The following is a 121,080-nucleotide window of genomic DNA, read 5'->3' as shown; positions in this document are numbered from 1 at the left end:
CTCTATGAGGTAATCAGTTTATTTGAAAGGACTGAAACTGATCTTATGGTCACAGAACTATATTCTGAACATCTTCATAGGACTGAGACTTTTGCTTGAAAATAGTGTCAATGAAACCAGACCATCTTACCTTTCAATTATGGATTATTCATAATTGGCTCTGTAAAGTTGATCTGAGCTGACTGTTCAGAATATTTAAGTTGCTTGAAAAACATGATTTTTAGGATGCATTTAAAATAATTATTTTTAAAATATTCAGGTAAGTTTTCTTGTCTGTATTATACAAGAAAAACATTTCTATCTTAACTATTTTGCATTCTAGTTTTTAAAAGTTAACTGCCATTTATTAAGTTAAAATATTTTGCAACAGTTCAATTGAAATTGAACTACAGTTAAAGAATGAACATATTTTGTGTTGAGAGATTTGTGGTCAGTTTTTAGAACTTTAAATAGCTCTTCTAATAGAAAGTATGAGGTGAAAAAAAGCAAGGAGAATATGTGTGAATCTTAGAAACTTGAAAGCTAAAATTTGGCTACCATTTAAAAACTAATGTTAGTTCAATGCAATTTATTGCTTGAAGCAGAGAAGAAAATGGTTGCACAACCTCTTGCTTGGTCAAATACTTTAAGATAGTAATCCATCCCCTACTTCTGTGGAGTAAACTCTATTGGATCCCAAAGGGATCTCAACATAGAATTGTTGGATAAGACTACAATTCTAAATGTACGTTCTTGGAAGTAATCTAATTAAAGTCATTGGGATTCATCTAAGAGTAAAGATTTCAGAGTTACATTATACAAAGTCTTGTTCAGACATTCATTCCTACCATTATCTGTCCTTTTCATTATCTGAAACAGGCTATTTCATCATATTCCTATGAAATACCATGTCACCTGATGAAGTTATATTATATGGATTGTTATACATAGGTTAATTAATTTTTGCAGCTTTTGTGGGACCAATTAATTATAGGAAATGTACATGTGGGGAAGTTCATTCTGCTATGTTTTCTGTCAAATGAATCTCATAATAAATGGTCCTCCCAATCCAAATTTTAAGTACATAGATAGTTCTGTTGTGATTAAAATGACAGTACATTATATTTGGTCAAAATAGCTATTTTGATCTGTCGCAGAAGATGTATGACTTGAATAATTCATTGTCCAGTTAAACACCAAGATGGATCACTAGATTGCAACAGGGCAAGAGTTACTATCACTTGATAAAAATCCCATCCCCCTGCTTAGAGGGGCATTGTTGTGGTTCAGACTTTGTGCCAGCCATTACCTCTCAGCCCTAGGAAGAACTATTGCTGAAAATATGACCAAGAAAACTGCTTACTATAGATTAGTCCATGTAGTCACCAAGAGTAAAGCCTAATTGCAAGGTGTATATATACACTCAAAAAAGACTACTGTTACTTTTCTGGATCATTTTATTTTGGAACTGCAGTCAGAGTGACTCATTTGATAGGACATAGGAAAAGACAGGGCAAAAATATAATACTGTTCTTATGTGTTGAAGTCATACGACTGAGTATTTAGTCTTGAAGTTACTATGTGTTGTATGTTGTTCAAGTTCTGCTTGGACCGCAAAGCTCAAAGTGAATATTTTAAACAAGACTCAAAGCAATCTATAAAATGTGGGTCATCTTTTTCTGTAGGAGTTAGAAATTGGAACAAAATTGATGTTCAAAGACTTCATTGTTGAAGTAGCAAAAGCCTCTATTCAGGCAATATATTACATAAATACAGTATCAAAACTATTGGAAATATAAATGCACCCACAAAAAATATTACCACACTACAGTAAGTCAGATGACTCAGAGCTGACAAACAGCTGACCAAAAGGGAAATATGATTTGAGGAGATTGTTATGGACATAAATCAAATAACTTTTAATAGCAGTTGACAGTAGTTAATTATAGATTGCTACAGACACAAGTTATGTAGCTTTTAGTAGCAATTGACAGTGGTTTTTTATTGTTGGCCTCCTTTACATATCATGGATAATTTCAAAGGGAAATCATATGCACTGAATCATCCAGGATTAGTAATTTAATTTTTAAAAATATCCTTCAGTGAAAATTTTGAAGATCCCTGGGTTGGCTAAAAATTTTTCTTTCAATTTAATAGCTGGACTAATAACTTCCTTTGTCTCCCTCCTCCTCTTCTTCAAAGTCTTAATAAGCTTCAATGAATCTAGTACAGTGTATGTCATTTTTACTATAATGGATCTTAAGGTAAAACTACCCTAGGTAAGGTAGGGTAGAACTCAATGATCTAATCTTCTTGAACCACTGGCATCATTGAAGTATTTTGGTCTAAGGCATTAGTGTCCAGCTAACCTGCCCATTTATTGTATCCTGATGTTTGAGGAATGAATTGTAGACCAACCCATTTGGTGAACCTATGCTGAGAAGGTCTTCTAAAAACAACTAGAAATAAAGCCAATATTTATTGTGGGACTGATTGAGACTAAAATGGGGTGTGTTGGGCCTGGGGTGCCATGGGGAATCTCCACCATAAATATGATACTAACCTGCATGTGGGAAAAACAGCAGACAAATCTTCTAGGTCAAGGAAAATTTAAAAGCCATATGGTAATTCTAATTTTATATAACACACAGCAATATCAGTTGTGAGTTATACGTAAGATAAGGGGAAGAAAACAAAATGGTATATGACACATCATAGGCTTCAAATACATTAATGCCATGTGGTGAAATGTTGGCACATAGATCAATAAATACGATTGAATAAATTGAATAAGAACAAATTTGAAATAAGTTTGCACAGGAGCATTTGCAGGCTGGGGCTGATGGGTGCTGTGGTGGATTCTTTTTGCTGCCTGCATATGCAGGATCATCGAACACCTCTCCCCTCCTTTCAATGGAACTGGTAACGAAGTGTACTAATAGAAGTACGAATTCTGTACGTCCTGTCGACGCTGACATGCACACCTGAAAATGCACAGCCAGAATTCTAACCGAAAAGCAACCAAATGTTTACAGCTGAAACCTATCCCTCTGGTGAAGCTGCGAATAAATCCAAAGCAAAACCAGCCCTTGGTGAGTGGCTTGCTGGTGGGAGGAGTTCCCATGGCAATAGAAAAGAGTTGGCATGACTGATATCAGCCGCGTCCCCCAAAACAGGCTAAGCGGGACCCAATGGAGGGGTTCACGCGAGGAGACCACGCCAATGTCCTCCTCCCGTCCCCGCAACGCTGCGAAGCGAACTCCCGCCCGCACTGCAAAGCCGCAGCCCAGTGCAGCACCATTCCCCTATTGACAGCTCCTGATAGCGAGAAGGGGCGGGCGGCGGGCGGGGGAGGACGAGAGCCAACCGGCCAACCAAACCTGGAAAGCGCTCGAGGCTTATACCCTCCTCCCGCTCTCCAGATCGAGCTACGACTCGGATTGGCTAGGCCCGGCTATCAATCAGGCTAGCCAGCCGGCTAGCTAAATGGGTGGGTTAGGCTGAGGGATTTGCTCTTCAGCCTCGCAGGAACGGCGGAAAGTGGGTTCTTTTTTTTTTTTTTTTTTGCGTGCGTGGGGGAAGTAAGCAAGCAGCTACTGGCCGTCGCGTCAAAAGAAAAGAGGAAGAGATGCCCTCGGCGGGAGAGAATTGCCACCCGTGCAGGAAGCTCAGATCAAGATCGCTCTTTCGTTTCCCTAAGCAGTGAGTAGCCTGTGAAAGAAGGGAGGGGAGCGCTAGCAAATGCATACTGTTTACTCGCGCGTCATCCTCCCAGTCAAATCCCAGCCAGCCAGCTCTTTCCCAGTTGCAGTTTTTAACTCAGGCAGTCAAAGTTGGGTGGTGGGAGCGGGTCCTCTCCTGCCATCCTCAGCGCATTGAGTTGGATGGACATGTTTTTCTTCACAGCTCCTCCCTGTAGTCTGCTTACCTCCCTCCGGATCACAGGTGAAAATGAACTTCAGCTTCCTCGGATGATTTGACTTGGTCCTTCGCTCCCCCACCTCACCCCCACCCACCCCGGTTTCCCTTCCCTCCTGTTTCCTATCTGCAATGCTTTGGAAAAGCAAGAACCAGAGGCTGACGTCTCACCCAGAATGAAGAGGTGCAAATCAGATGAGCTGCAGCAGTTAGACGGAGACTCTGCTGGGACAGAAGATGCTCTCCTTCTGCCAGCCATGGATGCCAAGCTTGGGGACTCAGCTGCTGCTCCGGTGGATTTGTGTGTCTCCAATCCAAACCCAGCTCCCCATCCTGTTACCCGGAGCAAACCTCCTGATTTAAAGGTATTTTTAAAATGCTTTTTAAAAATGTATTTGGCTGGACTACAGCCGGAACCCCCAACCAGGATGTGTATAAATTATTGACAAGTGCAAAAATGTCACAGGTGCTACATTTCGCATATACTTATTTTTAAAGGTGCACCAGTCAAGGCAATCATTGTACTATCCAGCTTGCATGACAAGTTCCCAGTGCTGAGTTTTCTTGTGATCAGATATGTTCATTGTTAAATAACAGACTTCGTTCAGTTTGTCACCTTTGCAACATAATATAAATAAAATATATTCTATAGTATATAGAATATGTACAGTGGTTTGGGAATCTGATTTGATCATATTCAATGACATTTTAAGTTGACATTTCATACCATCATTTTTACCTATTATATCTTTAGGCTGTAGTTCTATACCCGAAAATAAACCCCAGTGAGCCCATTGGGACCTATATTTTAAACAGACACTGTTATAGAGTTGTATTGCTAGTTCTAAATTTTATCTAGTAATTCCTTGACTGTTATTTACTGTGTGTAAAGAGTAAATACAAGTTACTATGTAAAATTTAATAAAGTAACACCAATTTAATGAAATGAAATTTAATGAAAATTTAGACAGCTATTTGCCAAAATTATGCAATTTCATCCTCAGTTTGTTAGACATCAGTGACTATCAAAAGATGTTGATCTTAACAATAGATATTGTTATAATAGGATAATGAATATAAATGAGTCAGTGGAAGTGACCAAGTGTAGGTATGATTATTTTTCTTTATTGTGAAGTATGATTTAATGAACTTGGTATAATTTATCTGTAGAACTGCAAAATATACTCAAATTATAAACTATAATCTTATTCCCACATAATATACAATATAACTTCTCCTAACAATGGTTTACATTAATGATTGTGTGATAGTGATATCTGTATGGATTATTTATTACTCTGGAGTTTAAGATGTTCCCAAAAGAATTTCCCAGACAGTTCCTTATCATTAACAGTGAATTATTTTAAAACCAGACTAAGTACTGTTTGTTAACCTATTCAGTAAACTGGTTTGAATATAAAAGTTATAGGTTACATATCGAGTCCTGTTGCAAGTTTGTTGACTCATTTGTAACAATAAAATTCCTCTTCAAGTAACCAGGCATAAAACCTTTTATAAATTAAAAGAGCATTCCTGTTGCTTTTCTTTTAGATTTTAATGAGCCATAAATGACTGTTTCAGGGCAGAACCAGATGGCTGCATTATGATATTATTCCTGAATCAGCAGAAAACTATGCCAGCATAAATTGTGCTGCCCTGAACCTTATCCTGTCTCAGGAAAGAGCTAATTTGTGATGCCAACATTAAAAATTTTATTGCAGGATAGGTTAAGGAAAATGATTGCTGGATTCCCCTAACTACTTTTCCCCTTCCGCTGAGCGTCATTTCCACAGATGAGGTGGAGAATCATTGCTAATCACTCTTCTTAACTTATGGTAGATTAGGGTTGGGCAAGTGTAGAAGATGCCTAGGATGAAAAGTTTAGCCATATTTCAAATTGCCTGAGTGACAGGTTGCTTGATGTAGAAGAAAGCTTTTGAGGACTATCATGGCTTTCTTTATCTTCCACATTACCTCAGGCCTTCTGGTGCCTGTGATCTGTAACGGATAAGATGGGATCAGGTGAAGCAAGACGAGGAACAATGAATAAACAAGCAACTTCCATTCTCAGCTAGTGATACAAGGGAAGGTTATTGGTGACAGAACTCAGAAATAACCTGTAGAATGGTCAAAATGGCACTGCTGGAAACCCGCAGAAAATAAGGACAAGACAGCAATATGCAATGGACAGCATCTGTCTCTTTTTCACAGTTTAAATCGACCCTTAGTAAAAAATATGGGATTACACTCTGTTAAAAGATCGCTAATCCTGTCGACACAGATCTAATTCTCTTTCAAAAGAGCACTGAATCTGTACACAATAATGAAGTCAGATGAAAGTGTCTCTCAGACATTACATGGAAGGTCCCTCTGAGGAATCTGATATCTTCTCCAACTCACTTGAAAATGACCACAAAGGGCAATGCTTAGCATCTAGAGGAATAGGGGCAGTGGTAGGATTCAAGTAATTTAACAACTGGTTCTCTGCCCTAATTATTTCTTCCAACAACCAGTTTGCCAAACTGTTCAGAAAGTTAACAACCAGTTCTCCTGAAATGGTGCAAACTGGCTGAATCCCACCACTGGTATGGTGGTATGGGGGGGTATGCCTCTAGCAGTGTAAATTGGCCAATAGGAATTGAACTGATCCCCAGCCCATACCACATTATTAATCATATGGTTGATTAAGTGTGTTAAAAAGTATCCCCAGCAAAAATTGTGTCAAAAAGAGGGAGAACATGTTTTAAATATTGAACAGCTGAAGATAACATTAGACTACTAGAAATGAGTCAGAGTGAAACCAGTGAAGATGTGGCATATACAAAATGGGATACCTGGGTATGTCAGTGCTGCGGTAGGGGGTTAGCCCTGAGGTACAGGACTCAGATGGGTCGGTAATTACTGTAGACACTTTTGCAAAAATGGTATAACTGTACTTTAATTATTTTACTTGGTGTTTATATTTGCCCAAGATGTGGGTTGGTACATTTGTGTTGTCTCTGTGGTACCTTGTTTATTACGTCTTGAAAGATAATGAAATTTCTGCAGACATTTTATAATAATCCCATTCTCCACCTGTTCTGGGTTTTATTGGTTGAAAACTAGGGATAGAAATAGAACAAAATAAGTTAAAATGTATAAACTATATTTTTTTCTACTGTCTAAGATGAACAGAACACCAGATAATACCCACTCCATCACTGTTCTATAATTCTTCAGCTCCCATCCCATTTAAGATTTCTTCATCCCCACTTCCATTTAAATGGTCTCCCTATGAGAATATTTATTTATTAAATTATCACAAATCATTAGATCCACACCAATGCATACTTGTAACTTTGATTTTTAAACATTTCTGTTGGGTTTTGTTGACCCTGGGTTATGGTTTTTTTTAATAAAAACACTACTGATGAGAACATACAAAAATATTTTTCAATGGTGTCTCATACTTGGCATCTTGGCAAGTTTTTGATGTATTTGTACACCATATTTTTTTTTAAATGTTAATTCTACTCATGTTTTTCAGAACAGTTGTAGTCTTTTTACAGTTATTTTTACAGCCAACAAAAGTATGGATTTTTTTTAAATGTAAGGACACATTTGAATAAGATGCACCTAATATATAACTTGTTGAAATGTAGCAATTAGTGAGCAGATCATCCAGATGTATTAATCTCTTCTGATAGGATTAAATATGGGTGAGATGAAAAAAGTGTCTCTTCTAAGGAAGCATTATACTCCCAGAACAAGTATATGCATAATTTTAACATTAACACCATGAAATTTATATACTGCTCTTCATCCCATGGTTATAGAGGGGTTTACAATAAAGAAAAGAAATTTGAGTAAAAGAAATTTAAAAGAGTCCAATAAAAAGCAGACAACACTAAAGGCATCAGAAGGAACCAAGGCCACAATATGTTTATCAGATAGTGTAAAATTGTAGAGAATGTTATTTAGTGAATTTCACTATGTTTTATATTTCCTAGGAATTGGAAAGTTGCAAGCGTAGCATTGTTAGTATTCAGAAAAACGCAAGGAAATTTCAGTTGTGATGTGTTGAAAATATTATGTGAATCACAGTATATGAAATACTAGTGGTTCAAAAAGAAAATAGAATAACTTTCATGCAGATATAGTATGTAAATAGATACTATGACAAAAAAATGGAATGCTATTTTCCCTGAAAAGAAGAAAAAGTGTTTTTCTTTTCAAAACTCCTTTAGCCAGGATTCTCAAATTTGCAGCATATGATGCCCCAAAATGAGAGCTGAATTTGTGGAACCGCTTTATAAAAATTTCAAGGTAACAAATAAATAAGAAATGCTATAACTTATAAAGGATAGACCAATGGGTTTCAGTACTGTATCTGTCTACCTCAACCAGGGCTTTGCTTCCTGGTTGAGGTAGACAGTTTATGTCAGTTTCTGCTTCTGTTTGCTTTGCCTAAGCAAGCCTGACAAACTTTAAAATGTTTTTGTGACTCCCACCTTGAGTTCAGCTATGAACTATGGTTTGTTTAATCATGATTTACTGAACAATCAAAATTATCTGAGTTCATTCAACAGATAGCCATAAGCTGTGAGTCTTAGAAGATCCCTAATTGCATGCCAATGTTGAATGGGAATTATATGCTCATTGAAGATTAAAGATGGAAGATCTCCAGAACTGGAGAATTCAGATATCTGCAGCCACTCAAACTTGTCAGGACTCTGTTCCTTCTCTTCCAGACAATTGATAAATGAGGGGCTCTTCTAGTTATTCTATATATAGATAGTACTTGGTTGGTATTCCCATCATCTTTGTTATCATTATTTTCTGCCTAACAATTCAAATAAATATTGAAAAAAACAGTGTTGGCCTAATTGGATTTTTAGACATCATAAAAGTGTGCTACTATTCTGATCTTCTATATTCTTGTGGTTGGGAGTGGGGGAGAAGGAAGGAATGCAATAAAACATAATATTATGCAGAGTGGCTGGATCAGTTTCAGTCTGAAACTATTATAAGTTTCCATCTCTGCATATGGAAACTGGGAGGGATGACAGAATTTGAAGTAAAAGGGATCTGAAGATAAGGGAAGTTACCCAAGTCACCTCCACACAAGATGGTTTGCACACAGATTTAATAAACAAACAAATAATTGTATGGTTTGGGGAGAAATCTCATGTAATTTTGAGGTGCAGATCTCCAAAAGGCTCAATTCAGAATTGAGTCCCCAATTAAAATCAAAATATTTGGATTGTTAGGTTTTATTTTAACTCAGCTAGCTTTTGTTTTGTGAACCTGGAATGGTATTTAAAGTGAAATGAATCCCCTTTCCAGCTATGAATATGGAGACAAGAAGCTAGAGCATCAATTCATTTCCTTTTTTTAATCCATGTAGGTAACAAAATGGAGGCAGAAGGAGGCAAAGTTGCTAACACCCTCCATATGCAATGGCTTTGACCCCAATTGGGTCACCATTTTGATTCCCCCCCCAACCTGGAAACAAGATGGAAGAGAAAATAGGACATAAACCTAGTTTTGTAGTTGATAAAGGAAAGTGTGACTTTCCCCATTGTCTAATATGAATTTCCAGGTGCATAGCAACCCTGTAGTATCAATATCAACAGACAAGGCTTAAATCTACCATAAAAATATAAACAGTTTAAGTCAAGGCTCCTTCTCCCAATAATACAGTTACTGTATTGTAGCTATTGTAAAGTAAGGCCAATTTACTCAACTAAAAAGACATTCTGCTTTTTACTTTAGTTGTACTGTAATTGGTTCCCTAAATTGATTGAATGCAGCTGTTATTGTCTTGCTGGGATATTCTTTAAAGGTGTCCCTAGTGAATCACATTGCTTGCTCAATTCTTTCTTGAAAACCAGAGAATCTGTGATGTGTTGACGGAGCCACTGGAAAAGAGAGGAGGCCTGAAGATAATAATCTGAGGGTAAATTAGAGAGAATAGACAGTATGTTATTTTGTAACTTTAAAATTTTCTGCCACCTTTTGGTTTTGAAGATAAATGAAAAGCTATTGGTATTAGTTTCATTTTACTTCCATTTACTACGTCTTCTTTCTTTATTTTCCCATCATTTTCTTTTCTTTTTCTTTTTCCTTTTGCTTTATGTTTCTTTTATATATTTTTAATGCTTTTTAGGTTCTGTTTGTTTTCTTCTCTCATCCACAATTGCTATAGAGAAGGTACAAAGAGTAACTGGATTAGAGTTAGAGAGTGTGGTATGCAGAGTGTATATTTTTGTGAGACGTAAAAGATACCGGTATGTAGAGAAAGCTTGTGTAGGTTCATTTATCAGCACTGTAATTCTGCCTATTTCAATGGACCTTATCCTTATCCTATATTTGTATGCTAGAATTGTAACCTTAAGAATAAAAAAGGAAAAAGTGGTAAATGGGAGAGGAAGCAGAAAGTGTGGATGGATACAAAAGATGTTATATTCCCAGTAATTGTGTATACTATTTTATATCTGATGGTCCATCAAAACACTTATTTTGCTATTTTATTAGAATGCCAAACTGCTGCATTTTAAAGATATTTAAAAAGCCTGGGAGTAGAATTTAATTACAATCAATAAAATACTTATTATTGCAGCACAAATGAAGATATTTTGAAGTTTTGTGTGTGGACATTCGATCCACCATGTTCTGCTTTCTGTACAATTTGCCTTTTAGTCTTCATTCACATTTCTGAGAAATGGGATTCTTTTGGAGATAAGTTTTCTGTTGTGATGTGCAGCTTTCACCTTTGAAGATCGCTCTGGCTCCACCTAGTGTAAATGCTTGCAATTATATCTAGCCCACTCTTATTTGTCTTGACTGTAGCATTGTATAGTATTTCCTCACAGCATTGCTTCTATCCCTAAATTCCTCCAACTGCTCACTCCAGAACAGCAGAATACAATGAGCTTAGCTATGCTGCCCCCTCTAGGTGATCAGTAGGAATTTGAGAAAAATGCATTCAATTGGTACTCTACTCAAGCCACTGCCTAGCTTTGAAGTAGCAAAAAAAAACCTCTCTTTTTCCCTCACTCCCAAAAGGAAACTCCCCAGCAATGCATATTTTCAGTACACATTGTGTGCATTTGGCTGGCCATTTACAAAAACAGAAAAGAGACACAGTGACCTTGCAGTTAAGATGCTGGGCTGTTGACCAGAAAGTTGGCAATTCGAGACCCAAGTACCGCATAACGGGATGAGTTCCTGTTCTGGCCCCAGCTCCTGCCAACCTAGCAGTTTGAAAGCATGCAAGTGTAAGTAGGTAAACAGGTACCACTTTGGTGGGAAGATAACAGCACTCCATGCACCTTGGCATATAGCTATGCCGGCCATATGACCATGGAAGCTTCTTTGGACAATGCTGGCTAGGAAATGGTGAAGAGCATTGCCCCCTATAGTCGAACATGACAGAACAGGGGAAACCTTTACCTTTTGCAAAATGTTTGTGAAAGGATGATCTGCCTGGTTTCTCACCATCACTTTTCCACTACTACAAATTTATGTAGGTCTGTTATCAATTTTGCCACCATGTATTTTTTAGGGTCTGTAACCACAGTGACTGAGTGAGGAAAGGTGTTATTAATTATAAACATAAAAACAGCCTGAAAAGAGTGGTGATTGTGAAGGTATTTTTATACCACCATCCTCATTGGGACTCTATTGGAATAATCAAAATGCCTTCCCAGAAAAGGGAAATAAAATATATTAAAAATCTAAGCAGTCTGATGCTTAATGTGCCTAGCCCTTCCCTGCCAAAGAAAAGTGGGAAACTGATAATAGTCCTCATCCCTGTTAAGTCAAGCCAGCATTCACTTTAACACAGTGGTTGACACACTGGTTCCATACTTCAAATATGGAATTCAAGAGCTTCATAGAGCTTATCAGTTGCAAAATGGAAAAAAAATGTTTTAAGTGATTTGGGTTATTAGGCAACTCAGCTGGAAATATATCCACAGCTGCCAAATCCAGTCAACATTATGGGGTCATAGAGATCTGGATGGGCATTTGAATTATTACAGCTTCTTCACATGGAAGTGTCTACTAGATGTCTTTTTCCTTGGCAGCAATAAAGGTTGAACCCGGGCATTCATATTTAGCTACATATTATTTGTATTCCAGCATCCTGTGAACAGTTCCACTCTCACCTACATCCCAGCTATTTTCCCCCCTATTACCAAAAGGGTTATTGTAGAGAATCTGCAGAGTGGAGTTCAGTCCCTCTTATTGTATAGCTTTCAGGCGTTAAAGTTCTGCTGAAGCATTAGGAATAGGGAAGAATCTATTCTATAGCATTTTCACGGATGGAAAAATAAGAGTTCAGTGTTGCATGTTTGCTTTTTTCAAGTAGAGAAATGGTCATCCGGTTATAAGCAAGCTTCTTATCAGGGCTGTAGACTTGGAAAAAGCCCTGCCTGGGATTCTGCCTGGGACGAGTTGGAAGGACGGTGATGGAGTCAGCATAATTATTTAAGAAGAATAGTAAGGAAATTTGGAATACACAGCCAGTCATTTATTGTGATAGGATTTAAAAATTCTGTGGAAAATCAGTTCCTAACTACTGGAACTCTGCCAAGGTCTTACTGATAAAAATGACTTTTGACAATGTTTTTCTCCTAGGTATAGTGACATATTCTTGTTTTTCAAATAGCATTGCATCTGCCAGGAATATTTTTCTACTGTACTGTTGCTATTTTAAAAAAATGGTAATTGCAATATTATGGTTGCTACATGGATTCTATTTAGTTCTTGTGAGTTTGGTCTAGCTCCTGAAGTGGAGGATTTCCCTCCCAGCTATGTATCTCAGTGCCATGGGGCCAGCTATAGAATTTATTTAATTTCTTTCTATTTTGCCCCTTTTGAATTTCCCAGAGAAATGATACAGGTTGCAAAAGCCCCTTCTGTATCACATGCTTTAGTTAGATCCCATATAAACTATTCCCTGGAGATGTACAGTGGCCGCAAGAACTTTAAAGCCAAGATAGGAGGTTAAAACTAAAATGAATAGACCCTGAAGGCATCTGGAAGAGGAAGTTTGAGACTTCCAGTTTCTTACCTCACAGGCTTAGTCATGCTGCTGCAGCTACATATATATTTTTCTTTCTATAAATGTTACTTTACCAAGTGAATAAGTAGTAAATTATAGTCTCATATCTTTTTCTTTCATTGTATTCCATAGTATTCCCTTTCTGCAGTAAGGTTGTGATTGAAGACTTTTGTTTTTTCAGCTGTCAAAAAATGCTGATGTAGGTGCATCCTTTATTTTATTTTGTGGAGTAAAAGACAATATAATTTCGTCACTGTCCATACAATTTCAGAATTCCATACAAACAGCTTTGTTTTCCCTATTTAAAGTCAGTTTTGAGAAGATCCTGTTCTTCATGAGGCATATGATTATAATTATTCTTTGCAAGCTGAGCTTTTAAAAGAAGAAAAAACAGTCCTGCAGTTATAATGGGCTCCAATGTTTCTCTAAGGGTAAAAAAGGATGATAATTAATTGCTTTCCCCATCTTTAATGAAGTAAGCATTGGAAGCTAAAGTAAAGATAGTAAATGTCATTAGGAAGTTGTCAATTTCTTGCTTTTTTTTAAAAAAAAAAGGCCCACATTTTTGGAGGACACAATTGAAACCGTGGAATGTGGGGAAAGCAAGGTTGTTGTTTTTTGGTCTTGAACATATACAAAAATCACTCCTTTGGATATACCGGTAATATCAAATAAAAGAACAATGCTTTATTATTTTCAGTGGGAATGAATTTTTTTTCTGGTGCTAATAGCATTGGAGAGGAAACTATTTTCATTGGGCACACAATAGAAATTTCCCCTTTCCTTGATTAAGATTGCAGACTCTTCATGATTACTATTACAAAAGCTAAAGAATTTCTCCAAGCTGCATTTAATATCAAATATAACATGGACATAAAGAAGCCAATCCCCAGAAAATTCCATTCTTCAGTTTTCCGTTCCTTTTTTCAATTCCATAACCCAATTTTTATATGGAAATTGCTATTTCAGAATTGTAGAATATAGAAAATATTTGGTGGTTATAGAATTTACACTTGTCAGTGACATTTTTTCCCCAGGAATCCTGATATCTCTTCTACTAAATTAATTTGCAGTGAGAAAAACTTGCACACATGATATATTTTGATACAAAAAAAGAACAATCCATTTAGTCTAAAGCCTGTCTCTAGAATGAAATAGCAGCAGGAAGCTCACAAGCATGATTTAAAAGTAATAGCAGTTTTCCAATAATGTTCCTTTGCCATTAATATTTAGAGATATGGGTCCTATTATTCTGGAGGGTAGATACAGCCTTCATTATTGGTTGTCATTAATGCCTTTATTAATTGGTCTTGTTTTCTTTTAAAAGGCATTTAAGTTGATGGGACCATCACTATATCTTAGATTAGAGAATTCCAAAGTTCAGTTATGTACTGTGTGCAGTTCAGTGCAGTGCAGGGATCTATCCAAAGCAATTTTGATTGATTGGATTCAAATATCTCATTATGCTATGGTTTACTTAATCAATATTTCTCTGCTTTCTCTCTGCTGCCTGTTACTTCTTTGCCGTCTTCTCTCTTTAGTGGACTGACTGTTTCCTTTATTTTTTTCTTGTTATTTATAAGTTGGAAGAAACTTTTTTTGTTATCTTTGACTTTTGTTGCAAGTCTTTGTTCATTCTGAGCCTTTGTTTTCGTAACTTCATCTTTGCAGATTCTGGCTATCTGCTGATATTCTGCCTTAGTTGTGTGTCACTCTTTTCATTTTTTGTACTTGTCCTTTTTGTCTTTCAATTTGTCAGAGAGATCTTTGTGCAGCCATGCTGGTTTCTTCTTGGATTCCTTGTTTTTCTTTTTCAGTGGTATTGTGTTGGACTGGGCTTTTATGATCATATTTCCTGACTAAAGAACAATTGGCTAGATTCTACTAATATCATGAACAAGATAAACAAATTATATTATACCTTTGGCTAAACACTGAATCCAGCCATTGCTTCACCTGTAGAAGTTAAGTTTTGAAGTGAATGGAACTTGATGCCTTCCCAGAAGGGTTAGAATTACATTAACTAGATTTCCCACTCAATTGGATGTTATCATGATGCCATAATTAGAGGGCATCAGATTGGGAAAGGTTGAGATAGGATTACCAGCAAACGAATATATGCTTCTGATTATCATATGGTGCATTTATTGAGGCCTAGGAATGAATTTATTTATTTTATTTATTTATTGTCATATTTATATGCCGCCCTTCTCCCGAGGGACTCAGGGTGGCTCACAGAATAAAAATGACCCAACAATAAATAGAATTAAAATGTTAAAATCCGATTTAAAAATCCCAAATCCCCCAAATTAAAATGCACACTAGATCAGGGGATTTGCTGAAAGAGCCATGTCTTTAGGTTGGCGCGGAAGGTGCAGAGGTTGGGGGCCGTCCGGAGCCCAGTGGGTAAACCATTCCAGAGGGTTGGTGCAACCACAGAAAATGCCCTCATCCTGGGGGCCGCCAGCCGACACTGTCTGGCCGATGGGACCCAGAGGAGGGCAGTCCTATGTGAGCGCACTGGGCGGTGGGAGGCCGGTAGGAGATAGTCCTGCAAATACCCCGGGCCCATGCCATGAAGGGCTTTATAGGTGAGCACCAGCACCTTGAAGCTGATTCAGAGGACCACCGGCAACCAGTGCAGCTCGCGCAACAATGGTGTATATGGGAGTAACGGGAAGCACCTGTAACTACCCACGTGGCCGCATTCTCGACCAGTTGGAGCCTCCGGGTGCACCCCAAGGGCAGCCCCATGTAGAGGGCATTGCAGTAATCCAGCCAAGAAATAATGAGAGCATGAGTGACCGTACGGAGGGCATCCCTGTCTAGGAAAGGGCACAACTGGCGCACCAGCGAACCTGTGCAAAAGCCCCCCTTGTCACGGCTGTCAGATGGTCCACCAAGGACAACCGTGAATCAAGGAGAACGCCAAGATTACGAACCCTTTCCGAGGAGCCAGGCAGTCCCCTCCCATCAGAAGCGATGGGGATACTAGATCATGAGATGCCAGCATCCACAGCCACTCTGTCTTGGAGGGATTGAGTCTGAGCCTGTTCCTACCCATCCAGACCCGCACCGCCTCTAGGCACTTAGACATCACGGAAAGGGCATTCCTGGGTTGATCCAGGGTGGAAATGTAAAGTTGGGTATCATCAGCATACTGATGATACCTCACCCCGAAACTATGCATGATCTCACCCCGCGGCTTCATGTAGATGTTAAAGAGCGGGGGGGAGAACCGACCCCTGCGGCACCCCACAAGTGAGGGGCCTTGGGGAGGATCTCTGACCCCCTGCCCAGACAAACTGCGTATGGCCTGAGAGGTAGGAGGAGAACCACTGTAAAACAGTGCCCCCCACCCCTAACCCCCCGAGTCATCACAGTAAGATACCATGGTCGATGGTATCAAAAGCTACTGAGAGGTCAAGTAGCACCAGGATGGAGGAATAACCCCCATTGGCATGCGACGAAGAGGGGGTTGAGGGTTTTTTAATGTAATTTTTTAGCGAAATTTTTAAGGGTTCCAGGGGGGGAGAGTTGGATTAGAACTATGGTTGTGGGTGTGGGGGATAACCCATCGAAGAGGGGGCCTGGTCCGGCTGAGGGGCGCGGCATGGGGGGTGTGGGACTCGGGGTCAAGGAGGGGGTTAGAGCTTGTTCTGATGATGGACTTTCCATAAGTACTGTGGCTGGGAGGGGTAGATATGGCAGGAGAAGGGGGCCATATCGTGTTGTGGGAGCGCCTCTGACCCGGAGCCGGTCTCACCTTGCTCCTTGGTTCACCAAGGAGCTGAGGGAGATGAAGTGCTGGAAAAGACACCTGGAGAGCAGTTGGAGGGCCAGCCTTTCTGAATCCGACCGAACACTAGTAAGGTCTCATATTAAGACTTACCTAGTGGCAATAGAAGCGGCAAAATTTAACTATTTTGCCACTCTTATTGTGTCATCAGATAATCGCCCGGCCACCCTGATTAGGGTGACCCGCTCCCTACTCCACCAGGGAGCGCGGGAGGACCTCTTGGAGGGTAGGGCCGAGGACTTTGTGCAGTATCTGTATGACAAAATTGCTCAGATTCGGGAAGACTTGGACTCTGACTGGATAGATTCAGGAGGGATGATGGAGGCAGGTTTTGAGAATGTTATCTGGGAAGAGTTTGATCCTGTGACTCCCGAAGATGTGGACAGGATTCTGGATAGATTGAGCGCAGCCACATGTTTATTGGACCCGTGTTCCTCCTGGTTGGTGCTAGTTTCTCGGGAGGTGACACGAGGCTGGCTCCAGGGAATTATAAATGTTTCTTTGAGTGAGGGTGACTTTCCTGCTGCATTGAAAGAGGTGGTGGTGAGGCCTCTCCTCAAGAAGCCTTCCGTGGACCCGGCAGTGTTAGCAAACTATCGTCCAGTCTCCAACCTTCGCTTTGTGGCGAAAGTTGTTGAGAGTGTGGTGGCGCAACAGCTTCCCCAGTACCTGGATGAAACGGTTTATCTGGATCCATTCCAGTCGGGCTTCAGGCCTGGGTACAGCACGGAAACGGCATTGGTCGCGTTGGTTGATGATCTCTGGAGGGCTCGGGACAGGGATTGTTCCTCTGTCCTGGTCCTATTAGATCTCTCAGCGGCTTTTGATACCATCGACCATGGTATCATGCTGCACCGGTTGGAAGAGTTGGGGGTGGGGGGCACTGTGCTGCGGTGGCAGGGGGCAGAGGTCGACCCCGAGGCGCCTTATATGTGGGGTGCCACAGGCGTCGGTCCTTTTGCCCCTTCTGTTCAACATTTATGTGAAGCCACTGGGTGAGATCATCCGTGGTTTCGGGGTGAAGAACTATCAGTACACTGATGAACTCAGCTGTACATCTCCACCCGGACCACCCCAATGATGCCCTTGAAGTGATGTCCCGGTGCGAGTTGTTGGCCCCCACGGAGAGGGCTCACAACTTGGGTGTCCTCCTGGATTCACGACTGTCTTTAGAAGAGCATTTCACGGCTGTGGCCAGGAGGACTTTCTTTCAGGTCCGCTTGATCCGCCAGTTGCGTCCCTTTCTGGATCGGGACTCCTTACGCACGGTCACTCATGCCCTCATTACCTCCCACCTGGACTACTGTAATGCTCTCTACATGGGGCTCCCATTGAGGAGCACCCAGAGGCTCCAACTGGTTCAGAGTGCGGCCACGCGGGTGGTTATGGGAGCGACATGGCGTTCCCATTTAACACCTCTCCTGCGCGAGCTGCACTGGCTCCCGGTGGTCTTCCGGGTGCGCTTCAAGGTTTTGGTTACCACCTTTAGAGCGCTTCATGGCTTAGGACCTGGGTACTTACGGGACCGCCTTCTGCCACCAGTAGCCTCTCACCAGCCAGTACGCTCACATAGAGAGGGGCTCCTCAGGGTGCCATCGGCCAAACAGTGTTGACTGGCGGCCCCCAGGGGGAGAGCCTTCTCTGTGGGGGCACCTGCCATCTGGAATGAGCTCCACCCGGAGATACGGAGGATCCCAGATTTACGGACCTTCTGCCGTGCCCTCAAGACCTTTTTATTTCAACAGGCTGGCCTGACCTAACTTCCCTTTTAATTGTAAATTTTAAATTTGTTTTAAAACATTAGGGGTGTTTTAATTTGTTTTGGGCCAAATTATTTAATGGGTTTTTATATTGTCCTTTAAATTTTGTAGTTTGTGTGTTTATCTTTTTGGCTGTTCACTGCCCTGAGTCCTTCGGGAGTAGGGCGGTATATAAATCCAAAAATAAAATAAAATAAAATAAATAAAATCCCGGGCCCGCCAAAGATCATTCACCAGGGCAACCAATGCCGTTTCCATGCTGTGTCCGCACCTGAAGCCTGATTGGTATGGGTCTAGATAATCAGTTTCCTCCAGGAATTGCGGGAGTTGGTACGCCACCATTTAATTACAAGGGTCTAATAACTTTTGAATAGATGAAATTGTTTACTTTTCTCATTTATGCTAAAATGGGATGAGTGAAGAAGTGCACTGTTGAAACTGGTTGCCAAAGTATTCAACAGAGAGATAACAGTGGGGAAAAAAATCCTCTAAAAATTCTATTTAATTAGGAGAATTTTGCAAGAAGTTGTAGCGAACAATTTTCATTGTTTGGGGTTATCTATATGTCCATCAAACTGTATACATTTTTAAAGTATATACATTTTATTTTATTTTATTTCCAGTAGGTATTTTCGTGAGTGCCAAGAAACCCAGTTTAATTTGGGAATGAAAGGAATGAAAGAAGCAACTATCTAGTTCTCAAGTACCAAAAACGAACAATGCAGATCAAGTAGATTATACTATATGCAAAAGAGCTTGCAATGGATAAAAGAGATCAGACTTATTACAGCTTCTATAACTTATCTATGCAATAAAAGATTTTGCAGAAGCTGATTCATTTCTTCCATACTTGAATATTAGGATTTCAAAATAGGAGTCTGCAGAAGAGGAATATTTCTACCATCTGCATCCTGGTACCTGCTATTTTCCTTAAAATAATATGCAAGATATGTTATTTGAAAATAGTTCCCAAGTTTTTATACATGCAGTAGCATAAATGACTTGTTTTCCACCTTTACCCTTTGAAGAAGATGAACTTGTTTCCTATCAACTGAAGCCTGACAAAAAAAGAAATCCTTCCATCAAATTTTAAATTTAAATACATCATTATATATCTATATTTAAGCGTACTTTCTTGTTTTAAAGCTAACAAATCACATGTATCTGTATCCATTCTGACAATTTGGATTTTTCTTTGCTTGAAATTAAAATTCTTCATAAAGAGCCATTAACATTCTGCTGCATGGGATAACTAAAGTAAATTGGCATAATGCTGCCTTTTTAAAAAATCAGTGTACGGTGTCAAAGCTATTGCTATTTCTAACATCTCTAACATGCAGGGAGAAAGAATCTATTGTGTTTCAGCCTCCTCAATTATATTTGTTTGGAAAACAGTTTGGATCAGGACCATCTTAGTTTCTGGAATATCATGATTAGTAATTGCCTTGTTAACACCACCTTTCAGCTACTGGAATTTGTTCTTGCATCAAGTTTCTTGTATGCCTTTTTATACATTTGGTAGGGGGCTGCACTATTCATTTAACCTCTGAGGCACTATTATGATAACAAGATGTTTGGGGACAAGACCTTCCATAATATAGTTATTCACAGTTGCTAGAGTCAATATAAGAGAATTAAATCACCTTGTCTTTTGTACTTTATTTCTTAGATTAGATTATATATACTACTGACTTCTGAAATACCTCAGTGATTTGCAACTTAAAGATAAAATCTTAAAGTGATGTTAAAAATAAGGTTATTAAAAATGAATGAAAGTATGTATGAAGACATGCATTTCAAGTCTTTAAAAGGTGAACAAAATACTGAGTTCTTCCACTGAGAAAGAAGTGGTGCAGAGAAGATTCAGTCCCACAATGGGATTCTCCTCAGATTACCTCAGTGAGCACGATGGACAGGGTTGGATACAAAAGCGGGAAGTGGCACTGCAACAGCTTCTTTGTTATACCATTTGAGATTGAATAAGGGAAGCCAAGTGTAAATACTTTAAATTGGTACATTAAATAATGTTGCATTCCTGGGTTGTTTTGAAATCCAAAGCAGGTCTTTGTTTTTATTTATTTATTTATTTATTTATTATTTATTTATTTATTTATTATTCGAATTTCTATACCGCCCTTCTCCTTTCGGACTCAGGGCGGTGAACAGCCAAAATAAAAAACATTTATACATAAGTACGATTAAAAATAGATTTAAAATAATTAAATTTGGCCCATAGTTTAAAATTTATCAATTTAAAATCCATATCAAAATTTAAAACCAACCATAAAATCATAAAATCAAGAGAGACCGGCTAACTGAAAGAGATGAGTTTTTAGGGCCCGACAAAAGGTCCGGAGGTCGGAGATCACTCGTATCTCTGGGGGTAGATTGTTCCAAAGGGTAGGTGCCACCACAGAGAAGGCTCTCCTCCTGGGGGTCGCCAGCCGGCATTGTCTAGCCGACGGCACCCTGAGGAGGCCCTCTCTGTGGGAACGAACTGGCCGGTGGGAGGCTATTGGTGGCAGAAGGCGGTCCTGTAAGTACCCTGGCCCTAAACCATGGAGCGCTTTAAAGGTGATCACCAACACCTTGAAGCGCACCCGGAAGTCCACCGGAAGCCAATGCAGCTCGCGCAGGAGAGGAGTCACATGGGAGCGCCCAGTCGCTCCCATAATCCCCCGCGCGGCCGCATTCTGCACCAGTTGGAGTCTCCGGGTGTACCCCAAGGGGAGCCCCATGTAGAGAGCGTTACAATAGTCCAGATGAGAGGTGACGAGTGCTTGAGTGACTGTGCGTAGGGAGTCCCGATCCAGAAAGGGGCGCAACTGGCGTATCAGGCGAACCTGATAAAAAGCCCCCCTGGCCACGGCCGTCATATGCCCTTCTAAAGACAGCCGTGCGTCCAGGAGGACGCCCAAGTTGCGGGCCCTTTCCGTGGGGGCCAATGATTCGCCCCCAATAACCAGCGATGGTGTCAGCTGGCTATACCGGGACGCCGACAGCCACAGCCACTCGGTCTTGGAAGGGTTGAGTCGAAGCCTGTTTCTCCCCATCCAGACCCGTCTGTCTCCAGACTGGCCCATCCATTATCTAGAAAAATCTTTTTAAAGACCATAATTGTTTAAAGTTTGCAACTTGGAAAATAAGAGAATGAAATGCCAAAGAACACATATGAAAGAATGAGAAAAAAAAGTAAAAATAGGTATGTGGTTTGTTGGTGAATCTAGGAGAAAGAAAAAGGATGAGCTAAAGTGATGTGAACTTGTGGAGTGGGGAATACATACATGGGAATGGTTTAATTCTCAATAAAAAGCCAAAATTGGTATCATCTAGATCAGGGGTATCAAACTCAAGGCCTGTGGCCCAGATTCGGCCCTTGGGGTGCTTAAATCTGTCCCGCGGGGCCAGCCTGGGAATATAAAAGAACCAGTTCGTAGTGCCTCTGTTGGCTAAAACAGGCTGTGTGCGGACCCCCTGCACCTCGTTTTCACCCTCCATGGCCTCCTGCAGCACTCTGCTGGCTGAAAACAGCCCAAAAAACAGGCCCGAAAACGGCTGGCAGGGTGCTGCAGGAGGCATCCGTCCTGCCACCCCCCCGCCGCTCTCCCCCCCTGCCGGCCCGCAAAGAACTACAATGCTGATCTGGCCCTCGAAGAAATCCACTTTGACACCCTTGATCTAGATGATATAAATTAATAAATGAGTGATAGTTTCATGATATGCTCCAGGGTATAGCAATAACAAAGTAAACACAGATGCATTTTAGGAAAAATTGTACAATGTTCGGAATGTAAGTGATTCCAGGGCAAGGTTATTCTATCATATGGCATGCCTAAATGGATGACAGACTAAAGAAAAGTGACGGGGCCATTCAAAGACTCAATAATGAATGAGAATAGTGTTTATTTGGTGAGTATATTCTAGAAAAAGTTCCAATTCCAATCGATGGTTTAAAGATAAATGTAACTTATACATACATACATATGGCAGCCATCTCCCCAAATCCTGCTCTACTGCTTCATTGTTGTGGGGATTATTTCTGGGAGGGATGAGTGAAGAATGCAAGGAGATGTGTCAAGAGTACTGCAGAGCCACCACCCACCCACAGAAATACAATTCCTGAAATGGCCAGGACCAGTTATGGAAATGCTTTAAAACATATTTAGAATTCCTTCAGTTCCTGGGAGAAATGTGACCTTTTATAGCATCTTCTAGAACTGAAATAGTGTTTTGACAGAAAATCTACCCAAATCCAAATATGAATGCATATCTAGAAAATATTACTCCATGGAAGTTCTTTTCAACAAAACTCTTGAGTGATATTTAGCTACTACTACCATATTTATTATATTTATTTGAATCAACTGTATATGCAAAATATTTAAGGCAGGTTCACGTATATTTTTTCCTTCCAAAGCAGTTTGAAGTTTTTGCTCCTGGTGAATTGAAGCTCTGTGAAAATTCTGAAAAGTGCAGATAACATCAAGAGTTAATTAATGCTTCCTCGAGCCAATAAAAAGGAATGTGCTAAACTATCATTTAAGTGTTTTTTAATATTTGCTTAGTCATTTTGAAAAAAGTGTGAAGTGTCAGTATGGGGAGAAAGCTGCTTGGCCTTCAACATGTGAGTTTTCCTGATATAAATTTTAGTGAAAGCTGTGGTGATTACAAGCGACCATGTAGCATCTATATTTGTGGCAGGGGTCAGGGAATAACAGCTTGCTTGATTCCAGAGATGGGGAGGCTTGGTAAAGTGAGAACGATGTGTATAAGCAGAGAAATCAAGCTTGGCAGGGTGTCATTAAACTGAATAGAGGGATTAAAAAGTAGATATACCAATAGGGCTACCTGTGAAATCTACCCAGAGAGATCTGAATTCAGACTATATGAGATAGGACAAGACAATGGTTCTTGTTACTGAAGCACTAGCCTGCCCCCCAAACTCTTGGAACTCAAAACTTAAAAATTATAACATTGAATTCTGCAGTTTGACCAGCAGTTTTCTGAAATGGAATAATGATTATTTTAGCTGTTCAAGAAGGACAGGGAACACAGAAATGCAATGCTGATGCCAGAATGGCATAAATACTGCAGATGGAAGAGTTCCAATCATATTCAAAATGAGGAAAAATAATAGGAGTCTGTCTCTATTCTCAGCATATATTGTTCCTTTGCATTTTCCCTTGTATTTTAAGGAAAATGAATCAGGTTTGCTTGTTTTTTTTTTCTTTCAGCTTGAAAGACGGTTGTTGAGTCACTCGGCTAAGGTTGGCAGGTCAGTGCAGCTGTTCTTGAATAAGATTTTTACCATTAATTTTTCAGAAGAGAAATATTTCCACAGGGGCAGAGCTATCATAAAATTCAAGGTTTGAGGACCATAGAATCAGAAAAATGTAAGGCTTGGAAGGGACTTGGAGATCAAGAACAGGTAGTCCTCATTTAGTGACCGGTGATGAAAAAGTCTCTATAACTAATCTTCACTTTTACAACGTTTGCAGGTCTATAAAGCAAAGGAAAGCTGAAGGAAGATCATAAGCATAGTCATGGTTTCACTTAGCAATCATTTCACTTAATAACCCATGGTCCCACTTGTGGTTGTTGAATGAATTCAACATCCAGTGCAGGAATTCATTACTACTTCATCTGTAATAAGTGGTCATCAAGTCTGTTTCAATAGCTCCTGTGAGGTACATAGCAATGGGGCAGGGTTTGGTTTATTTTTATTGCTTTTAAAATATTGACCAAAAAAAAGAACAAAACACCAAAAATTAGGGTGATAAAAATACGTACATTGTTAAAGAAAAAAAACTCCTATTATTTTTCCTCATTTTGGATATGATTAGGATTCTTTCATCTGCAGTATTTATTCCATTCTGGTTTCAGCATTGCATTTCTGTGTTCCCATAACACTATATTTATTTATGCATACATTGGACAAGCATGAAGCCCTATTGCAATTCAACTATACTTCCCTCCAGCTTGATATAGGGTATTAATGTATATATTCTTTGGCAAATACAACCATCTTTGTATTTTTCTAATAGTAGCCTAGTCCAGGCCTAATTTTGCCATCTTCTCTACTAGAATTGCAGTGAAAGCTTTGTTGAAATCAAGGTACACTATATCTGCTACATTTCCCATTGCTGACTAATGTGGTCATTCTATCAAAAAAAAAAGAGATCAGGTGGGTTTGGTTTCCAACTGACCATTTAATAAGTAATATTCTGCTTAATATTCTGGTACCAATTCAGCAAGAAACATTACCGCTAAACCTAAGCATTCGTATTGTGAATGAACCCGTAGTGTCTGTAGTCAAATTCTGTGGGAATGTGAATTATCCAGAAGCAATGTATTTTTCAAAAACAGTTGCTTCTCTGTCAACTATATGTAACCTTGTAAGTAACTCTTGACACTGCATGAAATTGGATACCACTGCTGTTTGCTGGTATCTTGCAGATGTGTTAGGACTACAATACTCCAGCAGAGTCCTGCAATGTGGGAAGTTCTGGGAGTTGTAGTTCCAACACAAAGCTGGAGGCTGAGTTACTTGGTGTGACCACTTGTTCTCTTTCTGTTTTATGTTTCTTCCTGAATAATGTACAAAACAAAAATTTCAGCTGTCATTTATTTCATTTGCTTTTTAGCTGTCACCCCCAATTCACTCCTACCCCTACTCCCTTTTAATGGAAAAAATGAGATTAAGTTAGTCTTTGTATGTTGCTGTCAAAATAACTTGTTTTTCCTTCTCTGTCACCAACTTTCTCTTTTTAATGTTTTACTTTAGTTATTTTTAAAATGTGGGAACTGTTCATTTTGGTTCCCATGAGTCTTTTTAAAGGCAGATGAAGAATCTAAATCCATCTTGTATCGTGATGGGAGAAATCTGTAGGTTTTGTAGTTCTTTTTTATCTTATGTACACTGTTTCCATAGAAACACTATAAATAGAATAAACTTTAAATTGTGATGTCCAAAGCAACAATTCAGTAGAGAGATTTCCCCCTCTTTCAAAAATAATTTTCTAAGATAACAATCCGTAGGATATGGATGACAAATTATAACTTGTTCAAAACACCGGATTCTGTTTTTCATACATCTTAGCCTCAGATATTTTGTGAAAGGCCAGTTAATATTAAATTCTGGAATTCTAAAACCTATATCCTGTCTATAAATACTAATGTAAAAAGGGCTGTCCTCAGTGAATCTTTTACTACTAACTTATTTAACTAGCAAAAAGGATGTTTAGTGATTGAAATACCAGGGTGTTTGCAATGACATAAGGCTGGTTCACAAAAGAAATTATTATTCAATAATATTTGTATTCATGATAGGGTTGAGAATACTATAACAGAGAATCATCTTTAATCCATATTGGATATGTGGATTAAAGATGATTCTCTGTTATAGTATTCTCAACCCTATCATGTTACCACATATTACTAGTCTGATGCAAGAAGAGCTATTTATCCCAGTTATGTTTTACTTTATAGGGCGAGACCGAATTGGAAACAGTCTGATCTATTTGTCATCTCATGTTTTGTGGATTACTGTTCCAATCCAGAAATGTATGCACACAGGCCATATGTTGACAACTGTATGTCAGGATCTCTCCACATTCATTGTAGAAGGGATTATTAACTTGAGAAACTCAAAAAGTAGAAGAACTTTAGAAAGAGGCAGGGAGGTCTGAAAGGTTTCAAAACTTTAATAAGAAAACAATAGCTAGGCTTTTAATGGAATTTTATAGCATTCTATTATCCTCTGTTGATTAATGTCTTGTGCAGTAACATGATCACTTTTTTTGTATATGACTCTTGACTTGACCCATCATTAGCCTTTTCTTGCTTCCTATTGCATCAGAGTAAAGGTTCTGTACAGGGGTGGGCTTCAAATATTTTAGCAAAGAGTTTTCTGCCCAGTTGCTGGGTGGGCATGGCCATGGTGGGCGTGGCCATGGTGGGCGTGGCCATGGTGGGCGTGGTCCTGTATCACGGCAGGGTGGGGGGGCATTTTTGCCCTCCCCGGGCTCTGGAGGCTTTTCTCGAGCCTCCAGGAAGGCGAAAACGGCCTCCCCAGGATCCGGAGGTCTTCTGGAGGCCGGAAACAGGCCCATTTCTGCCCTTCCTGAACTTCCGGTAGGCCCATTTTTCACCTTCCCTGAGTCTCTGTGTGCGCCCTGCACTTACCTGCATCCAAAATGGGCCACGTAGGGACTCCTCAGAGGGGTGGGGTGGTAGAGCGGGGCCAGCCAGGAGTGGGATTTGTGGGTTCTCTGAACTGCACAGAATCTTAGCTAGAGGTTCTTCCGAACCCCTGCAAACCCCCAGCAGCCCACCTCTAGTTCTGTACAAGTAGAAAACATTGATAGAAGAAATAAGCAATGATTTGTGTCCTACAATTTGCATATTTTCCTGAATGCTTATTGCTTATTTTTTATCATAAAATAATAATGCCACCATCATTGCTATTAATAAAATCACCCTCAGTCAATGGCAAACAGCAGCTTTACTTGGAACAGCTTATATCTATAATCTCATGGGCCTTCATTTATGAATACTGTAGGAACTTTTCTCTCCTTTTGGTCTTTTTATTTATACGATGTATCTCTATTAGGCTTACCTTCCAATATCTGTAACCTTAGCTTGTCTTGTGGTTTGGCAAAAGCAACAGAGCCTACAGAGCACGTTGCTCTTCCTTAGAGTAACTTTTCCCTTAGGCTTTTCAGATTGTGGCTTTGGCAATAGCCGGTGCCAATGGAGAGCAGTAAAGAAATAGAAGTAGAGTTAACACTGCATATGTAACAGACTGATCAAGCTTTCGGGGCCGCTTTCTAATTAAATCATACTAAGAAAGGCGAAAAGAAATATTTCATTTGGAAATATTGTTAAGATTTACAAGGCAAAACAAAATATTTTCACGATATTGTTGTCACACAAGTTAGACTTTAGATTGGGAATTCCGTGAGCTGCTTTGATATTCAAAATATCCAATGGATATTCCTTACGATGCCATGTTTCAAATGACACATAGCAATGATGAAGGACTTTCATGATTTAGTAAGTTTGCCATCACATAAGAAACGTATCTTTAGAAGGAACAATACACCAATGTGAAAGAACAAATGACAATATCAATATGTAAATCTAGGGGAAACAGGATGATTTACAAGAATAGGAATGGAGAAGAATAGTGAATGGTGATGGTATATAAAGTATATTTTGCTATATTTTCTTTTCTTCTTACATCTAATTCCTTTGGCTCATTTTCTATGCTTTACATAACCTTGCTTATCCCAAAACAAAATAGCATGGTGAGTAGGTAGTAAGTTATATTATGACAGTATGTCCCTATGATGTTAAAGGATACTCAATTAATTGCAGCTCTTCTAATCATATGATTTTTATGCCTTCTTACCCTTTACCCTTTATCCCTAAGCATTCACTTTCATCCTCTTCAGAGTTTTGCTACTCTCAGCCTTATAAGAAACTGTGTGGACCTAATATGACAATTATTAGAATAGTTATAGTAACAGAATCTTACAAGTCCAAATGTGGTATCCCTCTTTTTTCCTTTTCTCTAATATGATGGAGGGAGGAGAGTTCTCTAGAATTTTTGTAAAACTCTTTCTTGATATAGGCTCAAGACACTTTATCTGACTGTTGCCTTGGTAATGGATCGTTCCTGTCTCCATCAAGGCCTGCCTCTTTACTCTCTACTCCTACTTCTTCAGCACAAGTCTCTGACTATTGCTGATGTCACCCCTTCAAGATGAACCATACTAGGAAACAGACTACACAGAAAAATAGAACTAAACTTTATTTACATAACTTATTCTTGCAAGTCTGTCCAGATCTTCTTTCCTTCCCTCTGATATCTGAGGAAGTCAGATGAGGAACTAGTCTTTTGGAATGCTTTTGCACCTCTCTAGATTTAATGCATATTTTTTCTGCACTTGGCATTTTCCTACTGGCCTCGGGATTCCTTCTCCATTTTTTCTATAGCACTCCATAGCAACTGATGTTGGCTACCTTTCAAAGGGGAAACAATGTACTGTATCATATATTGCAGATAGAGCAACACAGGAATTTACTAATGTGATGAGGAAGCATAGTGTCCAGGATTCTTGGTTATGATGTGCACTTCATATGGATGAAATCTGGACTTCAAAAGAATGACACCAGTCAGTGACAATAGACAATTGCAAAATTGTGATTTGGGGTGGCATGGGGAGAATGGGGTTTTTCATATTTTCATATTTCATTTATATTTTGCAACAAATTTTATGTAGCTCTTTCCATAACTATCTTTCCAATATTTTGTCTTCTTTCCTTGAACAGAAGATACAACAGCTGTCTGAAGGTTCTATGTTTGGTCATGGACTCAAACATCTTTTCCATAGTCGTAGGCGATCCCGGGAACGGGAGCATCAGAATTCCCAGGAGTCATCCCAGCAACACCATGGCATGTCTGATCATGACTCCCCTGATGAAAAAGAACGTTCTCCTGAGATGCATCGTGTCTCTTATGCTGTGTCTCTCCATGATCTCCCAGCTCGACCCACTGCCTTCAACAGGGTGTTACAGCAGATTCGCTCCCGTCCTTCCATCAAGAGAGGAACCAGTTTGCATAGTGGCAGTCGCCGAGCCAAGAGTGGCTCTGTAGAACCACAAAAAAGCAGTCCACACCTTGTGCGCAGGGCCCCCCAGGATAGCAGCCTGACAGCAATCCTGCATCAACATCAAGGCCGGCCAAGATCTTCATCTACTACAGACACTACTATCCTTATGGCTGAAAGTGGGAACGTTTACCTTCTGACAGAAGAGTCTGAATGCCTCACTGACAAGGTAAGATGAAATGGTCATGGCTTTGGTAAAGCTTAGAAAAAATGGGAGACACCATTTTTACATTGCTCAGTTATATATCACTTCTGGATTTGTCATTAGTGGGAAAACCGGGCCTTAGAATCCAACTTCGCAAGGCAAGTAACTAATGTTAAGAGTATACATATACCTACTAAGTGTATGGCATAGATACTGTATGTATACACAGATATTTGGTAATGGAGATTTAGCACTTCACTTTTTTTCAAGAAAAAGAGAAATATACAGCATTTAGCAAAAATCATATATCTGTTCAATGTTTAAGAAAACATTGAAAATGTTTCTTGTTTCAGGTGAATTATGCAGGCCATGCTACAGGAGGTAGAGATTTTCTCCCCATCCTCATTGCACAAATCAAAATTTAGGGTATGCTTAAACATTTTTCCATCTAAAAGTGCTTTAATGATTGTTCTCACTCTAAATTGTATTCAGTTGCCTTTACAGCAAACTTGTGTTATATTCATCATATATTTGCCAATTGGAAAGGTTTACTTTGATGCCTATACCCAGAGAAAATGAGTGGAGCAAAAGCAGTTGAAGTTACAATCCAGGAAAATATAATGGAATCTTGGTGCACCTTAAGGACTGAATTATTCTATAAATTTTCAGGGATTACTGTTTATTTCATCAGAAGTTTTGAGTATTGTACTGATAAAATGGTATTGTACTTAACACACAGTTGGTGATGGAGGAAATTTAGCTTTTTTATTTTCTGACCTTTCAAAAGCATTATTTTCAGTCAGTTATCAATTATGAGTGACCATGTTACATAGTGCTATATGCACATGTTATATGGCATAATTCTTATAGCAGTATCTTTAACATTGAATACTGAATAAATTCAATACAATACTGATTAAATTCAAGAATGAAAATCTAAAGAATTTCAACTTACTTAACACAGATCATCTGGAAATTGAATTCATAGTTACAGTTGCTTGCATTAGGAGAGGATGCACTAGTCACTCTACTCAGTGACTCATCTTTAAATTTCGTTATTTTGACCATCTTGTCTGATGAAGAGTTCTAAGAAACTGACAATAACTGTTGCCCTAGTACGTTGCTACTTGTGTACTTCTGTTGCCCTAGGTAAGGTGCTACTTGTGAACATGTGTAGTTCAGGTTGTACTGTTGAGCTCTTAGTGCTCTCTGCAAACTACTATTTCCCTTTGTTTGGGTTGTATTGCATGAATATTAATTTGTGTGAACAAGAGGATTGTGAACATTGGATTTATTTGTATTTTTATAAGCTTGTAGATTAGCTAGTAATTCCAACCTCAGAGAATGATTTCCCTCATGTTCTCTATACCCATAACTTGACACAAGAGGCAATCATTATATTTCACCTTACTCAGCAAATGAAGTTCCCTAATAAGATATCGTAGCTTGCTCTAGCTATTCTTCTTGCATTTGAGTGAAGTTAAAATATTATTGTTGAGAATCATTTTTGGAATATTCCTTAAAGCAAAAAGTCAGCAGTCACTACAAGCTATTTTTAAGGCAGACTTTGGTAAGAAATTATAGTTCTACTAAACTTCTATAAAGAAAGCCAGTAATTCAAGAAGAAACATTTCAGTGAAATAAGCATATCTGTCTTTAATTCATTATTAGGTTCTTAGCTATTTTAACCTTGTCAAACAAGGACTACTTGAGAGTTCAGAAAGGATTTGGAAAAGATTAGAGTGTGAATTTCAATCAAGTTGGCCAATAAAGAATTCTATTCTATTCTATTCTATTCTATTCTATTCTATTCTATTCTATTCTATTCTATTCTATTCTATTCTATTCTATTCTATTCTATTCTATTCGCTTTGTCGGCTCACAATGAATTACCCAGAAAAAGATAAGTCAATATCACAGGGAAAATTTATTCAGTTTGCTCATTGCAACTACTTCTGCATGCCCAGGGCAGGTAGGGCAAAATATTTTGTTATGTTTTTCAGTATAGGTAGTATTATAAGGGCATGTGCCTGCAATGAAGATAATGTCAGCCGCAAACGAACAGATCCACATGCAAAGAGTTCAATTAGCTTTTTGATAGTTTGCACCTAAGACAGACTAGATAAGTTTCAATGGCACTCAAGAGGTGTCAGACTTTACCCTCTTATGCCCGCATAAGGATTCCAGACTAATTCCCTATTTGATTCCCTTCACTCAGCTCAGCCAGTTTCTCTTTGACAGGAAAATGTCTATGTTCATCCATCCATCCATTTTGCCTTCTACTGATGATTTTACAAAATCCAGTCATATTCTTTCATTTTTTAAAAGGTTTCTTGGCTTGCTGCTGGTGAAAGACAGGCCATAAAGTGGCTAAGGACAAAATCTGGACAAGCCACTATCTCCAGTGCATCTTTTTCAGTGCAGTACTCTAGGGTTTTTTTTCCCTTTTGGTTGAAACTTAATTGTTCATACTTACAAAATTCTGGATCTCAGATAGTGGAGGGGTTATTCTCTCTTAAACTTGCCAGAGAATATATCAAAATGGAACTAGGAAGTCTTGATGCCCAATTTTGGGGTGTGTTGATTCTCTGTGGAAAGGGAGATGATGGTGATAGAACTGGAAAACTGCAGAACTCCTCCTAGAGTGAATCTGATATTAGAAAGACAAGAAGGACATCATATCGCTTATTTCCTAAGGAGGCGGAATGTTGATAAACAAGCCTTGCAACTTTAGTTGATTATTTTCAAGGAGGGATAACCAAGTACTTGGCAGAGCGGGAAAGACACAATAAAATTACCTCTCTCCTTTTCCCCCCAAGTTTTTTTTTTATCAAAATATCAAATCAATGCATGAACAGTGTGGCACCTGAGTGTCATACATTCTAATACAAATAAAGCTAATCAAGTTAATCATAATCCTTGCATTCAATCTGCTTATAGGTTTCTAATAATAATGCATACTTATATTAATTTATAGTCTATCATTATTCAATTATTCCACATTTTCTCTTGTTATTACTTTCATTTTCTTATATAAAAAGTCTACACTAATATTCCCCTCTTCTTGTTTTTATCACTTGTTCTAGCTTTTGATCATTTTTTTTCAGTAAACCATTCAAAGCCATCTTCCTTTCCCCATGTTCGTTGTAGGGCTATATATCCACTCATTCACAGAGGAGCTAGCACTGGACTCAGCATGTTACTTTTACTGTCCTTTGCTTTAATATGCAGGGGACTGTTCATTATGGAGAGTCTCAAACGGCATAACGAACTTTTCCTCACCACCAGGACCAGCGGTGGGTTCTACTTAACTTTTACCACCGGTTCGCAACGGGATCGCTGATGACAACATCCGGGGCGGTGGGCACGGCCTCCCACTGGTTTTACGACCAATTCTTGAGAACTGGTCCGAACCAGGGATAACCCACCACTGACCAGGACCTTCCCTCCCCCCAACCCCAGTAAGGCAAACCCCAAGGTTTGACAGGGAGTTTCCTTGGCAGTCCACTTCCAGCTGTTATTCTGTCCAGTGAAAGAAAAAAAGCAAATAATTGTAGGAACACGACCAGTTGCCTTATACTAGTTTAATAATAGATTAAAATTGATTTTTTTTTAAAAAAAAAAGGTTATCAGTCATAATGTATAATTTTTTTTTATTGAAAAGTTTTATGAAAAATACAAACATTTTCACCCCCCACCCTTCCCCCCTCAACCCCCCCTCCCCTTCCCACCCTCCCTTCCCCTCCCTCCCCCCACCCCCCTCCCTAGACTTCCCAGAACGAGCACAGGGTATAGCATTCACAAACCAAGAACTAAGATGTGCTAACAAATTATTACATTTCATATTCTCCCTAGGTCCTTAACTCCTTATAACTCAGAAAAAACAAACATAAACTACTTAATATTATTTCATTCATAAGCTATATGAATCTTCTTATTCGGATACTTCTTCTGTATGTAATCAATCCATTTTCTCCATTCCGATATATCTCTCTCATTTGAATGGTCTTTAAGGTATGATGAAATTTTTGCCATTTCCGCCAAATGCACAACTTTTAATGTCCATTCCTCAATAGTAGGTGGATCTTCCTTCTTCCAGTACTGTGCCACCAGTAACCTGGCAGCTGTTATTAAGTTCAAAACCAACTTAGTCTCTATTACAGTACAATCCGTAACTATTCCCAACAGAAAAAACTGTGGTGTAAATTTAATTTTTTTCTTCAAAATATTTTGAATAATCCACCATATTTTTATCCAAAAAGCCTTAATCTTTTTACATGTCCACCATATATGAAAATATGTAGCATCTTCACACTCACATCGCCAACACTTGGGTTGTAAATTTGGATACATACAAGCTAGTTTTTTGGGGTCTAAATGCCATCTATAAAACATTTTGTAAAAATTCTCCCTTAAATTTTGTGCTTGTGTAAATCTTACATTTCTAACCCATATCTTTTCCCATGTTTCCATCATTATTGGTTCACCTACATTTTGTGCCCATTTTATCATACAATCCTTGACTAAGTCTGTTTCTGAATCTATTTCCAATAATGCATTGTACAACCTTTTTATGTGCATTTGACCTTCATCTCTTATTTGCTTTATCAAATTCTCATCCTGCTGCAAAATACCAATTTTTTGATCTTCTCTCCATCTGGCCAGCAGCTGTCCATATTGAAACCAAGTCTTAATAATCCCTTCTTCTTTTAATTGTTCCATGGATTTTAACTGTAGTCTGACTCCTTCCTTATAAAGGAGTTCCTTATATGTAATCTTATCTTGCTTTTGCTCTAAATTTATGTTCTCTATCGCGTGTCTGGGTACTGTCCATATTGGTAACCTATCATTTAGTTTATATTTATACTTTTTCCAGACACGCAATAGAGCATTTCTTAATATATGACTTTTAAAAGTCTTATCTACTTTCTTATCATACACTAAGTAAGTATGCCAGCCATAAACCAAACCATATCCTTCAATATTCAATATCTTTTCCTCCGTTAAGTTTATCCAATCTGTGATTGCTGAGAGGGCAGCAGCTTCATAATACAATCTTAAATTGGGCATCTTAAGACCACCTCTTTCTCTAGTATCTTGCAATATCTTTTGTTTGACTCGTGGTTTCTTCCCTGCCCACACAAATTTATTTATGCCCTTCTGCCATTCCTTCAAATTCTCATCTTTTTTAAGTATAGGTATCATTTGAAAAAGAAATAGAAATTTTGGTAAAATATTCATTTTTACAGCAGCTATCCTACCCAGCAAAGACAGTTGTAGTTTTTTCCAGTTGTCCAACTCTTTCTGTCTTTTGTGCCATAATGGTTCATAGTTATACTGATATAATTTCGTATTTGCAGTCATGATATAGACCCCCAGATATTTAACCTTCTTAACTACTTCAAATCCTGTTAACCTTTCTATCTCTTCTTTTTGGCTCCTAACCATATTTTTAGCTATTATTTTTGTTTTAGCTGCATTTATTTTAAAACCAGATACTTGTCCATATAAGCAGGTTATATCCATCAAGGCTGTAATCGATTGTACCGGTTGGGTTAAGGTAACAACCAGGTCATCCGCAAATGCTCGTACCTTGTATTCATGTTGTCTAATTTTAATTCCCTTAATTGTATTCATCTCGCATATCTTGTTTAATAAAATTTCCAGCGTCAAAATAAACAATAACGGGGACAAGGGACAGCCTTGCCTTGTTCCTTTTTCTATGTTAAAAACATCTGTTAAACCACCATTAACTATTATTTGTGCTGTTTGTTTTTGATATATTGCCTTAATAGATTGTACAAATTGTTCTCCAAATTGCATCCTTTCTATTAGTTTTAGTAAAAATTGCCAATTCAATCTATCAAAGGCTTTCTCAGCATCCAAGAACACAAGCACTGCGGAGACCTGGTTGTTCCTTCCCAAATACTCTAATAAGTTAACAATTTGCCTTACATTACCCTTCATTTGTCTACCATTTATAAAACCAGTTTGATCATGGTGAATCATTTGCTGCATGACTGTCATTAATCTATTTGCCAAAATTTTTGCAAATATCTTATAGTCTGTATTTAATAATGAAATTGGCCTATAATTTTTAGGATCTGTATCATCATGCCCTTCTTTTGGGATCAACGAGATAAATGCTGTCTTCCAAGTTGGAGGTACCTCTCCTCCCTGTTGTATATTGTTAAATAATTCTTTCAGCGGTTCTATCATTTCCTCCTGTAAGGTTTTATAGTAAATAGCCGTCAAACCGTCCGTCCCAGGAGCTTTACCCACTTTCAACTGCTTAATTGCTAACGCAATTTCCTCAGAAGTTATCGATTGATTTAAACTATCTCTCTGCTCATTTGAAATTGTATAAATATTCTCTTTCTGCAAATATCTATCTATATCTATATCTTTAATTTTATCACCAGTATACAGCCTCGAATAAAACTCTAAAAAAGATTTTTTAATCAATTGTTGCTCATAAACCTCTTTACCCTTATATTTTATTCTCTCTATTGTCCTTGATTTTTGCTTTTTCCTTAACAAATATGCTAACCACCTGCCTGGCTTATTGGCATTGTAAAAAGTATTATGTTTTGCATATCTTAAATTAGTTGCCACTTGATCTGCTATTAACATATTAAATTGACCTTTCAATAAATTGATTGCCTCTTTAATTTTCTTATCTGTTGGATTAGCTACTAAAGCCCATTCCTGTTTACTAATCTCATCTTCTAATTCTTTTCTTTTTGTCCCCTGTGTCTTTCTATATTTATTATTCAAATATATCAAAATTCCTCGCATATATGCCTTACTTGCATCCCATACCATTTCCATCGATGTGCCCTTTTGCATATTCATAACAAAAAATTCTTTCATAAATTTTTTACACTCTTTTACATTTTCTTCATACCTAAACAAATTATCATTTAACCTCCAGGACCTCCTAGGCCCTTTCTCATACTCCAATTCCAGCCAAACTGGACTATGGTCTGTCAATGTTCTTGAGCAAATCTTCGTATTTTTCACCCTAGATAAAAGATTGTTAGTAATTAATATAAAATCAATCCTTGAAAAGGATTGATGTCTATCTGAAAAAAAAGTAAAATCTTTTTCTTCCAGGTTTCTTTCACGCCAGATATCTCTCAACTCCCAGTCATCCATCATTTCCCAAAACGCTTTGGGCAATTTTGCTCTTGTTGACACATTTTGTTTAGGTCCCATCTTGTCTTTTTTAACATCCAAAACACCATTCCAATCGCCTAACAGGATACAAGTTTTATATGCCCAGTGTGTCAATTTTGAATGTAGTAAATTATAAAAGTTTTCTTGTTGTTGATTCGGGGCATAAACTCCGATTACAAGTATTTTTTCTCCTTTTACTAAAAGTTCTATCGCTAAAAATCTTCCTTGATCGTCTGCTTCAATTAATTTAGCAACTAAGTCTCTTTTCAAATATATAACTATACCATTTTTCTTTTCTGGTGCTGCTGCTACGTAAGATGTACCAAGTCTTGCATTAATCAGATATTTTTGATCTTGTATTCTTATATGAGTCTCTTGTAAGCAAATTACTTCATTCTTAAATTGCTTAAGATAGTGAAATATTTTTCTTCTTTTCTGTGGAGAATTCAAGCCATTAACGTTCCAAGTCAAAAATCTAGTTCCCATCTCTGGGCTTTTGGAGCCTCTGAAGCAAGTCCTGATGCTCTGATCTCATTTGAGTTTTAGGTCTTGCTCCCCCCACTGCTCCTGTTCTAGTAGTATCTTGAATCATTTCTTGAGTTGCCATCTGGGATTGTTGCTGTCTTAATTCTTCCTTGAGTCTAGCTGTCACCGATCTGGTCTGTCTTTGATCCTTTGGTAACTGCGAGAAATCAATCAGCGCCAACTCTTGAGTAGCCATTTGAATTTGTATTTCTTCTTGATCAGCCAAAGCTCCCCCCTGAACTACTGTCAAGAGCTCTTCTGTCTCAGCTTCCATTACTTCTTTCTTTCTTTTGCCTTCTGGTGATTTAGTTGATTTAGTTGATTTGCCAGCCTTTAATACATTAGTATGAAAATCTCTTGCTTTCTAAATTGTATTAAGCCGATATCTCTCTCCTGAATAAGTCACCACTAGTCCAGTTGGCACCTCCCATCTGTACTGTATCTGACGTTTTCTCAGTTCATCCACCAGAAAGGCATACTCCCTTCTAGCTCTCAAGATCTTAGGGGGGATTTCTTTCATTGTCATTACTTCCTGGCCTTCCACCCGAAGCTTGTTTTTAAAAGTAGCCTGTAAAATTTCGTTGCGTACTCTCCTTGTAGTAAAATATATCACAATGTCTCTTGGTAGATGTTTCTGTCTAGCAATCCAGGAGTTAACACGGTACAGCTTGTCCATCTGCCAGCCCAGATCATTTTTGGACTCCCCCACCAGCGGTGCCAATGCCTCAGACATCATTTGTCTCAAATTCTCTTGTTTATTCTCCTTCACCCCTCTAAATCTTAAAGCAAATTCCATATCTCTGTACTGTACCATTATTACATCGTCTTCAGCCCTTTGAATTCTGTTTTGAGCTTCTCCTATTTTGCTATCCAAAATTTCAGAAGATTGTTTAATTTCCTCAACTCTGTCATCCACCATCTCAATATTGCCTGCCAGACACTTAAATGCCATTAATATATCATCCCTAATCCCCTGATTGCGAATTGCAATCTCATCTGACACAGCCTGTATCTTTTCATTAGTTTCCTTAATTTTTTCATTAGTTTCCTTAATTTTTTCATCAATCACATCAACAATTTTATTTTGGGTGATTTGGAGAGCTTGTTGCAACATTTCCAACGTTAAAGTCTGTGGATCCGCTGGAGGAGCAGAAACTTGTGATCTAGGAATATGAGCTGGGGAGCTACCAGCACTCCCAGTTCCTTTAGTAGGAACAGTTTTTACAGACTTTGAGGCCATTTCCAGTTTGAAATTAGTCTTTATATTTAATCAGAGTCAAAAAGAAGAGTTCCTCAAAAGATTTCCCAATGTTAATTAACGTTTAAAATCCTCCTTCTGTCAGCACAAAAGCTTTTTTTTTTTCCCAAGCGAAGGGCTGCCAGCAAAACAAAACTTTTCCTGTAACTTTCCGTTTCCCCCGCCCTTTCAAGCTTCAATCGCCATATTGTTGCAAAGTACTAAGTGATTACTTCTGAAGGAGGCTCTAGGCATTGGAGTTAGGTAAAAAATACTTGCAGTCTGATTTCTCCTTGCTCGTTCCGCCTGCTGTTAGTTCAAGATGTTAATTCCCTCATTTCCATTCAGCAAGATTGGTCGCGGCTTCTAATTCCGCTAATTAGCGGAGACGTCCCTGGTCTGGAGCGGCTTGACAGGCTTTTAGGGAGCACGCGCCCTTCGCGCCCCAGGATTTTTCCTAGGGCGTTCGGGGGGGTTCTACCTCCACCTGCCTGCTCTTCTCTCTCCCCTTTGCCTGGGGAGAGAATTTCAAGCCTCCAGGCAGTGTTTGTCGGCTGTTCTGGGGCTTTAACGGAGCCAGGGAGCAGACACTCTCAAAAGAACATCTTTCGAGGCTCACGGAGCCAGCGGAAGTCCCCCTATAATAATGTATAATTTTTGTACAAATTATATCCAGAACAGTGACGGCTTACTAAGGTCTGAAAATTAAGCATAAACTAGCTTTTCAGTTTGGTTGCCAATTTTGGTGCATTGGACACGTGACATTCGGTCTCACACTGCTCTGCATGGTGGATGCCACAACATCCTTTGGTGGATGCCTTTCAAGCTTTTTTCACTTGAAAGGCAAGAAAGAGTCTCAGGTGACAGGCTCCTGTTCCCTATTGATACCATTCAACAGGACAGCAACCTCCAGTCGACCTGATTTATCCATTCAAAAGAAAAGGAATCAGAGAAGAGACACAGATGGCTCATGACTGGCTACAATTGTTCCTTAAGGAACTGAAATGAATTTCTTTCTGCATGTCATGAAAGAATGAAATGTGATCGTTTGATCCTTGTGTGGCTTGATGCCGTAATAGAAAACAATAGCATTTGCATTCCCTTCTCTTATTTCACTCATCATTTGGTATACAAGTAGTCCTCAACTTAACAACCATTTGTTTAATGACCAAAGTTACAAAGGCACTGGAAAAAGTGACTTATGACAAGTTCTCACACTTAGGATCATCGCAGCCATCCCCATAGCCATGCAATCAAACTTCGGGTGCTTGGCAACTGGCAAGTATTTACAATGGTTGCAGCATGCCAGGGTCCTGGGATTGCTATATGCAACCTTCCTAGGAAGCTTCTGACAAGCAGAGTTAATTGAGGAAGCCAGATTCATTTAAAGACTGCATGATTCCTTTAACAACTGCAGTGATTTACTTAATTGTGGCAAAAAGGATGTAAAATGGGGTATGACTCATTTAACAACTGCCTTCCTAGCAATGAAAATGTTGTTGTCTTAAGTCTAGGACAATAGCAATTGACTAGTGTTTTTCACCCTCAGCACATTTAAGATGCATGGACTTCAACTTCCAGAATTCCCTAGCATGATGACTGGGGATGGCATGCTGGTAAAGGAATTCTGAGAATTTGTAGTCCACACATCTCAAAGTTCCTTAGGTTGTAGAAACACTGCAATACAAACATCTAGCGATGTTTCTAATGACAGATTGCTGTTATCAACCAAGTTACCAGGAAGTTTCAGTTCATAGTCATGTGACATTGGGTTTAATAATCCATAGTGATTCACTTAACAGTTGCAGCCAATACTGATGAATTGATGTCATAAATCCACTATCACATAACTTTTCATTTTAAAATCTTGTCACTTGATGATGGAATTACTGGTCTGAATTGTGATTGGTAAATGAGGACTACCTGTATAAACTTTTGGTGATTGAATAAAATGTACTGTATCTGAATAAACTTGAACTCTCCCATGGGACAAGGCTAAGAAGCCCCCCCCTTTTTTTTGTAATCAACTGAAATTAATGTTCCTACCTCTCCCCAGTTCATTTTTGTGGCTTGGGCAAATTTTGTGAAACCAGAGCTCAACATTTTAGGATTCAACTCAATATTCAACTCTCCTCCTCCAATGATCTGGAAATTTGGGCTTAAACAAACAAACAAACAAACCTGAATCAACATTCCAAAACCCAGTTTAAACATTATTTGATGACTGCTTAGCCCCAAGGCTTGTATTGTGGGCTCCTACTGAGTTCTATTATATCTGCTAAGCGATCATGATTTGCATGAAATCTGTGAAGAAGACTCCTTGAAGATGCTGTTAGAAAGCTGACAGCCCTCATCTTGGTTTTTCTTTTTCATCTGATTTCTGATTTCATCATCTGACTTACCTACTTTGTTAGTGACTGTCCAGATTGCTTCTGTGAGCAAGGCATGCCTTTCCTCAGCTGTTACATCAAGTGTGAGTTCTCATAGCTTGATCATATTTGTCTGTACTTTGATAATTAGATAATTATAATGCATACTTGAGGCTCGCTTTACGTAGCTTTTGGAAGTTATAGTTATTTCACAGTACAGTTGCTAGGCTACTAATCAGAAGTGGCCCAAGTCAATACTAGAAATATATTTCTGAGCAGAATTTAAGGTATTTTAAATGCTTTAAAGCTCTTTGCAGTTTAGGAAATGGATAGGTTTTTCCCAAACAAACTGAGGTCATTGTTGGTAGCCTTCTGCTAGGTTCCTATGCCCTGAAGTGACAAGCAAGAAGGCATTCAACTGTGCCATCTGGTATTTTTACATATCTCCCTTCATTCAATTCTGTGCCTTTTCAGTGCCACATATCCACCATGTGTTATATGATAGGACTATGGTATTTTCAGTAGAGAATAGGATTAGGATTGTGAATTGAGTGTTCTGAGTAGATACGTGGTTCAAGAAAATTCAAATTATATAGCTTCCTGACACGCAAGACCTTTGTCATAAAGAGAAAAAAATGGCTCCCTCATTATTTTAAGGTGGGAGAGATGTTACATGGTGTTTCATTTTATTCTGTTATAAACTTTCAGAATACTTTTGAACTGAAAGTTTGGTATTATATTACAATTATAGATCTAGAATGTAGAACTTAATTTTCCCATTTCTCAAGATAAATGGTCCTATATTAAAATGTTATTTTAAAGGTGGCTTCGGTGAGAGAATCATTTTAAAACTGAGGTTTTATTAAAGTCACAATATATTTACTGTAACTGTTTAAAGATCAGGACTTCCTTGCATTTTTCAAAGCATGTATTTTCAGTTCTTAGTTGTTTTTTGTTCAGGAACACAAGGGACCATATATAGTGCTTTCTCCTTTTTTCCTCATAGCAATCCTGTGATATAGAGGAGACTAAAAGAATGTGACTGTTTCCAAAATCCCAAATGAATTTTTGTGGCTGATGCTATTTTTATTTTTTAAAAAGGACATGTTTACATTTTTAACCCATCTACTCTAAGCCATGGAAACACATTGGGTGACTTTGCAGTAATTGTTCTTTACACCAATATAATTTACAGGATTGCTATTATACTGTATATATAAAATGAAGGGAGAATCTCATTTTAGACATCCAGAGCTCCTGAAGAAAAGGCATTTTACAAATCTAACCTGTTATGTAAATAGGTTTGTTTGGTGGGAAGTTCGAAATAACTGACCCTCAGCTGATTGGCTGACCACTACTGCTGTAAGGTATATAAAGGGAGCTGGCTCCCAGGTTTAGTTGCTGGAGTCTCACCATACAATAAAGAGCTGTTGTCACGAACTACTCTGGCTTGCTGCGTCCTCATTCACCCAACTTAACATAACCATTTATAGATCTATTACTAACTAATAAGTGAAAGGTTAAGTATGAAAATTATGAAATCTCAGTGACTACCAACAAATAATTAAATCAGCTAAAGACAAAATAAAGTTAGTTATTAAAAATCAGTTGAAAAATAATATTTGTTCTATTAATCTAAACTGAAATGCTGAATTATTCTATGTTGTATCTTTCCATTCCATTTTTTTGGAACTGAGATTCTATCCAACATTCTATATTTGGAACATGTATGTGAGTGAGGAGTGAGCATCGGCTTGGGCAAAGGAGATCATTATATATTTTAACATTATATTAACAGCAGTAAGTTGCTTAATTATGCTTAAAATGCACATGCACATGCATTATTATGTAAGCTCTATGAAGCGGTATATAAGTCTTAAGTGCTATGGCTATAGACACACACACAGAGAGAGAACAGTAAGAATAAACGAAGATAGTCTGTAAATGCTGTAAGTAAATGTTTGAGTAATACCTTTATTGCTACTTTGCTGCTAGAATTTATGTGTCACATTCAAATGCTATGCTTTTCATTCTCAGTGTGGTGCTTATTGACCTTGACTGCCCTAGAAACTGAGAAGAGGCTGGAACAGTCAAGATATATGATTCCAGTTTTCCTTTTCCCTTGAGAAGACTTCTGTACATCTGCTTCACAGAACTGGCTTCATCTTCCTGCTGGCACTTAGCCTTCAGGACAAATGGCCTGTTTGAGGCATCGTTTCTAGGACAGCTCATTTTTAGCTGTGCTGGAAAGAACACCAAAGCTCTTACACAAAATTAGAAAACTTTGTGTGATATACACTTTTGCTATAGTAGTGGCAATTAAGCAATAACAAGCTGACCTGACCCAGTTAGTGCATGGCCCTACTCACATGAGGGGAAACACTCTGGACCTGGTTTTTGTCTCTGGTCAGTGGTTGAGTGATCTTGAGATAGGGGATATAGTGATCGAGCCCTTGTCATGGTCGGATCACTCCCTCCTTCGCTTTGACCTTTGAACCGCTGCATCCCGCCGCAGGGATGCAGAACCGATGAGGTGGTTCCGCCCCAGGCGCCTAATGGATCCAGATAGTTTCCAGATGGAGCTTGGGCCATTTCCTGAGGCTCTGGCACATGGCTCGACTGAGGACCTGGTGGCTGCCTGGGATAGGGCGGCCGCTGGAGCTTTGGATCAGGTCGTGCCTTTGCGGCCTCTGACCTGGCGCCGATCTCGCCTGGCTCCTTGGTTCACCGAGGAGCTGAGGGAGATGAAGCGCAGAAAAAGACGCCTGGAGAGCGGTTGGAGGGCCAGCCATTCTGAATCTGACCGAACACTGGTAAGGTCTCATATTAAGACCTACCTGGTGGCGATAAAAGCGGTGAAGTATAACTATTTTGCCGCTCTTATTGCATCATCAGATAATCACCCCTACCATCTCTTCCAAAGACAGCCATGAGTCCAGGAGGACACCCAGGTTGCGAGCCTTCTCCGTGGGGGCCAAAGACTCGCCCCCAATAGTCAATGATGGCACCAACTGACTATATCGGGATGTCGGAAACCACAGCCACTCGGTCTTGGATGGGTTGAGCCTGAGTCTGTTTCTCCCCATCCAGATCCGCACAGCCTCCAGGCACCGGGACATCACTTTAAGGGCATCATTGGGGTGGTCCGGGGTGGAGTTGTACAGCTGAGTGTCATCAGCGTACTGGTGGTACTTCACCCCGAAACCACGGATGATCTCACCCAGCAGCTTCACATAAATGTTGAACAGAAGGGGCGAGAGGACCGACCCTTGTGGCACCCCACATACAAGCGGCCTCGGGGTCGACCTCTGCCCCCGTTAACATGGACTGTGACCGGTCAGAGAGAAAGGAGGAGAACCACCATAGGACGGTGCCCCCCACCCCTAACTCCTCTAGCCGATGCAGCATGATACCATGGTCGATGGTATCAAAAGCCGCTGACAGGTCTAATAGGACCAGGACAGAGGAACAACCCCTGTCCCAAGCCTTCCAGAGATCATCAACCAACGCGACCAATGCCGTTTCCGTGCTGTACCCAGGTCTGAAGCCCAACTGGAACGGATCCAGATACGACGATTCATCCAGGTACTGAGGGAGCTGTCACGTTACCACACTCTCAACAACCTTCACAACAAAGCGAAGGTTGGAGACTGGATGGTAATTTGCCAACACTGCCGGATCCAGGGAAGGCTTCTTGAGGAGAGGCCTCACCACCGCCTCTTTCAAGGTGGCGAGGAAGACACCCTCACTCAGAGAAGCATTTATAATCCCCTGGAGCCAGCCTCGTGTAACCTCCTGAGAGGCCAGCACCAGCCAGGGGGGACACGGGTCCAATAAACATGTGGCTGCGCTCAGTCTGCCCAGTATCCTGTCCACGTCTTTGGGCGTCACAGAATCAAACTCTTTCCAGATAATACTCACAAGACCTGCCTCTGTCTGGATGGGGAGGAACAGGCTCAGGCTCAACCCATCCAAGACCGAGTGGCTGTGGTTTCCGTCGTCCCGATATAGTCAGTTGACGCCATCACTGACTATTGGGGGCGAATCATATGTGAGTGAGGAGTGAGCATCGGCTTGGGCAAAGGAGATCATTATATATTTTAACATTATATTAACAGCGGTAAGTTGCTTAATTATGCTTAAAATGCACATGCACATGCATTATTATGTAAGCTCTATGAAGCGGGCTCGCAACTTGGGCGTCCTCCTGGATTCACCGCTGTCTTTAGAAGAGCACCTGACGGCCGTGACCGGGAGGATTTTTTATCCGGTTCGCCTGATTCGCCAGTTGCGTCCCTTTCTGGATTGGGACTCGTTACGCACGGTCACTCATGCCCTCGTCACCTCCCGCCTGGACTATTGTAATGCTCTCTACATGGGGCTCCCCTTGAGGAGCACCCAGAGGCTCCAACTGGCGCAGAGTGCGGCCGCGCGGGTGGTAATGGGAGCGTCATGGCGCTCCCATGTGACACCTCTCCTGCGCGAGCTGCACTGACTCCCGGTGGTCTTCCGGGTGCGCTTCAAGGTTTTGGTTACCACCTTTAAAGCGCTCCATGGCTTAGGACCTGGTTATTTACGGGACCGCCTACTACCACCAATAGCCTCCCACCGGCCAGTACGTTCTCATAGAGAGGGACTCCTCCGGGTGCCGTCAGCCAAACAGTGTCGGCTGGCGGCCCCTAGGGGGAGAGCCTTCTCTGTGGGGGCACCTACTGTCTGGAATGAGCTCCCCCCAGAGATACGGAGGATCCCGGATCTGCGCATCTTCCGCCGCGCTGTGAAGACCTTTTTATTCCATAAAGCGGGCTTGGCCTAATCTCCTCCCTCTTTTAATATGTAAATTTTAATCTGTTTTTAAATTATTGGGGTGTTTTAATCTGTCTGGGCCAAAATGATTTAATTTGATTTTATCTGGTTTTAAATTTTGTGTATTTATGTATTTTATTGCTTGGCTGTTCACCGCCGTGAGTCCTTCGGGAGTAGGGCGGTATACAAATCAAATAAACTAAACTAAACTAAACTGTCCTCCCCCCTGAATCTACCCAGTCAGAGTCCAGGTGTTCCCGAATCTGAGCAATTTTGTCATACAGATACTGTACAAAATCCTCAGCTCTACCCTCCAAGGGGTCCTCCCGTGCTTCCTGGAGCAGGGAGCGGGTCACCCTAAACAGGGCGGCACCTACCATCTGGAACGAGCTCCCACCAGAGATATGGAGGTTCCCGGATCTGCGCACGTTTCGTCGTGCTCCCAAAACATTTTTATTTCAGCAGGCTGGCCTGGCCTAACTCCCCCTTTTAAATTTTTAAATCGTTTAATCTGTTTTATAAATTGGGTGTTTTAAATTTGTTTTCGGCCAAAATATTTAATAATTTTAATGGACTTTTAATGTTTGTATTATCTGTATTTTATCTTGGCTGTTCACTGCCCTGAGTCCCCTGGGAGTAGGGCGGTATAGAAATTTGATAAATAAATAAATAAATTAATTAATTAATATGCCTGCTAATTTAAAAGCTCCATTACAGAAATGCAATGTTATTACAATCCAGGAAGGGATCTATTTATCTATTATTTAATTCTGCTTTATCTTTATGAATACATTTATTAATGTTTATGTTCTAACTGTGCTGTGAAGATTAACCATTTTCATTCTACCCACTCCACTCAATGCAGTCGTTTGACATTTTGTGATAGTACTGAGCTTCCTTGTTGACAACAGTTAGAACAGAGGTGGGTTTCAGCAGGTTCTGATCAGTTCTGGAGAACCGGTAGTGGAAATTTTGAGTAGTTTGGAGAACCGGTAAATACCATTTCTGACTGGCCCTGCCCCCATCTATTCCCTGCCTCCTGAGTCCCAGCTGATCGGGAGGAAATGGGGATTTTGCAGTAACCTTCCCCTGCCATGCCCACCCACCAGGCCATGCCACGCCCACCAAGCCAAACCCATAGAACCGGTAGTAAAAAATGTTGAAACCCACCACTGAGTTAGAACCCTCCTAAAACCTTCCTGAATGTTTGTAAAGGTAGATATTAAACAAGTTTGACATCCTTATTCTCTGCTTTTAACTAGAATTTTTAGGTTTTGTGTGTAGGGACCCCAGTCTGCTATCCCTTTTGTATGCAGGGGACTCATTAATAAACTTATCTGTTTGCTTTGTAGCAGGAATTCATGTAGAGGAACAAATATAGTAAATATTTCCTGCCATATATGATGGGCAATTCAAAATATAGACACATCCACACAACACAAGAAATCATTGTGCTTTCTTGGACCATGTTTTGATTTCCTGGAATTTATCTGTTTGATAACTTCAGGAAAAGTTTGAAAAGATATAATATCTTTCTAGTACAATATGCCGTATACCATATATTTCTGAAAGCATTCATCAGGTGAAAATGCTACTGTGATTGGGGCTTTGATCTGATAAATATATATAAAATTATTAACTAAATACAAACAGGCTTACTGTTCAAATAATAAAGGAATTGATTAATGTGTCTGTGAGCATATGAAATGTCATTGGAAAGTTTCTAGAGTGATATACCACACATTTCTATGCAATTAGCTTGTGAGCTTTTGTCATTAGGTACCTTTAGGAAAATTGAGTACTTGATTGTCTGGTTCCATGCTATTCACTTTATTTATAAAATAACCATATTAAAAATCCTGTATTGAGCAGCAAGTTGAACTTGGTGGCCTGGTTGCCCCTTCCAACTCTTTGGTTTTATGTGTATTTGATAATTGGAAAAAGCTAGAAATGTTTATTGATGTGGATACTTTAAACAACACTGTTCATTTTGAAACATTAACTATTATAAAATATGCAGTTCATCGTTTCTAATCCCCCTGCCTTCTGTGGAACGCTCTCCTCCCCTACAAATATAAATTGGTTTAAATTTTGCCTTGTAAACCACTAATCAATGTAAGCCATTCATATGACAATTTTTTCTTGAGGATCCAGTTTATTCATAAATGTTGATAAGTGGCCAGTATTTCTTTCTAATGACTTTTAGGGAAGGAGACATGATTCAATTGGAGGATACCTAGAGATTCTAAGCACATAGCATAGGAATCAAACTTTAGCAATGGATCTTCTACATGTTCATGTGTAGATCCATATCCAAGCAGAAATGACTCCTGATGGACCCAGGATTTGGAAAATTTGTACCCAAATATAGTGTCTCAAGGAAATGTCTCCTTCTCACTATAAAAAAAGTAGTCTCTTTCTCACATATTTGAAGTACAACATTTTAATACTTTTTAATGTGCAAGAAACTCCATAAAGCCCTCCTGAAAAACCACAGAAGTCTACTTGGATTGTTATATCAGCTCTCTTGACCTCCTGCTTGTACATATCTATGCAATTAGAGTTGTGATTCTCTAGTGCCGACTGTGTTGACACTAGGTGCTTGCCATTTCTTGCTGTATGTAGGTATGTCTATGTTCAGGTCACCTGGATATTATACATTTAATGATAGGAAGAATGAAAAGAATGTGGCTTTCATCGTATAATGCCTTCAGTAGAAGACCTAGATTAATTTATTAAATGACAGCTCTTTCTCAGCAAGCACTTGTAATAGCTGTTAATATTCATAATTAAATATGTACCACCTGTCTTATGAAACATAATTTGGATCTGCATACTGGAAAACTTTTTTTATCTCAATCCACACTGCCAGTTCACTGCCAGTTGTGTTAATATAGATCTCCCTCTGCTGGTAGCAAAAATTAATACTACATCATTTATGTGCTTCAATTTATGAAATAAAGAGTTGCCTTATCAGGGAGTTGGGGGAAGAAGGAAGGAAGGAAGGAAGGGAAGGAAGGAACCCAGATGACTGGTGTAAAATATTTCAATTCAATATTTAGATCTTAGTTAAATTACATGAAAACTTTAAGATTTAAAATCGCCATTCACAGTTTAAGTAGTTAAAAAAATAATATACTATTTGCCCAGCTAGGTGGCAGCATCTAGTTCGTCTTGGCTGATTTTGAAAAAGTTAAGTTGAGTCAAAGTTGGCTACAGTTTGGATGAAAATTCCTGAAAGCTGTAAACTAGTCTGAAAGTTTGTTTGTTTTTTAGAAAAATAGCCTGACAAAGCAGCACCAAAAAAGAAAAATGTATATATTAATAATTGAAGTTTATCTTGAGGGAAACTGTACTTAGAAATAATCTTTTTAAACTAGACACAGCAAACATTTGATTTAATGGTCCTCAGCTGCAATGGACAAAATCTGCCCATTCATTGTACATCTATAGAAACAAATTAATCATGCATAAAATTCCATTTACCATTTAATGTGTTCAAAGATATATAAAATATGAAAACTATATTGTGGGTATATAATCCCATTTATTAAGATATGCTTATATATAAACCCAATTCCATAACTGAAGGTACACAGTATATAAAAACCCAATATAAAGCCACAGGAACCTGAAACAAACCTCCCCTTCAGAGGGATAGAATCAAGATCACGTGAAGTGTTAATACCACTTTATAATGCCTTGGTAAGGCCACACTTGGAATATTGCATTCAGTTTTGGTCGCCACGGTGTAAAAAAGATGTTGAGACTCTAGAAAGAGTGCAGAAAAGAGCAACAAAGATGATTAGGGGACTGGAGGCTAAAATATATGAAGAATGGTTGCAGGAACTGGGTATGTCTAGTTTAATGAAGAGAAGGACTAGGGGAGACATGATAGCAGTGTTCCAATATCTCAGGGGTTGCCACAAAGAAGAGGGAGTCAAGCTATTCTCCAAAGCACCTGAGGGTAGGACAAGAAGCAATGGATGGAAACTAATCAAGGAGAGAAGCAATTTAGAACTAAGGAGAAATTTCCTGACAGTTAGAACAATTAATAAATGGAACAACTTGCCTGCAGAAGTTGTGAATGCCCCAACACTGGAAATTTTTAAGAAGTTGTTGGATAACCATTTGTCTGAAGTGGTGTAGGGTTTCCTTCCTGGGCAGGGGGTTGGACTGGAGGACCTCCAAGGTCCCTTCCAACTCTGTTATTCTATTCTGTTCTGTTCTGTTCTGTTCTGTTCTGTTCTGTTCTGTTCTGTTCTGTTCTGTTCTATTCTATTCTATTCTATTCTATTCTATTCTATTCTATTCTATTCTATTCTATTCTATTCTATTCTATTCTATATAACATGATGTTGACAGCTATGCACAAGATCAGGTGCAAAATATGATAGGCAAAACATCAGTGCTACCACACTTGCCTTTGGGTTCCTCATGGAGGTTTGAACCATAAAAAACCCCTCTTTCTATGTTCTCCCTAGGCAGGAAGAGTCATTTTGAGGAAGATGGTCCCTTGACAATGCACCACATGAGTTGTTGTATATAATAACCAGCCCTTTGAATTGGGCTCAAAAGCTTATAGGAAATAGTGCAACAACCAAGAAATAGTTGAAAAAGCAACATGGCTCCATCAGCACCTAGCTGCTGTTTTTGTGAATTGCAGCTTTCAAGTAATCTTCAAAAATAGCCCCATGTTCAATGTGATGCTGCAATTAAAATGTGAGATGACAATATGAGTCGCTACAGTATTGCCAGGGCTTCATGGTCTAAAAAGAGCCCAAAGTGACATAGGTTTCTTTGGCCACAGCTTGTACCTGCTGCTCTAGCAGCAGTTGGAGATACAGAAGGACCACCAATTACAGAAGTGCTCATTCAGGGGCAACTTGATCTGCTTAAAGCTATCATTGGAATTGAATTATAGCCACAGTGTTTCCAAATAAACAAACTCTTATTTACTAGGATTTAATTTGAGCTTTTTGTGGGACATCTGCTTCACACATCAGTTAAAAACTACAGCATTTCCAGTCCATTGTGAGGAGGTGTTGCATCATTAGCATTAGATTGTTTACAATACCTTCCCAGACCAATAGATGACCTCTCCTAATGGGGTTTTTAAATAGATATTAAACAATGCAAGAGCATCACGTCCTGTAGAACAGCCAAGAATTTGACTGCTGCAACTGCACCATCATAGTTACCAACTGGAACTAAATATTTTGGTAGGGACAGAACCACTGCAAACAATACTTCCACTCTTGATCTTCAGAAGTAGTCAAAAAGGCAATCACAGACAGTGATATTGAATGCTGCTGAAAGTTTCAAAAGTAAATTCCCTTTACCAGCTGGCAACAGAGCTCTTCCATCAGATCAATGAGTTCTGTCTCAATTACCTGTCCTGAATCCTGATTGGAAACTATGATCCTCCATAGCTACCTTTTTTTTTCCTATCCCAGAATCTTCAGTTGGAGATTGGGAGAAAGTTGTCTTAACATAATTGTATCTAGAGATGGCCTCTTCAAGACAAGGCATATTAGTGCTTTGTTTAAAACTTATAGCACCTTATCTTCTCTCAAAGATACATTTTTTAACTTCTTAAATCTAGCCACACAAGGAGCCCATTTGATCATGAATTCAACTCAAACATGGCAGAACTTATAGTGCAGAGAACCGTACCATACCCTCAGGCTCCATAGGGTTCAGAAGAATTCCAGATGACATGAAATTGCATCAAGGTCTAAATAAGTGGATGAATTTATATACAAAGAATCTGGCAAATCTTTGGACTGGAGAGAACCCAACCAGAGCAATCTCATTCACTATTGTAATCTCCTTTTGTTAGAATCAATCAGATATGTGAGAGAGAAAATAGCTTCTACATCACTGGGAAACTCCCAAGTACTTTTAAAAGTTTTAAAACTCAATTCTACCCATCAGGCACTTGGGTGGAACATCCTAACATGTTCTTCATTCTTACAGAGATCCAGGAAGCCAATGATGTGCAACATAACCCAAAAATGATCCAACCATAACAATTCAGCATTTTACATATCCTATTTTAAAGACTGATGGCCAAAGAACTGATGTATCATATCGTATCATATGGCACATACCCTAAAATAAACACCAAGTCTAACAGGAACCCACCCACCCACCCTGCTGCCCATGAGTTATTGAGTTATTTCTTGCATTAAGAAGTCAAACAGCAGTCATCAAAAAACCCCACTAACATATGCATATGGTCCTGCCTTTAGGAAAATGGTAAGCTTCCAGTCTCCTTCATCATAACAGAATTAGGAAAGCAGAGAAGGGTTTTGCTGCCATAAATGCTCTTATACATATGAATCTCATTTCAAAGTAAAATATTTGCTGGAATTCTTATACTGTATTGTAATTTTGACCTTCCTTTATGCTCTGCTTCTTCTTCATTCCTCTGTGGTGGACTTCCAGTTTTATCTTTGGGGTGGATTTTATAGGCACTGACTCTGTCTTGGGTAACTCAGCCTTTTTGTCTTCATCTGTTTTCAGTCAAAAGCTTGATCAGGACTCCACTAATATGTTGTAGGCAAGAGCACTGTATTTTGCCGAATGCAAGCCTGTGCCTATCCATAACTTCCATTCAGAGACGGATTTCATTTATTGCTATTGTGGTTGACTGATTTATGAACAATTACTAAGACTTATAACTGCTGCTTTTTGTTTGGTTCTAATCAAAAGCCTGAAGGAGGGCAATAAACACTGCATGCTTTTTACTTTTCTGTCCAACTTCCTGCTCTCTATTTCCACCTCTTTGTAGTTCCAGCTGCTGCCAACCTAACGTCTGCTAACTTTTTTACCAGCAACTGGACTTTGACAGATGCTTCTGTCATTATCTCAGAATCAGATGGTCATTACTTTCACTCAATATCAGGTCTGAATCATTCTTCCTTGTTTTCTCTCCTTCTTTTCCTCCTGCACTGACCATTCTCCTGTATGCCCCTCCTTCTCCCTAACTCTAAATAATCTCATTCCATTTAGCTCTTCCACATACTCTTCTTCTCTCCTCCAGTCACAATCTTCCAGGATGAAAGCAAGTGAATTAACAGAGATAGGAAAAACACTGAGTCACCATGTCATGTAAACTGGACCAGTGTTTATAAAGGTAGGACTGATTCATAGTGAATAAGAATTAATTGGGAATGATTGATTGTGGGTGGGAGTTTCTGGGGTTTTATTTTGTTGCACCCAGGGTTGGATGGGTAACCCAGAGTTACCACATATGAGTTGGGCAGCCATATATATCTACTTAATAATAAACTACTGGGAACATATAATGATGTAAAAAGAGTATTCTAGAGTTGGAAAATCATAAATAAAATTGTTTGAACATTTACATAATGTTACATAATTACATAATGAGTGATTATCACAGTTAAGATCTTTTCCCAAAGTGAATAAGGAGGATGCAAACCAAGCATATAAAATTATGTATGTCATAGAGCACTGTTTCTTAAAGTGTAGTCCTAGGATCCCTGGTACCTCAAGACCATCTCGGGGTTCCACAAGATCAAAATTGTTTGACAGCCTTGACTGAAAAATAATGGAAAATTAAAATCCATCAAACAATAGTGAAAAGCAGTAGCAGTAGCAAAAGTTTAATATTTTAATTTATTAATATGATAAATATCAATAATAACATACAAAGAAAAGGATCTTTGGGCTCCTCCATAATTTTAAAAAGTTGTCAGAGGTTCTGGGAGTAAAAAAGTTAACAATTGTCATAGAGAATGAGAAGAGGAAGAAATTTCTTGTTTCTCTTCTGCAATGAGTCCAGAAACTTTTAATGAAGCTGTTCAGGAAATTCTAAACAATTTAGAAACCAGCCATTCTTAATACATCAACTAGCTTACCACTGAAATTCCTCACCATAAAATCTAGATGTGGCTACCAATTTACATGGATTTTAAAAAGATAATGGATAAATTGCTAAAAATAAATACATAAAAATAAAAAATCATGAAATCTAATCATAATCACTATATATTTTCTCCAGAATTAATGGCAATGTGGCTCTTAAAACGCAAACCTAAACAGGAGGGTGGATTCATGTTCTACTTTTTTGTTGTACAATAACTGCTTGCTTGTTCTACCACTAGAATGCTGCATTCTTAGACTTTTCAACAGCTGTTCTTATCCTTCTCTTGTTAAATTCCTTGGATGTGCTTTGCTGTTGTTGTAAAGAATCAAATACACTGATGGTATTATATAAATACTTGTTTATATAATACTTGATAGTATTGTATAAAGACTAATTATAGGAGGCTCTGCACACAGTCCCTCATGCTTTGGTCACCTCCTGTGTGGATTACTGCAATGCGCTGTCCATGGAGCTGCCCTTGAAGAACATTGGAAAGTTGCAATTGCTCCAGAATACAGCAGCATGAGCTATTATGGACATCTTCTGATATGCTGATGTGATACCTTTGCTTCACATACTGCATTGGCTCTCAGTAGGTTTCTGGGTGCAATTCAAGATTCTTCTTGTTACTTATCAAGTCCTGCAGACTTGAATGGAATGAGCCAGGCTATTTGAGAGACTGCCTCTTTCCATTTGCCTCTATCTACCCCATCAAGAAGGACATACTCCAAATCCTGTCAAATAAAAGAATTCTATCTCACAGGACTCGGGAAGCATGCCTTCTCTGTCATGGCATCTGCCCTTTACCTCCTGAGGTCAAATTGGCCCCAACTCTGCTAGCTCAGTTCAGAAATCACTAAAGACCTGGCTGTTGGTCCGTAGGGTCAAATGGGGGTCAGGAGGGTGATGGAGCCTGCGTGGTTTGTTACGTTCTGTAGGTATTACTCTTCCATTAATTTGTCGTTCTTTTGTTTTGATGGTGTGGTTTGTTTGGGTATTGTTATTTACATTGTTGTTTCTAAACTTTGTTCTCTACCCAGAGTTGCTTCGATGAGGTGGCCACCTATATAAATTGAATGACATAAATAATAAATTATGTTTTATGACTGGCCTTTTAAATTAGAAAATGTTCGTTACATCTTTTTACTGGAATAGAGCCTTTCTACAGTAATAATATTAAGAATCTATTCATACACAGGTCATATATTATGAGATTAAGACCCACAGATTATTGACTGATGCTTTTCAGGATTCTTGCCTCATATATGGTTGCGGTTATATGTGTGTGTTGAAAATATATGAGGAAAAGATGGATTTTAACATCAATAGATTTTCAGTGAGAGAAATTGTGCAGCATTTCTGTCTGATGCCAGCAGATGATGCTGCAGCCTGTAGGAAGAATTTGTACAGTTGTGAGGAATAAAGATTTCTCCATACTGAGATCAAACCAAATACTAGATAATTGAAGCATCTGTCTCATCCAGGGAGGATGTCAGTGCTCAAATCTCAGCAATGGAATTAGGAATGCTCCAAAGAGGGGCATTTTCATTATCTCACTAATCTCTTCTTTGATGACCTGCCAGGCTTTCTTGGAAGAGAGTGACAGAGGGAATTACCAAGACAGAATCATCCATCTCGCTGGACAGTCAGAGGGGGAGGCGGAAGGGATGGAAATAATTGGAATTCACTCTCGGGCCTTAACCTTCACTGCCTGTCAGTCAGGCAGGGCGGTATATAGACGGTGTTGGATTAATGCTGAATGAAAGCATTCTCCCTGTGGATTTGGAAGAGCCTGTATGGCTGAAGCAGTAATTTTTCCTTCCGACCCTCCACCTACACAAGACGGACTGCAGCATGCTGTGGCCCCAGGCTTCACTGATCTGTAATGCTACTGGAGAGAGGGGCAGAAGGTCATCCACTGGGATTGTGCTTTCTTCATGATTCCACGAAATGGTTCATGCCCAGGTGAGCATTCTTTCTGGACGTCCATTCGGTACTCCAGGATAAATTCCTAGAAATAGCATATTCTGGCTTTAAAATGTGGATGCTTGGAGGGGGAGCAGCAGGAAAAAGACAGCTGTAGAGCAGAGGATTAAAAAGTGAAACAAAGAAGTAACTGATGTTTACTGATTCAAAATTTAATTGAAAATGCAGAGTAAGAGGCTTGTGGAGGGGTTGAAGTTTGCTATTTTCATCATCATCCTTTAACATGTGTATTAGATCCATTGTTATTTCCAATGCACAGTCAGCTCTACCATCAGCGTTTGTTCTATTAACATACAGATATGGAGACAGAAGAAGAGCAGAGAAGGGAGCGGATTAACTATGCTATGATTTTCAGCCCACCGAGAGAGTGGGAAGAAAGACGTTTGGGGACACTGAGAATGTAGGATGATTTGCTCCTGTGATGAAGCATGCTGGCTGTGCTCTCGTGTGGTGGAGGAGGCAGAGCAGCTGTCCTGATCTATTAACAGTATTTGTCTCATTGCAGCAGGGGAGCTATGGCTTCGTGTTCTAGATAGCTTCTTCTTTTTTTTTCCTTTCCTTTGTTTCTATTCAAAGACAGCTCAAAGGATTCTCATCAGGCAAAAGTGGTCCAAAGTTTTAATACAAAGTTTCTGGATTTTATATTCAACTGTGTTGTCCCAGAAAGCTCTTGAATCCACTGACCAGAGTTTTAAGGGATAAATGTGCAAATGATAGCCATGACCGATGAAGGTCATATAGTGTTAAGGATCTGTATCACCAAGCATTCTGTCTAAAACAGGAGCTACCTATAGACACTTAACAGAAGGAAGAGAAGTTTGCAATAATCACCCTGGTTGATTTTCTATAGTATTTTAAAAATCAACACATTATTAGGTGGTTCAATTCCCAGCAGTCGTGTGTGTAATTCATTGATGTTGCTGGTTGCTCTTTATAATCTTTGTAGCCAGTGCTAATATAGCATTCCACAACTAGATTACAAAAAATGCTTAACAAGCTACTATGTCTATTTTTTGCCTCTGAATGTGGATTTTGATCAGAGACATTTTGGGTTCCTCAGCAACCCCGTTTGCAGTCCTTTGATGATTTAATATTATTCTCAGTACTTGTTTTAATCCCTCTTTGATGGGTGTCTATTAATGTAGACGTACTAGGACTACTTTCAGTTGGCACTCAATCAAAATAGAATTTCAAAGAAAGAAACAAGTTTTAATTAGCTCCCGCCCATCCCCATCTCTGTTCTGAGTTTCTACCTCTGTCAAGAAAACAAAAACTACCTTAGACTTCCTAAATGCTGTGTTGTACAGATGCATTGGATGCTTTGAATCCCATCCAGCATTGTTAATAGACGATGACAAATGGAAGCTATCAAGTTTGGAATATTAGACCACTGGTCTGTCTAGGTCAGGATTGTGTACCATGGTTGATCTTAGGTCACAAATTTCAGACAAAAATCTCTCCCAGGCCTATTTGGAGATGTAAGGACTGAACTGAGAGCTTTTATTAGTTAATCATAATTCTGTGGCCCTCCTCCAAGTATTGGGAATACTTATGTTATCTTTGGAGTTTCTCATAAGGAGGTGAAATTTGCCTAGCTCTGTCTCCACATCTTCCACAAAACCATTAATGAAACCATGAAATTACTTAAATCTGTTTTGGTGCACATTTAAATGCAAGAGTAAGAACAATGAATTTTAGGGCAGAAGATTCTGAGAAACTTTAGTATAAAAAACGGGGGGGGGGAGGCAAGCCTAGTTTATATTTTATGCATCGGGATATGAAAAATGAAAAGTGTACTGCATATTCATTTGTGCACTGATGCTATGTGAGGATAAAAGCTTGAACATTCTGTCTTTTAAACCCTTTCATTAGTCTCTTAACTATTTTGCTTTATTTCCTAAGAATACTACCCCTCTACTGTAGTCTTTCTATTCTTTTTGTTCAGAATTTCTAAAATTAGCTGAAATATATTGATGTATATATCAATATATTTCACTCAATTATACTGGCAAAGTTTCTTTTTCTCCAAAACTGTTACTTTCAGATCACAATAGAACATCCTGTGAGGTTAAAATGGTCTATTATTACTTTGTCATCACTTTGAGTTCTGGTTCCAAATTTGTGTCCATTCTTTTGCACAAACTCTGGCCTATTTATTTTATGTAATATCTATAGAGCATCACTTGTAAATGAGGGATATATCACACTAGAGGCACAGGTCTTCCAGTGTGGTAAATAGATTCTTATAGAAGCTTGGATAAATCAGTTTCTAGAAGGAGGTTTGCTATAGTGTAATTTTGTTATATTAGCAAAGTTCTGATGAAATTGGGGTTTGAAAGTAAATATGGCATTGATGATTATTTTTTGATTGTTGTAAGGGATGCTGATTCGATAGTTGAGTAATTTCCTTGAGAGCCTATAATATGATGGCTTTCTGCAATATATAGACTGTAAGGAACGCTTTACATCTTGTCCTTTACGAATGACATCATGTTATAGCTATCACTTCCATAATTCCCTATAAATAGATCTGGGATAAGTTGCAATTCAGCAAATGAGGACAATTCAAGCTCAACTCTTCATAAATGAGGTTTTTTTTTCCTAGAATGATCCAATACTCATTGTCCCATAATAGTAATAATGAGGACAGGCTTCACATTGCTTCAGTGATGATTGAGGTAACGCTATGAGAAATTTATAAGTCACTCCTGAGGAAATGACTAGGTGGAACAGCTGGCATAGATGAAGTCATTGAGAAACAATATATTAGATTATTGGTCTACTCAGAGTAAGGATGTTAAACCTGAGGAAGCAGCTAGGTTTATTTCATTATGTAGTCAAGAAGCAAAAGTATACAGAATTTGAAGCTTGTTACTTTGATAATTCTAAACAGTCCTTCAGTATTCTATGTGTGTCTGTCTTGGATTTCTTTATAACTTTAGACTCTAAAATGGGGGTTCTAAAAAACAGGATCTTCAAAGTATCAAATAATTGCCAGAGAACATATACATTCTTTAGATTTTTTAATATGCTTTGAGTCATGATTTTAAGTTTTCCATATGTTATGTACCTATTTTTTATATAATTATTATTGAAGTTTAAAATACAAAAATTAAAAACTAATTCAAATTAAGAAAATTTTAATGTTTATTCCTTTTAAGTCATGTCCCAAAGCTAATTACTTTTCATTCTATCTTTTCTCCTTCATAAATATAACACATATCTAAGTCCAAAATTAGCAAGTTATCCAAGTCGCTCTTCTGCGTTGAAATCTACACATTCAAATCATTCTTCTGATTTATTATTTGTGTGTTCTTTTTAGCTATTAAAACATCAGCTACTTTCATTTGTAAGTCTTGTATAACACCTTTTTCAATGCCATTCTTGTATCCTGTCAATTTTAAATCCATAGCCAAAACAGTCTTATTCTAGGTGTAACCTCTTCTATTTCTTCTTTTGAATCCATCTTTATAATAATAGTCAAGCTTAAAAGTATATTGTTGCTGAATTTCCTTGAATTTTTCCAGAATTAAAATACTTGTTCCATTCTGTAATAATGGGCCTTCTCTTTTTATTATAATCTAGATCTTTCTGGTTGCCTCTAGTAACCAGCCTTCAAGGTCTCCTGTTATGTTTTTCTTTAATCTACAACACTTCCCCAAGGAATGATTTCTTATCCTTAAATTCAAAATCTTCATATGTTTTGAATACATTCTTAAACAAACTACAAAAAATATTCTTATAATTATTTCAAGATCTTATTTGCAGTCAACCATAGTAATTCAGAACTTTCAAAAATCAGTGTTCTAATCACATTTGCTGTTTATTTCCAAATTTAAAAAGTTTTCTTTAGCTTCTTAAACTTACATGAAACTTCTTTTGCTGAGAGTTGAGGAAAAATCACTTGTTCTTCTAAAAGTTCTTGAAATCTAAAAAGGAATTTAAAAACCAGTTTTCTAGTAAGAGAGGAAGTGGGTGAACCCAGTGTGTCTGTTTGAAGGTTCCAAAATGTGACTTGGACAAAGCTAATTATCCTGGTACCACAACCCTAAAACCTGCTAGAAACCCCTGTTTTATGGTCTCATTGTGGGGAGTGTCTTTAAAGAACACTTTAAAGAGGATGCCTAGTACTCTCCTTAACCCAGAGAGGAATTTGTGGACCCAATTTATTCACTGAACTATCTTCAGTCCTCAGAATTGCTTTCCCAGGTGATTGATCAATCTGTCCGTCCATCCATCCATCCATCCATCCATCCATCCATCCATCCATCCATCCATCCATCCAAATATGTGTATAGCAAAAGAATGGATTGTGATTTAATATTAAAAATTGTTACTAATGTTAGAAAAATACATCTAACCTAATGCATTTGCCATAAAAAAACCTCTCCTGAAAGCTTACTAGTAACCACATGCTTATATTCTTGATTAGTTCTTTATTTAAAAAACTCATTAAGATGAAACTTGCCTGTAACGCATTTGGTATATCTGTTTTTAAACTGGATTAGGATCACGATGCTGGTGAAGTTTAATGATTCACCCCAGTGATAGCATTCCTCCCAGGGATGGGAAGATGGTCAGCACTTCAACCTGCATTTACTCTAGTGCTGACATAAGAAGGAGAAGCGAAGGCGTCTGGAAAGGGACGTTTGACTTTTCACCTACTTATTTTCCCTGGAGATAATATCCCCTAGGAGATGGGAGGGGAGGGGGGAAATTCCTTTGAGCTGGAGTAGATTAGGGGTAGAATGACTTGGAAGATGGCCCATGAGTGCAGGGGAGTGGGGAACGGAAAGGGAGGGTTTGGGGGCTGGAAATCAGTGTTGGCTTCAATTGGAGTCGGGTTTAGAATGTCGTGCTGAAGTTTTTCTTCAAAGACTTTATTTGAAATGCAATTTATTTGAGATGACCTCGAAACTTGACAAAGATATTTCACCCCTGTGCAATGTAGTTCTTCTGTTGATTCCTCCTATGCTGCTATTTCAATTTTTAAAAATAGCAGTGTAAATATATAAAGCATTTAGATGCATTTATCTAATTTAGACCTAAAATGGGTTCAGTTTATTTTTCTGTGCAGCTTGGTTCTCTTGCTGGTGCAATGTGATTCTAACAAAAATAACAGCAGTACCTATGCCTTTAAAAACTTTTTAAAAGTTTTTAAAAAATATTTAAATATTAAAATTACAATTGATCCAGTTCCAAAAATCCGATTAAGTTCAAAATAGTTTGAAGCCTCCCTTACCTGATGGCAATGGACCTCATTTTAAACAGCATACCAGTATGAGCACCATCAAAATTACCTTATGGAGTTGGAAAAAGTAGACTGATTTATATCTCCAGCTTCCCTAAAGAATGTTCCATCAATTATATGGTGATGGCTACCCATCCAGCTATGAAATGCAATCACATTGCCTCTAGGATGAAAACATGGCATTTTATTTTGGACAGCAGGAAAAAGCATGAGCAGATTTATGCCAACCAAGTCTATTTATGAAATCCTGTTTACCAAATCTATTTATGAAGCTCTTTTTACCATTTATGCAGTCAATTTATTTTTTTCTCCATTTTATGAAGAAAAATAGAAATCCATTTTTGCTTCTTTCCCCCCTTTTTTGTATTCATTTTCTTTTCCCTTTCCTTCATAAAATATAATGATAAAATGATTACTTGTTTATTGGGTAATCTAATCTTAAAGATAATCATCTTGAGTGTTTTTGGACTTCCATTACAAACAGTTCTGAAAAGAGAAATCTGAGATTTATTTTATGTTCATTTTGTAAAATGTTCTACCAGTACAAAAGGATCTACCAATGCTTCACCTGACTGATTTTGACTGATCTTAAAAATTAAGCAGGGCTGAGTCTGGTGAATACCAGAATGAGAAGCCTCTAGGAATATAAAGAACGTAAGAATGAGAAGTTGAGGCATGTCCTGCAAGACGGCAGAGGCAAATCACTTCCATGCAAACAGAAAACTACATGGATATAGAGTTACAAAAAGCTGAACTAGAATTAATAGAGACTTGACCTCTTTATAGCTGAAAAAGACTCCTAGTGGATTTTTTTAAAGATCAGCAATGACAATCCCGTCATTCAGACTTGCAGGCCAAAAGACATAAGAAAAAGAAAAGGGATTGGAAAAAAGGAAGAAAAACAAAAGCAAAGATATACTATATACTTGTTACAATTTTATTATCATAGCCAGAGATGCCAAAAATATGTGCTTCCATTAAGGCTCTTATTCTATCTGTTCTCTTTTCTGGCCTTTCCAAAGTACTTGAAAATTAAAATGTTCTGTGGAATTCTATGGGCTTCTTTATGACTTATACTGCCAAATTGCATTCTGTAATGTACTATCATGTTCCTTTGCTAGACTATATCTCAGTTCCTTCCTTTTGATTACACTTTAGAGAATACTGATTTGAAATAGAGTCATTTTAATAGTACTTACTTAATACTGAAAACGCTAGGAAACAAAAGTGGTATTTTCCTTCTGTGACTTTGTTTCATATGAAGACTTCATAGAACTGAGTTCCTGAGAAACTGAAAGAGTCCTGAAAGAGTTCCTGAGAAACTGAAAGAGTCCTGAAAGAGACCTTTGCCCTACTAAATTGAAAAGAAATGGAACCAAAGCCTGTGTCCTAATTTCTTGAAGGTATAACATGATAGCCCAAGATGGTAGCTCTATGCTCATGTGTTGAAATAGAAACTTGTCCCATAGGTTTTCAGTGACTGGGTACTTCTCATGCTTGAAAATCCTGGGATGCCTCAAATGAGCTGTCTGAGCTTCAGACAAGAAGTTGTTGCTGGAGAAGGACTGACAATGCTTGTCATTTCTGAGAAGGCATTTTCTCATTGGTCAGGATTTGGGTGCAACTGTGGCTCCTTCCTTCATGCCAGCTGACTTCTAGCTGTATTAGGTTTCAAGGTTCTGCCTCTTCATGCCCTTTTAAAGATTGGGTTACTAAGAACTTGTCAGAGTTGACAACTGCCCAGGAATGAAAAACGGCTCCAGAGAGCTGAAACATTTGGACTGTTTGAGGCACTGTTCACAAACCATGCAGGAACCAGAGCAAACGAATTAAATTAGAGGAGTATTTTCAGAAAAGAAAAAGAATGGAGGAGGCAAAAGACATTCCCTGAGAGACATTTTGAAGAGCAAAAATACCCTGACCTAGCACACCATAATATTGGACTAAGGACAGTGGAGAATTTCACAGCATTTCCAAGAGTATCCTTTATATTATATAGCACTGTATCTTGAAAATAGCAACCTTCTGTTCCTTTCCAAAGCAATGGAATTTAGGGAGTATTAGAGTGGAATTGTGTGCAGAATATGCTTTTGTGTGCAGATCTTACCTATATATGATTTTTATTAGTACATTTGCTGTTTGTTTCTTTTTTTCAAATATCTGTACATTAAAAACACATATATAAAAGTCACAAAAATATATTTGTATATATCTTCAACAGCTCTCATTAAATTTTTCTACGCCTCAACTTCTTATCCATTACATAGCATAAACTCTGTATTTAAAAAAAAGCTAAATTTAAGGATGCCATTGCTTCTACCTATCAGATTAGAACAGATTAGTTAATTCCATGTAGTGTAAACTTAGTTTTGAGTGGTGACTCAAGAATAGCAATGTTGCATAGAGATTACCGGTAAAATAAAATACTGTGTTTCTAGCAAATTGTATGCTGTATTATTTCAGGGTCTATTATTTGTGAAGGTGACTGTAGATCCCTGAATGAAACCTTAGTTTGCAGAGTTCACAGAGTTCTGAATTCATGGGATGAAATCATGGTAATATGAGCTTTCTCCACTACTTCTTTTCTTAGTGCTAAAATGAAATGAGATCTTTGATCCCGTAACCTAGACTTGCTGTCTGGCAAGAAAGCAAAGAAGGAATCAGTAGTGTTTCATGATATTAATTTCTTTCTCTGTACACGGACATAGTTCACTTTAAACCTATGGACAATTCTCGCCATGTATTTGTATTGTATAATAATATTAATTATAGCAATCTTTTTTCTATATATACCAATAATAATAATAATAATAATAATAATAATAATAATAATAATAATAATAATAATAATAATAATAATAATAATAATAATAATTTTATTTCTATACCACCCTTCTCCCAAAGGACTCAGGGTGGTGTACAGCCTATTAAAAGCACAAAGACAAACAACAATTAAAATAATTTAAAATTAATAAATAATTTTGGCTCAATATTAAAAACCCCCAAAATTTAAAACATCCAATTTAAAATCATTACATTGATAGCCCGGCCTGGCGGAACAGCAAAGTCTTAAGGGCACAGCGAAATATCTTTACTGCAATCATTGCACAATTAGTAAAAAGATACAAAATTATGAACTTTAAAACACAAGTTACTCGCATTGATCCTAATAAAAAGCAAAACAAATATTGCAATATACATAAAATGTGTAATCATCTTTTGGCAAGCATGGTTAAAATAGGATAACAATACCTGTACAGCAGATACTAGCTGAACTGAGGTGGGGAGATTGAAGCTGATAGAATGGTATGCTTAAGGCAGAGCATATGACATTCATGATGAGCACTCAACCATAAAAGCCTTTAAAAAGGTAGGTAAGAGGCAGGCAGGCAGACAGGCAGACATAGACAGACATCATCTGACAGGGCTATGACTATGGATCTAGTACTCTGCCTTGAGTTCTTTTTCTGCCATAAACATCGTTGGGCTTCTGTTACAGGTCTTGGGTCCTTGTCATTTGTATGTTGGCACAGAAAGTGATTGTGCATCTTCATTTTGATAAATAAGTCCAAAATAATTCAGATTTTGATTCTGAGTTCATAGAAATTCTGAGTGTAGGAATTTACTTGCTGACACCCTTTTCTTCATTTGGTTAAATACTTGCAGAAAACTCTAACCCTGTTGGCCAGGTATGTTAGAGAGAGATATTTATTGATAAAAGTGATAGCACACATGATGGTTGCAATTTTTTTCAATATTTATAGTATGGCAGAGTAAAAATAGTGTGACAATGTATGGAGCTTTACAAAAAAAACATTTATTGAGAGTGGTTCATTTTTACAGTAACCATTAAAGAGAATGAAGGAGCAGAAGCTTTGAGGTTGCTTACTGGGTACTTCTGCTTGGTAACAGACTAAGCAGGCACACAGAGCACCAGAGCATGTCCTTACCCGCTATATGTATTTCTGATTCAGGTATAGTTGTTCTAAATATACTTATAAATCAATGCAAGCCTGAGTCCATTTTGATTTCCTTTGAAGCTGTAAACAAGGAAAAGGTGGGGAGGTACATATCAGCAATATCTACACCAGCCTGGCAGACCTGTTTCTGGGGTTTCCAACTTTGCACTTCCCCCTATCAGAGTTCCAGGTTGCCCAGGTATAACTATTCCCACCAGTGAAAGAACAGGGGTTTATGCTGTTATCATCTCTTTTTGAATAGGAAGATACCTCATTCAACCAATTTCTGGATGGGGCAGAAAAAATATCTTTCTTCTCTAGGAATAAGCCCTTAAATGAATGCCAGTTTTCCTCACTTACCAGATTATCAATTCCAAGTCATTTTGAAATAATCAAGAAAAGAATGTTTATATTTTAATAAAATATAAGGTAAAGGTAAAAGTGCCCTTCGCACATATGAGCTAGTCGTTCCTGACTCTAGGGAGCGGTCCTCATCTCTGTTTCAAAGCCAAAGAGCCAGCGCTGTCTGAAGACGTCTCTGTGGTCATGTGGCCGGCATGACTAAATACCAAAGGCGCATGGAACGCTGTTACCTTCCCACCAAAGGTAGTCCCTATTTTTCTACTTGCATTTTTTACGTGTTTTTGAACTGCTGGTTGGCAGAAGCTGGGACAAGTAACAGGAGCTCACCCCGTTACACAGCACTAGGGATTCGAACCGTTGAACTGTCGACCTTTCGATCGACAAGCTCAGCGTCTTAGCCACCATGTCCCTTAAAATATAAACATTAATAAATAAATAATAAAAATAGCAAAGGTTTTCAGAGAATAGTTCAGTTGCTAGAAGTAGTATAAGGCTGAAATCACTGCAGATGATAGCAGCTGAAAAAATCTGAAAAACAAACAGATAACAAACTATAACATTATCTAGATTTGAGCAAGCAGCACTGAACTGAAATAAACAATCCCTTATTTAACTAAATAAATGCCCCTTACCTCAGCAGATCCAGTTCTTTCAAGGATATTGTTTAATTTTATTACAAATATGTATGGGATCTTGGTTCTAGATTCCTCAGCCAATCATGTGGCATCTGTTTTATGACTCTCACTTCCCTTATGGGTGGCCTTTAGCCAAAACTTTCAGGGAACAAAGAAACTCCTAACTTCCTCCCTCCCTCTCGTTCCCATCTTATTCCTCTTATTAGACAGGGCAGAGATTCTTGACTTTAAAACTCTCTTATCTAGTCAGGAGTCCTCAAAATTAAAAAAACCTCAGCTACAGCTAGCCCAGCAGGATATTCAAAATTAAGAGTTCCTTTTGTTTCCTCTGGTTGTGTTTGCTTTTGTTCAGATATGTTACTGGCTATCTTTGGTGTGAGAATCAAAGACCAACGTTATTTTAATATATAATAAGGACAATCTGAAAGAAGATGGCTTATATGTGTATATATCCTGTCTGTACGTAGATTGTGAGAAGGACCAAATGTAATTAAAACAAGTCTTTATGCTATCCAGACCTCCTCTTAAAAATAAAGCCCACCCTTTAAAATGATTTTTTCATTTGAAGAATAGAGAATTTGCCACATCAATCAAATATAGCCAAAATAATCTAAATAGTTTTTTCAGCTGTAATCAACGATAATTTTTCTATCATAATTCTCATCAGGAGAAAATAACCTGGCTGTGATTCGCATTAATAATCATTTACAAAGTAGAATGGAAAATGCAATATATTCAGGGAAAAATACGGAACTAGAATCTCCTTAAATTTTATAAGCAAAATAATCTTTTCCCATGTACTCCTTAGAGGAATCAAATGCAAGTGAGAGAAGAACCAGGGATAAATAATAGATTAAAAACTGACTGCTTAATTGTTAGTGATCAAAAGACTGCTTGCTCTACACAAGAGGGAAAATAACCACAATGACATGTTTATGATTCATTTTTCCAGTTGAAGGGTTTGCTTAAATTAGCATAAGGCAAAACCTGAGATTTTAGTCATAAATATCTTTCATCTGTCTTTAACAGGTATATTTGTTGATCATATTTATCTATTGCTTTTTAATTAATAGTGCTTTACCAAAAAAAGTGAAAGAAATACAACAGGTGGAAATTAATTAATAAAAATATTGATCTGTTAACCTTCCTTTTATTATCTTACGATTAAGATGAATAGGAACAGATTTATTTAAACACTTCTGGTGTGTAAGTTGATAAAATTCTCTTTATTTTTCTTCCAGAGTCTAAAAGTACTACAAATGACTTATAATAGTATTCATGGAGAGTTGAACAAATAACAGTGTGGACTAGTAAAAGGGTTACAAATCTTGTTAAGATAAAACAGTTGAGATTCTATTTGGGGTGTGATGATGATCAGCCTCCAAGTCAGTTTTGGACTTTTGATGATTGCCTGGACTAGTCCCTGCTGTTTCTGGCAAGATTTTTCAGAAGTGATTTGCCATTGTCTGCTTCTAAAGGCTGACAGGGAATGACTGGTCCAAAGTCACCCAGCTGTCTTTGTATCCACTGCAGGACTAAAATTTGCAATCTCCCAGTTTCTAGCTTGATTCTTAATTACTACACCAAACTTGTTCTCTATGTCTCCTGTATGGGATATAAGAAACAAAATAGTCTTGTAAAGAATAGTTATAGTAAAGTGACAGAAACTGGAATAACTTTGCTTCAATCTATATGCTATCCCCACCTTATAAAGGAAATCACTTTCAGATACGGTAAAGAAGGTACAAGAGAGATCCAAATTTGAAGGGCTGTATGGACACATACAAAACATCTATCATCAAATCAAGGGCATTTTTTTTTTTTTGAGTGCAGAAAGTTCAGCAAAGGTACAGCTTTTTTTAGAATTGCCAACATGTGTTACATGTGTGTCCACATGTACTGCAACTCATTTCCCCTTCAAATTTTGATCTTTGACCAATCCTAATATGTTTTTAAATTCCAGTTATCTGAAACTGATACAGTATTCAAAATGAAGGTGACAACTGGAAAATGTTTGGACTAATTTATTGGGACATTTCAAATGTGAAAATTATAAGATAAACTTTCCCTGGAACTGAACTGGATTTTAAATGGAGAGTTCCATATTGTTTTCTTAACAACAATTACAGATATAAATCGCCACTGCTTTTCTCCAGGACTTTGGAAGAGGGAGCAGGGGGATAACTTCCCCTAGTCTACAGTTTAGTCTCTCGTTAAATACTGGCCATATCTAACTTGGGTTAACTTTTTGGAATTCAGCCTAAGTGGTGAACTATTCATCCTTTGTGTGTAAATCAATTTGAACTAAATATGGTAATATCTGTACCTTTTATATCCTTCTTATGTTAAGTGCCACTAATTCTAGCCTTAAGATAATGTAGTTTTCTTTTTTCTAACATAAGTTACAGGAGAAACCCAAAGAAAATGCAGGAAGTCCTCAGTTTTACAACCATTCATTTAATGACTGTTTGAATTTACAATGGCACTGAAAAAAGTGACTTATGACCATTTTTTCACACTTACAACCATTGCAGCATCCCCATGGTCACATAATCAAAATTCGAACATTTGGCAACTGGCATGTTTGTATGATGGTTGCAGTGTCCCAGAGTCATGTCATCACTTTTTGCAACCTTCTGAAGAACAAGATCAATGGGGAAGCCAGATTGACTTAACAATTGCGGCACTAACTAAATAGCTGCAGGGATTCACTAATGAACTATGGCAAGAAAGATCATAAAATGGGGCAAAATTCACTTAACAACTGTTTTGCTTAGCAACAGAAATTTTGAGCTCAATTATGGTCAAAGTCAAGATTTACCTATAATAAAATCAAGGCTTGATGCAAGCAATTAGATTTTGTTGACATGTTGAGCAATTAATTTCGTGGTTATTTGAAGAATTCTGCTTAGGAGTTTAATAAGATTCAAAGACAAAACCAGAAGTCAATAGTGTGTATTGCTTTTGAATTTTTGTTCTTATCATAGGATCATCTCTTAACTCTGATGAACACTGATTTTTTTTTTTAATTCTTTACCCTGAAAGAGGTGTATTTGAAATGACTACAGTAGGTCTCCTTCCAGAATAGCCCTATTATTCTAAACACATCTTCATTTTCAGTAGTAATCTTTCATACCCCCTGCTGTCTCATAGTTGCAGCAGAGTCACATGATTGCAATGTTGCAAATAATTGTAAATAGGAGTAAATAAAGATGATTTCTCCATGTATTCTATTGCTCTATGGTTCCATAAAAAAAATGACGATCTCTTTGTTTAGTTTGATTGCTCATAGCCAGGCAAGATTGAAATATTCTAGATTCCCTGTTCCCACAGTTCAAATGTGTGAGAGTTCCATTGCTGGTAATGGGAATGGAATGACTCTGCTATGCAGAGTGAAAGTTGGTTTCGGATATGAAATAATGATTTCATGAACTCCCAGTTGCCTGTTGTGGCGCCAAACCACAGGAAGCTGTCTAGCATTGCCTTCAATTAACTGAGATGATAAGAAGTGAAGACAGATAAAAAGGAGTATAGACAGATAAACATTTCAAGCTATTTTGCATTCATCACGTAATCTAACTTTCTTCAAAATAAGCTTTGATGATTTGCCAGCAGGTCCAAGCATGCATTATCATCTATATGAGACTGGACTATACACAAACAGTGATGTTGAAACATCTGTAATTTCCTATCATGAAGAACCAAAATAGCTTCCCCTAAATCCCAGTCAAAGAGCAATACTTCCTGATGATTGTTGAGTGATCTGAGTTTGAAAACTATCAGGAACAAGTGATTAGTAGTTTAAACAAAAAAGTCTATGGTGATGAATGATAAGCTAAAATTTGCTTATCCACTTGGCCTTGCCCAGCAAATCAGTTTTTAGTACTAAATTTCTATTATATGTGCATGTATAATAACAAACTACTGCAAAAACCAAGTATGAATTAGATGTAGTTTAAAATTAGAATGATGCTGGCTTTCTTCCACCCACCATATTTAATAATATTTTGCAGTATAATAATTTTGACATGTTCAGTTTGGAGGAAGTATATTGCATAACAGCATGGAAAGAAAAAGTTTCTATTTCAGTAAGAGAAATGAAGAACTAAGAAACTAATTAAAATAGTGTTTAGTAGCTTGCTTTTTCGTTGTTGTTTTTTTAAAAAACTTTTGGGTTGAAAGTCTGCTTTCTGTATTGGAACCTTACATTTTGAGGATACTTCATCAAGAGAATCATTCCCAAAATAAGCCTTAATTAGAGAAAGTTAAAAGGAAATATGTCAGATGTAAATGCCTTATTCTCCAATGTGTAAATAATGTATATATGGAACATCAGAGGTTAACTTATTCTTTGGACTTTAATGTATTCATAACTTACCACTCCCATTCCTAGCTCCACCCCTTGTATATATAAGGAGCCACCCTCACCATTCTCGTTGCTTCTACCTTGAATATTCAGTGAATATAGAATGCCTATCATAATTAAAAAGAAATATATTTAAAGCTCTAACTCCTATTATCTTTATTGAGTCTGATCCTGAAAATATTGCAACAATCTGGTAGCAGAGGATGGTTAATTGACTCAATAAGTAATTAAAAATGTCCAAGAAAGATAGGCCCAACACCAGGGCCTACAGCAAAGAAATAGAAACTGATCAAGAGATGATCAACGAATCCACCAATGCGATTTCGAGAGAATCCGAAGAATACACCACTGAAGAAGAAGAACTAATGAGTGAAAATAATGACCAGAAAGAAATCGAAATAGAAAATAACGAACTCAGGTCAGAGATATTAAAGATACTAAAAAGCCAAAAGAATGATGAAAGTCTCATCGCGGACCTCCAGGAGATGCTGAAGAACAGCGGAGCAGCGAGAGAAAAAAACGTCATTAAAGAAAAACCCAAAGATCAAAAAACCGTAAGTGAGATGACTACTGAGAAAATAGTTGTTAAAAAGAAAAGATGTGATCCCGCGCGAAATTTTGAATGGCAGCCATCTTGGTTTCAACGAACTTCAAAAGAGAATGGAGCAGAGCCAATCAAAACGCTCAGTTCAAAATTTCTGGCGCGAAAAACACTATCAGACGAAGAAAGTGAGAAAGAAGTCTCAAACTCTTCAGATGATCCAAAATCAGAAAGTGAAGACGATTTAACAAAATCTCAAGTAAAATCAGCAATGAAAACACTTTTTGCTGCTTTTGGGCCAAGACTGAAAATTACCAAGACATCTACGAAGAAGCAAGAAATCAAACCGGCGACTCAAGACCTGCACGCTCCCATCCTGACTTCGAAAGCGACGACGCCCGAGCCCAGAGAGCCATGCCGATTTCGCCCTACACCACAGACAAGATCGAATACCAACGCACACAAAAAGAAGAAAAGAACCGTCGCCACCACCAGAACCCCAAAAACCGAGCCAGAGACCGACTCATCTGAGGAGGAGCGGATCGAGAGAGCTGAAAGGGAGAGAACCTTCCACGACGCCACCAAAGAAGAAATGAGCAACGCGCATGTGCGAAACTACGTAGACGACCCAGAAGGACTTGAACTGGCCAGAGAACCGCGCAGACTCATTGCAAGCATCCCAATGCCGTTCTGTAATTTCCTGCACTTGAGAGATCACGGACTGCCCCAGGTTGTAAGTAATGGACAGAATAATGTAGGTAACTTACCCAGTGACTTCCCAAAACTTAGAATTGATGGCATTAATTTACAAGAGTGGTATCAACAGCTTCAGGTTATTTTCATGAAAGAAAATTTACTATTCTTTATAACTAGCCCTCCAAGAAGACCTTGGACTTTAAAAATAGATTGTTTACATCATAGAGCATTTTTCATAATAATATCTAGCGTGTCTCCTGCAATGTATCATAGCATCAAACCAAACCTAACTGTATCAGAAATAATTCAATGCATGTTTAATCTATTTCACAGCGATAGCGTAGCTACAACCACAAGAATGTCTAAGGATTTCTTTTCCTCTAGAGTAAAACCAGGGGTTTCTATAAGTGAGCATTTGATAAATCTAAACAAAATAAGAGCTGAGCTACAATTGAGGGGGGAAGTGATTTCAGATCAAACAATGAAAAGTGTTATTATCAATTCACTTGATCCATCATGGGATAGCTTTATGTCACACTTAGATACCATTAATTTGGGATATTTATCCATAGAAAGTCTATCTAACAAATTGATAGCAGAAGACAATTCAAGAAAAAATCGATCCAGTAACCAAACAGACCACAAACCTTTTAGGAAAGTAGTCTTTCAAGATAAACATAATGAGGCCTTTAGATGCTACAATTGTGGATCCAGGGAACATAGTAGAAGAGACTGTCCCAAAGTCTCAAGAGAGAGACATAGGCCAGAATATAGGAGCAAATATAATTACAGACAATCTTCCACAGATAGACACAAATATAGAAGTCCACCAAATTACAAAGAAGGTAGAGGGGGTAGAGAAAATTCAAAAGAGAGGAAATCTGGGTCACTGAATGGGCTAAATAAACAAGACAGCACCAGAACACAGCAGGATGAGAATAACAATTGGCTTATTGATTCTGGTGCAACAAATCACACCACCAACAACAAAAGTATATTATCTTCATTTATAGAAGATAAGTTTGTGATAAAGGTAGCTAATCAAGAAAAGGTTCAAGTACTAGGCAAAGGAAATGTGACCTTGCCTGGTCTAGGGAAAATAGAGGGGGTATTATTAATCCCAGAAATACCTCACAACATACTAAGTGCCATAAAATTAAGCAGAGAATCTGATATCAATATAGTTTTCTCAAAAGGGAAAGCAACTATAGAAAAGAACAAAACAAATGTAGGTACTGTAATGATAAAAGGAGGTCTACCCTATCTGATAACTAAAGAAAGATGTTTACATAACATTGATTCAAATATGGAAGATTGTATTGAAGCAGATGATGAAAATGTCAGTAACAGTGACAATGATGAGTGTAGAATAACTCATGATCACAAAAATACATACAAGGAAAAGAAACCAAAAATAGGTAAACCAATTCATGATGAGTGTGCTCACATCTTACACAGGAAGTTAGGACATGCAAGCTTTCCTGTAGTACAAAAAATGACTGAACACGCAGAAGGTGTCAAAATAAAAAATTGTGAAAATTATTTGGAATGCTCAGTATGTAAATCCACCAAACTAAAAACCAGTCCCAGACCAAAAAAATCTAACAGATCAACTAACAATATTTTTGATTTGGTACATATGGACTTAGTTGGTCCATTAAGTCCCTCAATTACCTATAGAAAACGTTACTTCCTAACAATAGTGGATGACTACAGCCGATATGGTTTTGTTTACACATTAAAGCACAAGGATGAAACATTTCAGAAATTTAAGGAATTCTACAAACGTATAGAAACACAACATAATATCAGAATAAAGCAAATTATGACAGATAGGGGATGTGAGTTCATGTCTAAAGAATTCTCCCAATGGTTAAAGGATAGAGGAATGTTACATTTCACGTCCAATCCTTTTTCTGCATTTCAAAATGGAGTTGCAGAGAGGAAAAATTCCACACTACAAACCATGATTAGGTGTACATTAGAGGATGCTGGTTTAGGCAAACAATTTTGGTCAGAGGCATTACATTATTCGAATTACACTCAAAATAGAACCTGGTCCAGTATTGTGAATAAGACACCATATGAGGTGATGTACAATAGAAAACCCAAATTATCACACATGCACATATTTGGAGTCACTGCAGACGTACACATACCTAAACAATTGAGGAGAAAGGGAGAAAACGTATCCAGGAGATTAAGATTCATGGGATACGAAACTGGAACCAAAGGGTACAGATTTATTGATAGTAATAACAAATTTATAGTATCCAGAACAGCTGTGTTCCATGAACAGGCCAATTGGTCAAAATTGCACCTTAATGAAATATTTCCTAATAAATGTAAAGATACGATATCTTGCGAGGAAGGAACAACAGAAAATCAAAATATTAACAAAAGTAAGAACAAAACCAAAACTTGGACTAATAGTCAGCATAAAATAAAGACAGACACATTAACAAAAAAGGAAGCTAGATATTTGCATGATAATCATAGCAAGCCTGAAAGAACTATTAGAAACAATAGAAACCAAATACCAAATAAATACAAAGATTACATAATGCATATGAATGGAGAACAAATAACACCTAATACATATGAAGAAGTATTGAAACTTCCACATGAAGAAAGAGAAAAATGGGAACTAGCTATGGAAAAAGAGATGGAAAGTTTACAAGGATTAAATGTATTCACACCTGCGATCGCACCTAAGGATAAAACAATTATAGGTACCAGGTGGATTTATAAAATTAAGAACTTAGAAGGAGGCAATACCTTATACAAGGCTAGACTAGTTGCACAAGGCTATGCACAAAAATATCCAGAAGACTATACTGATACATATTCACCCACAGTGAGAACAGAGAGTGTCAAAACAGCCCTTGTAGTAGCATCTGCACTCAATCTGGACGTATTCCAATATGACATACAGACCGCATACTTACATGCAAAATTAGATAAGGAAATATATGTAAGAGCACCACACAGTCAATACACTAATAAGAACGAAATTTGGTTATTAAATAAGAGTCTGTACGGATTAAAGCAATCCGGCAAAAGATGGTACGATTGCTTGGTAAAAGTACTTAAGACCATGGATTTCAACGCCACCACTGCTGATAATTGTTTCTTTGTAAAAAAGAGTAATGATCATATTGAATTTGTATTAATTTACGTGGACGATATTTTATACATTGGAAAGCATAAAGAGAGCAGGGAAATCTTTGTAAATAAGTTAAATGAACACTTCTCACTGAAATCTCTGGGTAAAGTGAATAAATACCTTGGTGTGCAAATTAACAAAACTAAAAGGGGATTCAAACTTACACAGAAAGATAAAATCATCGAACTCCTAAACAAATGTAACTTAAATAATGCCAAAACCTGTGACACCCCTATGCAAACTGATTTTCTTAGAAACACTGATGAATCTTCCCCTGAGTTTAAAGACAACACATTTTACAGATCAGTTATAGGTTCACTCCTTTATATATCTAATTGGACTAGGCCAGATATTGCATTACCTCTCAATCTATTGTCAAGATATGTTAGTAAACCAACCTTGTATCATTGGGAAGCTGTCAAAAGAATTCTAAGATATCTGAAGGGTACATTAGATTTTTGTTTAATGTTGGAACCCAATAATGACAGAGAACCAAAAATTACTTGTTATGCTGATGCAGATTGGGCTGGTGATACATCATGCAGAAAGAGTACTTCTGGTTATGTTTTTCTATTGAATGATTGTCCAGTTTACTGGTATACTGGTAAACAAGAACTAGTAGCCACTTCTACTACAGAAGCGGAATATGTTTGTTTGTCCAAGGCTGCAAATAACCTTGTATGGTTCAATGATCTGATCACTGATGTTTGGAAGAAACCCACTTTACCATTTATTATGCATGAAGACAATAAAGCGGCCATTGAAATATCCAGATCCGATGCAATTGGACAAAGGTCCAGGCATATTGATATAAAGTTTAAGCATGTGAGACAACTGTCTCAAGACGGATTCATTAAAGCAATACATTGCGATACTTCTGAACAATTAGCTGACATATTAACAAAACCCTTACCTTCTAAACAACACAAATATTTAACTTCTAAATTATATGTATTATATTGTCCTGAATCAGAATGTAATTGGTGTTGTGTAACGAACCGGCATTTAGAGGGGGATTTGTCAGATGTAAATGCCTTATTCTCCAATGTGTAAATAATGTATATATGGAACATCAGAGGTTAACTTATTCTTTGGACTTTAATGTATTCATAACTTACCACTCCCATTCCTAGCTCCACCCCTTGTATATATAAGGAGCCACCCTCACCATTCTCGTTGCTTCTACCTTGAATATTCAGTGAATATAGAATGCCTATCATAATTAAAAAGAAATATATTTAAAGCTCTAACTCCTATTATCTTTATTGAGTCTGATCCTGAAAATATTGCAACAAAATATTTATTAATACATATATTGAACAGTGTGCCCGCTCTCCTTTTTGGATGTACTGCTTGTTGATAGAAAGGTTGGTTCTTAATAAAAAGTGTATTTGGGTATCAGGATGTGCACATCTCCCTACTTAAATAGCCTCCAAGACACTGATCTACATTCTAGATGAGGGCTGTCAAACTCCCGGCCCACAGGCTGGATGCGTCATGCACTGGCCACCCCCACACCCAGTTTAGTGAAGGGGGAAAAAGCCCTGAAATGTCATGTGATGACACCATGACAACATGAGTTTGACACCCCTGTTCTAGATATTGCTCAAAATTATAATTTTGCATCTTATTGGGGAAAAATAATGTTTTCATAATGATGATAGGTAGCAATTTGAATTCTGAGAATGTACTTCCTTGAGGGTATTGACAATGGAATATTAACAATTTTTAAATTAATGTATTCTCAGAATATATTGTATGGTCATAGAATGTATGTTAACCAAAAGCGATTATTGTATGTTTGATAGTCAGAGTTTGTTGCTTCAACTTGATTTGCTAGTGTGGAAAAAGCATTTCAGTTCTCTTTGGTTATACCTGGTATCCAAAGAAACTTTGGAAACTAATGCTAGGAGTCTACGGTCATATGAATCTTTGGTTGAGACAATTTTTACTTGCATGGATACCTAGTAAATTATTTGAAAAGTTTTTCAGACTATAGTTTTATTAGGATGTAAGTCTAGTTGAGTTCAGTGTTACTCACTGCAGATAAACAATTGGATTATCAGTAATGCAAGAGCCAGATCTTCCACTACAGACAAAAGTTTAAATACTCTAAAGCCAGAGTACTTTGTTCAAATAATTGCATTTAACATGCTATCTTTGTAGTGATTGCCATAAATAAATAAACGGATTAATTTATTTTATCAATTTATGAATTCCTCCCTTGAAAGACGATCCAAATTCAGACCTAAGTTGTGGTGATGTTTGTCCTCTGAAGGCACTTGAGAGAGAAGAGAGAGGGCAGAGACTAAATAGAAGGACTGAGGGGCCCCTCTTTCTCCTGAGAGTTGTGTGTTCTTTTTGCCTTTGAGTTCATGCTGTTCTTCTCAGTATTAGCCAGAGCTTATTGTACTGGCTGTTGATTCAGAGCTTGAGCTTCCAGAGACAGCCTCACCTCACATGCCTTCCTTTTTTCTTTTCTTCTATTAAATGCTTTGCATGCCCCCCACCAAAATGTAGCTTTCCAGCCCTTAACTCAGTTTATGTCAGGAGGCTGGTCTCATACCCTTTGCAGTTTGTTGACAGAAAATTTGGTTCTTGATGAAGAGTTTCCCTGTGCAACAATTGCACCAAGAGTTTATAACTAAAGCTGCTCCTCATGCCACATTCCTGTGATTCCTGTGCTGGGAAAAAGATACTGCTGCTCAACTCTTTCCTTGGAGTCTTTGTAAGTACAATCTTCTTCCTTCTGCGCCTGGGTAAGGCAAAGTGCTTCTTGGGCATGAACTCTTCTTCCAAAGGAGAAGCATAGTTTAAGTCATCCTTAAGTATAATGAGGAAGCAAGTGAGAGAATAAGGCTCGGTAAGATTATGTGGTCCCATGATAAATGAGGAGCCATGTTTGGGGAAGAGCATCATGAGGGACCATAATAAAATTCATCAAAGGTATGGTCTTGGATCCAAGGATGTCATTTTCTCTGTTTTGGCAAAGAAGCAAACTTGTTGTCTCCCTGCATGACATTTCATTTTCTTATTATATTAAAAAATATGAGAGAGATGCCAGCTATTGTGATTTAATTAGTGAACGTTGAACAGAAGTACTACTTTTAATTGGCAGTGTCTAGGAAAATATGTATGGCTATGAGAATAATTTTCTTATGAGAAAATTGTTTCAGCCTTGTTCTAATCCTAGTCTAAATTTTATTCACTGTGGACTTTTTCTTCCCAAAGTTTATTAATCTATATTCTGCTAGACTTATTCAATGCATGGAAGTTCCTATCTTTTGTTTGATTATACATTCTGCAACATTTTGTAACTGACTTATTAAATGGGCCCAAAGGCCACCTGTTTAACTTCCTTCCTTCCTTCCTTCCTTCCTTCCTTCCTTCCTTCCTTCCTTCCTTCCTTCCTTCCTTCCTCCCTCCCTCCCTCCCTCCCTCCCTCCCTCCCTCCCTTTCTTCCTGGTCATATTGTAGATTGAGGCATATTATAACAAGTACATATTCTGTATATTAATGTAGTAACAATGACTATGCTGTTTGAAAGATCCAAGAATGGCTGTTAATGTATATTGTACATAGTGTATATTCATGCAGCTGTTATGAACTGGTAGTGTTCTTAATATTCATTATTCTTCTGTATTGGATCATAGACAACAATACAGCAGAATAGAAGGGATACTGTAAGCCCCCACTCCTACCTCACAGAAAACCCTCCACAATTTGTTTCTGATTTAGGGTGAAAAATTCTTTTTGGTTATATGTTGAAGAGTTGGTATTTGGAAACCCTAGTTGATTTAGGCTGATCTGCATTTGTCCCATCATGAAGATGCTCTAGCTACCCTTTGGAGATGGTAGGAATGGAGTATAACAACTCCATCCCATCTTTGATCTGCTGGGAAGGCACTCTCTATTCAGGTGTCTGGCTTTGCTTCAGAAGAGGTATTTTCTACTCTTGTTAGCTGTGGTCCACGTCTTCTGCATCATTCTCTCCTTTGCAAATGCCTCTGTTCTGAGTGACTGGCATGGGTGCTTGTGCTTCCCCACTCCCTTACAGGACTCTACTGTTTACCTTTAACCAACCACTTTGTGGTTGCTGGTTCAAAGCTGTCATGAAAGGCTGAACTTTTGTTTTGTGGTTGTTTACAGGCTCAGTAGGGGAAAGGCGACTGGCTAGCATTCCCTCTCCCTCTCTTCTAATTGCTGAAATTGAGAAGAATCCTATTTAGTTTCAAGTGACAAGAGCCCTAAAATAGTTGCATTTTTAATCAGCGCTCAAAACAGGCCCACAGAAGGGAAAGCAGTTGACGCTTGCTTTCTTGGGATGGATGGGAAGAGAAAAGGCACAGGGATATCCACCACATAAGACTCACGGTTTAATCGGGGTCCAGACAGAACACAATGATGACCAAAGTGAAAGAAAAGATTAAAATCCAGAAAGGGATTTCTTAATGAGACTTCGCTTGCAGCTGATTTACATATGGGGGGGTCAAGTATCTGAGAGCTGCCACTGCTATCTTGGTATTTTTCCTGGGGAAAAAAGATGTTAGGGAAAATATTAAACCACCCTTTTATAGTTTATTTTAAGAAAAAATATACATAATCTGATTTGCTTAAAGTCATGCCTTGAGTATTACATGTAAAAGTGTGGTTTATTCATACATTTAAATGTGTTCTGATTTGGCCATACATTTTCAATTAAAATGATTTAATTATAATAATCAGAGCTCTTAGAATTCAATTGAATTCAGTACAACTGGGAGGAGGACTTCATTCCTTTGTGTGTTCCTTGAGCACTAAGAGAGATAATGTTCTTGTTTCTAGCCAATATTTCTAGTTTCTGGCAAACTAGCAGAAGGACATGTCTGTTTCTGCAAAAGTGAATAAGATAGCACCCATGCAAGGAAACCACTGGCTATTTCCTTCAGTTGTGAAGGAGTCAGAGTTCATAAGAAGTACAGTAATCCTGCATAGAAATGTGTGCCTTGATATCAGAAGTCATTTTGGGAGGAGCTGAAGTTTCAATATCTGAATATCGTTCTTGGCTATTTTACATAAGGTGCTATAAGAAAACATTTCATCTTCTTTTTTCCCCCTGTTCTTTGGAGAAAAGACAGGACTTGGAATGGAAATAGGGAACATTGGTTCTTTTTCTGGTCCCCCCCCCCTTTTCCTTCCCCAGGGATTTCATACCTTTGTCTCTTTGTACCTCTGAATACATATTATGAGCAGCATTCAGAAGGGGCACTTTGCAAAATACATTGGCATGAGTGCAGACACATTCCTCAGAAAGTTCACTGTAGATGATTTGAAGGCTTTCCCAGTTGTCCCTGTTTGTCTCAATGTATCTATGTATGTGCAGAAAATGTTTCTGATGGAACTAGTGAAGCAGATATGGATGCAGACAGCAGGGGAAAATCTTTGAAGTCTTCTTGCAGAAGCTGTTATTTGTGGAGGGCTGAGGGTTGAAATAATGTTTATATTTTACACCACCTTAGGAATGTTTTTAAAGTGCAATAACAGTTTAATTTATAGCCATTTCATTTTTTTATTGCCTCTTGGTTCTCTTCTATTTACAAAAAAATTAACATGAGAAAGGAGACAGAATAATTGCATAATGATTTGTGGTTTGAAGGTGATACTACAAACGTCATTTGGGAGTGCTCCGAGCCTGACTTTGATTGCAGAGAAATAAGAAAAGAAACTAAGAAACCAAAGAGGATTATGCAGATGATACATATTTATCTTTCCTAAATTGAAAAATGCATATATTTAAAGAGTTGAACTGATTTGGAGCTCTTGATAGGAATAGAATAGAATAGAATAGAATAGAATAGAATAGAATAGAATAGAATAGAATAGAATGTAGAGTAGAGTAGAGTAGAGTAGAGTAGAGTAGAGTAGAGTAGAGTAGAGTAGAGTAGAATAGGAATATAGAGTAGATTAGAGTAGAGTAGAATAGAATAGAATAGAATAGAATAGAATAGAATAGAATAGAATAGAATAGAATAGAATAGAATAGAATAGAATAGAATTTTTTATTGGCCAAGTGTGATTGGACACACATGGAATTTGTCTTGGTGCATATGCTCTCAATGTACATAAAAGAAAAGATATGTTCATCAAGAATCATAAGGTACAACACTTAAAGATAATCATAGGGTACAAATAAGCAATCAGGAAACACTATCATTATAAATCGTAAGGATACAAGCAACAAAGTTATAGTCATACAGTCATAAATGGGAGGAGATGGGTGATGGGAACGATGAGAAGATTAATAGTGGTGCAGATTTAGTAAATAGTTTGACAGTGTTGAGGGAATTATTTGTTTAGCAGAGTGATGGCATTTGGGAAAAAACTGTTCTTGTGTCTAGTTGTTCTGGTGTGCAGTGCTCTATAGTGTCGTTTTTGAGGGTTTATGTTCACGAAGTGAGGGGTCTGTAAATATTTTCACAGCCCTTTTTTTGACTAGTGCAGTATATAGGTTCTCACTGGAAGGCAGGTTGGTAGCAATTATTTTTTCTGCAATTCTAATTAATCATTAACCATTAGCACCAGCATTAGCAACTGATACAGCTACAGCTATGGACTAAATACAGAGGCATACAGCAAGTGAGCATCCTTAATCCCAAACAGCCATTTTTCTGTTGCCCTAAAATTATTCTGTGCTGTCTTTTTTGTTCTCAGATTATAGATACAGTATCTTGTTTGTTTGACTTATATATTGCCAAAATCATACATTTCATGCATATTCTGATATCAATTTGATGTATCATTGAACTTTGACATACAATCTATTAATTTGGATGAATGGAATCTGAATTCTGAGTTTCTTTTGAAGTTGAAAAGTTAGGCCTGTCTCTTCAAAAATGGATTAAAGCACTCTTTAAAAATGATTATCATGTAGTAAAATTGTTTTATATATGTAGGGTTCTCATTTCTTTTTTCCCCTGTGATTTCAAGCAGGAAATAGATACTGCCCAAAGGAATACTGCCCTGAAGGAATATGTCAGTATGACATTAAACATAACTAGGTTTGCAAAAGATCAGTAAGAATTCTCTCTGAAATTGTCAAGGACAACACTATCCTGATCCAGGTAGGAAATAAGCTGCCTTACAGAGCAGATGCTGCTTTGACACATTTATTTATAGCCCAGCTTTCATATTTTTTATAAATAACTCAAGGCAAAGAACATACAATATCAGAATAGCATAGCAGAATGACAGAATTGGAAGGGACCTTGGAGGTCTTCTAGTCCAACTCCCTACTCAAGCAAGCAACCCCCTATTTCAGATAAATCATTGTCCAATCTCTTCTTAAAAGCCTCCCGTGTTAAAGCACCCACAACTTCTGGAGGCAAGTCATTCCACTGATTAATTGTTCTAACTGTCAGAAAATTTCTCCTTAATTCTACGTTGGTTCTCTCCTTCGTTAGTTTCCATCCACTGCTTTTTGGTCTCTCTTCAGATGCTTTGGAGAATAGAATAATACTCCTTCTCCCTCATATTTTCTCTACAACAACAACCCTATGAAGGTTTCCCTTTCCAAACCTCCTGTCTCCCACATGATACTGTCTTGGAAATGGAGGAGTTGAATTGCAAGAGGATACCAGATTGCTTAGAGACAAATTCAGAATCCATCTGAACATTCAGCCATGTGTTTCTACAAGTTGGCATCTTTTACTTCTGAGCTTCCTGCCTTGTGGCAATGGAACTCTGTGGCTCTATAATTTCTATTATGGGTCTGAAACTTCATAAAAGCACTTACATTTTTGCATGTAATGCTGTAATTGTCCTAATGTCAGTATTACTAATTCCGTTTTATTTTAATCATTCTATTTTGGTGTGAGTCTGCATTGCAGTAGCAATAGTTGCACTAGAAGTTTTACATTCGTGTTTCATTCTTTCAAACTATGGATCATTTTTTGCCTCCCACATGATCAAAGGAGCCCAATGGCTTTCTATTTTAAAAAACTGAGAATTTCCTTGAACAAAGCCTTTTCCCCCGCACAATAATGAAAATTTTGCTAATCTTCTCACAAGTCTATTATGTAGGCATTTCGGATTGATTAGAACTGTGGCATGACTTTATCCTTTTTATTGCTTTTGACACCAGCACAGATCTTTTATTGCAAAGCACAATTAACAAAATATTTTTCTTTGGGGGGAGCGGTTGCTGCAAATTTGTCTCAAAATCAGGAACTGGGTTTTTGCAAGTAATACATTCAATGTAAATGAGTTTAGGAAATGAACCTAAAGGGTTGAAGGCTCAGCATGAGCTTCAGCTACCAGAGATTATCAGTTTCCATTTGTCTGGAAATTACTGTCTTTTGAAAAATGACAAGTTTGTTTTTACTTCTCTCTAGTCTAACCCATTGTAGGGTCTAAACCCATAATGGGCTCTTGAGAAGGCTTCATCTTATTTTGCAATTTCAACTGCACACCCTTATGACGTTACTTGGAATGTGCTGATCCTCTGACAGTCTAACTGATACAGTCAGTGTAACAGATAGTACAAGACTGATTGGGGGGGGGCATATCAGCTTTTAAGAGTCAAAATATATCAATCATCCTTGGAAGGAATGCATTTGTTTCCTCTTCTAAAATGGATTCCTGGTTTCAAATGAATTTGATGATTTCATAAAATGTTTGTTTTAATGAATTGTTTAACAAAAGACTTGAAGTTTTGTATTAATGAGCTACAAACTGAATATTATATCCCAGAATTCATTTGAATTCATATGGTTGTCTGCTAGCTTCTGGCTGGTCTATCCATTCTGCTTTCTATTTCTATTTTGAATTTTAATAATCCATTATCCTTTTAATTTCTCACTAGTAGCTTCATGGGAAGCTTGTAGATGATACATAAAAGACTGGACCAACCATTTTAATAAATAAAATTTCAGTCAGCAAGATACTAGTTGTTATCATTTTTTTCCCCTTGGAATTCATATTGACTTCTGGACAAGTCCCTGCAGTTTTCCTGGCAAGATTTTTCAGAAGTGGTTCACCATTGTTTCCTTCCTAGGGCTGCAAAAGAGTGTTTGGCTCAAGTCATCCAAATGATTTTGTGCTAAGGGTGGGATTAGAACTCGTGGTTTCCCAGTTTTTAGCTTGATGCATTAACTAGAAACCAAACTGGCTCTTATATTCTTTAATTAACATAATTGTCAATATTTTGTTTTATGTAGAAGTAAATAGGACTAATATTCCTTTGGTATAATTGTTAACCATTGTAAGCTTAAGTAGTCATGGAAACCTATGCTAAATACTGGAATTAATTTTAGCTTTATGTATGTAATGAAACAATACTGTGTCAGCACTGTGAAATCATGCTGCAGTAGAAGCACAACTCATTACAAAGTTGCTCTTTTATCTGACTACCCCTGTGCTAATTTATAACCCGTATTTTTACAGGTATTATCTTTATGGGATCTATAGGAACCTAATTTATAATTTATAAATGTTCTATTGGGTAAAGGTTAGGGTAGACTAAACAATTTCTGAACATATATTATTCTCTGGTTTTACCTATACATTCCCACCTTCTTAGAATGAATTTATGCAAATATTTTGTTTTTAATTGAACATGAAAAACCAATTAAGCCAGATATTTAGACTGGATTTGGTATTTTTATCCACCTATTCAGTCCTTTCCAATGACCTGGAATAGGAAGATATTTTTTGACAACAATAATATAGTATCTATTAGGTAACATGGGAAAACTGTTAATTGACTCAATGGACAAGTTTGTGCAGAGGCATTTATAAAAGCCCCTAGAATTGTTAGGAATATTTCTTTTCCACTGTCAGTTAGGAGAACTGAGGGCTCTTATCACCTTATAGGATCAAGATAGTTAAATAGCTACATTGCAATTTTATTACTTTTCAATTAAATTAATATTTGCAATATAACAATCCACACTGAAGTGTTCTTCAGTATCAAAGATTATGATGTTTAAAAATAGAGGCACTATCCTAACACATATGTGCATACAGCATGCATACAATTGCTCATCCTTCTGTCAGAAATTGCCATTGGTCGAGATACTGATATGAGTTGTAGTCCAGTATAACTGGAAGACTCAGATTGGAGGAAATGGAAATACCCATTCTTCTTTTATGCAGTTCCTTTCCTAATTTTGCTCTCTTCAATAATGTGATTCTTCCTTTGAATGGCTTTTTCTCTCTAAATTCTCCTCATAAATTGTACTTTTCCATGTTCCCCATGCCCTCCTGGGAAAGGAAAAATCAAAAGAAACCCTGAATGCTTTGTCTCCTGCTTTATCAGAGAATGAATACATGCTGGGGATCTCTAAGTTGTTACCTAGCAACCCTATCCATTATACACCAATATCCTTTCCTTATGCTCCCCCCCCACTTAAAATTTCTGTAAGCCTCTCCTTTTCAGTTTCACTGTTTTCATTTTTTCAGATCTTGTCATGATCCGAGAGAATTATAGTTCCCCATAATTCTTTCCTTTCCCCCCAAGCAAAACTACTGTTTGCCCTTCCTGTTCTTATTTTCAATGGCCCACTGTTACTAGTCCGACAGAACCTATATTTGCTCCAAAATTGATACGATTTAGATCAATTTTTTGGATTTGCTCAGAAAAAAAATTTATCTGAGTTAATGTATTTTTTTCCCAACCAAATGGTTTACCAATTAATTGTTTCTGATAACACTGCATCAGGGAAGATGATTAAAAGTATAGTCGGGGGGGGGGAATTCTGGGAAGGAGATATGACTGATATTTGAGCCATGCCTGTATCAGGTCACATCTTTTGACAGAGTGCCATAGTCTATGGCAGTGATGGCTAACCTTTTCCGGACCGAGTGCCCAAAGTGCAAGTGCACATCTGAACCCCCAAAATGCAATGTCTATGCCCCCCCACATGTGCCCACCACTGCATGCGCACGCACCCTGCATACACCCCACCCACCATGCATGCGCACATGACCCCACACACATGTGTGGCAGAGACCCAACAACCAGCTGGCTGGTGGGAGGCATATGCATGCGCAGCAGAGCTGAACTGGGGCAGGGGTGAAATTCAGCCGGTTCTATCTGGCTCAGGCGAACCGGTAGCAGCAGCTGCAGGAGGCTCTGCCCACCCAAGCGGATGTCATGACATTGCTTTTTTGCGATGTTTTTAAGCCTCTACGCATGCACACATTTGGGAACTGGTAGGGAAGATAAGTGAATTTCACCCCTAAACTGGGGCGACAGCTCACGTGCCCACATGCCATAGGTTTGCCATCACAGGTCTATGGAAATAAATAGAAAGAACTTTGTTGCCATCTTCCCTGGCAGAAAAATGAACTGCATCTCTCAGTATTCTTTCCAATCAGCACTGAAGGCTGTGACTTCTCAGAATTTCAGTGTTAGGGTTCTAAAGCATAATCTCTGTACAGAGTGAAGTTGATGAACAGGAAGCCACAGTCCTAGGCTGGAGAAGTTTATTATGCCAACATGGGTTGGCTGCCTTCAAAACCAATCGAAAGAATGGGTACTGACTCAGAAAGGAAGGAAGAAAAATACTAGAATTTAAACTGTGACATAAATCACACAGTCTATGTATCTGTATCAGTGGTGGGTTGTTACCGGTTCTCCCCGGATTGGGTGAACTTGTGGCAGCGGTGGGAGGCTCCGCCCACCTGCCCGGACGCTTCTGCGCATGCACATGCAAGAGCGCGCCCGCCAACGAGCGAACCAGTAGCGACAGGTTTTGAAACCTGCCCCTGATCTGTATAAAGCTTTAACATGTATATAGCTATGTATTGCAGGGAACAAATACAGAATATGATGTCTATACGGCTTAATTCTTGTCTGCAATAACACAGTTAATTTAGCCAGTAGCGTCTGGAACCTGCTGCTGAATAAGCTAATTCCTGAATAATAGGTGCTTGGTGGGCCAAGACTGAGTCTGAAAAAAGCTTGAGGATCTTTGCTTGTTTTGCTTTCCTTTCCTTGTGAAATCAAATGTCTCTTCTCCCTTCCAATCCTTAAACATTTATCTGAGTTCAAGGCACTGACCTTTCTTAGTTGGGGTTTCTCAGGCAGTTTAACATATGTCTTCTATCAGCAAGCTTGTTGTTCTCATTTTAAATATACTTTCCTTCCTTCAGACATGATTTGTAAGCAAGAAAGCTAGTCAAACAAAACATTATTCATCAATAGTTTCCATCTTCTAAAAGTTCACTTCTACTTTTATTTCCCCTTTTAGAAAACACTCTAGAGAAAGTAGTAGGGGACTAGAGAGAAAATTTTGGTCTTGAATAGGCCAAGAATAATTTTACACACTTAACTGGCAGAGGAAGCAAGATTTTGAAGATTTGTTTTAATGGTGGGGATGGTTAATGCTAAAAAAAAAAAAAAAGAATTATTTTGATAATTTTTTTAGCTGAACAGTTTTATAGACCACGACTGATCTTTTGAAATATGAGAATATAGTAGTCAGTACCAGGGGTGAAATCCAGCAAGTTCTGACAGGTTCTGGAGAACTGTTAGCAGAAATTTTGAGCAGTTTGGAGAACCTGAAAATACCACCTCTGGCTGGCCCCAGAGTGGGGTGGGAATGGAGATTTTGCAATATCCTTCCCCTGGTGTGGGGTGGGAATGGAGGTTTTGCAGTATCCTTCCCCTGCCACGCCCACCAAGCCATGCCCACCAAGCCATATCATGCTTACCAAGCCACGCCCACAGAACCGGTAGTAAAAAAAAAATGGATTTTACCACTGAGTTATACTTAGTCTGCTATCAACCCCGTGCCCAGTCCCACTTGATAATGATCCATCTAGTGTGTTGTATATTTTCCAGTTTTCAAAGGTAATTCCACTGCTGTTGATCAAAACTAACATCATCCATACATTAATACCTGCTTACAATTGTACATTTCTAACTTAGATATAGTGAACTAATACTCAAACTGGATTAAAATCAAGTACTGGATGGGGTGGGGTATGCATCTTTGAATTTCTAAACTCTAGATTTATAATTATGTCTTATTAAACATATAATTATGTTTTAGTAGGTCTCATCTAAATCTCCTGGATTTAGTGAGTTTTGCCCATTACAGGAATATACCAAGAAGGTACAGGTTAATTTAAAAATTATTAAAATAATTTCATCTATTATATAGCTAGGCTTCCTTCTGTTGTCATAAATACGTTCTGTCTGGGAATCTGACATAATTGCTTTAAAGACTTGTATTTCCTCCTCCCATTTCCTCTTTCTCTCTCTTAAATCATACTTCTATTGAGGAAATCAAAAGAACTGGCTGTATAGTTGCCTAAAATTGATATTTGATATTATTCTTTGGGCAAGGTTGTTGGAGACTAATTAGTGCCTTTATCTCTCTTTGAAGGCGGAATCAGATGTAGCATGGGGAATATATGGTTAACTTATCCTTGAGTTATGTAAATGGTTTTCCCAGACATTGTAGAGGGTTGGACTAGAAGATACTTGTGCTCCTGTCCAGCTCCACAGTTGTATGCTTTTCTTCACATACATGCTTTACAAAACTTAAAGCAAATTCTTATATTGTTTAGAATAGTAGCATTAGGAAAGAGAATGATAACTCATTGCTTCCATATGCAGACTCTTTCTCCCCTTCGTATGTATGAAGTCGAACGAAGCCACTCAGCAGGAGAAAGACAAGTATCTTCATCAGATCTTCAAAGCTATTATCAGCTTTAGGATGAGCCAGATAATAAAATGGTCAGTGAAATAGATTAATTCATCCTCTTAGATTCAACCTCTGATTAATATTGGAGCCCTATATATCTATGAATGTTATAAAATGATAATTGACAGGGGAAATAAAACATTCTAATTATGGGTTTCCTATTTTGATGATTATTTTAATTCTGGGACACGGCTACGTTGATTTATAAATCTCTGGATGGTTTTTCAAATCTTAACAGCTCAACCCTTTCAAAATTGTTTAACAAATACATTGCAGACATTCGTATGTTCACCCCATGCTGTCATAAGGATTACTTCTCTGAATTTATCAGAAAGCTATAGATCAGATCTTATTTCTTTCACAGTTCCCATGTGGTTTGCAGTCTATCTTGTTAAAAAGGAACTGAAGAACTGTATCTTGCCTCTACATTCTCTGTAAACTCTATTTGCACAGTTACTAAAACCAAGTCGGGCAATTTCACTTTGTTACTAAAACCAAGTCGGGCAATTTTATCTTCACCAAACCAAAACAATCTGTTTTTTTTTTTAAAAAAAAAGCTTATTTCCTGTAAATCCAATGCCTGTAAATTGATAAGAGCACAGGAGAAACTTTTCACTCTTTTCTTCATCCTGGAAAACCTCAGAGCAACACAGGGAAGCTAAGAATAGGCCAGCAGCAAAGTTTGTAAAGTCTGCAATTTTTTTTAAAAGTGCTGATATAAGATTGAGGCAAATTTGTGGTTGTTTTGTATGCTGATGAACTGTACTGTATGTGGGTGGGTATTCCCCCCCACCCCCCGCATGCCTCTATAACCCAGCAAAACCTATCAGTAGACGTGTGAGGCACAGATGAGAAAAGTATATAGTAGCTTTTGGAGCTGTTGTATCCTGGTAGTTTTTCATTATCAGGGATTTCCAATTGCTCATAAGCGAGGCTTTGCTATGAGAAAGAAGAAAGTGCTGGAACCAGATAAGCGCTGTAAGGTATGGTGTAAAGGTTGTGTGGCTTGTATACTCCAACCAGTTGTTCCTAGAGAAGAGTTGTCATAAATAGGCATTTCTGGACCATCAACACAATTTGGTTTTCTTATTATCCAAAATCTAGTATTTTTAATATTAAATGGAACCTCACCACTTAACAAGTACTAAAGATACAGCATAAGTTCAGGTTCACCCTGCATGAATATTGAAAGAAAAAAAAACCCCTGTTATAACTATAAAGTAGTGGTGACTATGCAGTAGCAGACAAGCATAGAAACAAGAAAGACAAGACAAGAAATTATATGTTTAAAGATTGTTTTTATTAATTGAAATAGTAATTTGAAGGTTACTCTAGAAGCTAAGAAAGACAGTAATGCTGGGTAACTGGCTGGGTGACAGACAGGCCCTTGGAACAGTATCTAATTGCTTTCTGAGCACCAATATCAAAGGAGCAAAATCTTTTCCAAACTGGTCTGTGTTAATGTGAACTTAGACCTGGACCTTAAAATAAAGTGTTTCGGTATATTAAAAACAGCAGCACATGCTTAATGGATGCTGGTTCTGATGTTCAAAACGGGAGCAGAGGGGTTAATCTCCTATCAAAAAGAATATTTTTTGGGAAATGATTCTTTGGGAGGTTGGACACTTCTGTTTTAGATATACTGAAATAGGAATAATATTTTGTTCTTGGATGCTGTTTTTTTTTTTATCCTGTCATAATTTGTGCCCTGACATCTGACAGCACCTGCATGCTTGTTTAAACAGATAGAAGTATGATTGCATAGTTAAAGAAAAACAAGGTCAGTCTTCTTCATTGTAATCTTTAGGAAGTGTCCTTCAACCCCTTACCTGTTGAGGCTTGTTTTGATTTGATTTTAACAAACATCTCAGTTGCCCTGTTTGTAGAAGATGAACTGATAATGGCCTTTCTTTTCTTATGCTGACAATCTATATATTACTAAGACTCTTGTTGTTATGACTTTAACTGATATATCATAGGACAACAATTTTTGAACCAAGGTGCCTCAAATGAGCTAACTTATGGAATGCGTCCAAAATCTGGGACCCATGACTCTCGAGGGAATGAAATTTGGGGAAATTGTGGCTGTTTCAGTGTTACTGGCTGCTGCTGCACTTCTGGGCTGCTGCTGCGATCACATGATCTTCATTTTCAACAATTGGCAACAGTTTCCCAGCCAGTCTTGCAATCCCTTGGTCCTTCCCCCACCCAGCAGCGCCCACTCACCTGCCTGCTGGTAAGGGGAAAGGGACGGGAAGGGAAGATTTCTGATGCTTCCTGCCAGATTTTCAGAAGGAAATTCAATGAGGAAACTGGTAGGAAATCACTCCTGCTCCCACTACTTTTTTGCCCTTGGTCATTCAGTTTCTCTGTGTAGGTAAGAAAATATTTCTGAAACAATGACCCAATGGGGCACAGGTTATATAGTTATTTATAACAGTTGCAGATCAGTCTTATGTGCATATGGATGTATGAAATTTATCATATAATTTGTGATATAGGAATTAAGTGAAGTAGTCATTGAAGTTACATTTTCATTGGGCCAATTTTCTAATCAAGTGCAAGTAGCATTCATCAGTTACAAATTCCTTGAACCTCAGGTTCAAAAAACTTTGTAAAATGAGGATGAAAAGCCAGTCTGTATACAAATGTACAGTTCTACTAATAATGAATTAGAAGTATTTTGTGTCACCAAGAGTGGCTGATGCAAGTCTTTAAGTGCTCCCCACAACTTCTACTTCCATTATTTTTAAAAGGTTTTATTGATGGCTTCTTAAGGAAGGGTCAGACCACAGCTTCCTTAAAGGATGTCAGGAACACTCCTGCAGCAATGTATTAATTGCTGCACAAATTCACACAGAAGTCACCACCCTGGAAGCATTTACTAACCAAGAGGGACAGGGATAATATTAATAAGCAAGTAGTTATGCTAACAACCCCAATTGCCCTGTCCACTTCCCCAGTTCCAACAGAATCAAACTGCTCTCAGGTAACAGGCTAAGTCCATGCTTTGGGCATCTCTAATGTACATAGTTTATCTGTACATAGTTTGGTACAATGTTTGACCTTATTTCCAGGTTTATGATGTCCCTTACTTGTGAGCAGTTACAAACAATTCCATTTTTAGAGGGCCATAAGTCTAGAGCCCTGAATTCTAGTCTATTAGTCTATAAATAAAATAGGTCAAGATCCTGGGGAAAACTTCATTAATATTTCCAGTGAAGTTGTTGATCCCAATGAGAATCATTAGGGCATTCAGTTTTTGCAGTCAGAGGCAATAAACACATTCACATTTTGCAGGAAAACAGCTATAACTTTTTGTCTAGCAGTAAAAAACTGAAGAGAATGGAAGCTGATGGTCTGAAACTAAAATCACAGTACGTCTTTTAAACCTGAATCTTCCACAAAGTAACTTGCTTGGATTTGCTATGCTAATTGACTCTGTTGTATTACCACAATAGGAAATATTCTATGTTCCTTACTTCCAAGAAAAGAAAAAAAAAACAAATGAAATATAGCATTTAAAATTGTTCTTATCTGATGGGACTTGCAGTTATCTCAATTTTAAGAATTCAAAATATATCAAGAATTTGATAGCAAGAACTTTTATATACATTTATCAATTGGGTGATTAAAAAGCAATTTTTCAGATTAGATGCTTTGATCATATATACTTTAACAGATATTGTTCCTTTTTTAAACTAATTCAACTTTCCCCCAGCTGGTTCCCTCAAAATGTGTTTGAGATTACAATTCTCAACATTCTGGATGTTGCCGTTTTAACACATTTGGAGGGAGCCACTAGGGAAGAGTATTGCAATTATTTTCTCTGCCTCCTTACTATTTCTTCAACTATTCTGTTCAATCACTTTAATGTTTGTTCCAGAGAAAGAAAAATATGCCTCAAAGCTTTACTCTTTTCTTTCTGTGTTCTTTCTTCTCTTCCTGCCTCCTACAACAGTTGGACAAGGGGGATGTGAGCCAACTCAGCCTGCCTTCCAATACAAGCCACAGTGATGCTGAAAGCAACATCTGTCTTGATGTTCCAGATGGCAACCCTGACCCGCAGAGGACGAAAGCTGCCATTGACCATCTGCACCAGAAGATTCTTAAGATCACGGAGCAAATAAAGATTGAGCAGGAGGCTCGAGATGACAATGTAGCTGAATACCTGAAGCTTGCTAATAATGCTGATAAGCAGCAAGCCTCTCGTATCAAGCAGGTCTTTGAGAAGAAGAACCAGAAGTCAGCCCAGACCATTGCCCAGCTGCATAAGAAGCTTGAGCATTACCACAAAAAACTAAAGGAGATTGAACAAAATGGGCCGACACGTCAGCCCAAAGATGTCTTCCGGGACATGCATCAGGGACTCAAGGATGTAGGAGCCAATGTTCGCTCCAGTATTAGTGGTTTTGGTGGTGGTGTGGTAGAGGGGGTCAAGGGTGGGTTGTCAGGCCTTACTCAAGCAACACACACAGCTGTCGTTTCCAAGCCCCGTGAGTTTGCAAGTTTAATACGCAACAAATTTGGCAGTGCAGACAACATTGCCCACTTAAAGGATACTCTGGATGATGGGCACCCAGAAGAGACCTCACGGACTCTGAGTGGCAGCGCTACCCTTGTGTCCAGTCCCAAATATGGAAGCGATGATGAGTGCTCCAGTGCCACTTCTGGCTCAGCAGCTGGTAGCAATTCTGTGGCTGGTCCTGGGGGCTTGGGCAGTCCTAAGTCTAACACCTTGGAAAGTCATCATTATAACTTCGACACCATTGTAGAAGAACTGAGAGATATTAAGGACATTCAATCCCATCTCGAGGACTCCATGGAAGAACTCAAGGCTCAGCTCCAACGAGACTATACATACATGACTCAATGCTTGCAGGAGGAACGATACAGGTAAGATTTGCTAAATGTCTTCCTGGTCCTCACCAAGGGACAATGTTCCTTACTAATTAAAAAATGCCCTTAATTGTTCATTTCTGGTGACAGAATCATAGCAACGGAGAATAATAAGATGTTGTTTGCTGAGCGTGGGAGAGCAATTTAGCTGTAGATCTCATTTTACAGAGAGCATAGATTATATATGCACATAATAAGCAAAATAAGTAAAATAAACAATATTCTACATGTGAAAGAAGTTAGGGTAAATTTTATAGCAGGAATTATAACTTGTAGCCAATAATAGCTTAGGGTTTTATCTTCCATCTTATAGAAGAGAAATGTGGAGCTTTCTTGGCCAAGAATTGAACTTGCCTTTGGCCGATATTTTCAGACCAAAATATGGAGGAGTAAGAATAAAGAACTATCAAGAGACAAGGAGAAAACCAAAATTTATTTTACTTAAAACTACTTTAAGATGTAAAAATAATGCAACTATCGCCCACATATTTTGCCTCATTTTCCCCCTTGTTGTATTAAAATTATAATTTGGTGACAACTTTTAGAAACTTTCTAAGTGCTGTGTGCAAGACTTGGCTTGGGATGAGGGGTAGAAACTGTCTTCCACTAGCCTTATAATGAGAATAAGCAGTCATAAATAATTGTTTATTATGTTGCTGGTTCATTCTGTGTAATAGTAGGGGCAGTCTTGGAACAGAACCAGAAATAATATAAAGGCACTATTTGGACAAACTTGCAAAGTGAGCTTACTTCTAACTCATATGTTTGCACTATTAATGTCAAAACAAAAAACAAAAAACCCTTTTTGATTGAGAAACCCAAGCAGGTATACCAAAGAGAATTTGACTTCTTCTATCCAAGCAGATGGAATGTTGCTGTGTACTGCATGATTTAGATGAATTTACATTCTATGTATGCAGATTATTCTATGTTAATTGCTAAAGTAAGTCTTTGAGAAATTATTTCCTATTTGCTCAGAAAATAGTTTAGTTGCAAATGAGAAAACTGATTTAAATCAGTGATTGCAACAGACCTTTTTTTCTTTTCCTGGTGATTCAAATAAATCCATCCTGCTTGCCTAATGGTAGCTTTGAAGAACCTTTTGGAATTTCCTATATAAATTATCTTCAAGAGGATAGACACCCTATTACTGCAATTCATTTTTGTCTATTTATAATACATGAAAGGAAAGCCATTTCTGGCTCTGTACTCAATATTGGCTTTTTATCTTCCATGGATGGGAAGTTCAGAATCAAGCAAGCTTTTTTTTCTGGGCCCTAAGAGTTTTGTCAGTGAAGAAAGAATTGCATATTCAGACTTTTTTTGTGGGAAGGAGCCAATGAACCTAAATGACTGGAACGGTAGTGGGAGTCAAATCCCGTTGGTACTGGTTTGCTTGTGGGTTCGTGCATGCACGCGTGCGCAACACATCTGCACATGGGCATAAGCTTCTGCACATGTGCAGAAACGTCCAGGCGGGTAGGTGGAGCCTCCCACCACCGGCGGTACAGTTCGCCCCATTTGGGGCGAACCGGTAGCAACCCACCACTGGACTGGGCGTAGTTGCAGAAGTTGTGTTTTTCATGGCTCAATTTGAGTTGGGGAGGGAAAGTTAAGCATTGGTCTTTCATAGTCTTCGTCATTCTGGCACTCCACTATCATCATGACAGATCCACCTATGAATTATAATTGATAGGTTAATGCATAAAGCATTTTGTCAACATATATATAAATGTTCATATATATGTAGAATAACAGACACATGTTCTCTGCATACACAAAGTTTGTGGGATGCTGAAATGGCCAGATAACTGTTCTCATTGGTTATGGTTATCGATTATCGGTTATATTCTGCGTTTTTTCCCCTTTAAGCTCTGTTGGAAAAAAAAACCTGGAAAATTTCCCAAAATATTATGGAAATCAGTTATCGGTAACAGCAGGGATGGAAATAAAACTCTTTGTTCCCACAAGCAGACTTCAGAAGAGACATTCCTTCCTCCCCCGCTTCATTTGTTTTCCACTCATTTACATCTGTCCTGTTTGAAGGACTAGGAAAGACTTAACATTTAATAGGGAAAGAACCCTAAGGAGACATTAGAACTATTTTTATTTTTATAAATTTATTCATACTGCCTTTTAATTTATTTATTTGGCCTATTTATATATTCCCAGAATAGTTTGGATAATAAAATACAAGTATCAAAACAGCCTCAATATCATAAACACAACATAAAACAATAATCTGAATTAAAAATGTATCTGAAACCTTAAGAAAATAAAAAAGGTCTGTACCCACTACTGAAAAAAAAGATATAACAGATTTTAGAGAAAGAGAGAAGAGTCAGAGTCAGAGATTAGGGGGCCTGCATGAGGTCTCCCCTAATTTTATTCTCAGAATAAAACTCCATGTAGTACTGCAGTAGGTTGTGTGTGAGGGAGTGATTCAAAGTCACCTAATGAGGTGTAAGGATGAGTAGGGACTTAAGCAGGGGTGGGTTCTACTTACTTTTACTACCAGTTTGCAGTGGGACTGCGCATACGCACTTCTGCGCCTGCGCAAATCACCTATGATAACATCGTGACGGGTGGGTGGAGCCTCCCGCCAGTTTTACTACCGATTCTATAGAACCGGACCGAATCGGGAGCAACCCACCACTGGACTTAAGCCAGTCTTAGTTACTACAATATACTAGATCCTTGCCTTAGGTGTCATTAATAAGAAAACACTTTTTTTTATATATAGTGGCCACATGTCTCACCTTGTCGTGTACAGGAGACCTTTTATTGAAGAATTTATGAAGATTGTAATTTACTTTTTATTTCCAAATAAGCATATACAGGCTCAAATGATGGGAAGGTAACAGCGTTCCGTGCACCTTTGGCGTTTAGTCATGCCGGCCACATGACCACAGAGTTGTCTTCTGACAGCGCTGGCTCTTCGGCTTTGAAATAGAGATGAGCATCGCCTCCTAGAGTCGGGAACGACTAGCACATATGTGCGAGGGGAACCTTTACCTTTACCTTATAGTTTTAAATTGTGTACCACTATCATACCATCATAGAAGTTCTTGGGGGAAGGGGTTATAGCTAGCAAGAAGCAAGCAAGCAAATAGTTTCCCTTTCCCACTTTCAATATTTTGGAGAAAAGGAACTTGAATATACGAATTGGGAAGTCCATGTTTATAACTGCTGTACATAATACTAAACAATTATATAACAATTATAATACTAAACAATAATTATAAACAATTATAGCTCATCAGATATACAGAGATCAGGTATGCTTTTCTATGTGGTGTTAATTTACTCTTGAGTTACCTAACATAACCATCTCATTTTCATTTGCTGAAGAGAAACGTGATGACTCTAGTTATTGAGATTTGCTACTTTGAGGGTGATGGGCCAGGTATAGGATTGGGCCAAGAAAGAGTAAAGTAGAAAAAGCATTACTGAAAAGAAGTGGAAAGGCAATTGAAAACCATATTTTCTCTACTTACAGCTTTGGGATCTACTTTAAAGGCTATCACACTGATAAAGTCTACTAAATCTACATTATTAAGTAGAGGCTGTAAGCAAATACCTCTCCTCATCTATGTATTTCATTGCGTAATGACAGATATGATCATTATTTTTAAGGCCCTTAGTGATTTGGAGTTCTTATCTAATAAATCAACTTTTTGTGATCAAAACTGCGACCTCAACACAGACAATCAGAGAATGCCGCTTGGAATCCCAACCACACCCAGGGTGTGGGCTCTTGAAAAAGAGCCCAAATAATGGGTTCCCTTCCTATGGAACAGGTTGCTTCGTGAAGGGTCATATGGCTTTAAATACTTGTCCGTCCCTTTCCAGAGAGACTTTCATTGTTGATTCTGGAGCAATCAATGCAAATGTTATTATAGTTACCTCTTGTTTATATGTCATATTGGAATGCCTTATTTGGCCAAGTGTGATTAGACACACAAGGAATTCGTCTTTGGTGCAGAAGCTCTCAGTGTACATGTAAGCAACAAAGTAATACTAATCATAATGATACCAATAAGAGGAGATAGTAGAGAAGATGGGGAGGATAATAATAACACCACAACCATACAACACAGTAAATATACTTAGACATAAGACAGTACTGTGGGAATTAGGTGTTCAGCAGAGTGATGGCATGAGGGAAGAAACTATCCCTATGTCTAATTGTTTTGGCATGCAATGTCCTATAGCAGTGTCCTAAGGGGAGGAATTGAGACGGTTTATGTCCAGGACGTGAGGGGTCATACATGCAAACACGCATATACATATTTTGAAGCATATATATCACACTGGTTTTCCATGATTAGTTCATAGGCTTGTTTCTATCAACTCCTGAGAAATTGCTGGGAATTTTATAGCAGGATCTTATGCATAAGTATTAGAAGGCAAATCTCCCTTAAATAAGGAAGGCTTACTTTCAAATAAGTAAAATTGAGATGTTACCAGTAATCTCAAAATGATGCAGGTATGCATAAAGCTTTCCTCTTCTTTAAGCTAGCCATTGGTTGAATGTTTTCTCTTATTTCCATTATTCAGATATGAACGCTTGGAAGAGCAGCTCAATGACCTGACTGAACTTCATCAGAATGAGATGACCAATTTGAAGCAGGAACTGGCCAGCATGGAAGAGAAGGTGGCTTACCAGTCCTACGAAAGGGCCAGGGATATTCAGGTACAGACTTACAAGGAGTGCTTATGCAGTTGGTCCAACAACCAGTTCTACACACACACAGGCATAATTCGGTGTGAATTAACTGCAACATGTCCTCTGACCTTTTCAAAAGTTTATGGTATACTATACAAATCTCAGGTGGCATGCTACATAGGCAGCACTTGCAACCAAGTCTTTTGACTGAAACTCTGACAAATACCCTCAAGGAGTTTTCTGAATATGGTTGTCTGGAGATGAAAAAGATAAATGGTCTGAAAAAAAAAATCTTTATCCCAGGAAAAAATGAATTAGACCAAATCTTCTCAAACTTGTCAACTTTGAGATGTGTGGATCTTAAACTTCCAGAATTCCACAGCCAGCATGCCAGGTTCGAGAAACACTGAATTGGACCTACATTTAAAGAACAAATGTGGTTTTTTTGTAGGATTTAACTTTATTTTATTACTCGCCAATGAATTACCTTCTTTTGCCAGGTTGTGGAAAGGTCATAACTCAGAGGAAAAGCAAACAATCCCAGTTGAATTCCTGGCATCTCCAAACTGGGAAAAAGTCCTGGGTGAGATCCTCAGGAGTCATGGCATGTAATACTGAGCTGATAATATTGATGAGCCACTATCTGGCTCAGTATAAGGCCTCTTCCTCCTGCTTTCCATACCGCTTCTCATGATCTTTATATGTTAGGAGAAAAAAATGTTGCTGTGAAAATTTTTAAAAGATGGGGGAAGGGAAAGAGCAAATAGGAGCTTACTTCATTATCCCATGGTAGAAACTGAAGTAGGGTTGTCAAACTTCCGGCCTGCAGGCCGGATGCATCATGTGCTGGCCACGCCCACACTCGGTTTAGCAAAGGGGAGAAAACTCCCGATACATCACGTGACACCACCATGATGATGTGACTTTGACACCCCTGAACTAAAGCAAAAGCGTTGGTATAGTAGGTTGAAGATAATTTCAGATAGCTGTATCAACAGAGGAAAATACTTGTTGGGTTGAAATTAGAGATACTTGGAATTCTCTGAGCTTGATTGTTTTCTTGCAAATGTTTCATTAACCAAATTAAGTAACATCATCAGTGCAGTGATAATGATATAGTGTTAATATTCCATTCCTCTTTTCTCTGTATTGTGCTTCACTGAACTTTGCTGCTGCTCTCTTTCTGTGTAAATAATATACTGTATAATCTGATGTATAAAAATGTTTCCCTTCTTTCTTTGTAAATTATATAAAGTTGCATGGAATTGAGAATTATATTCCCGATATGTGTTGTTCTGCCCCCACATGGCAATTCAAGGAACATCTCAATCTGATCAAAATACTTCAAACAAAATAAATAAGTAAAAGAACAGACATATTGAAGGAGATAGTGCATGTTTCATGGACGAAAGCCACTATTTTTTTCTCATATATATTTTTTTAAAAAAAGATTCATCAGTATTTTTAAGAAAGTGCATCTTCTTTAAAATATTTTAAAGGAAGTACATCTTCTTTACATTGCTGTGGGATATTACCATCCTATTACTCCGATTCAGCAGCAGTTCTGGGGAGGTTTTTTCATGCATGCATGGGCACGTTCAGAGAATCAGGGAAAATTTACACAAGTCTTTGAGGGATGCAGCTGCCTTAGCCTTTCAAACTGTGGTTTTAGAGGGCCTCCCTGAATGCTGAACACAGCCATGTCAAGTATCTTCCACAAGTTACTCTAATCTTTTTCCATCCTCTCATGTACTAATCAAAAATTTGAAAAAGAAATCTCATTGTTCAGACGACTGAGACAGTTGCTTCCATCTGATATGAAATATTGATAAGAGAAGGAATCCTGGGAAGGCAATGGAACATGCTCTGAGTGTCTCTAAGCAATCCTGTTATATGTATTGTAGAACCTTGCACGGCAGTAACTTCAGTGCCACTGTAGTGAACAGCAGCAACATTCACCATAAGGAAACCCTCTCTCTTCACTAAACCATCTAAAAATATATATTTGTTACATGCACTTCTTACACTTGCACAAGGCTTGTGGTAGTTTCCTGTCCATATTATCACCTGTCCACTGGTGATGCAGCTCATGTTCAAGTTACATATTAGTATTATCTTCAATTGTGGAAATTCTTAATGTGATTAAAGAAGTCACTGTGGGTCACATTAGACAATCACAATAGAAGCAGGGGTGAAATCCAGCAGGTTCTGACAGGTTCTGGAGAACCGGTAGCGGAAATTTTGAGCAGTTCGGAGAACCGATAGTGGAAATTTTGAGTAGTTCGGAGAACTGGCAAATGCCACCTCTGGCTAGCCCCAGAATGGGGAGGGAATGGGGATTTTGCAATATCCTTCCCCCAGGAGTGGGGAGGGAATGGGGATTTTGCAATATCCTTCCCCTAGGAGTGGGGTGGGAATGGAGATTTTGCAGTATCCTTCCCCTGCCACGCTCACCAAGCCACAGCCACCAAGCCATGCCCACAGAATCGGTAGTAAAAAAATTTGGATTTCACCACTGAATAGAAGATATCACAATATTATAACCATGGAATTTATATACACTTTCATGGTGCCAGAACGTTGTGAAATTTGTTGGCTTTCTTCGAAGGAGATGCACTATCAATAGAAAGTTGATTTATGCTAGACTAGACAATGGATGCATTTATCTTAGTATTGACTCTTCTGTGTTATAGAGCCTTTCCATAGGCCCAATTACAAATTTACTTGCTATTGAGTCACCATAACTAGATACTATGAACTGAATATAATGATCATTTTACTATAGCTAGGTAAAATAAGCATGCAAAGTTATTGCTTAGTTATCAATTCACTTTGATTCCTTCTTTGTTTTTTCCACAGGAAGCTGTGGAGTCCTGCCTGACTCGGGTCACCAAGCTAGAACTGCAGCAGCAGCAACAGCAAGTGGTGCAACTAGAAGGAGTGGAAAACGCCAATGCCCGTGCTCTATTGGGAAAATTCATCAATGTCATCTTGGCCTTAATGGCCGTGCTGCTGGTCTTTGTCTCCACCATTGCTAGTTTCATCACTCCAATGGTGAAGACCCGCATGCGTCTCCTGAGCACTACCTTACTACTGCTTTTTGTCTTCCTCCTCTGGAAGCACTGGGACTCCATCACTTATCTCCTGGAACATGTGTTGCTGCCTAGCTGATTTTCTTGGCAGCCAGTTGCTGCGGCTAGAGGCAATTCATTTCTTGTAGAAAGGAAGTAAAACTGAGGCAACTTCCAGTTGGTTTTATGTCCATTTGGAGTGTGCAATTCTCACTTGCTTCCTCTTCAGAGCCTTTTGTTGTTGTGTCCAACATTGTCTCAGCAGTAGGGAGAGTAATTACAGTGGAGCTTATGAAAGGCTTACTGTGTCACACCTCTCCTCTGGAATGCCCTTGCAAGGCAGAATAGGAAGACAAATAACCCCCATAAAGAGATCAATCTTTCCGGTTTTATCCATTCCTTAAATAAGATAAAGGGATGATGATGATGAGGGCAGTAATTTATGTACAATCAAAATGGTCTTCTCTAAAAAGCAGTTGTGTAGTTATGGATTTTCTTCTATGTTGGAGAGAAGTGATGGAACATTTATCAGTGTAGTAATATATGAAGACAAAGACAAAGATTCGACACTGAACTTTTTCTTTTTATAACTCATGAAGATGAAAACAATCCAAGAATTAAATTGTGCATACAACAGAAGATAATTCAGGTGACAACATGGAGCTTACTTTCCCTTCCCATAGGACAACTGAAATTTCCAGATATTTAGCTGGACTGCTTCATGTCATGGATTTATTGTCCTTGTGCGTTGGTTTATGAACTAATGACAACAGGATCTGAGGAGAAAGCATTGAGCCTTCTGAACCAACTGTTTTGGTTGGCTTTGTTTTCACTTGTTTTCCTTTTTGATATTTCCATGGACTTTAGAAATACTTATAATCTTTACAGTGTGTGTGCGCGTGTGTGTGTAAGTGTGCATGTGTTAATTTATTGATTTCAGAATTTTTTTTTTTAAAACCAAGCATTAGTAAGCAGTCACCTGCCTTCACTTGATGGAGGGCTTTAACGTGCTCTAATAGCAATAAACCCTCAGTCTGCACAAAATGAATGAGCCACCACTTGAATTCGACAGTGTTCATTAATTAGGAGGAGTAGATAATTTGTCCAACTGTCACTGGAGACTTTGGAGAAATCATACCCTTTGATAGACATTTTCTCATGAAAGGATAAGCATCTGATATGCATCATCTGGTCCTGGGATATTCCTCTGGTACTTATTTGAAGATAGCAATTGTTGCAACTCATTTGATGCCATTTTTTTTTCAGCTGAAACTATCAGATCATGGCATATTGTAAGTTGAAAGCTTAAATTGTATTGATTTGACTAGGGAGTTTATGTCAGATGATATTTTAGCATCTGTTCATATTCTGCTGAGATATACTTGCTCTTCTGGGCAACAGAGAGACTTAATTGCATGTTAGGATTAAAGGGCTGGAATCTAAATATCTAACAGAATGAAATGGGAGAGTCCTGAGATAGTGGAGAACGGACTCATGGCATGGCTATCCTCATTCTCTTTTACCACTTTATTCTGTTGCATGTGTAGATATTGTTTGAAAACTATAGGTGTTTATTTTGCACTTACAAGAACTTTGAACAGCCCTTGTTATAGATAGGAAAAGAAAAGATAGTGCTGACAGCTATGAGGATCTGCTCATCTACAAGTGAGCAAGGTAGAAGGAGTTATTTTCTGTGTAACACAGGAAATTATGAACGTTTAATTTTTGCAGTAGTTGCTTCCATTCCCCAGCATCAAGACAACCAATAAGGATGCATCTGTTTGACTTCATTCTCCTTAGGACTACGAAAGGCTGAATAACTTCACCTTGTCAAAACAATGATTTTATTCTCTCTTCACTGGTCTTCTCTCCTGTAACCATACTGCACATTTGCTCTTTATTACACAAAACATTCCTGGGTTCTTTTTGGTAAAATAATATCTACAGGGAATAATTTTAGGCAAAATAACAGTCAGCCTGGTTCAGCTCTGAGCACCTCTGTTTTACTCACTGCTAGCACTTAGAAATGGGAAAATGGTTCTAGTTAAAGCAGCTGAGACCAAAACATGGGCCTACATGTTTGAATAGCGTCATGGAATTTTGGCCTGAGGCTGATTTTTTTCCCTGTAGAGGCCTAACTCTTGATTTTTCCTAAGTACTATGTTTTTCTAAAGACAAAATTCCCTCAAATGTAAGCATCGTTCTGCCCTTAATAAGCCCTGGAAATGTGAAGAACCCAACCTTCATTTAGGCATCTGCTTGATTTGTATATTTTCTTGAAAAAGTCTGGAAACCAGTCTTTATCATCGGTTACAGAAAGATCTGATTTTATATTGTAATTTGAATGGGTAACATATTAAATGATGTTAAGATGAATGCTGAATGAGGTAGAAAGGAGATGTTGGTTGCAAGGAAAGTGCTGTCCTGGAAGATAAAATTAAAAAAAATGTTGGCCACTATCTGTGGTGAAAGCGTAATTGTGCAGGATTGGATCTTTCATCTATTATGGTTCTTATTTTGCACTGTTCCTGACTTCTCCCTGTCAGTAAATGACAGTAGGAATCGGAAAGCAAAGTGGCTTTATTAAAGAAAGTTTGTGGTGCTGTTCCTAGGTGCTGTTCCTTGCTTTCAACAGCAATAGGAGAGTATAATTATTTGGAATGTTTGTCTCTTACTTCTATTCCCCATTCCATTCTTTTCCCCCCTCCTCTAGTGAGCTATTGCAGGGGTCTCCAACCTTGTGGATTTCAACTCAAAGAATTTCTGTGAGAAAGTCTGTGAGTTGAAGTCCGTAAGTCTTAAAGTTGCCAAGGTTGAAGACCCCTTCAACCTGATCTATTGGCCTGTAAATGCCATTGTACACGTTAGAAGGTATATATTTTGATTGGAATGTTTGAAATGATAAGTTTAAGTATAAATTGATGGGAGAAAAGCTGGTGATTGGGAGGGGAGGGAAGCAAACAGTCGATTGCCATAATTCTTTGTGGCCTTAGATTGCATTTAGCATCCCAAATTCAGCTGATTCAGAGTACTGTTCCCCCCGCCCTTCGCTCCCTAGGTGTGGCATTGGCCACATACTGAGTTTCCTGAAAGCATAAATTTCTGCCTCTTTAGGATAAATCTGTGCATGCTATAAAAATGATTCAGAAGGACTGCTTTGGGCCTCAGGCAAGCACAACACTTCTTCTCTGTTCATTAAAATAGCCCCCCTTTGCAGGCTTCCGCACAAACCTGAAGAAAAGAGGCAGCTCCTTCAGTCACCCCATAAATGGGATGAATTCACTCCTTGAAGCTGCTTTTAGGCATAGGAGAAACTGCTGTGTTCCCAGGAGATCTGCTCTCCCTCTGAATATTTTTGAATCATACTATACCTTAGTTTAGGATTCCTATCACGCCATCAGTTATACCATTATATATTTAAATATATGTATGGAGGATTCTCATGATACTCTATGTTAAAGTCTAAACCTCACCCTCAGGCATAGTCCTTTTCTGAAAAGAACTATGAATGTTTGACTGTATTTATTATGTATGCTTGAATCTTTCCCACCCACTCCCCTAGCCCTATACTATAATATTATATTTCTTTTTCACTAGGAGCCCTAGGCAAGCCCTGCAGGTTTGAATTGATTTACTGTGCTTTTTCATTTACTTTTTTTTTTCCAAATAAAATGAGATTCAAAACTTTGGCATAAGAAAAGTGCTTCATTAAGCCTGTTAGTACCATTATTCACAAGGAAAGAAATACACAGCAATTTACTGAATGGGGAAAAATGTTAGCCACAAACTTTTAGAACAGAGGTATCCAAACTTGGCAGCTTTAAGACTTGTGGCTGAGGAATTCTGGGAGTTGAAGTCCACAAATCTTAAAGTTTGGAGACCTCTGTTTTAGAACAGAGTTTCTTAAACCTGGAGATGTGTGGATTTCACCTCCTGAAATTTTCCAGCCGGTATGTTATGACCAGTTATCCTTAACTTGGGGAAAGATTTAACTTTCCCCAGGCTGAGGATAGCTGAGCTTTAACATACCGGCTATTAGATATTTTGCTGGTTCCCAAGTGCCCTTATTTATCCAGATTTTGCCATGTTGGGCAACCTATTAGCTTCAGCCTGAAACTCCATATCCCTTATTTTTTTGAATGAGCATTTGTTTGGGATTCTGGAAGATATGATTCTTGTCTGGCAGACAATCTGTTTTCTGCAGAAAAACCATGTTTGCTGAAAAATATTCAGAAGGCCCAGAATGGCCAAACCAAATTTCTAGTGAATCCCAGAAGACCAGACCCTCAGTCTTTGCACAAGACTTCATCCTTCTGCAGAATTAGCTAAATCAGGAGTTGGTATTTACAATGGATTAATTTGCTTAAAGAAAGTTTTCCCTTACAGAGAAAAGATGGAACTGTTGTGGTAAAATTTGGCTCAGACCTGCTTGCTGAGAAGTGAATGTGGAATAACAAATCTGTGGAAGGAATGCACAGAAGATGACGGACTGCAATTATCAGAACAAGAACTGATAGATAGAATTTGTAACGAAGCAGATTTTGGATAAACATCAGGAAAGAATGCCTTGTAGTGAGAGCTATTCAGTCGTAGAATGGCTGCCATAGAAGTGGCAGCTGCTTCTTTGCCGCTGGTCTTTCAGCAATGGTTGAACAGCAATGGGTCAGGGGCACTATAGCTGTATTGCAGATCCTCTATTAGGCAGGCAATTAAATTATCTCCAGTGCCACTTCCAACTCAATAATTCTATTATTTAAGAAGAGCTACTGCTGAAGGTTCCATGAAGGGTTATATTTTTAAAAAGTGGGACAACCCAGTTTAAGAGAGGCTCATTTCTACTCAGTCCGTTTCTGAGTATAAATCTGCACTCATCCACCTTTTGTGTTCACCTGCCTATGATTTGACTCTGAATATTTATTCAAATCTCACCAGGCTCAAGGTTGACTCAGCCTTCCATCCTTTCTAAGATAGGTAAAATGAGGACCCAGATTATGGGGGCAATAAGCTGACTTTGTATAAATATACAAAAGTATGAAGGCTATTGCTTAATGCATTGTAAGCCACCCTGAGACTCCGGAGAAGGGCGGCATATAAATCAAATAAAAAAAAAAAAGAGAGAGAGAGACTCTCTTTGCATCTTCCACCAAATAATATTGACTATTAATTCTCTTCCTGCTCCATGTATACTTTCAATTCTTTATTTAAGATTTTTATATATAGAATTCTGGTATGTAGGCAGTGAATCCCTTTCATCATTCCTACCTACAAATGATCCTTTACTCAATATTAGGTTAAATATGATGGCATAGGTGAATGGAAGAAGGTCAGACTCCTGCAAGAAGTCTCAAATGCTGGATTTAGTACGAGCAATCTGCTACCAGAAGCATTTTGTCTATTTATAAAGCCCCAGAAAATGATAGGCCCTGCTAATCTAAGGCTGGAGTTCACTCACTGCATTTGAAACTAGCTGAGACACTATATCAGAGTGAAATTCAAACCCAAAGAGCAAAACAATTTGCACATTAATGATTCAAAGAGAATTAGAGCTTTGCTGTTGAAAGTACTTAATACCACTATCTTTGTAGGAGACTTCAGAATGGACAATAAACATTCCCTTTGTTTCCCAAGGATCAATCCAACATTTTCAGTCAATGTACAGAGACAGAAGGCTCAAAGGCAACTTGAAGCATAAAGTGTAGGAATTGCATCTTGCAATCAATGAGAGATAATGTCTTCAGTATAGTGGACCATTATAGAAGAAACTAAAATTTGGGCCCATATATTTTCCAGATCCTCGGTTCCAGCTTAAAAGGAAGGCAGACACACAAGAGCAGTGCCAACCTCCCACCTAGAATTAAAAGAACAATAGAGTTTGAGTTACACTAATTGTTACCACACATCAGTCTTCATTAAAGAGGTTCTCAGCAGTTCTATTCCTTGGGGAGAAAACCTCTTTCCTCACATGGGTATTGACTGGAATTGCATGAAGGTATTTGGATTTGTAGCCCATGTTGTCTTTGGGATGGCAATATATATTAGAGCGAAGGATACGGATCAGTAAAATATGAAAGGTGACTGCACAGACTAAAAATATCTCAATTGCCATCAATACTACCTTTAGTTCCTATCACTGATAGCTAGATTTATCAAGGTTTAATTTATTAAGGCAATGGCAAACAACTAAAAACATTGAGTCAGGTAGAGGCCTTGTATTGTTTTTGGGATTCTCCGTGTGAATTAGCTGCAAAAGGATTCGTTTATACATCAAAATAAATACTTGAAGTTTTGTCCTGGCTCTAAATGGGAGAAAGTCAGATTAAGCCAAGATTATCTGGATTATGATTCACCTTGTCATCAGTCAGAAGGATTTACTGTTCTGCTTAAGCTTTCACATCTAATCCACTTTCAAGGACAACTTTGGTGTACACATATCGCGAGTACAATCACAAACCTGAATAATAAAGACAAATGTGCTATCTTCAAAGCATTTGTGTTTGTATGTATTTATTTATTCCTGGGCAGTTTCTCCAGTCAATATCCACTCTAAATAGTTTATATATCTAATATCCATAAATAAGACTAGAAGGTACTAGAAATCATTACAATCATTACATAACAAATCATTACAAAGAATATTAAAGGACCAAAGAATATTAAAATCCTGTCAAACAAGTACTTTGCTCTAAAAAGAAGCAATGCCATTATCCTGTATATTCCCTCAAAGCCTGTTGAAAAGTCAGATTTTAGTTGACTGATTGACCGATCAACAAATCAGTGTTGACACTTAGCAATCACATTGATTGATCCTTGCCTTGTTGTTCTGTCTCCAAATTGCTCCTTTAGGTCTTTCATCAGCGTGTGCACATCACCACTGCAACCAAGTCCGTCCAGTGTGCTGCTTCTCAACACTTCTCTTTTCCTCCACCTATCCCAGCATCAGAACCTTGTCCAGGAAGCTGGCCCTTCAAGTGTGTTTGAAGTAGGACAATTTGAGCCTGGTCAATTTGAGCCTGTAGTGAGAACTCTGGGTTGATTTAGGGAATGGCCCATTTATTTGTTTTCTTAGCTGTCCACAGTATTTTCAAGATTGTTCTCCAACACCAAGGTTCAAAAGTGTCAATGCTCTTCTTATTTTGCTTTTTCACAGCCCCAAGTTTCTCTTCCATAGAATGTCACAGGAAATACCATGGCTGTTGCACTATTCTGATCTTTGTAGGTATAGAGACACCACAGCAACGTTTCCAAGGCTTTCATGGCTCTGTTACCAAACCTTAGACTGTGGTGTTTTTCTTGACTGCTTGTTCCTTTACTGTTGAAGGTTGGTCCTAAAATGCAGAATTTATCACTTCCATATCTTAATTCTCAGTTCTAAGGTTGCTTGTTGTATGTTGTCATTAATTTGGTCTTCTTCATATATAATTTTATTCTCAACATTTTCACTGTACTCCTTGACTTTTATTACTAAAGCTTGCAGATCCTTTGCATTGTAAGCTGCCTGGTGTGACTGAGAGTGAGTTGGGGAGCCATAAAAATGTTCATAAATAAATAAATTTTGGACCATCAGAGTAATGTCATCAGCATAGCATAAGTTATTGATATTTTCTCCTTATTTATTGTTGAATAAATAAGCCAGAGGTATCAAACTCAAGGCCTGCGGGCCAAATCTGGCCCGCAGGGTTTTAGATCTGGCCCGTGGGGCCACCCTGGAAACAGTGAAGGACTGGCCCACAGTGCCTCTGCCAGTGAAAATGGAAGTCAGGGAGCTCCTTTTCAGTGGCAGAGGGCTGCAGGAAGCTGTCGTGACTGAAAACAGAGCTCAGGCGGGCCACACATAGCCTCCACAAACTCCGTTTTTGCTGGCAGAGGGCTGCAGGAGGCCATTGTAGCAGAAAACGGAGCCTCGATGAGTGACATCGACCTGACCATGCCCATGCTGCCCATGCCCACCTCGGCCATGCCCACCTCCCCCCCCCAAGATCAAACACAACTTGATGCAGCCCTCAATGAAATTGAGTTTGACACTCCTGAAGTAAGGGAACAATATACAATCCTTTTGCATTCCTTTGCCAACCTGGAGCCAGTCTGTTTTGCCATGTTCTGCCCATAGTGTGGCTTCCTTACCTGTATAAGTGTTTCTCATAAGGACAATGAGATGTTCTGGGATTCTCATATTTGTAAGCACCTTCCACATCTTCAGGTGAACACAATCAAAAGCCTTCAATGAAACCTATAGTGATTTCTTTTTTGTATTCTTTAGCTTTCAGGATTATCCAGCATGCTTTAGAAGTAATGTCTTGTGTTTCTTTGCCTTTCTAAAGCCAGCCTGAACATCTGGCATCTCTTTTATCATGCAAGGATCTAATCTGCATTGGATGATCCCATGCATTATTTTGCTAGCATGTAAAGTTAAGGACTCTGTATAATAGTTTGCACACTGTTGAATCCCCCTTTTGAGTAGAGTATTGGAATGTAGATTGACCTTTTCTATTCGGTTGGCCATTGTGTTGTTCTCCAGATTGGCTGATGTAGTTTAGTTAGAACCTTTACTGATTCTTCTTCCCTTACTTGCAATATTTCTATGGATTTTTCATCAGTTCCTGTAGCCTTCTGGCTTTACAACTGGACTGGACTGGACTTAACTTCATTTTTGATACTAGAGGTTCTTGTAAATAGGAAATATTTTCTATAGTATCTTGGATGTCCAGATGTTAATGCCTGTCTTAAATCCCAGTAGAATTGAGACCACCTGGATCTGAAGAGGAATGCAATTCTAAAGAGCTAACCTCCATGGTCCTTTTCCCAGAAGAGTCCCAGAGAGAGTCCACTTTTCCTGATCTTCTTTGGTGGGCAAATATAAAAAGAATCAGTGGTGCAAAGTTACATAAAACAGCAAATAATGCTACGTAAGTTTTATGAATGAACTTGCCAGTTCTGACTAAAAGCTTCACTCAAAGTTTCAAATGCATTTTGGAAAGTACTGGAACTTTAACCTCAATGATGATAGGTAGCCAAATTTAGTACTTTAATAGACCACTACAGATGCAGCTTTAACCTAGTTCCATAGCCAATTATATCTGCCAAGATTTCTGTAAAGCAACCTGAGTCAAAAGAGGCTGTGAGGGTGTTCACAGGATATAGTTATAGCCCATTTGTACTGGGTTTTGTTGCATTTCTCTTTTATGAAAGAAAAGAAAGAAAGAGAGGGAGGGAGGGAGAGAGAGGGTATTTTCTTTCCTGTCCTAACTTCTTGTGCTATATCCCAAAATTCTCTTGGATAAATAAAATTCTTGGAATGCAGAGGCATTATCTGTTATGTAGACAGTTATTTTTTCAACTTTGGCAACTTTTATGATGTGTGGACTTCAAGTCCCAGATTTCCCCATTCTGCATTCCAAGAGTTAATTGACACATCTTAAAATTGCCAAAATTGAGAAATATTGATGTAGACAACCCCACTGGCAAATCTGGAAGTTCAGATGCACCTCATCCCTTTGAGACATACTCCTAAAATCAGTTCAGAAATAACCCCAGTTCATATCTGTATCTATGTAGCTATATCTTACAAATATCATCAATTCAGGTCATAATATGTATTGGTAAACAAATATGCATAATGATTAGATGTTTGAGTCAAGCTGGGGCTTCTCAGATTCAAGTCCTCATTCAGAAATGATGATTACGGTTGATTTTGAATTGGTTATCCTTAGTTTAACCTAACTCACAGAGTTATTCTGAGGATAACATTTGGAATTTAGGGAAGAGAATTATTGCTCTTGTTGGAAGACAACAATACAATATAAGCAAAATACAATTTATTGGGACCATCTGAAACAAATTCTTAGCTACTGGCTCTCCTAAAATAAAAATGGAGAATATGAACATTTTGTCCTGAGTTTGACAATGTTTTTCTCTTGCTATAACAAGTGATGAAAATAGTTTCAGGATTGTTTCTGAATTCTGGACAGGCAAGGGATACAAATAAGGAAGTTACAGAAGTTACAGACATTACATTCATGTTTCATTTTTGATGGTAGAGAACCTGAGATAGAAGTCCTGTGAGACTTCTTGATGTCCATGCTGGCCTACAATCTGAAATCTCTTAGAAGAAAAAATAAAATACAGGTACAAAGATATATTTTGGTCCTCAACTTCTGCTATCAAGAAAAGTGCAAATATTCAGGTTTCATTTCTTTGATAAGAGAAAAGACAATATTTATGTTTATTGCTGACTGGAAACACCTTATGGACTTTTTGCATAAAACAGAAAACAATGAAAGTATGACTTATGGTATTGATGAGGTAGATTGTGGAAAGAAGAGGGGTATATTGTATCCATAAAGTAAGAGGTAAATTTATAGTTACATTTATAACTGCTGTAAAGAAAATTAGAAGTTACTTCTACCTTTTTTCCATTTCTTTCTATTTTTCTTTCTTGTATTTTTAGATTCCTCTTTGATTTATTTCTCTCTCTTTTTGCACTTTATATTAGTTTATATTAGCGTGTGTGTCTCAGTGGGTGTATAATTATCTCATATAATTATTAGACATATTTACTGCAATAATGTGGTTCTTCCATCAGTATGAAAGGTACATTTTAAATAGCATATTCATTTTCATAAAAATATTAGAAAACTCATGAAATTATTTACTTCTAGACACATCTATGAAAATAGAACCACTGCCATTCATAACCTATTATATACATATGTACATGTTTGAATCATAATATTCAAAAAAGAGGAAATACTGTATGTAGTATGCATCCAGTTATCTTGGAGAAGCTTTGTGCTATGAGAAAGGGTGAGTGGTTCCTTTCTGACTTGGAAAAAATTTAACAACACAATGTTGTGTTCACACAGAACACTCAACACTTGACTTCACAGATGCATTTTCCTATTATTCTAAGTTTAATTGATTAAAATCTAAAGTAGATTTTGTGTGTGTGTGTGTGGCTCAGCCGGTTTAAAAACTCAGATCATTTTTAGTTTATGGTTCAGTATATTGTATTAACACAGAAAATAGGTTAAATATATTGGTTAAAATTGGTTAAATATAACCAAGTTAAAGAGATTTAATGCTTTACATTAAGTGCAGAATTTTCCAATTCCTTTTTTACAAGCATTTTAGGAACTTCATATTAATAAGACCAAATGCATGCTTATTTTTTTGGTAATACAACTGATAAAGACACAGTGCCAAACCTGAATATTTGCACTTTTCTTGATAGCAGGAGTTGAGGACCAAACTATATCTTCGTACCTGTGTTTTATTTTTCTTCTTTTAAGAGATTTCAGATTGCAGGCCAGCGTGGACACCAAGAAGTCTCACTGGACTTCTAAACAAGTACTATCTCAGGTTCTCCACCATCAGCACCAGAAATGAAACATGAATGGATGTCAGTAATTTCCTTAGGCGTATCTCTTGCCTCTACAGAATTGTAATGTGAGACTAACTTCATCACTTGCTATTTCTCAGCCAGTTGGAAGTAGTTACATGTGGGTCCAAGTCAAGCTGCTAACTTAAATTCATGTTGATCTTAATTTCTCCCAAAGAATCTGGTAAATTGAATGTTATATCTAATTCTGATTCCCTACAATGGTTAAAATAGAAGCAGAGTCATTCATCACTTAAAAGTTAAAATTTATTTGGAATTTGCTGCAGCATCCAAAACTTTATTTAGTAGGCTACAGTCAGTGGTGGGTTTCAAATTTTTTTACTACCGGTTCTGTGGGTGTGGCTTGGTGGGCGTGGCATGGCTTGGTGGGCATGGCAGGGAAGGATACTGTAAAATCTCCATTCCCTCCCCACTCCAGGGGAAGATTACTGCAAAATCCTCATTTCCTCCCAATCAGCTGGGACTCAGGAGGCAGAGAATAGATGGGGGTGGGGCCAGTCAGAGATGGTATTTACTGGTTCTGTGAACTACTCAAAATTTCCACTACCAGTTCTCCAGAATTGGTCAGAATCTGCTGAAACCCACCTCTGGCTACATCCAATGTTACATGAATAACTTTCTGCTGTTCTACCCTTCTAATGCACTTCCTACTTTTCCTAGATGGTTTTCCAGTTTTCTGGAACAGAATTTAGGAACACTGGGGATGGGAAATTCAATCTCTTAATTCCATGCACCTTAGTGACAGCAAGTAAAATGTCCCAAAAGGTCTCTTCATGTTCTATAGCCACCCAAAACTCATTAAAACTATTATTAGGGATAGAGAATATTTTTGTCTTTTGTCTTTCTAATAACTGTACATAAGAGAACCACTGATGACTATGTCCCTCAGCCATCAGTTCTTCACTTGACTTTAGATATCTAAGGACATTTTTAATGAAGTAACTGAACTAAAGGCAGAAAGGGGAAAAAGGAGGATTCAGCTTTCAATTTCTTATGTTTCCCACCTCTTTGGAGTAGGTGTCAAAACAGAATTGCTGTTGAGAATTTTTTTTAAAAAAAAAATAAGGGTATGCAAAATATTTGGGAGAGGTCTTCACAAATCACATTAGTTCAGACAAATGATCCCTCCTGAAAGAATTGACATGTTTCCATACTCTGGAGGAGTTAGCCTGGCTGCTTCCTTTGGGTGGTGGTCCCAACAGAAGAGGCTGGGCATACACACCTACAAACCCTTCAAACCAGCTGTGCCAGCCTTGCCAGAGCACCTGTCTGCTTCAACACTTGGAGAAGGAGAGATTTGCTTGCACAGGCATGTTTTACAAGCTGCTCATTTCAAACGCTTTGCATAGCCCCCATAGCAATGCCATTGTCATAACACAGTCTTCCTCCATAATATACTAAGCATTTTTGCAGCCTGTGCATGAGCCAGATGGTACAATTAAAGAAAAAAAAATCCAAATGTCAATGGGGTGTGGCAGCAGCAAAGTCAGGAAGTTGGGGAAGAGGAGAAAACATGGTAACCCTTGTAACTGGAAGAAATTATGTAGTTCTTGGCATATTGCAAAGACACCCACAGTAAATGAGGATGATGCTATAGCTTCCACTATCAGCTCTGGGGAAATGATCCAAGCTTCAAACTACAGAGTAGTTTTTTATCATAAAGACCTACTATCGGGAGCATTTTAAAGCATTCCATTGCAAATACAGGTGTTTTCATATTGAAAAGGAATCTTCTGGCACCTTAACAGTAAAAAAAAAAGTTCTAAAATATTTTTTTAAAAAATGTAAAATTAAAAATGTTTGTGGATCACTATGAATTGCATCAATAGTATAGATCTTGTTCCAATAGATCACTTTCCCTTACTCTGATGTCTGCTGCATAGATGAACTCTGCAGACTTGAAATTGTAAAAGAGGGCAGCATCATGGATACAAAACAGGAAAAGGACTGTTATAACTTGGAATATGGTTGTAAACTCCACTTTTTAGTAAGAGAGTCTAGACTGAGTATGGATAGTCAGTTTCACCTCATGAAACCATGTTATTCTGTGCATTTCAAAGAAAAATTGAGGCAGGGGCAATTTACCCCACGAAACAGGCCTCTGTGCATGTGCAAAAACTGTTGTTAGCAAGTGAAGTAAATCAACACAACTGATCTTCTCAATTTCTCTGGAGAGGCACTATTGTATGACTGAATCTCCCAAAAAGCACAGTGTTCACATTCATCCACTAGAGGGCGACATGATTCCAATTTTCAACAAGAAACAACTTAGAAAAGTAGACCACAACCTTTAAAAAAGGAGGAAGCATTTATTTCTTTTGTTTGAGACATAATAAGACATTATAGCTTTAATTTTTTTCAAAAAATTATAATATACCGTGTTTCACCTTCTCAATACTCAATGACACCTGGAGTCATTGGCTTTTTCTTCTCTCCTCTCCATCTCAGCATATATATGAGGAGCAAATGGCAATACTGTATATTTCTCCTCTTCCCTCTCCCTCCTTCTAGGGTTGACCAAATTAACTTCCAGCAAGTAGCTTTTACCCTTAGCAGAAAAAAAGCCACCCAGCAAATGACGGGAAATCCACTTACAGAACTGCTAATGACTTGTATCATTCATTCCTCTCATTTTTGCAAAAGGAGATACAACCATTCTCTTAGCCTTTGGCAATGAAGGAAAAGGAAGGCTCATGTATGCATTCCCCAACTCGGGTGTGTTAGACTACAGGTGCCATCATTCAGAGCCATCATGGCAATATTGACAAAAAAAGAATCAAAGAGAAAACATTCATATGCCTTAACATTTGTGATTCAACAGAGGACGTTTTATTAGGTTCTCTGGCTCAATTGGTGCAACATGATTTATCCATGATTAGCAACCGTGATTTTACCAATGATGTTTTTGTACAACCCCCTGAACCATATACTGATCACGCAGGCTGGGTTATGCTACCCATTAGGTTAAAATATGGCTACTTGATACTTTGTCCTGTAAACAAAGCTTGTTCCATACCTAAAAGTCCTTTCTCTGCTCAGCTATAAAGACACAGTCCCCTTTTCTTGCACCGCAGGCATCCCTCCAATGGGCAAACTGAAAAGCTGAGGATAAAAATTATTTGCTTGATGCATGCTGTGTGTTTAAGCCTTTTGCATGGCTTGTCTATTATAATGCAGCTTTTGGTTTTAAATTATAGAGATAGAATCCTGGATGTTATTTCTGCTTTTGTCATCACATCATGGGAAAATAAAGGAATGAATGAATGAATGAATGAACAAAATATCAGAATTCCATGTCTTCTTTTGCATTAGGTTTTCCCTTCACTCCAACAAGCATAAACATATGTTCAGTTCTGGGCCAAGTTGCTTTATAACTGGTCAGGGAATCAACAAATGGTTAGAAGGCCTTCCTATAGAGCTATTGCTATTGGGGTTGCCAGCCAGGCAAATGTTGTCCCCCCCAACCTGGATCTTCAAACTTAGTTAAACAATTCACCCTTCCAAAACCTGGTCTTGGCCCCTGGCTATTCTTCGAATGATTAAAGAATGAGAGTTAGTATGCAAACACTTGGAATGGATCTTCAATGCCATTCAGGGATTATATTACATTACAGGGAAGAAAAAAAAAAGACTTGCCCTTTCTAACTCCACAATTTGATGATTCATTAAAATAATCCTTTATAATTTATAATCCTGTTAAACAGCATCAGTCAGCGATGTCAAGATGTTTTTCTAAGAACTAGACAGAAACTAGGTCCTCCTCTTTCCTAGGGCTCTTGATTTCCGTTACCCTAGATGATTAAATGCTTGTTCCGATGAGTTCAATAGTCTCAAATTTATGTTTCGGATATATTCTCTCCATGTCGCCTTACTGCTTGGCACAATGAAAATTAACATTACAGGATATGCTACACTCCCGCAGGTACATATTATTAATATGAGCCCAAGTACCATATTAAAAGTATTCATATCAAGTTGAAAGATGTGATAGACAAATTGCAGCAATAGTTGTACCAGCTTTGTTTTAAAACATCACTTAAATGCTTCTCTCTGGGAGTAATGTAATAGATTTTGAGGAGCAAGTTCTATTCTCACCGAAGTATCCTAAATTTTATTTTATGGGTGTGAGGGTCTCTCTAGTGGAAATTTAACAGCTGTTCAACATAGACATTGCATGTGGAAGGACATTTTTAACTGACCTTTTTATTTAATATGGCCATCTGTTTCTATAGAGCTATTATACAATCAGTAAAATAATTCCAGAAAACATCTGCCTTCTATAAGACAGTCATTTTGTATTTATTCCCAGAATTTGAAGCTTCTCACCTGTTTCCAGTTTCCATACCTTCCCCTTATTTTAATTACCCATAATTTCTCATAACTTGCATGACTATATTTTATTATGTAATGAAGAAATTCCTGCCAGCATCCTTTAGTATCTGTAATTCCTTGAAGTTAGTAGCATCAAGCAAAAAAGAGAGAGAGAGAGAGATCTATTGTGGAAAACAAAATGGTGGCCATAATAGGTTTTGTGCAATACTAAGCACTAGCACTGATAAGTACAGTGGCCATACTCTTAATCTCCCCATGGTTGTTCAGGTTTTAGAAATATCAAGAAGCTTCAGGTTTGATCCTGACCTTTTCAGGAAGGGTTGGGATTTCTCTCTCTCTCTCTGAAGCCCTGATTGGAGTCCTGGTAACTGACAATGTGACATAGGGGCAGGCAATACTAGCCACCCCAAGAGGTTGATAAATCACAATTTCCAGCATCTTTCACCATGGACTGTACAGGTAATCCTCAACTTATGACCACAACTGGGCCCAAAATTTCTGTTGTTGAGACAATTGTTAAGTGAATTTTGCCCCATTTTACAACCTTTCTTGCCTCAGTTGTTAAGTGACTCGGTAAGCTAGTAACCCGGTTGCTAAGTGAATCTGGCTGCTCCCATTGACTTTGCTGGTCAGAAGGTTACAAAAGGGATCACTTGACCTTAGGACACAGCAAGAGTCATAAATATGAATCAGTTGCCAAACATTCTGAATTTTGATCACATGATCATACTGCAAAGGTCATAACTGTGAAAAACAGTCATAAGTTGCTTCTTCCAGTGTCATTGTAACTTTGAATGGTCACTAAATGAACTGTTGTAAGTGGGGGACTACCTGTATTTCCTAAAGATGCTGGAAAATGTGGTTCAGCAACATCTGGAATACTATGGGCTGGCTATGAACCAATGATCTCTTTCAATAAAGCAGCTACCAGTGAATTTTATGTCTACTTGGACCCCGTGAATTAGAAATACTTGGGGAACTGGATGTCTTGGGATATAATGGAGCCTCTAGCCCCAGTGTTCTTGTAGCACAGGTTGGGCGAGTATCAAGCTACATTGATCCCAAATGAGCTGCATCCTTAGAACAGAAGGAAAATAACATGGCAAAATATATAGTGCCTCCAAGTACTCAAGAGCTGTAATTGCAGTGATTCTAACAAAGTTAAAGAGGGCTCGCATGAGCAGCCTAATCATGATGATGATTTGGAAAAATCAATGGTGCCCTTATTTCATGCAAACACATTGGCACTCTGGAGAAATAAATTAGAATTAAAGCAGAATTAGAATGTCCAATTCAGAATTGAATAGGTTCAGCTTGTCTATACTGTTGTTGTTAGTTAGTTGCAAATTCATGTCCGACCCATCGCAACCCCATGGGCAACGTTCCTCCAGGCCTTCCTGTCCTCTACCATCCTCTTCCATCCATTTAAGCTCACGCCAACTGCTTCAGTGACTCCATCCAGCCACCTCATTCTCTGTCGTCCCTTTCTTCTTTTGCCCTCAATCTTTCCCAGCATTAGGCTCTTCTCCAGTGAGTCCTTCCTTCTCATTAGGTGGCCAAAATATTTGAGTTTCATCTTCAGGATCTGGCCTTCTAAAGAGCAGTCAGGGTGGATCTCCTCTAGGACTGACCGGTTTGATCGCCTTGCAGTTCAAGGGACTTGCAGGAGGTCCAAGGGACTCTGGCTCTAGGAAAAGAAAGTTTGTTCCAAATTCATCCTACTCAGTTTTAAGGCCTGGGCTTCATCTGAATGTGATATACCCTCTTAGTCATAACAATATCACATTTATAGGCATAACAAAAAGAAGAGGTTTCTGCTCTAGCAAAGGAAATATCTCTCAATAGACTGGAATCCCTGTGGTTTATCCTATGCATGCTTAGCTGGAATAAATCCTACTGATGTGTCATTTCTTTCTCCGCCAGTGTAGAGAAAATCTGTGTCCATTAAAAATGAATACAAAAGAAAGGTGTAAATGAAGGAAGTAAAAGGCGGTTTTAGCAAGCCATCTCATAATCAGATGTTGCCATTCACCAGAGAGCCCCATTAGTATATCCTAACTTCTCCTTTTCAAAGGAAATATTTTAGGGTTTTTAACGTATTACATAAAAGCTAATTCTTTGGGAAAAGGAACTTATTTTTCAATAGTATTTTGTCCCTTTTTTAAAAAACTGCTTTTCTTACTGAGAAATTTATGACATGGGAAGGACAAAATGTCTTGCTTCACACCCAACTTTCTTCTAGATAGATCAGTGCTGAATGTTTTGTTCTTAGTGGCATTACACAAAGGACTTTGGCTTGCATTTTTTCCCCCTCAGCTCTTCAGGTAAGCCAGAGGTTGCCTTTTGGTTTAAAAGCAACACAAAAGGTTGGCACACATTTCCTCTGTATTTGCTCACAGTGTGGCAAAACGGTAAATTCAGCAGAAACTACTGAGTAAGCAGATCCACCAGGATACAGCCTCCAAGCCTAGTTAGAAAAAGGCACAGTGGCAAGCTGATAACTCTTTGCCTTAGCCACAGAACATCAATGAATTTTATTTGTGTGAGATTGCTTGTGCCTTTGCTTAGAACAGTCACCTGAGTTAGCTCCCCATGTTTTGTTGCAATGCTTTTATGTACCAACCTTGCACCCTGAGATAAAGAAAATGTAGTTTTTCTTTCAAAAGACTATAGAAATTACTAGTTTTTCCTCATAAGCAACTGCTGTTATGGCAACATCAATTTAATTTTCTGGTGTAGACAATTTTGCAGTTCCATTTAACTATTTGGATTTTTATATCTTGATGTTTTATTTCCTTATTTTTGTTAGCTTTGGTTTATTTGTACTATTTATTTATTTATTTTAATAAGATTATACAGCTGTCCAACTTAGTGACTCGGGGCAGCTTATAAAATTAAAAGTTCACATTACATTATCCCATAGACTTCCCACTCCCACCCCATGATGGCAATCAATTGTTCCCTATTGTTGCCATACATATTTTGTATGTCCTTGCCCACATAGTTTCCAATAAGGTAGTTTGAGGATATACCAACACATCAGGAGCATTGTGAAAGAAAAGCCCTTTTGTTTGAAAGGCTGTACAGAAAAGTAGGAGCCTGAAAGACTTCCATCTACAATTACCTCTGGGATACTAATAGTGTTGTCGTTACACCATTTTGGATAATATTAAATTGCCCAAATTGGTCTTCCATGTTGCAACATATGGCCATATAAAAGCTAAACCATCAGAAAAGCTGAGAGAATTGAGATGGAAGCCTGTGTTGTTGGTTATAATTATTGAGAATACCCAATATTTGAGCCATAAGAAAAACTAATCATTAAATACTAAATAAAACTAGGCTGCTTACTGGAAGCCCTAATAATGAAGCTGAATACATAAATATGAAGGCAAGATCCTGACACTTGGACCAAATGAAGTCAATTGAAAAGAAGGTGAAAAGAAGGTGGGTTTCAAAGAGCTCAGAGAACTGATCAGTGATACAACTTTGGCAGAATGTTTATCTACCAGGCTCCCCAAAATCAGAAGAAACTTTATGAATAAACAAAATCAAATCTGATAATCGATATCCAACACTATTAATGTTACATATCTTCCTATAATTAGGGGTGTTCCAGGTCCCTTTCCTTAATTATTGTCATGCGGTGAAACCCAGATCTCCACAGCAGCCCCTACCCTTTGAAAAAGCTTTGAAGAGCTGGCTCTTCTCGCAACCATTGGGCTTGCAGAGGTCTTCAAACTTGGCAGCTTTAAGACTTGTGGACTTCAACTCCCAGAATCTTCCAGCCAGCTATGCTGGCTGGAAGATTCTGGGAGTTGAAGTCCACAAGTCTTAAAGCTGCCAAGTTTGAGGACCCCTGGGCTAGAGGATGAGCCAGGAACCAGGTAGATCTGAATGTTGTGTGGCTGTGTGTTGCCTTTAGGGCACTGGGAGTGATAGTTATAATTTTATTGTTTTTATTGCCATTTTTGTGCCCCTCCCAGGTATGCCACATAAAATGAGTGGCCGCATCAGACTTTCAAATAAACATGTTACATATAAAATGATATGCAAGACTTTCTTGCAGAAGATGTGAAGAGGCAAAAATGTATCCAAACTTTTTAATAAAGTAGACCGAATTAAGGCATTTGTGAAGTAGTTCTCTTATTGTCCCCCTCCAGAAGGAGATGATAACCCAGACACAGTCCAGAGGATGCCAATAGTACATTTCTTGAGAGCCCTTGCCCTCTTCTTTGGTTTTCTTGCCCCCCCCCCCAAGGGTGGTCCCGCTGTGATGAGAACCTGGCTTCTCCACTTCCATTCCCACGAACCTCCTGGGAACCGTGGGATCCCATTCCTTCGCCCGGTGCAAACTTCCCTCGGCAAGAGAGAACCATAAACCTGCCGTCCGACCTTTTCCCTGACGGATTTGCATTCTTAACCAACTGGGCTATTATTATCGCCGTCTGCTGACCGCCGCCGCCGCGGGTTAGCGAATCCTGTCCCTTGCAGGCCTTTCCAGTGACCTTGGGGGGGGGGAGCCTTGAGGGCAAATGCCCAACGGCGACAGGAGAGGCAGGTGAAGGCTCCCTCCTCCCCAAGACTCCATTGGGGAGCCGCGTCTTAGCCAACCTTCCTCTCCATCCGGGGGCGAGGGAGCCTCTGACGCTACCCCAGAGCCTGGCCCCCTGCCCTTTGACTTAGCCTGCTTTGAATAGAGACCCGGGCACCCAGCTGCAGCT

General features: G+C 38.2%; 1 protein-coding gene across 4 annotated transcripts; it reads left to right on the top strand.

Annotated features, from left to right (window-relative positions):
• The first annotated feature begins 3,428 nt into the window (after window positions 1-3,428).
• On the top strand, window positions 3,429-107,113 carry TMCC2 (transmembrane and coiled-coil domain family 2). 4 transcript variants are annotated; one of them, XM_060689752.2, is made up of 6 exons: window positions 3,429-3,681; window positions 3,886-4,262; window positions 28,841-29,347; window positions 91,952-92,886; window positions 97,450-97,585; window positions 100,418-107,113. In XM_060689752.2, the coding sequence occupies exons 2-6, from the start codon at window positions 4,074-4,076 to the stop codon at window positions 100,727-100,729; spliced, it is 2,079 nt and encodes a 692-aa protein (XP_060545735.1). In that variant the 5' UTR covers window positions 3,429-3,681; window positions 3,886-4,073; the 3' UTR covers window positions 100,730-107,113. The 4 variants fall into 4 exon arrangements, with proteins under 4 accessions (XP_060545735.1, XP_060545737.1, XP_034270325.1 ...); XM_060689754.2 differs by lacking the exons at window positions 3,429-3,681; window positions 3,886-4,262; window positions 28,841-29,347 and adding an exon at window positions 29,681-29,749; XM_034414434.3 differs by lacking the exons at window positions 3,429-3,681; window positions 3,886-4,262; window positions 28,841-29,347 and adding an exon at window positions 54,804-55,301.
• Window positions 107,114-121,080: the final 13,967 nt, after the last annotated feature.

Source organism: Pantherophis guttatus, chromosome 3, assembly GCF_059756535.1.
Source record: "Pantherophis guttatus breed Tessera chromosome 3, ASM5975653v1, whole genome shotgun sequence".
Taxonomy (NCBI): domain Eukaryota; kingdom Metazoa; phylum Chordata; class Lepidosauria; order Squamata; family Colubridae; genus Pantherophis; species Pantherophis guttatus.
The sequence above is the reverse complement of the archived record's forward strand: the minus strand, read 5'-3'. Positions and strand labels throughout refer to the sequence as shown.

Bases quoted from the DNA above. Each gene is read 5' to 3' on its own strand.
- TMCC2 (XM_060689752.2), top strand. From the start codon at position 4,074: ATGAAGAGGTGCAAATCAGATGAGCTGCAGCAGTTAGACGGAGACTCT. The intron at 4,263-28,840 runs GTATTTTTAAAA...TTCCTTGAACAG, and splicing joins GCAAACCTCCTGATTTAAAG to AAGATACAACAGCTGTCTGA. The intron at 92,887-97,449 runs GTAAGATTTGCT...TCCATTATTCAG, and splicing joins TTGCAGGAGGAACGATACAG to ATATGAACGCTTGGAAGAGC.